Raw genomic sequence first — 144179 nt, forward strand, 5'->3', positions numbered from 1 at the left:
GTTGAGGATAAAAAGGAACTTCTGCTGAAAGCCAAGAAGGATGAGATTACTGATCCAAAGAAGATGGAGCCCAATGTTGGAACATCTACTGGAGCATCAGTAACAGGGAAGAAAGATGTGTCAAATATGAGATCATTCAAGATGTTTTTAATGTTTAATTAAAAAAACAAAAAAAATATTGTTTCTTGTTTTCTTTCTTTAGTAGGTGTCTTTGTATACTCACTCTGCTTTGGTCAATTTTGGCTAAAAAGTTGGAGTATATGAGTAGTAGTAGTTTGTTTATGATAGGAGTAGTAGCTTTTTATGATAGGAGTAGTAGTGTTTCTTTTTATGTAATAAGAGTAGTAGTAAAGTATTTTGAAGGTTCAGTCTTGGTTGCTTGCTGAATGCAACCATTTAGGGGGGGCATGGTTGTTTGTCATGATGGTGTTGCTGCTGCTACTGATGGTGCTACTAATGGTACTGCCGTTTTGCTTTTGTTGCTGTGTACATGATGTTCTACCAAATGTTGTAACATCGTAAATGTTGAGGTCTATGAAGAACCTTGACTACTGTACTCTGAGTTATGTTTGCTGCTTCTGTTGCATGTTCTTTTAAAGAGGAGAACTTGGATAATTCAAATCTGGGTTCAGGCTGGTTTTCTTATGCTTCGTGAAAAGTTTATGTGAATAGGAATTAGTTTAAATGTAATTATTTAGTGTAATTACCGATATAGCCCTGTAACCTTTATATATACGAGAAATAATAATGAGAAAAGTATCAAGCCAAGAATTGTTGACATGGTATCAGTAGGTTTTAGATCAAACCTGTGAGTTTTAGGTTATTCTTGGCTTTATTCAGCGACACCCCACTGGGTAGCTCTTGAAATCGTTTCGGTAGATCTCGTTTATTGGTAATTGAAATCATCTCGGTTCTCGGTAATCTCTTCCAAGATTGCGATTCTAATCTCGGGTGCTTACAAATCGTGTTTGCTTTGATCGTGTTATCGTATCGGTGTCGGCAAGTATTCTGAATTAGGGTTTTGACTCGGTGTCGGCAAGTATTTTCTTCAGTGTTTCGTTGGTGTTTCTTGTTTCATGTTAACAAAATTGTTACGTTAACAAAATTGTTCTTAAGTCATCTCTGATATTATGGCTTCCGAAGAAGAGATAGATCATATTTGTGTTCGTTTTACCGGAAAGAATTATCTTGTTTGGGAATTTCAGTTTCGGATGTATGTCAAAGGGAAAGGATTATGGAGTCACTTGGACGATGTCTCTTTGGCACCGTTAGAGACAACTGACTTAGATGCATGGGAAATAGAAGATGCTCAGATTATCACTTGGATTCTCGGTACTATTGATCCTCACATGATTAATAATTTGCGATCTTTTTCCACTGCCCAAGAAATGTGGAACTACTTGAAGCGTATCTATAACCTAGACAACGCGGCCAAACGTTTTCAGTTGGAGCTAGACATTGCCAATTACAAACAAGGCAATCTATTTGCTCAAGAATATTATTCTGGTTTTATGAATTTGTGGACAGAACACTCTGCGATTATACATGTTGATGTTCCCAAGAGTTCTCTCGCGGATGTCCAAGAGGTCTACAATACTAGTAGGCGAGATCAATTTCTCATGAAGCTTCGTGCAGAATTTGAGGTTGTCAGAGGTGCTTTGCTGAATAGGAATCCTGTTCCTTCTTTAGATACATGTGTTGGTGAACTTCTCAGAGAGGAACAACGTCTTGCTACTCAAGGATCCATGTCTCACGATGTTGTCATTTCTGAGTCTGCTATGTTTGCATATGCTCCTCATAGTAGAGGTAAAGGTCGTGATATTCGACATGTCTAATGTTTCTCTTGCAAACAATTTGGACATTTTGCTCAGAGTTGCAGTAAGAAGTTTTGTAATTATTGCAAGCAGCGGGGCCATATTATCTCTGATTGTCCCACCCGTCCTCCACGATCAGTACAACGTTCGGTGCAAGCATTTCCTGCTAGTACAAGCTCTACAGTTGGTCGTTCCATCACCAATCCATCTAATGGTGGTGCTCTCCAACCTGAAATAATCCAACAGATGGTACTTTCTGCTCTTTCAACCTTGGGAATTCAGGGTAAGTCTTCGAATGTTTCCTGCCCGTGGTTTCTTGATTCTGGTGCATCCAATCACATGACAGCCTCTTCTGAATACTTGCACAATTTACATTCTTACCATGGTAATCAGAAAATTCAAATTGCGGATGGTAATGCTCTCTCTATCACGAATGTTGGTGACCTCAACTCTGATGTTCGGGATGTGTTTGTAGCACCTGGACTTGCTTCCAATTTATTATCTGTTGGTCAATTGGTTGATAATAATTGTAATGTAAATTTTTCTCGTGATGGTTGCCTTGTGCAGGAACAGGTGTCGGGGAAGGTGGTTGCGAAGGGGCCTAAAGTGGGAAGACTGTTTCCACTTCAGTTTATTTCTAGTCATTTATCTCTTGTTTGTAATAATGTCTTGAATTCTTATGAGGATTGGCATTGAAAATTGGATCATCCTAACTCTGCTGTTTTATCTCATTTATTTAAAAATGGTTTATTGGGAAATAAAAATGTTATTTCTAATGCCTCTCTTTCATGTTCTGTTTGCAAATTAGCTAAAAGTAAAACACTTCCTTTTCCGTCTGGTGCTTATCGGGCTTCCTCTTGTTTTGAAATGATTCATAGTGATGTATGGGGTATGTCTCCTGTAGTTTCTCATGCTCGCTATAAATATTTTGTCACATTTATTGATGATTATAGTCGTTTTACTTGGATATATTTTCTTCGGTCTAAATCTGAAGTGTTTTCTATGTTTAAGAAATTTCTGACATATGTTGAAACTCAATTTCATGAAAATGTTAAAAAATTTCGCTCTGATTCTGGTGGTGAGTACATGTCTCGTGAGTTTCAAGAATTTCTTCAATAAAAAGGCATTTTGTCTCAACGATCTTGTCCCAATACCCCCCAATAAAATGGGATGGCAGAATGCAAGAATCGTCATTTGCTTGATGTGACCCGCACTTTACTTCTTCAAGCTTCTGCACCACCCCGATTTTGGGTGGAGGCTCTTTCCACAGCTGTCTTCTCGATCAATCGTCTTCCTTCTACGGTTATTGATCTCGATTCTCCTTTTTTTCGTCTTTTTAAAATTCAGCCTAATTATAATGATTTACATACTTTTGGATGTGTTTGTTTTGTTCACTTACCTCCATTTGAAAGGCATAAGCTTGGAGCGCAGTCTGTTCAATGTGCGTTTATGGGGTATAGTCACTCTCATAAGGGATTTGTGTGTTATGATGTCACTAACCATCGTTTTCGCATTTCTAGGAATGTGACATTTTTTGATAATCAGTTTATGTTTGCATGTGTTTCTCCTGTCATGAATGATATTGTTACTCTTCCTAAGTTTTCTATTATGCCTCAATCTATAGAACGCTATAAACCAGGTCATGTATATGTCAGAAAACACAAACAGCAGGTTCCCACACCCCTTCCCGTCGCTGAACTGCCACCTGATCCTGTAACGGTTGAACCACGACGTTCTGGTCGAATATCTCGAGCACCAGATAGATATTCACCAGACAGGTATGATTCCTCACATACTTCTCTGACTGCCACACTCTCTAGCATATCTATTCCTACTTGCTATTCACAGGCTGTTAAAGATGTACGTTGGATAAAAGCAATGAATGAGGAACTTCAAGCTCTTCAAGAGAATTTCACATGGGATATTGTCTCTTGTCCTCCTGATGTTAAACCCATTGGCTGCAAATGGGTGTATTCTGTGAAATTGAATTCTGATGGGTCCCTCAATCGTTTCAAGGCTCGCTTGGTTGCCTTAGGAAACAAGCAAGAATATGGAATTGATTATGATGAGACATTTGCACCGGTTGCCAAAATGACATCTGTTCGTACGGTACTCTCTATAGCTGCTTCTAACGGGTGGGCTCTTCATCAATTAGATGTGAAAAATGCTTTTCTTCATGGTGACCTGGCGGAAGATATTTATATGACTCCTCCTCAAGGTTTATTTCCGTCATCTAAGGGTGTGTGCAAGCTCAAACGCTCCTTATATGGTTTGAAACAAACGCCTAGAGCATGGTATGAAAAATTTCGCTCTGCTCTACTTGGATTTTCCTTTACTCAGAATCAGTACGATTCTTCTCTATTTATTCATAGAACATCTACTGGAATTGTCCTACTTCTTCTGTATGTTGATGATATGATTATTACTGGTTCTGATCATGCTTCCATTCAAAACCTTAAACAGCAGTTACAAGCAGCGTTTCATATGAAAGATCTTGGTAATTTGCATTATTTTCTTGGTCTTGAGGTTCCTTCTACATCCAAGGGCATATTCCTCCATCAACACAAGTATGCCACAGATTTAATTTCTATGGCTGGTCTGCAATCGGCTAATCCAGTGGATACTCCTCTTGAGGTTAATGTTAAATATCATCGTGATGATGGGAATCTGTTGCATGATCCCTTATTATATCGTCAACTCGTGGGTAGCCTTAATTACTTGACTATTACTCGCCCTGACATATCATTTGCTGTTCAACAAGTAAGTCAATTCATGCACTCTCCTCGCCACCTTCACTTGGCAGCAGTTCGTCGTATAATTCGTTACTTGAAGGGAAGCTCTCATCGTGATTTATTCTTTCCTACTGGAGTTCCTCCTAAATTGAGTGCTTATAGTGATGTCGATTGGGCAGGGTGCCCTGATACTCGACGGTCTGTCACAGGTTGGTGCATGTTTCTTGGCTCTTCATTGATCTCATGGAAAAGTAAGAAACAAGCGAGAGTCTCTAAATCTTCTACTGAATCTGAGTATCGTGCCATGTCTGCTGCTTGTTCTGAAATAATTTGGCTTCGTGGTCTTTTGGCTGAACTTGGATTTCCTCAAATAGAGCCAACTTCACTTTATGCTGACAATACAAGTGCCATCCAAATTGTTGCGAATCCTGTTTTTCATGAACGCACCAAACATATTGAAGTTGATTGTCACTCAATCCGTGACGCTTATGATGACAGAATAATATCACTTCCTCATGTCAGTACTCAGTTGCAGATTGCAGATATTCTTACCAAGGCTGTTCCGCGTCCACGTCATCAGTTTCTTGTTAGCAAATTGATGCTCATTGACAAGCAGCATCAATTTGAGGGGGGTGTGAATAGGAATTAGTTTAAATGTAATTATTGAGTGTAATTACCGATATATACGAGAAATAATAATGAGAAAAGTATCAAGCCAAGAATTGTTGACAGTTTCTTCTTCCATTTGAGGGGGAGAATTTTTTCAGTAACAAGAATTGGTATTGTAAGACATGGAGAGTTTGAGGATAAATCTGAAACAGCATGTTCTCCCAGACATTTTCCTCTATTTAATTGTAAAAGCTATTAAGTTGTATTAATGATGATGTAATTATATGATTACAGAATTTACAAAGTTTACATGTTTTTCATGAAATCTCGGGTTGTCTTGATTGTGGTTTTATTATTCCTATCTCCAGGTTTAATTGTGCTTTGGTTGTTTAAGCCCAAATTTTCTAAAGGAAAAGATTGTTAGTTCCATGGTTTTAAGATTAGTTTCATGGTTCTTGACAGATGCTGAGAAAGATGTCGCAACATCTTGATTATACATGTGTTGCTAAAGATCAGGTGTGACCTGGTTAAGAGGCAAACACTCACCATTTACCATTGGATGATCGTCCAGCGTTAAATTTGATCAAATGGTCCCCCCATATCCCATATATATATATATATATATATATATATATATATATATATATATATATATATATATATATTGTCACCTGATGATGATGAGATGTATACTCTCACCATAACTGTACTATCATCACCACTTTTAAAACAGTAACACTTTAATTTAGAAAAACAGTAATAAATCATTTACTACATAGTAAAAAATAAAAATGTTTATATACTTATCAATAACTTTCCTTGTTACAATAATTTTACATTATTTAATTTTGTAATGGTTTCCCACCTTATGCATATATGTAAGCTTAATTTTATTTCTTACTGAAACAAATGCATATAGTTGATGAAATGGACAATCTGCAATCATGCATCAGCAAAAAACTGATACTTTTGGATGTTGTTGATTATGAACCGAAGAGCTGAAATAGTTGTTGCAATTGTAAGTAGAAATGAAAATATAATGTTGATCCAATGCCATGCCTTCTTCTCTGTTCTAGCTGTCTTTCCCTTTACCTTAATTTAAACCAAATGCATAAACAAATTAATCATAAACAATAATAATTTATAGAATATATCTTATATTTAGAGACAAAGATACTAACCTTAAGAAAAATCATGCTTGGGAACATAAAGGTTAGGGGAACAAGTGAGAATGAGCCTAACAAGTTTACAAAATCACCCATAAAAGGAAATGCGGCCGCGATGAATGTGTTTCCGGTATAGAAGCAGACGCGTAGTAGAAACAAACGCTTGAAATTTTCCCCCGAATGCATACCTTTGCCGATTTCTAGAAATCTAGTGTCCATAGCTTCATGAATTGGTGCCACAAACATCTGCATTTTTTTAAACATTTGGTCAATTGTATAAATATTTACATGATGATATTTAATTATGATTGTACATAAAAAAAATTGGTCTAATAGCCTAACGCCGAAATTTCATCTCTTAAAGATGAATAAGCAACACGTGTCCGTGCAGTCAGATATCTCTGCACAACTATCAATTAAGTTGTTTTAATGTGACTGGTAAATACATAAATTTAATGTGCATAAGATATCTTGAAAGGGGTTATATGCTAATTACTTACATGTTGAGAAACTACGGATTGTAGAAAAACAATGACATTAACGATGACATTGATCCATCTTGGTCCACTTAAATTTTCAGGAAGATATGAAGATACCATTGACCCATAAGCCCAATATCCAATTATAGTAACACCATAATAGAAAAAAGCTCCCACTGTATATTGTGAGAACAATGCTTTTCTCATGTTCTTCACTGCTGGTTTACGTAGTGTTGACTGTATCTCAGGGAGCATGCCACTAGTGTTGGTAACAATGATGGCAGAAATAGCACCAAAACTATTGAACACCTTGTTCACAGTGCTTCCACTAATGGTGAAATCTTTGTTGGGATTTGATTTACCATCTTTGACTGCAACCGCGAGAAGAAATGCTATGTACGCGGTGGTGACAACCGCGGAAGCCCCGAGCCAATTTCTCATTGAAGATAATGTTGGAATGGAGAAGGAAAATATGAGGTATGCTACTCCTGTGATTACTATGAAGTATTGTAGCCTTAATGGAGAATCACTAAATTCTGAGTTTATTTCCTGTCAAAAAGTAAAATCAACAATTTTACTCTCAAAATTGACTTATTTGATGCATCTTATAGTTTATTATTTATTAGTGTATACTTAATTTATTTACCTTAAGTGCTTTGCCACCAAGGAGAATGAAACCCATGTTTCCAAGTAGCAGGGTCAAAAACTGAGAAGTCCATGTTAGGTGATACATCTTCTTTCCTTCACAAATTAAGGAGCAACAATTCCATTAAGAATATGAATTAGTGTAAAGGTAAGGGCACGATTTGAGGAAAAGATTTGTTATGACCATGATATCTTTGTCACATGATTTTTGTTACACACGTTAAGATTTTATATGTATCAACACAAGTCACGTGATTTAGGTCCTGACATCATGGTTTTTCATGTCTATGCACATACGTGACATGCTTTATGCACTAGACATCACAATTTTTATCACAAGCATCATCACTTGCAAGATATAGGCCTCGGGATGGTAACTTTTTTTATTTTTGTGCACACTTTAGTGACATGATTTAGCATTATTCAACATTTTTTTATGTCTTTACGCATCTTCTGCTGCGTTAAGCTATGATATACTGAGTGTTTATCTATGTGCGCATCAAACACATGATCTAAACCAGGACAGTACAAATTCTATTTTTGTACATCATTCGCATCTATTTGTAATTTTTTTCAAAATATCAAAGATTGTGAAGTCAACACGTGAATGTGATTAGTATAGTTTGAAACATTCAACAGAGAACTTGATACGAAACACTTAATTAATGTAAAACTAACCATAAACAAATCCCATGAGATCTCTGTATCTGATGAACCTACGTCCATCAATGAAATGAAAAGCAGCCAAGAGCCAATTAGCATAAGCTGTGTAGAATCCAACAACAAAAAGCAATATAACACCCCAAGTCCAACCAAGTGGAACCATAATCAAATTCGAGAAACTGAATATCCAACCACAGTTGAAACCAGTCACCAACATCAACCCCACTTGTTGCCACGAATCTGCAAATTAAAACATCATGTGAAAAACAAACCAGTTCACATAAAACAGAATTTAACTAAGAATAGAACAAACGAACAATACCTCGGTCAATAGTATGAGCAGTAGAAACATCATAAGAATCGTTTGAGGTACCATTTTGTTGATCATGTTCGAGGTTGAGAGTGAGAGAGTTATCATTGCTTGGTCTTTGTTCAACCTCCATAATGAATATTCCTAATTCATTCAAAAAGAACAAAAGAGTATAGTATACATATAAGTAACGAAAAGGTTGGAGCGCAATAACGTGCTAGTCAATGTCAGTCACAAATAATTTGGATAGATAAATAAGTGGATTCAAGATATGGAAGATGACTAGAATTTGTTTGTCATTTAGTGACGTTATTCAAACTTTATAATTAGAAAACTCGGATACGATAAAAAGTGTGAGATTTAAATTATTATCGGTTATTTTTTTCTCGACTACTAGATGACCGGCCTTTTATTATGAGCGTTTTTTAAGGTTTTTTTCTTCCCTCATACTATTGCTTTCTTTCTTTTTTTTAAATAATCTTTATAATACGACTTTTTTTTAAAAAAAAATAGAGAAAAAGGATGATGCACTTTTACACGGTCAACCAATCACGATCATGTATCCTACCAAATTATACTGTTATTTTTAAATTAGTGAGATGACATGGCAGAATGATATATTTTTATTGGATGACAGTGTAAAACTTTTTTACATTGTCAGTGCATCACCGTTAAGCCCTAAAAAATAATAGAAAATTTTAGAAAAGAGATAATTTTTCAATAGCCAATACCTTTACATACAAAAATATTTTAAGTACCCTATCATCCTGGCATCCAGTTGAAATTCATATATCACTCAACTAATTTAGAAATAGTAATTTACTATTCAAGTTAAGTCACACAACTAATTTTAAAATAGCAGAATGACGTGATAAAATACATAATGGTGATTGGTTAATATTGTAACTTATTTTATACTATGAGTGTATATTTTTTTTCAAAATTTTTTATTAGAAAATTTCAAAAAATATATAGAATAAAAATTATTTTGAATAACTCTTGATTAAAAAAATTATTTTATGCCAAAGTTTAGTTTAACTCAAATATTATCCATTTATTTCTATAAATTTAAAGGTTGATATTATTCATTCAGTTTTAAAATTTTCTATTTAATAAAAATAATTTATTATTTTTTCAATACTAAATGAGATTTTTTTTAAAAAAAATTCTCTCTATCTCTATCTCCCTCTTTCTCTTTTTATTTTTTCATTTTCAATATCAAAATCTTCAATTTATTATAATTTTATTAATTTTTTATCTATAAGTTATGTTATAAAACAAAACTTATTATAATCTACATTATGAATAAAAGTTCTTTCAAAAAATTCTTTATAAATAATTATGATCGGTATAATATTAAAAGAAAAACTAGTTTTTAACATTATAATTCAATCTTTATTTCAAAAATTCAAAAAATTATTTCATCAACAAACCGATGATAATAATAACTAGACGTCCACTTGCACGGTGTACAAGAAACTTTTATTTAATTATTAATAGTAGATATTATAATTTTTTTCATTAAATAATAATCATAAAATGATACAAACGACCGAACTTTACCTCTTTATATGCAACAGAGATAAAGTGTTCCAAAAAAAAAATTACATAAAAATAAAAAAACAATAATGGAACATGAAACTAGCAGTATTGCACTAACACTCATCAAAATTGAAAATACTTATGGTAAACAATATCACATTCCTCATGACTCAAATATTTCAAACGACGGACAACCAAAAAACCCAACAGTTTACCATTCATCTAACACCTTAATTTTGTTAAAGAAGGATAGATAATATCTCAATTCACCATTTGTTAGTAATATGCATGATAATTTAAGTCAATAATTTAAAATATAATAATAATAATAATAATAATAATAATAATAATAATAATATGAATTAATAGTATATATATATATATATATATATATATATATATTCTCAACAAAATTAAAAAATAGAAATAAATCATAAACTTAAAATAGTAATATTTATAGAGTAAAATTAAATCTCTTGCTTAATTAGTTTTGTTAAACATTTTTGCTCAACAACTCTTCTTAGCAACAAACACATTCACCATCAGTTGCTGGAACACATGCTAGAACATCTTATTCCAATATTTCTTTTGCACGAAATACATACTTATATTGTTTTACCTAATGCAACCAAACAAAAAGAACTACAAATATATCAACTTTATTGCTTTGTTTGCGAGTTTGGATGGGAAAGGAGAGGATGACTTTAGAAAATAGGAAGAATTGGATGAAAAGAATAAAAAGATTTTTGGTACGAGGGTTTTGGAAGGTTTGATTTAATTCATAACACCAAAAACTCATAAAATAGGAAAACTCAAAAATTGTATTGAACGAGTATTTTGGAGGGCTTAGATAAATTTTCAAAATATCTTTTAAGTTGTTATACTATTCTGAAAATTAAAAATTTAGTAATGATAATGATTCTTTTATCATTCTAAACAAAATCATTTTTTCAAAAAATGTCAAATGTTTTTCTATTTTTTTTTTAAAATTTCGTTTTTGAAAGTTTTCTCCTCCCCTCCCCTCAAAACTTACAAACATAGTCTAAGTCTCTGTTTGCGAGTTTGTTTTGGCTTTTTTTTAAAAATGATTTTTATAGTGTTACATAATCTTGTGAAAAAAAAAGTTTACGAATAAACTTCTTAAAATGTGATTTTAGCTATTTCATCTATTTATGGAAAAAAATTAGATATCAAAATTTTCAAAAATCACTTAATTTTGAAGCTATTTCAAATAGATTTTAAAAAACGGTTTTGAAAAATCTATTTTAAAAAATACAAAGAAAAAATCCATTTTTTTAATGCTGAAACAAACGGGTCCAAAAGAGACATTATCATTAATCTTTATTAATTTTTAAAATAATATAACAATCTAAAAAATATTTGGAAAATTTATGTGAGCTCTCCAAAATTCTCCTTCTTTTTTTCTTTGTTCTGTTTTGTATTAGTTTGGGTTAAGCACCCCTAGTGCTTTTAATATATCACTTTGCTTATTAAAAAAGACGAGTTCTTTGGTGTTCTGTATAAAATTAAACCCTCCAAAACTCTCCTATCCAAAATCGTTTTAATATATCTCTTTGCTTATTAAAAAAAACGAGTTCTTTGGTGTTCGGTATAAAATTAAACCCTCCAAAACTCTCCTATCCAAAATCTTTTTATTCATTTCACTAATTCTTTCTATTTTTTATAATCTTTTCCTCCAAACTCGCAGATAAAGCCTAAGAATTAGAAGGAATCATCACCCATCAACCTGTCTCATAAATTAGGTCTATAAATATATCTACTTAAGAGTTGGAAGAAATCATTCACTTTTTTATTGAAATTCAGTACATTAAGCTCTCTTGCGATCATTCTTGTAAGCAGTGTTCTCTTCATTTTATTTTCAACCATATTGCGTTATCTTTAAATTTTCAAAACAAATATAGAATAATTACTACTGACAACAAATAATATTTAAAAGTGACAGTCTAATTATCAAATCCTATTATAAAATATTTTATATTATGGATACATTATAAATATTAATAAATATATTTTTAAAGATTTTTTGTATGCAAAGATTAATTTAAGAGAATACTAGAAATATTCAATACCACATACAAAATCGGAATAATTCTGAAAAGACGAGAAATTACATGAGTTGGAACTTAACTTATAGAAGTGCAAAAAAAATTTATAAAATTCGTAAAAATTTCAATTGGCGTACGTAATATAACCTTGAAAAAATTATTTCCACACAAACACCTTAGTGCTCCAAACTATATTCGAAAAACTCCATCTTCTCTTCTAAAAAAATTATATATATATATATATATATATATATATATATATATATATAAAATTATATTTTCATGCAATATATATAAACTAATTATTTGACTATTTTTTTTATCTTACGGTAGTAAGATAGACATACTTACCACAAAGGTGACTACTCTTTATGCTCCATGTGCACTTTTAATCTTGATTAGTTGAATAAGTATTACGGTAATTCGTCAATTTCTTACTTGAAATAATAGCAATCCACAAAAAGGTTCTAGATAAGAATGTAAAAACAAAAAATTCTTTCACTGACTACATGCTTTAGAAATAGCGACAATTATGAGTACAATTGATGGAAGTTTAAAGTTGTGAAAAACCTGGCTTTATATAGAAGTGGGAGAAACGTGAGGGATTAGTAAGTTCCAAATAATTGGAACTTTCACAAAGCACGTTGAGTGGTTTATATTTTCTACACAATTCATTAACTATTCACTTTTCATAACAATCATATGACGCTCACATTGAAATCATCTAACTTCGACATCTTCACACGACTTTAGACATTGACACTAAAAGAAATTTTACCTTTTAACTATCCGCAATCAGTTATAGTTTCTGTCATAAGAGATTAAGTGCATATTTGCATAGGCTTCTACAAGCTTCAAAAATATTTTTAGTCCACTTCAATTTAAAAATTAATTATTTTTCTTGTTTATATACTTTTTTTAAATCAATTCTCCTCCTCTAAAAATAATTCTATTAGAAGCTACAAAGCTTTTGAGTTTAGTAAAATCAATTTTATATTTATTATATATTATTTATTACAACTTTTTTAAATTTTCCTTCTTCAATTTTCATCAATTATTTCTTTTCTTTTTGATTTGTATTAGAATCTATTACCATTTTGGTAATTATACAATTCAAATCAATTTTCCTAAAACTATCCAAACAACATTAATTGATGACAATCACTTCTATATTATTATATTCAAACATAAATCAATTCTTTTAAACTCAATTCTCTTGAAATCAATTCTATCAAACTCAATTATCTGAGAATCAATTCTATGCACAGCCAATCCAACGCTAACTACTAACTTTCACAAGACTTGAGTTTTAGGATAATTATTAATACTATTCATATGATCTTTAATATGAGAAATATTTTTTAATTTATTGTATTATTATTATATTATATTTTAGAGGAAATATGTAAGACTTGAAAGATGATATACATAAACATCTCTTAATAGAAATCTCTGTGTAAATTATTTGTTTGGAGCATTGAAGTTGAAGAACTTTTCCTCCGCGGGAACGGGGATGAAGGGGGAAAAGTTCTCTCGATGACACTTTGGGACGGGGATTGAGAAAGTACCCGTTGTCTCGAGGATTCTCCGACTCTGACCATATTATTTAACTTTCTATTTTATATAATATATAATTATATAATTTTACATAATAAATATTAATGTATTAAAAAATGAAGAGTGATTAGTGGATCATTTTATTTTTATGTTTTATTGTATAGTGTATTATTTCACTACCCAAGTACCCAACTCTAAAAAGTTCACCCAATGCATAAAATGTACACAACATCTCCTTCTTCTTTTTTTCTCAATTATCTTTGTCTCCTCCATACATCATTTCCTCTATTCTCTTCATCGTCACAACAACCACTCTTCTTTATTCATTGTGTTTATAGTAGTTACTCTTCAAATTCACTTTACTTCCATTAGTAACATATGTTTTTCATTTAATTAATAAATTAGTTGTTATAGATTAGTCACACCCACAAATAATCAACCACTTGCGCTAGACGACAACGGTGGTGTGGTGGTAAATTAGCCGAAGCATGGTAGCAACAAGTTCTATTAATATTTAATACTTGTTTATTGAAAAAATATTAGCAATAACAAGTACTTTTTTTTATTGATGCAAAATGTATTTTGATGAAAAGTATAGAAATTTTCTTAAAATTCGATCTCTGTGGATATCCGTGAGAATCTGTGGGGATGGAGAAAAATATTCCCCCGTAACGAGGATTGGGGACGGAGATGGAAATGAAATTTATATAAATCTTTCAAAATATTTATTAGTTTTAAAATATAATATCTATAGTAAAATTGAATTAAATCTCTTATAGATGATACTTTAAAATTATATTATTAAATACAATTTGTGCTTTAATTTTTATAGAAACAAAAATGAAAGCATTTTCTCACTCAATTTTACTTTCACATCTTCCACTTCCACGCTAAAAATTTTTTAACAAAATTATTTATCCTTTTTAACTTTCATCTTTTATATCAAAATCTATCACATATGTAATCATGTCATCAAGAGTGTAAGCAGATTAGACAAAATTTAAAAATCGAAATTCAAAATAGATTAAATTAGAAAAAATCAATCTATTTCAATTTGGTTCAAAATTCGAACTTGGTTGGTCTGGTCCTCTGCTTTTATTTTTAAAAATTGTGGAACCGATGAGCTAAATTGATATACATAATCATATAATATTTACAGGTAGGGATGAGAGTAGGTCAAGCCGACTAATAGGGATCTACGACCTAGTCTACAGAGACTCGGGTCAAGTTAGACTTTTTTTTAAATAGAAAAGACTTGCTTTTTATTAGCCTATTTAATTACAAGTGCTAGGTCATGGGCTAGAAAAAAAACCTTTTAAGTCTGTCAGACTGAAATATATAAATAAATAAGAATAAACTTATTATTATTATATTTTATTTATCCTTTAAAATAAAATACAAAAATAAATTTTAGTTATCTTGAAGAACTTATGAAGATAACCTGAAAAAAGCTTATAAACAATGTCATTAGATGTTTTCATAAGTTCTCTTAAACAAATGGTATTGCAAAACTTATATTAATAGGTAAACTTTAATAAGTAAATGCAAAAAAGTAGTTGGTTTTATTGATATTTTAATTTAGTAGTCTATTTAAACATTACGAATTGCTTATTTATAATGTTCAAATAAAATAGGCTTTTATATAAGCTATTAGGTCAAACATGTCTTCAAAAAAGTCAGGCTCAGATCTAAAAATATGCATATGATATGCCACACGCTAGACTTAGGCTTTGTAAATTTTAGTAGGCCAGACTCAGGCTTGACAAAGCCTACCTCGGCCCAGCCTATTCTCATCCCTATTTACAACTTATGAATAATTAGTCCAACAAAACATAACATGTGTGTGTTGTTTCACTTCACTTTTTCCATTCACACATTAAAAAAAACTCTAAGATAAGATTCACCATTCATCACAAATCTTAAGTTTCGCCGCTCATTGTCTCAATTTCAATTGCCTTCTATTATTCCACTACAGTTAGAACTTGGAACCACAAGATTAACGAATCATTGAGCAATTGAGTGGGGAGAGGGGTAGAGTGACAGAGAATTATATAGAGTATACTTGAGGATGAAAATATGAATTCATTCATTCACAAGATACCCAAAGGGTATATATACAACAATACATGATAAGATATAATTATCAAACAAATAAAACTAAATGTTTCAATTGTAGTTGATTGACATGTTATGTCAACCGATTGCACTTAGCTACTGTAAGTTTCTGTTTAAAGATTTGAAGGGGTGTAACTATTTAAACTATTATGTCAACCAGTTACATGCACGTAAATTAGCTTTTTCTCTTAACAACTACCACAACCATTCTTCTAACTTTTGTTCTAGTAGTCGTCTTTATATTTTATTCATTAATTTTCTAACTTTTTTCATGTATTTTTGTTTTGATTGTATTTTAAATTTTATGATAAACTTAATTTTAAAATGATAGTGTTTGTAATTGATGGTGAACTAGCATCATTTTGAATATATAGTACGAGTGAATTTATATTTCATGGTAAACCATCACTATTTTGAATATGTTGTATGCATTTATTTAATTTTAGAATGAATGAATTTATAATGGATGTTGAACTATCGTTATTTTGAAAATGTTGTATGAATTTTAAATTTTAAGTAAGATGCATGAACTTATTTAATTTAAGTTAAAGTTGTTTGTAAAAAAGAGAGTGTGGGATAATTTCTTTGAAAAAATGATCCTTAAAAAAAAGGATAGCATGAAATAGAATTTTTACAAAATGAATGTATTGTTTGAAATATGAAGTATTTCAAACTGATCAATCTAATTAAATCAAACTGAACCAAACCGATTAGTTTAGTTTGATTTCATTTCTAAACAAATAGTGAAAATAAATATAATCTCTAACCGATATAAATTTCACTAGTTTAGACGTTTTTTTAATGAAAGTTTATCCAAATCGATCTGTTACACCCCCTACATGGTATCAGGTATATTTCCATCAAATTCTATCATATATGCAATCATGACATCATGTATTGTTGAAACATATCTAATTTCCAAAGCGGGGATTAATTTAAAAAAATATATTCTTTAAGTTCTTCATTATTAGAAAATTATGTGTGTTTGTGTGTAATCAAGAAAACTCCATGTCTTACATTGCTTAGCTTACACATTATAGATAATTTCCAATATTATATAAGAAAAAAATTATAAGTCTCACATTGCTTAAATTACAAACTTTGACTAGTTTACTTCATCATATAAGAAATGTATATGTTTCATTTAAAACACGCCAATAAATACTTTTGAGTTTTTCCTTCCTAACTCTTTTTACTATGTGTTCTCGAATTGTCGAAGTGCCAACTTCTTCCTTTTTCGTTCTACTCGTTGAATTTCTCAAGTATTTTCTTGATTTCTCATTAGAGAATAATTTGAATTTCTCCTTGTTTAAGAAATTATTTGGAGTTGTCAAATGAACATTATTGAATTCTCTTTGGAGAATTATTTGAGTTTTTCCTCATTTGAAAAATTAGTTGGAGTGGTCAAACGACCATTATAGAATAATCTTTAGAGAATTATTTGAATTTCTCAATTTATAGTGGTCTTTGTGTCATCATAGAGTGTACTTCTAGACCGATTATCTATCGAGCAAGTAGTAATCGTACAATATAAAACTGAGCTATTTTATCTTAGAGGCGTTGTGGTAGATCATCTTCCTCGCACAATTTTGGATAATGTTGTGAAACGTCTTAAAAAGAGCGACCTAATCCACAACTTGACCCAACAATTTCTTTAGTGGAAAAGTTTCAAAATCGTAAATACAAATTTTAAGACGGTTTCAAACTACCATGGCTACAAAAAAAAAAAATTGGGTACTTCTGCTAATGTGTTTAACAAATCATTCAATTTTTAGGGAAGTCACTTCAAATGATGACAACAAAAATTGTGATTTTTCTTAAACTTAAAAAAGTTTGTTAGTGTTTTGAACAGTGACATTCTTATTTTTACTTCTAGATCAAACGAGCAAACTAACGGTAAGAAATCCTGTGGACTCAGATGGAATAGTTACTTTATATGAATCTGAATCTGCTACACAGATTAATGAAAATAGTTTACTATTGAGGAAAGAAATGTGGAAAGAGAATGATTATATTTACAAAGATCATATTTAGAATGGATTCACATATGATTTGTATGATTATTACACTAGTTGTGATACTGCAAAACAAGTTTGGAAAGATTTGAAAAAGAAGTATATTGTTAGTTGCTACCTGAAGTATCAATTGTCATGTCTTTAGATGAACAATTTCAAATTTATTTTATTATTGACAAAATGCTTCTTGGTTTGAACAATTTTAAAAATCTGCTTTGTCACAAAATAAAAGAATTTTTAATCGAGAGTATGATTATTTACCTCCAGATTGAACAATAATTTTAGAGAAAAAATCAAAAATAAAAAGTATTAGTTGTGTTAAGCAGCAAAAAGAAATTTGGTGCAGTTCTGAAGCCACATGGTAAACCAGTACAAAATAAAACTGAAATTTTATGAATCAAATTAAGAATAGGAACACTTAAAGGGCTTGAATTACTCCAGTTGCTAAGCATCAACAAATACTACCAATAAATAACATTTGTGTTTTCCCTTGCTTCAATTATGGAAAACTAGGTCATAAGGCTAAGAAATATAAGATCAAGTCTAAACCTAGTGTTACCCCATGTTAACCTAACTAATGAATAATTTATTTCTAAGATCATTGAAATCAACGTGTGTCATACCCCAAAATTTGCCCATACCACTTCTCTTGTTCAAATTCAAAATCAAGGCACAATGTTCATAGACACCCTCTCCAAACAAGGTTCAAGAACTAGAGTTTTGTTGTTCTGAGGAAAAATCAATGGATCAAAATCTCCAACACATTTCATAGGGTCTATGATATCCCACACTACTTCCATTACAAAATACAGGTCTCAATTCAAAGAGTTTGTCACTCAATTGCTCAGAAAGTCAACAGTCGACTAATTTGACCTAAAAGTCAACTATGGTCAAAGTACAGTCAAAACTCCTGATTTTTTGTCAACATCCTCATATTGAAGTATCATTCACCATTTGATCAAGAATTGATCATGGTTCATCAAGGAAAGATCAGAAATCAACAAATTCAAAAGTTTCTAAACCAGGATTTTCATAGGAGAAAGTTAACTTAACTTTGACCGGCCATAACTCCCACATGGAACATCAGAAATTTCCCATCCAAAGGAAATTGAATTCTCTACAACTTTGTCTCTCACATGCCAAGTCTAAAAGTGATTTATTTGAGAGATATGGTCCTAAACATTACAGGTCCCTCTAGAAGCTCGCAAAAAAAGCTGTTTTTGTCAGGAGCAATATCATTAAGATAAAATCTCCAAATAAAAAATATGTTCCAAAGGGGCTTGTAGAAGACATCTTGGGATTTCCAAAAAGTCCTATAACATGGTCATATGACAAAAATTGAAGGAGATATGAGGCTCAGAAGTTGGTCAAATTTCAAGAAGTGCTTGAAATCCTAGTTGCTAATTTCTATACTTTTGAGTTAATGGACCCAAGTTTTGGACTTTAAACATGGTTGATACATAAATAGAAGCCCATAAATTTATTCCCAAATTTTTATGGTATTTATTTGATTTATTTGGATTTTATTCATTTAAATGATAAAATAAATTAAATAAAATCATAAAATAGTGAAATAAATTATGAGTCTTTATTTTCAATCATTGGGAGGCCCAAATAACATCACAAGAGTGTCCAAAAAACGTGATAACCTTCTCATGGATAAAATCACCCAAAAATAGAAAGATTTATATCATATTTTCTTCAAAATTCCAAGTCACTTCATAACTTAAGGTCCAAGCCCAATTTTTAACCCTAATTTACACTCTTAAATACTCTCATACCTTGCGGCCTTGAGGAGGAGGAAATTAACACGTTTGGCTGGCCCTAAGAATAAACCCTAATCTCTCAAATTCTCACAAAAAACTTACACTCACGGTTTGCAATTTCCAGCGATTCTCAATCAATTTAAAGCGTCAATTCATACTTCTAAGGCTTCCAGGAATCGACTCAGGCCTTTACAAGATCCCAAAGCGTCCCCAGCACTGTGTTATTCGTCTCCACTTAAGGTAAGGTTCTTTGAAATTCGTATTCTTTGATTCAGGGCTTGCTAGCGTATTTGAAATGCATAATTGTGTTCATGAGGTCATTTAGGGCAGGTTCAACGTAAAACATGAGAGTTTCGTGGCCTGAATCACCGTTCACCATGATTAGGGCTTTTCGACTTGTGTTCTTCATAGCGCTTGCTACAGGCAATTTCAGGACGAACCAACAGTGCCATTGGATTCGCAAGGTTTGAATTAGGGGGATAGGGTCTTTTTCTTGTATCGATTCTAACGTTTTGCAGGTTCCAGAAAACACACCATCGGAGAAGATGATGGTTTTAGCCCTTGGCGGCGGCGCTGACTAGCCTGTATCCAGCATGGCAAAAAGGAAGCACGCGATTGGTTCGTTTGAAACCTGAGAAACCCATTAAAGTGCGCGCAGGAGTGTGATTGGTTGGTCAAACGCTCGAAATTCTCTCTCTGCTTCTTATTCGTCCGTCAATGACATGCTGGCCCCAGCTTGACTCGGTTTGAACAAAGCAATTATCAATTAATGTTTCATATATATTATTCTGGGGCTATATTATTGTCAGTTAATGGAAGCAGCGTAGATGGTAGCGCGTGTGTTTGGTAACCCAAGGGTCCAGGGTTCGATCCCTGGCCCTTGCATATATTTTTCATGCATTTTCTAACTGCAGGATTCCATGTCTCTCAACCCCCAAGCTTACCATCAGATCTTGGCCTCAGTTAATCTCACGCTCCTGAGAGCGCAGGTGCATCAAGGAACCTCAATGGACCACCACACCCAATCTGAGCTAAGCCTTTTTGTTTTTATTTTTAATTGCATGAATTTTTACATATTCTTCTTCTTTTTTTTTATTATAATTTCTTTCTTTTATTCATTCTTTATTTATTTAACAAAATTAGTTTTTTATATATGATAATTTCTTAGTTATTTATTTAAATCGAAAACTCGATTTTCTTTACAATTCTTTAATTTTAATTTTTATTTATACGCTTAATTAATTAAAATATTAGGTTTAACCTTATAATTATTATATTCTATTATGGCTCATCTAGCCATCTTATCGAACTTTCGATTCCATTAGCCTTTTAGGGTTTGTTCAATCCCATTTATTTATTTTATAAAATAGGGTTTATACCCATAGTTAACGAATCTTAAATGCACTAACGCTTCTCTTCTTCATGTCAATTCTTTTAGGGTTAATCAGAAATCTTCCGACTACGCGCCCTACCAATCAAAAGCTAAGTTTCTAACCTTTTGCTTTTTAATAATATTTTTATTTTGGTTTTTATTTTTGCCTTCTAAAAATTAGAAGTTTGCCTCACTAATTAATGAATTTGTTCTACACTCACCACTATCATTTTTCCGTCTAAATTCTCAGATGATCAAAGTCAATCAAGGATTCAAGGAAGATCAAGGCAAGGCATTCAGGATGTGGAAATTAATTTTTGCCTTTGTTTTCCCTTACCCTATAAGGGTTAGGTTTATTTTTTTCGCCTTTTAATTCCCTGCAGGTGTTTATTGTAATAGCGTAGGACTTTTATTTTTCTGCCTTTAATTTCTGCAATTTTAAAATTGTTGTGGTTAGTAAATTAGGGAGTGCAAGATCATCAATTAAACGTTAGATCACTAACAATACAAGATTAAATATTCGAACTGAACCACGTGATTGGTGCACCCACACACCTTTAGGGTAATCCCTCTTGTTGTCTTATATTGTTGCCTTATTAATTGGTTGCCTTAATTATGTTGCCTAAAAATAGTCAAGTCCCTCGATTCCGAGGATACCTAAAGCAATGTTGCCTGTTGCCTTCAAAGTTATTGAAACTCCCTCGATGTTGCCTTATGAAAAGTGATTGTCCCTATTGCTAAGGTATCCTCGCATGATGCCTAAAAAAATAAAATGAGTATTATATCATTCCCTTAGACTACCTGCCCTCTTTATGGCAAGGGACAGTCTTATGGCGAACGATTATTCTAGATGACCCTTAAACATCCAATTGAAAGACTTCCTGCCTTCTTATGGTATGGATAGACCCTTTCACCCGAAAAGCTAAAAGAACGACTTTTTCAAACTTAGGGTAGGTAGCTTTTAACTGCTTGCTCAATTCAAATTTCAAAATTTCAAAATATTTTCCCACTTCTTTTCAAAGAATATTTTCATAAAGACTACGCTTATTTACAAGCTAAAGTTCTTCTTCGAAATCTTTTCTTATTCAAATCTTTGTTCAAACAATTCAAACAAAGTGAGCTAAGCAATTAAGAGCCCATGGATAACCATGGATGCAAAGGGTGCCTTACACCTTCCATTTGTATAACTTACCCCCCGAACTCAAAATCTTTAAAAAGGTATTTTTCTGTTCTTTTAGCCTTTCTTATTGGATAAAATAAAAGTCGATGGCGACTCTTTCTTAACCGCGACATTTCGATAAAAAAAGTCAGTTCACGGTATCACAACGTGGTTGATGGATCTGATGGTTGGTGGATAGACATTAGCTCTTCTTATCATGTCTGTTTTGATCGTGTAATGTTCAATATATACATGAATGATGCAAACGAGAAAGTATTATTGGGAGTTGCCCACACCCCTTATGTTGCCAGTATTAGAGAAGTGGGGATGAAGTCCACCTACAAAAAGACTTTAATCTTTAAGGATGCCATTCATATTCTTGAGATTTAAAATAATATTGTTTCTACATTTCTTTTGAGTAAGTCATGATTTACTGAATCTATTAAGATAGATTTGTACTCCATCCCTCAAAACAATAATTGTATGAATAAAAGTGATATGTTTAATATTACTATGAATAAAATTGAAAATAAATTTACTAAGAATGAAAGTGAAGCGTATGATATATTTAAGAATTTTGTTAATGAAATTGAAAATTAATTTAGTAAGAAAATTAAGAGGTTTCATAGTGATATGAGAACTGAGTATGATTCTCCATGCTTTTATAGACCACTATACCTGAAGAGGAATATGAGATACTGATTGCTTAAGTCGTCATAGAAGAGTTTAAATATGCCATCTTTTTCTACAGGATGACAAATTGGCTAGGATGGTTTCAATCCATGATTCTACCATCATTTCTAGAATACTTATGTGTTGGTTATCTGTGGATGGTGCATGGGGCCTTCCCGTCAAGCCTCGATATGACTAATATTGATTTAATTCTGAAAGGTGATAAACATGTGTCCATGAAAAACTAGAGACATGTTTCCCTCTACAAGGTATTGTCAAAGTCATATCTAAAGTTCTTGCAAACTGAATAAAAAAATTTCTTGACAAATACACTCTAATAACCAATTAACCTTTATTCTAAGGAGGTCTATTCTTTGTGTGTTCATTATCGGATTTTAAACTCATAAACGACTGTTTTCGCGAGATACAATTTACTAGTTTAAAATTTCCTTTGAAAATTTGGAGTTTCTTAAGCACTTTCACTGTATTTAGAAAATTCGAGCTGAAGACGGTATCACGGTATAACTACTTTCGTATTAAATTTTAGCTTTAAAATATATTTTTCATAACTAAAAATTAGTCTTCTTACAAAGTTAATGTGCATGAATTTTATAGAGTCTCGTTAGTATGACAATCCTCACATTCCGGACTTGATATACTTACTCAGATATGTTGAAAGTAGTATGTAAAAAATATATTATTAAACAAAGTATAATTAAAGTAGAAGTGAAGGAATTGGAACCTAGAAGATTAATAAAAACTGAAACTTGTATATAATGAAATTGCTCCGAAGGGAGTCTTTGGTTCGATACATAATTTGAATAGAATCAACAACAATGTAAATAACAGGAATATAATAGTAGCAACTAATGTTGAAAATACTATAACAAAAATGCAAATAAAATCTCCAAGAAAAGAAAATAAAGAGTGCAAGAACACCTCAATGTGAGACATTAATGCTTTTACAAGTAAACTTATGGCTCTGGCAAAGCTTGGATGACAAAAATTGTGAACTAATGGCCTATTTATAATGAAAAATTCGATCTGCAATAGATGTGGGTCGTGCAACAGAAGTGAAGAAAGTGAAGGAGTGGGATAAACATCTTCTAATTATTGGTGCGATTTTTCTGGTAATTAACGTCATGATAGACGTCACCTAGGCTGGCGATCAGCCTGTCATGAATCCTTCAAAAGAATTCTCGAACATGGGCCATGACGAGCGTTAGCTAGGCTGACGGCTTGCTCGTTATGGTATTTTGACTTGACTTTTTCTTTCATTGACTTTTTGGCCGACGTATGGCCTTGGGATTGCATGACGCCCATCATGACTGCCTGTGCCCATCATGGCAACATGAAACTTAGAATATTTTGTCGTTTTTACTATTTTTCATCATTAACTGTGTAGCAAGAAGAGGGATATAAAATTCACATCCGATTGTATTCTACTTCCTCGTGCAAAACAATAGAGGTTAATTACTCAATACATTCTCCCACTAACTCTTCCTTCCAAGCGAGCAACCTCATACGTCAGTTCCACACCTCTCAATTCCCCCACCCCAAATCGTTCATTTTTGCTATTGTCGTCCTTTTGTTCTTCCCTAAATCAAACAACCTATTAAATCTCTCCTTCAAAGGCATACCATTTAACCTAAGATATATCCAAAATAGAGTAGAATATCCATCTTATAATCTCCAATCAATTTTTTCAAGAAACCACCCTCCATCAACCAAACTGACACCCTCCCTTATGTTTTTCAAATTCCTCGACCAAATAGATCCCACCGCTACCCCCAAAACATAATCGCTCCCTCCTCACCATACCGAGCACTCAGAATCCTATACCACAGATTTTCCATCTTAGTTAAAATCCTCCAACATCATTTACCAAGTAAGGCTAAATTAAACTCCTTCAACCTCATAAATCCTGAACCTCCATTTTCTTTTTTCAAACAAATAGTGTCTCAATTGATCCAATTTTTTTCTTACTCCTTCATTCCAAAAAAAAACATTAAAAAATAGATTCAAGAGAAGATAAGATACTTGAGGGCGCCTTGAAGAAAGAAAGAAAGTATACCGGAATGGAAGGCATGAAAAATTTTATAAGAATTAGACGACCCACCCATAGAGAGAAAGCGACTCTTCCACCCCGACATCTTTATTTTGATACTGTCAACCAGAGGATACCAAAAATCAAGGTTCCTTAAATCTCCACCAATAGGCAGCCCCAAATACAAAAAAGTTAGATGACTGTGCGTATAGTTTATAACACTCACTGCCTCAAGTATGCATTTTTTTCTCTTTCTCTCCTTTTTTTTTATAATTGACAAAGGGGGAGAAGTAGTCGAGATATTGTTGATATTTATGCACATTAAGGGTTTAATGCAGAGGGAGTTTCACAAGCTTTTACAACTTGAAAGAAGTAATGTACGCTACTCACCAGATTCATTATGTTCCATCGAATTCCAAATATCACTTTGATTAATTCATCAACAATAATCTCTCATATTTTCCAAACATAAAAAAGAGGAGGCTGAAAACATAAAATTATTGTTTGGTATAATTTATGTGCCTTAAGTATCATTGGTGTGTTTTGATGTTTTTGTCAATTCGATTATTGATTGGTTGTGTATTTGTAATTTGTATATTGTTTCATTCATGTGCTTGTACGCTTATATCATTTGAATTTGTTTGTAATCGCTTTAGCTAGTGTTAGTTTGTACCACTAAGAACCCTATACATTTCATCATTTGTGTTCCCTTGATCCTTGGGGTATTTTATTTTTTGAGCCCATGAAATATCTATTTTATCATTTCCATAGGCGTAGCTTGAATCACGAGTTCGAACATTTAAATTGGATGCCTTGGTATTTGATTCGAATCATGTGTTATATCTGATTTGATTCACACACTTGTGAAAGTTGGAATTTGCCTCTAGATAAAATTATTCGAATCACAAATTAAACATGATTCGAATCATAACCTTATTTGATTCGAATCAAGTGCATATCATGATTCGAATCATGCAGTTTGATACATTCCCCTTTTGGGCCTTTCTAGATTGATTCGAATCACACTTTCTTCTAAATTCGAATAACGTAATTTAAAATCCAATTTCCATCTCTCATTTAAATAGTTGTTTCTTTTGGTGAAAGTAATAAGAGTGTGAAATCTATGGTATACCCATAGAGACAAAAATGTGATTTTGTATTCTATTCTTTGTGTGTCTAGCCCCATAACCATGTATCATTCTCTTTTTCACTAAAACAACTGTTTTATTATGAATTTATGTTGAATTCATTCTTTTTTTGTTACATCTTGTTCTTGTGCAATTTGTTGTTGTGTTTGAGTGAATTAGAGAGAGTTGATTAATCTTGATGCGTGTTCATGGTTAATCAATTTCTTGATAACAATCAAAGCCAAAATCCATTCATCTAGAAATTTAAGAGAATCTTGTGTGTGTGTTCTTTATTCACCATTATCTAAAACACTTGATTAACACCTTGTGTTTGTATATTATTGTTAGTTCCATGGTTTTTGTAATTGGCACAATTATGCTAAAACATAGTTCTTATCCGATGTTAAGCAAGATGTTGTAACATCCTCTTCTGCTGTCATAACAGGTTTAGCTTGTATGTGTTTTGACAGATGTTCTGTTAGATTTTGTGACATCCTACACCAGAACATCCTGCCTGATTTTTAACCTTGAAAGGTTTGATTGAAAAATATGAGAATATGAAATATTTCGATAATCATTACAGGCACAGGTAATCAAGGGATGATTATGACAAATGCATATTAGTCTATATTTTTAGAAAAATAATCTTTGAGATCTCATTTAGAAAACTAAGATTTGATTTGATTTTATTTGTTCCTAATTTGTGAAAAAATCTTGTAGTTGTTTTCAGAAAGGAGAATATTGGATTCAGTTTAAAGTCCAAGCCCATTCTGCAAGAGCCTATAAAAAGGAACTTGGGAAACTTAGTTTGCCAAGCACTCACATAAGGGAAATCGTGGGTGAAATAAGGGTTGTAGTTTTGGGAGTCTCTCAAGTTTTTGTGTGTTCTTTTCTTTTGTGTGATCGCCTCTCGAACGCCCCGTTCTACACTTACACAGACTGGGATATAACCGTCATGTCCTCAGGTTTGCGCCACTAGCAACAAAAAAAAACAACAGAGAAATTTATAAGTTTTATAAAAAAAAGTCAAATCGCAAATATTTTATCAAAGATATCCATTGGGTAAAAATTAGACTCCTTTAGATAAATATATAGTAAGATATTCGGTAGTATTTTTTACTTCATCAGAAAACTTCTTTTAAAGTTCCGAAGAATATTTTTAAAACATATTATTGAAGAACTTATAAATAAGTTTTTCGATGTTAAAATATGTGTACCAAATAACCTGTGAGTTAAGTAGGCATGGCAACGGGGCGGAGCGGGGACGGTTGTTACCTCCCCCAAACCCAAACCCGAATCCCCAATCAATCCCCGTTACCCACCCCAAACCCAAACGGGGATGGGGAATTAAAACCCAAACCCGTCCTTAACGGGTTCGGGTTGGGTTCGGGTATCCCCGTCCCGCCAACATATATTTCGTAAAATCAATTTTTTAATAAAAATATTTACTTTTTCAAAAATCAAATTACATTATAAATAACAAAATAAAACAATCTCAAAAAATTTCATACATATATTTCAAATATTTAAAATGATAAATACAAATCAAATTATTAAAACATTAGCCACATATTTAATAATATAAATTATGAAATATAAATAATAATGTACATATTGAAATAAACGGGGCGGGTTCGGGGACGGGTTCGGGGTGGGTACTAGTGTCCCCATTACCCGACCCATCCCCATGTTTTCTAATCGGGGAAAACCCAAACCCGAACCCAAACCCAATCAAAGCGGGTTTTCCCCGTTAACTTCGGGGCGAGTTCGGGTGGGTACCCATGGGTCTGGGTTTTATTGCCATGTCTAGAGTTAAGACTTACGGTGAATTTATAATCAAATAGCTTACTTGAATAGTTTCTAGTTTGATGTATGTGGACCAAATAACTTGGATTAAATTATTCCAGTACGTAAATATTTTTCACCCTCTCCCCATGAATTGAAAAACTTGAAAATAGAATGAAGAAAAAAAAAGTAAAAAAATTGGACAAATGAACTATTTATATAAGAATATTTTGACCAAAAGTGATAAAATATTGGAATAGAGGATAAATGTTAGGGCACGGGCTAAATTTTTTCCTTGAATATATCATATAGAAGCCCATATTACAAACATGTAAGCCCAATGTAAAATATACAAACCTTGCTAATAAAAAAATAAGATAAAATAAAGTATTTCGAAAATATCTGTCGTTGTATTTTTACAATCTATCTATCCCCAAATCCATCATAAAACCCTCACACTACTTGAAACATTTTCATTTCTACATATCTACACCCTTATCCACAAACAACCACAGAGCGTTCTACACTTCCTTTCTCTCCCAATTTTCAGATATGTCTATCACTTCCTTCAAATCCCTCACAATGGCCGAATCATGTTTACTCTCCCAACCCTCCCTCTTCTACTCCAAAACCAAATCCCCATTCATCTCCAACTCCGCCAAGTCCTTCAAAATTCAAAACCCTACGTATAACTCTTCTAGGGTTTCACACTCTCTTTCCCTCAGTACTGGAAAGAGAAGAACCCGTTACTCTTCGTTGCTGACGTTTGTGGCTCAGACTTCGGATTGGGCTCAGCAGGAAGAGAAGGAAGATGGAGATACATGGGAGAATCAAGGTGAGCCTAAGTGGGGAAGTGAGACCGAAAGCAATGATGGTGATGGTGAGGTTGGGGGTTTCGGGGAGGTAGCGTCGGAGGAATTGAAGATTTTTGTTGGGAATTTGCCGTTTGATGTTGATAGTGAGAGATTGGCTGGGCTTTTTGAACAGACTCCCGGGACTGTTGAGGTTGCTGAGGTGAGTTTTGAATTTTTTTTGTGTTAATTGAAAATATTTGTAGATTGTGTAGTTGTGTGGTATTGATGTTATGTTATGGTTGAGGATAGTATGGATTTGTTGTGATGTTGTTGTTGTTGAGATTTGTTAGATGTTTGTTTTGCGGTTTGTGATTTATAAGGTTGTGTTGTGGTTTGTTTCAGGTGATTTATAACAGGGAAACTGACAGAAGTCGTGGATTTGGATTTGTGACGATGAGTACTGCTGATGAAGTTGAGAGGGCTGTGAACAAGTACAGTGGCTATGTAAGTTTTTCTCTTTATGTATGTTTCTGTGTGACTGATTCTGTGCTGTGCTATAAAGGATGGACACCGTAAACATGAGACTTGACATGTTGAAACGTGTAATAATTTGAAAAAATGAAGTAATTTAACGTAATCACAAGTGTGTCACCTCAATCATAAGAGATTCGTCTCAGGAACGGTTGTAAATTACATAATTTTTCTTCTGACATAATGAGATTGCTCTTTGTATATTTTTTTTGTTCTAACAATGCTTCAAGAATGAAGGTGTTAATATTGGTAGAAATGCTTAATATTGTAATCATTTGTTTTTTCATCATAACATTTGATGATTTGATTATCTACTTGCTAATGTATCTATTCATGTCTTCAATTGGGACCTCCATGCACTTTTATGAGTTTATTTTGTTAATACATATTTTTCTGCCGAACAGAATAATAACCAAGTCTTTGAAATATTTCTTCTATCACTTTGTTCGAATATGGAAGTCTTTCGTGTTTTGGTTTTTCTCTTTTTTCCAAACAAGTGAATGTAGAAAAGTACATGAAGCAATCCATGTATAATTAATATTTCTACTCTAATTTCTCTTTTGTGGTTTTTGTTGTTTATTTGGATCTAATTCACCCTTCGTATGACAGGAACTAGATGGAAGATTGTTGACAGTTAATAAAGCCGCTCCAAGAGGAGGACCAAGACCAGAGCGCCCACCACGTGCCTATGATTCCGCTCTACGAATCTATGTTGGTAACTTGCCATGGGATGTTGACAATGGTCGCTTGGAGCAACTTTTCAGCGAACATGGTAAGGTTGATAGTGCTCGTGTAGTCTATGACAGAGACACCGGCCGATCACGTGGGTTTGGCTTTGTTACAATGACCGATGAAGCTGAAATGAATGATGCCATTGCTGCTCTTGACGGTCAGGTATGTCTGAAGTAATTTCGTACTTGATCATTGGTAACATATAACATGTTTGAATCATTACAAGGATTACATGTATGATTAATTTCTCGATATTGCAGAGCTTGAACGGGAGGGCGATCAGAGTGAATGTTGCTGAGGAAAGGCCTAGGCGTAACTTCTGAGTTTAAGAAATTTTCACTTTTAAAGTGAGTGTTGTTGCCTGATTTCTCTTTTTTAACGGCTAAGGATACAATTTCAATTTTTTGTTTAATTTTCAAATGTTCTTTTTTTGTCAGCTGGTGTCATCTTAGATTTGAATATTTAATGTAAAAGTAATCGTCTTTTAGAATAAATATTCTGATAAAGTATTTGCCTATTTATAAAGTAAGTTTAAATTGTATTATTTTGATTGTCACCTAGCATAATTTGAATGTTATCATCTAATATTGAAGTCGGCCAATTAATTGCTAGAGCAATTACATAGCCTTATTACTTTTGTCCTATGTTTTAATTTTTCTCTCAACTATTTGAGAATGAAAATATCATAATCATTCGTAACTAATTTACTTTGTTGATATTCCCTACAATATTAAGAAAATTAAGAATGAAAGCAAATTGATTATGAACGGTAATAATCTTTTCATTGAAATTTTTAGTATAGTGCGAAGTGTCTACCTGTAACTAAACCAAGAGAGAAAATTATTCCAAACAAAATTCTCTCCACTACCATGCCATATCAACAGAATATAGAAACAACCTAAAACAAAGAGCATGCTGAAGAAGAAAAACTGAGATAAAAGAAACAAGGTTATAACATCACCATAATACTTTATATAACATGAATACTTAACAAGAGTTCAATATTAGCATTGGATTTGGTCTTTGATTAAGGCTCTTTTTTGCATTTTGAAGAGTTACTATGGATAATGTGATTTCAACTTTGTCAAAATATCGGCCTTGATGAATGTTTGTGGTGAATTATTGACAATTTCACATTGCACCTTTATACTATGGAGTGCATTTTTGGAAATTTAAAAATACTCTTGAGTGAAATTAGAGATACATACTACTTATTTTGATTTATATCAATTTCTCAACATAAATGAAAAATGGTTTCAATTCCATCAAATAAATTATATGTTCAATAAATATATATAAATGTCTAGTAAATTATATACGGTTTCAAGAAATATTTATATATTTTCAAAATAATTATTATTCTTTATACAAAATTACAAATCAACCCATAATAATTATGTGTGTATTTATATAAAATATATTTTTATATAGTGAAACAAATGATATATTCAGAGACACATCTCCAAATTAACTTTTGATTTGATGAATTTAGAGATGCATCTTTGTATTAAATTTTTGTAAAAAAGGAGATTTAGTGCGTCCGAAGATGTATCTTTAAAAATATGGAGTATTTTTGGAATTTCACCAAGGACTTTGGAGAAGGCATAAGGGTGCAACGAGAAATTGTCAATTTTTTTTTACAACTGCCATGGCCAATTTAAGAGGACCGCAGGGCCATTGCATTTTATTATGGGTTCAAATGGCATATTTGTTACCTTCTGCCATGCCCATGACGTAATGTCCACCATGAATAGGATTGTTAATATCTCCGGATTAGCCCTACATTGATTGTGTTTATTTTGCAACTCAATGAATAAATCAAAAGTGCATTTTCGATTTTGTCAAGCGGGAAATTGAATAAAACACCACCATGCTTTTATTTTATAAATGAGTAATTCACAAGTACAATTCAGGATTTGTCAAGTAAGAAACTAAATAAAACACCACCTTGCATGTATGCTTCACTCATGATCATACTATAATTGTTCTCCAAACCCTATCAAAACCCCCTTCCATGCTAAATTAAGTTTTTTACTTTAAAACGATATTCCTCGATTTTTTCACATCAAAAGGAACAAAAGAAGCTGAAACTTAAGGTAATGTACATGTATTTCCTTCCTCATTACTGGCAAGAATTCGGTTTTTGGTTTGAAAAAAAATGAATTTTGTGTCTGAAAGTGTATCTCCAGATTATTGTTGAATGTAATACGAAAATGTATTTTTCAGATTATTATAATGTTGAATTTGGTTTTTAATTTTTATCTATTATGACCGGCCTTTGATGTGGTGCACTTTGACGTTGTCCACAAAGTTATTGTGTTTATGTTGATGTAGATGTTGGTAAGTAATTTACGAATGACCAGGAGTTTGCTGTTCGTGAATATATGCTACAACGGATCCGCAAGGAAGTTACAAAATTAGGGTTCAGTGTTGTAGCCGGGAGGTCATGCATTACTTTATAGGTATCACATGACAAAAAATATGACTTAAGTCTGCAATAGAGACCAAACAAATCAAAGGCGGGGATGGGAAAATAGTTAAAGCTGGTTTGATATTGAAAAACACAATGGATGTCTGGAATGACAAAGTTCAATGGGTTGAACTATGCTGATTGGTCTGAAAAGATTCAGTTTCAACTGGGTGTTGTGGACTTAGACGTGACATTAATAATGAATGAGAAGCCTGCTGCCATTACAAAGGACAATATGGAAGATGAAAGCTCTCTTTTTGAGGCTTGGGAAAGGTCTAACAGGTTGTCTTTGAACTTGATGAGAATGACAATGGCTGAAAATGTTAAGCCATCTATACCCAACCCTGAAAACGCAAAGGAATTTATGAAAAATGTGAAAGAGTATTCAAGTTCTAAAATTACTGATAAATCTGTTGTGGGAAATTTGATGAGTGAGTTGACGACTAAAAAGTTTGAATGGTCTCAACCCAGTCATGATCATGTGACTCAAGTGGGAAATTTGGCAGCAAAGTTGAAGTCCTTAGGTATGGATGTGAATGAATATTTTCCTGTACACTTTATAATTAGCTCGCTTCGTCTTGAGTTTAGACAGTTCCAAGTGAATTACATCACCATCAAAGAGAATGGAACTTTAAAATAATTAAGGCCATGTTGGTTCAAGAAGAAGGGGGCTAAAGAAGATGAAATATTATTCTATTCATCTCACAACTCATGATGGAGCCAGTTGAAGTAAGGTCAAGCCCAAAAAGAAGGACAAGAAAAAGGGAAAAGCTCCTTTAAAGGTTAATGAGGGTAGAGTCCAAAAGGGAAAGAAGTGTTATTTCTGTAAGGAAAACAAAAATCTCAAGAAGGATTGTCCTAAAAGGAATATGTGGTTCGAAAAGAAAGGTATGTTTTATGTTTCCATAAATTTTAAATCAAATCTTATAGAAGTACCAAATAATACTTGGTGGCTTGATTCGGGTGCGACTACTCATGTGTCACATATTATGCAAGGATTCCTTTCGATCCAAACCATAAAAAGAAGTGAATAATTTCTTTATATTGGAAACTGAATGAAGGCATGAATAGAGGGAATTGGGACGTACAAATTGGTCTTGGATACTGGATATCACATAGATCAGAAAAGTTGTCTTTATGTACCTGAATGTGCTAGGAATTTAATTTTTGTTGCAAAGTTAGATGGATTGAATTTTAATTTTAGGACTGGAAACAATGTATCCACTTTGTTTAAATATTCATAATATTATAGTTCTGGTATTTTAGTTGATGTTTTATATCGTTTTAATCTTGATGTTAATTTTAAAGAATCTCTATTTAATATTGAACATATTGTTGGTAGTAAGCGAAGTATAAATAATGAGAGTTTCGCTTATTTGTGGCATCAAAGGTTAGGTCACATATTTAAAGAAAGAGTAATGAGGTTAATGAAAGGTGAAATATCACCTCAATTAGATTTTGGTGACTGAAATATATGTTTGGATTGCATTAAAGGAAAACATTCCATACAAATATCTAAGAATCCGTCTACAAGAAGTAGTGAATTTCTTGAATTCATACACACTGGTATTTGTGGTTCCTTCGACGTCCCTTCTTGGGGAGGAGAAAAGTATATTCCACTTCTATTGATGACTTCTCATGTTATTGTTTATTGTATTTATTGCACGAAAAATCTCAATCAGTGGACATGCTAAAAGTATTCATTGATGAGGTGGAAAGGCAATTAGATAAAAAAAGTAAAGATAGTGAGGTCTGATAAAGGTGGTGAGTATTATGGAAAATATAATGAGAAGGGACAATGCCCAGGTCCATTTGCATAGTTTCTCGAAAGTCGTGGCATATGTGCATAATATACTCTCCCTAGCATACCACAACAAAATGGTGTGGCTGAAAAGCGGAATCATACTGTCTTTAATATGGTTAGCTCAATATTAAATTATAGCAATACTCTATTATCATTGTGGACCTATGCATTAAGGACCATTGTGTATTTGATTAATAGGATTCCTAGCAAGGCAGTTTCTAAGACTCCTTATGAATTATGGACATAAATGAAACCTAGTTTAAGACATCTTCATGTTTGGGGATGCCAAGCTGAAGTAAGGGTGTATAATTCACATGAAAAAACTTGATGCAAGAACCATTAGTGGTTTTTTTATTGGGTATTCTGAAAAATCAAAAGGGTATAGATTTTGTTGTCCTGATCATAGTATGCGAATAATTGAGTCTAGTAATGCTCGATTTATTGAAAATGGTCAATTAAGTGGGAGTGAAAAATCACGTAAAGTGGATACTATGGAGACTCGTGGAGAATCTTATTCACCTAAAACATCTTCTCAGGTTGTTGTCGTCGTGGTACCGTCATACAACACATATGGACAAAAAATTAATATTCAAAACTCACAAAATAAACATATAGTTGATGAACCAGTTGACAATGTACAAGTCACAAATGAGCAAGAACAAGTGATTGAAGAAACACAAGAAATAGCAGTAAGAAGGTCTGAAAGGCAAAGAAGACCAACTATTTCAAAATATTATGTTATTTATTCACATGAACATGATCCAGTCTCATTTAAACATGCCATGGAAAGTGACAAATTTGAAAATTGGATCAATGCTATGAAATAAAAGTTAAAATCAATGGGTGACAATAATCTATGGGATCTAGTTAAGTTTCCTAAAGGTTCTAAACGAGTTGGTTGTAAATGGGTCTTTAAGAAAAAACGAGACTCGAAAGGCAATATTGAAAGATATAAAGCTAAACTTTTTGCCAAAGGTTTTACTAAAAAAGATGGTGTTAATTACAAAGAAACTTTTTCTCCTATTTCAAAGAAGGACTCTTTGAGAATTGTTTTAGCTTTGGTGGATCATTATGACTTAGAGCTTCACCAAATGGATGTGAAGACCGCCTTTCTAAATGGTGACTCAGAGGAAGAAGTGTATATGGCTCAACCTGAAGGTTTTGTTACTACAAGAAAATAAAATTTAGTGTGTAAATTAAAAAAGTCAATATGTGGACTAAAGCAAGCTTCAATACAATGGTATCTTAAATTTAACAATACATGTCATATGATTTTGTAGAGAATACTGTAGATCAGTGTATCTATATGAAGGTCAGTGGGAGCAAATTCATAATTTTAGTCTTATATGTTGATGATATTTTATTTGATGCCAATGATTTTGCTTTGTTAAATGATGTAAAGAAGTCTCTCTACAATAAATTTGAAATGAAGAATATGTGTGAGGTATCGTATGTGATAGGAATAGAAATATTTCGTAATAGATCACAAGGACTATTGGGATTTTCTTAGAAAGCCTATATAAATAAAATATTATAGAGATTCAGAATGGATAAATGCTATGCATGGATAATTCATATTCAGAAAGGGGATAAGTTTAGTCAAATCCAATGTCCCAAAAAAGAATTATAACAAAAAGAAATGGAGTCTATTTCCTGGGCATCAATGGTTGGGATCTTAATGTGTGCCCAAACATGTACCCGACCGAATATTAGTTTTACTGTTGGTATGTAGGTTAATATTAAAGTAATTCTGGAATGGATCACTAGAAAGCTGCAGAGAAATTTCTTAGGTACTTACAAAGAACTGAAGATTACATGCCCACATATAGAAGATCAGATCATCTTGAAGTGGTTGGCTACTCGGATTCAGACTTTGGATGATGTGCGGACTCAAGAAATATCCATATTTGGGTATGTTTTTCTTCTGGCTGGAGGAGCAATATCATGGAAGAGTGGAAAGCAGACCATCATTGCTAATTCTACTATGGAGACAAAATTTGTGGCATGCTTTGAGGCTACAATTCAATCATTGTGGTTGTGGAACTTTATCTTAGGGCTTGGTATTGCCGACAGTATATCCAGGCCGTTAAGAATTTATTGTGATGATTCTGTAGCTGTCTTCTTCTCAAAGAATGCTAAATATTCCAAAGGTGCTAAACACATGGAACTGAAGTACTTATTAGTGATAGAAGAAGTGCATAAACAAAAGGTGCCATTTGAACATATTGGTACAAATTTAATGATAGTGGATCCGTTAATTAAAGGTTTACTATCCAAGATATTTGTTGGCCATGTAGAAAGGATGAGCATTATGTAAAAGTCCTTGTTAACATTATATATATATATATATATATATATATATATATATATATATATATATATATATATATATATATATATATATATGGGAGCATATCAAGTGAGAGCATTTTTAAATGAGAGATAAGAGGAAGAAATATCAATCATTGGATTCATCAAGAAAGATAATGTTGATACATTAATGAGGTTATTAATTTATCTCTCTCGATGAATCCAATGGTTGATATTTCTTCCTCTCATCTCTCATTTAAAAATGCTCTCACTTGATATGCTCCCATATATATATATATATATATATATATATATATATATATATATATATATATATATATATATATATATATATATATATATATATAAGGAGGGATATATTTAAAACCGTTAGATTAATGAAAATCAATGGTTAAGATTTGGAGTAAGTGTTCAACACTTACTCTTGGAGTAAATATATCCCTCCTCATATATATATATATATATATATATATATATATATATATATATATATATATTATTGTTCGTATTGTATGACACTTGTAAATTCAATTAAGGTTATGTTTCTGCTGAGTTTGTTATCCATGTTATGTTATAGATGTTATTCTTAATATGTGATGACTAAGGTGTCTTTGAAGAAACATGAAAGACACATTATTGTATCCCCTACAATTATTTGAATTAAATTGATTCGTGATACATGGAAGAAATCAAGTTGATGAATAATTTGTGATCACCATGCATGGTCCTATCATTTCAATTCATTAAAGATAATAACTTGGTGCTTTCAATGAATGGTGCACAATTATGGTTTAAGATTGAAACATCAAGTTGTCACATGAGTCAAGGGGGAGATTGATGGATTAATTAATTAATTAATTAGGTGTGATTCATGTAAACACAATTTGACTTTAAATAAAGATACCTAAATGTAATGATTGTTTGGGTTTAATTGGTAATTAAGCTGGGTTTTATTTTAAAATTCAAAATATAAATTCCTCTTCATGACCGTTGGAACATGACTATTGGAATAGAATGTGGTTGTTGAAATAAAGTGCCTATAAACGGACACCTTTAGGATAAAACATCAAATTTTCTCATTCCTTCTCAATTCTCATAAATACACAAATGTACCTTCATCATCAAAGATACACAAAAGAAAGAAGGAAGAGAGAAGAGAACAATTGAAGTCAAGTACCGAGAAACAGACAATAATTGACGTCATGGATTCGGGTACGTTTTTATTATTTTTTTTCTTAAAAATTAAAGCACCATGAAAATCATGATATCAATATCCACAATATAAAATTTGACTAACATTCCAATCCAATAATCTTAACCTCTATTATGCCGCCACTATCACCGTCTCAGTTATCTCCGCTACTTTTTGGTTATCATCCCTACCATATACTATTTCATCTTTATCTTTCACCCCAGGATTTTAAAAAATAGTTGCGGTCGCGTAAAGACTTTCGCAATTTTGATTTGTAAAAGTGTTACGATACTGATTGTGGTCGTCGTGGTGTGAATTAACCATAATTTATTTTTTGGGACAACTTCTCTATCTATCACAATAAGTTGGGTAATGTATCTTCAACCAATCACATGATTCTATCTCATTTAACACAATTAATTATGTATTAAAATACTACAAATGTTTGTTATTTTCAAAGCATTTAACAAAAGAGGTAACCTTACCAAACTTTTTGAATTGGGTAGATAAGAATTCACCTTATTTTTTAATATAAAAAACATTGATAGACATCGGCCTAAACCGTTCTCTTGCAGCATGGACTGTTTTTTACAACCCTGTGTCACCCTATATAGATTATTTTTCACCATAGCCTCTCACAATCAATCACCTACACATCTTAATTTTCACGTTTTCGATCAGACTCAGCCAAATTATGTATCTTGGCCATGCCATGCAAGTAGCGTTGGCTAGACCCACCACCTCCTCATCTAGAAACTGTTCCTTTAAACAATCATTTATTATGATTACGATTCTGATAAAATATCTGCATTATTTTTGTTTTTAATTGTTGCTTAATTTATCACCACCAATTCCAAGATAAAACCCTCCCATTTGTTCAACCAATTTAATTTTATATATCTACTCATTATTCACAGCACAGCACAGCACAGCAATAGACCATAGTGTTGTGCTCTTCCCTTCTCCTTCTTCTTCTCTTAAACATTTATTCAGCTATGTCGACTAGCACTGAAAATCTTGAGATTTTCGTTGGAAATTTGACTTCTGACACTGATGTTGAGAAATTGACCACACTTTTTGGACAGGCTGGGACTGTAGTGCATGCTGAGGTGAGTCCATAGTATCCATTCCGTCTCTCTTATTAATATACCAAGGATTGCGATAACGCGCCTCTTGTGTTGTGATTTCAGTTAATTACTCTTTGGGATACAGCCCTCAGGTTTGGAAGTGTAACTATGAGTACTGTTGAAGAAGTTGAGAAGGCTATTAAAAAGTTCGATGTCTATGTAAGTTTGTGGAAAATTTGAAAATATCTTGTAACGAGTTGTGATTAATTATTGTGGTTAGTGTAGTTGTTTTGGATCTAATGATAATGAACTTATGTGGCAGGGATTAAATGGAAATTATTTGAGTGTTAGTAAGTACGATCCAAGAAAATCACAACCCGATCTTCCAAAACGTCCACTAGCATTTGATTCGGCTTTTAGTCTCTACGTTTGTAACTTGACGCGGGAAACTGACCCTGCTAAGTTGGAGGAAATTTTCAGCAAATATGGTAAGGTTAAGAGTGTTGAGTTTGTCACCGACAGTTACGGTCGATCACGTGGTTATGGCTTTGTTACAATGTCCAGCAAGACTGAAATGGATGATGCCATTGCTGCTCTTGACCGTAAACTGGTAAGACACAAGTGGTTTCTTTCACCTTGATTACTCATAACATAACATAAATGTGCTGAACTTAAGCAATAATGTTGCTTGCTAGTCAGAGGTATATAATATGTTTTAATCATTGTAAAGGATACATTTGTGATAATTTTAATGGTTTAAATTGCAGGAAATGGGATCAAGAACAATGCATGTTGCTGAGTTACCACGTAACTTGTAATGAGTGCAAGAGATGTTTACTTTTAAAGTCAGTGCTGTGTTATTTTTCATAATAATGGCTGAAGATACAATTTTAATTTTATGTTTGAAAATATTCCTTTTAGGAAGCTGTTTTAGTAAGAGTGAATTTGTTATAGATATTGTCTTTGCTGAAATTCATACTGAACTCAGTCGCTGAAATTCATACTGAACTCAGTCACCGCATTATTCCTTTTCATCACATCTTGCCACCATCCTGCAACATTCTCCATTCTAAGACCATTTACAATAGTTTCAACACTCAACACCCATTTTTTCAACTCTCAACACTCCACATCATTTTCTCTCTCTTCCACCTAATAACTCAACATTCATTCAACTTTTACCTTCTCCAATGGTTTTTCACTCAACACCCTACCCCACCACTTTTTATTTTCATATTCTTATTTAAATTTTATTTTTATTTTTATAATTACATAAAATTACAATTATCGATTAAAATTAATTTAAAATAATAAATACTTAACAATTTATTTTTTAATTTTTTGTAATAAAAACAAAATTTATTTAAATAATTGGATACGATACAAATCATATTAAATTAAATTAAAATACAACACACAAGTAACGTAATTAGTACGTTACAAAATAAACACTAATAGAAAGATAATAATAAGATTAAGATAGTGAAAAACTTAGTTTTTTTTTCTGTGTCCAAATCAAATGAACCAAGTCTCTATTTATAGAGAAAAAAAATCATGAATTTTGGTAAAAAAATAATAATAATAAAATAATTTGCAACGAAATAATTGAGTTCAAACTATTAAATGGATAAAAATCTGGTCAGCCAATCACAAGCTGTCACATGCCCCCCTGCGTCAGCCTCAATTGTGTTGAGTTTTCTCAACACCTCTCTCTTCCACCTCACACTCAACACTACTCTAAACACCCATTGGAAGAGATTTTGCATGTTGAGTTCAACTAAACACACCCATTGCACATGGTCTAAGGTACATTTCGCTCCGAACCACATTAATCCAATGAATTTACCACAATTCACTTCGCCCCAGACCATACAATTCAAATTAGTCATTCACAATAAAATAAATCTAATTTAATTCCTTACAAAATTTAACCGGATATATTAGTTTTTCTCTTATTATTTTTTTCAAACTGATTTTTTCTTAGTTTTAATTCGTGACTGGACATAAAATTTATTTTTAATTTTATTTTTAAACAATTATGAATTAATAATATAAAATTGTTAAAATTGTTTCTTATAAGACGTTGAACTCAAGTCCTTTAAACCACATTTTAATGTGGTTATCACTAGACCAATGTACATTCATAATAAGTAATTCTCATTATTTATATTTATATCAATAGGGTCTCGAACTCAAGTTTCTTCAGATTAAATGATAGTCAATTTATTAGAATAGAAATTGATTTGTCGATTTCTATATGATAGTCACTTTTCTAACAATAGAAATTGACTTGTCTAATTATTATTGATAGTCACTTTACTAACAATAGAAATTGATTTGTCTAGTTGTAAATAATAATCACTTTATTAACAATAGAAATTAATTTGTCTTGTTGTAAATAATAGTCACTATACTAACCATAGAAATTGATTTTTCTAGTTGTAAATGATAGTTACCTTATTAATAGTAGAAATTGATTTGTCTAGTTGTAAAGTGAATATCATTTAACCTGAAGGAACTTAGGTTTGAAACCTCATAAGTAAAAATTTATGTACATAATTTGTTAATTATAATAGAAATCATGAGATTTATTTGTTATGAATGTACATTGGCCTAGTGGTGAAGACACATAGATGTTTTTTAAAGATATTGGGTTCAATTTCTTATAAGAAACAATTTTGACTTTTTTTATATTATTAATTCATAATTGTTTAAAAATGAAATTAAAAATAAAAATCAATTTAGTATTAAAAAATGAAAAAATAAAATTCAATGGCAGTTCAGTCACAATTTAAGAGTATGAAAAAAATCGTTTTAAAAGTAGAAAAAAATCGGTTTTAAAAAAATATTAGCAGGAATACTAATATGATCCAATTGGCTTTTGTAATGTTTGTGAGGGGCTAAAATAAGTCTTCACTCTACTAATTCATGGTGAAACATTCACGAGGGACACGTTTGAAATTCAAGCATTACTAGTTTTGTGATTTATTTGTTAAAAAATGGGAATGTTCCCTTTATTTTTATTTATAAATTAAATTTAAACAATTTTATCTAGGTCAGATTAACCGACCGTGAAATATTAAATCAAATAACATATAAAAGCAAACACAACTACAAATAGGACAGTGAATTTATCATAATCAATGTTAAGTCGGAACCATAATTAGTAGATTAGCCGCTTTAGCTTATTTGATAATCACTTATTTTCTCTGCTTTCTTAAACAAAACAAAAATCTCCATAATCGCTTAAGTTGGTTAATAATAATCCAAGAGTCCTTGAGATACGATACTCAAGTTGTCGTTACGGTAAACTACATTTTAAATTATTTGTTTTTAATCCGTGTGCGACAGCGGATCAAATTGGCGCCGTTGTCGAGGACTCTTTGATATTACTAATCAAGTTTAGGATCCTAGTTTTGAGTCTTGTTTGAATTTTTTTGTTTTGTTTTGTAGTGTTTGTTGATTTTTAGGGTTGCAGTACAATGGTAAGTATTCCAGTCTATCAGGTATGTTGGAAGCTACTGTTTTAATTTGCTCCGATTTTTTCCAAAAATTCAGAAAATTAATCGACAAACAATATTTTGACCCTTAAAATCGCAAATTCCTTACTTTTCTATTTTATGATTTTATTTCTGTTTTCATAGTTTCTGAAAATTCCAAAAAATGGTGAAATTCTAATTTGACGTAATTAGATGAAATATCTTGTTTTTGTATTTTTTAAAAATTTTATTTTAATAGTTTTTTGTGTCTTCCAATAGTTTCTGCTTAACTAGGACATTGTTGGTATGAAACATCCTGTGGAAGAACATTTTGTTTTTCACGTTGAATTGCTTTTTGAGTTGGTTGATAATACTTATTTTGATATGTTTTCAGCTGATTTTTAATTATTACTCCCTCCGTTCCTTTTTAAGTGTCGTTTTAGATGAATTTTTTTGTTCCTATTTAAGTGTCGTTTTATAATTTAATGTTATAATTTGTCATTTATACCCTTATTTTTTCAATAACTCCACCTCAAAATTTTCAATTAGTTATTGAAAAAAGAGAGTGTATGATTGAATTTATTTAGAAAGTGAAAAATAAATAAGGGTATAATAGAAAAAGTAACTCTAATAATTCATTATCTTAATTGAAGAGCTTTTTGCTAAAACGACACTTAAAAAGGAAAGGAGGGAGTATCTGACTTTGATGATACTTACTCTCGATATTCATGTACCGACTCTAACATTTGCTTTGTTTGTGCTGAGATTGAGGCTGCCTTGCAGGGTGACATTTTTCCTACATGTGAAGTTGTCGATGAAGTTGTTCATGCAGCTAAAGCTCTTGACATCCCGGCTGCCCCAAACACTTCATCCATTGAACAACCACCTTATTTAGAGATGAAACCACTCCCTAAAAATCTGAAATATGCTTATTTAAATAGGAATGAAAAACTCCCGATTATAATTTTTTTAACCTTGATTTTGATCAAGAAAATAAGCTTTTACAAGTTTTAAAGAAGCATAATAAGGCGATTGGATGGACATTGGATGATATTCCAAGTATTAGCCCTTCCATGTGTATGTATGCACAGGATTTTACTTTTAGATGAAACAAAGGCAGCGAGGCAGCCCCTTCATCCATTGATCCTTGATGTTGTGAGGAACGACATCAGTTTCACGTGTGCATTTGACACTTGAAACAAATATAAAGGTGAAGGCACTAAAACAAATTTCAAGGTCAATGAACATCTGAAACTTCTGCATGAGAGCCCTACTTTGAAAGGAGAGACTTTTAAGGTGCCCTCACTAGAAAAGGCTGTGTATGCAATCATCCATCCTCCTTGACTGCTCTGTTTGTTTTCTCCTTTCTCTCCCTCTTACTTCATATTTATGTTCTTTTCATTAAGGACAATGCATGTTTTAAGTGTGGGGAGAGAATCATTTCTTTGTTTTGTTTTCTTTCGGTTTTCTTTGAGTGAAAATAAATTTAGACTTAGAAATAAAATGCATCTTTTGAAAGTTTTAGGCTACAGATTAATTTGAGGTTAAATTGTGGAGACTTGAGAAAAATTTACAAGATCGGTATCGTTTTAACACCTTAAGTTTCCCGAATATGGAAATTAATTTGAATACTTGTTATGACATAGCCTCAAGTTCTCATTCTTTATTAGCTCTTAAGTAGTTTATCTAGTAGTCAACACCATCTAGAAATCACACACTAAGTAATTAAGCTGATTCAAAGAACTTACAATCCCGTACTTTATAAGAATAAGAAATATGAATATGAATCTGCCTTCTAAGTTAGGTGACCTCACCCGGTCACTTAGCCTAACGATTGTGAAACCTTCAAGAAAAAATTTGTTGTTGCTAAAATGGTTAATTTTAAATTTTTTACAAGATATGGATCATAGTCACTAACAGGCTTATTTAACAAGTGTGTAAATAGATAACAGGCTTAATGTGGTTGCCATAGAATGAAAGAGAATAAAAAGGAGGATGAGTAAGTTAGGCTTAGGCTTAATAACATGATTCAGATTGGTTTGTAAATGAGGGAGGCTTATGACTGCACAATTGCGGATTTGTGTTCTTACGATATCTTTAATGTGCAAGATTGGTATCTATCAATGAAATCTTAACCGAATAAGAGTTTCTAGCCTAAAATAAGTATCTGAACGCTATTGTTTTTCATGAGTGATATTATTATGCTCGGAGTGCAAAAGTTCAAGTGTGGGGGAATTTGATCAGTGCATTTTGATGCATATTCTTCTACTATTGTACTTGAACATTTCTTTAGTTTTTTCTATTATTTTTACTATTTTAATGTGTTTTTATATTTTAGTTTATTTTTGCCTTTATTTAATTTTCGTATTTCATTTCCAGCATTAACTGTTATTTGACACCTCTTCACTGTACAGACCATAACTTAAGCTACGAGAATTGGATTGACGCATTCTAAGATGCGTTGGAAAGCTAAGAGAAAGAGCTACAAGTTTGGTGTTGAATCCATGAGTTGATTTGGAGTGATAGATTGTCGAATAATTCGTTAAAGTTCTAGACTTAAGAAATATTTAGTTTTGGGCTTTTTTTGGGCCGGTTTTATGTTTTCCCACCCGGTTTGAATTAGAATGGTGAATCCTTATTTATTTTGATTGTTCACTATTCATGAAATATTTCTAAAGTTTCGTACGTTTGTAATGGATAATTAATCCCAAGGCAAAATATGTTGATTACGTATTCCATTATACTTTGAGGTTATAATAATTTTAATCAAGTTTCTATTCTGTTCAATTATATTCTATAAACATTGTTTGCTTAATTCGATTTTCATAGAGTATATTAATTTAATTAGATTTTTGTATGATCCTTAACTATAATCACGTTAGCATTTGCGTAATTCGTTATCGTGTTTGATTAATTCGTGTTTGCTTAATCTGCGAAGGCTTAAATTTGTTTGCTTAATTCAGATAATATGAACTTATATCACATTAGACTCATTGCGCTTGTCTGTGAGTTTTGTAGTCGAATATGACTAGATTATGAGATTGAATTTATAATAATCGATAAGTCCGAACCAGAATCAGTAGATTAGTCGTTTTAACTTATTTGATAATCACTTATTTTCTCTGCTTTCTTAAACAAAACAAATCCCCATAATCGCTTCAGTTGGTTAATAATAATTCAAGAGTCCTTCAGATACGATACTCGAGTTGTCGTTACCGTAAATTACATTTTAAATTACTTGGTTTTGACCTGTGTGCGACAGCTGATCACATATATGTCGCTACTATTTCATTTTGGAACCAGAATTCGATGCAGTTAATGAACTGATGATCTTGAACCTGTGGTTTTGATCTCTGATACGACGACACTGGGTGAACTTGCAAGGTTAGCAGTCCAACGCCTAAGTCAACTCAAGATTGAAGATGAATGTAGTAAAAATTGGAGATCAAGAGAGTGTACATTGCTTTCCGTATGAAATGACTTTTATACCTTAGGTCAATTGGAGTGAATTTGAATTAAAGTACGCCTCAGCTATTTTGGCATTTTTCCGGCCAAAACAAATATTTTATATTATATTTTGTTTATTTTATTAAATATAAACTTTTTTAAATTGATGTTTTTCTTTAGGATTTGGAATTTGAAATTTTTATTTTTATTTTAAAATATAATATTGAGAACTTAATTATTTTAGAAAGCAAGTCCTGTCTTTTAGTTTTATTTTTATTTTTTATGCATAATGTTTTTTAGGAAATAAGTCATGGAAAGTCTTTTTTTAAGAAATATTTGTCTTAATACATCCTTTCAAATTATTTCTAAGTATTTTTTAGCTTAAAAAAATCTAAATTTATTTATTTGACATAAATGTGCCAAGAAAAAGTCAAAAAAACTTTACCACAATAGCTGACTATATATATTACAAGCTCATAGCAGTTTTTCAAATGAGATTGAGTTGAAAACATTCACAAAACTAAGTTATAAAAGTTAGGAAATCAGACATTATTCATGAGAGAAACAATGTCATCATCCATTTGTCACATGTTAATATCACTTCTTCTTTTTGTTTTTCTGCAACATACCCTTGCAATTAAACAGGCAAGTTTTTTTTTTCTCATTTTTACATTATTAAATAATCTCATTTTCATATTTGAGTGTTTAACTGTATGGTCTAATATTCTATAATTCATGTTTTTTTATGACAGTCCTATATTGTATATTTAGGATCACATTCTTTTGGTTCAAATCCTTCGTTACTTGATTCTGAATCTGTCACAAACTCTCACTATGATTTACTTGGATCTTACCTTGGAAGGTATGTAACTAAAATTAAGTGAATTTGTTGTTGTGGTTACTTATGAAATGAAGAAAGCTAATTTATTTTTTCATACACAGTACTGAGAAGGCCAAAGAAGTAATATTTTACTCTTACAAGAAATATATTAATGGTTTTGCTGCAATACTTGAAGAAGATGAAGCAGCAGAGATTGCAAGTATGTAGTTATGTTATATCATGGATTTATCTTCCATATATTACAAAATATTGTTTTATTTTAATTTTCTAATTAATGCTCTATACTATTTTTTTTTGTGAATACAGAAAATCCAAATGTTGTGTCAATGTTTTTAAATAAAAGATATGAATTACACACAACCCGATCGTGGAATTTCCTTGGGTTAGAGAGGGACGGTGGATTTCCTAACGATTCAGCCTGGAAAAAATCATTGGGTGAAGACATCATTATTGGAAATTTGGACTCTGGTAATAAAATATAAATTAATAGCATTTTTTAACGATAATATTACACTCATTGAATTTCTTTTTATGTGCTATGCCTCAATAATTTTATTGATATTGTGACTTATGATAGGTGTTTGGCCAGAATCCAAAAGTTTTAGTGATGAAGGATATGGACCAATTCCAAAAAAGTGGAAAGGAATTTGTCAAGTTGCGGTGATGATTTGTAGGAAACTCATTGGAGCAAAATATTTTTATAAAGGATATCAGGCAACTCCCGGAGCGAAAAATGTAACCTTTAATAGTGCACGTGACTTCGATGGTCATGGCACACATACTTTATCCACTGCCGGAGGTAATTTTGTTGCGGGAGCTAATGTATTGGGCTTTGGAAATGGAACAGCAAGTGGTGGATCACCAAAAGCTAGAGTTGCAGCCTATAAGGTCTGTTGGGAAGGATGTAGTGAAGCTGATATTTTGGCAGGTTTTGAAGCTGCCATAGCTGATGGCGTTGATGTTCTTTCTGTGTCCTTGGGTGGAAATGATCCGCTAGAGTTTTTTTCAAGTGGTCTTTCCATAGGTTCCTTCCATGCAATTGCCAACAACATCACTGTTGTGGCTTCTGCAGGAAATTCAGGACCTGATACTGCGCCTGTAGTAAATGTCGATCCATGGATTCTCACAGTTGCTGCTAGCACAATTGATAGAGACTTTGCAAGTTATGTCATTCTTGGTAACAAAAAAATATACAAGGTATATATATAGCTATCAAATTTTGTGCATTTGATTTCTAGTAGTACATGCTTAATACAATTTTTTTCTGTGTTTATTTTTAGGGAGCTAGTCTTTCAGAGTTGAACTTACCACCTAACAAATTATATCCATTGATAAGTGGTTCAGATGCCATGTTTGATGAGAAGAAATATTTGCTTGATGATGCGTAAGAATGTATTTTTATTTTCTTTTCAAGTTTACGTTTCCAAATAAGTTGGGTACATTCGAATTGATTTAAGTTGTTTCCCGTTTGTCTGCTATTTCTGTATAACTTTTATTATTCCATTTTTCACTGTAATTTAAATACACAAATTGGAATTTATTTGTGTAGCATGCGTTGCGTAGAAGGATCTCTTGATCCCAAAAAAGTTAAAGGAAAAATACTGGTATGTCTTAGAGGGGAGACTGGTAGAGTTGACAAGGGTGTGCAAGCTTTACGTGTAGGTGCTATTGGAATGATAATAGATAACTTTGATCAGGGGTACGAAGTTATAGCAGATCCTCATGTGCTTCCCGCTACGCATGTTTCCTTTAAATATGGGAATTTCATTAATAATTACATCAAAGAAACAAAGTAATTGTTCTCATCATGTCTTTATATTAAACTTTGAATTATTTATAAAGATAGAATCTTACATTTCATACATATATTTTGTAGGTCTCCTGTGGCTTCCATTACTAAAGTTAAAACACAATTGGGTATAAAGAACACTCCAATGATGGCTTCATTTTCCCCAAGAGGCCCAAATATCATTGATCCCTCAATCCTTAAGGTATACTGAAACTTGTGACAATTATCATTTCGATTATCGTAAAATAAGATTTCAAATGTAATTATATATTTATTTTGTACATTTCAGCCTGACATCACTGCACCAGGCGTCAATATAATTGCAGCTTATTCTCTAGCTACATCTCCGACAAATCAACCGTCTGATAAGCGTAGAATTCCCTTTGCTCCTCTGTCAGGCACTTCAGTATCATGTCCTCATGTTGCTGGACTAGTTGGACTAATTAAATCTGTTCATCCTAATTGGAGTCCAGCTGCTATCAAGTCAGCAATTATGACCACAAGTAATCAAATTAAGTAAGATCATTGGATTTTTTTCCAACTACCCCAAAAATATAGTTAATAGCACTTTTTTGGCCTTTAATAGCGCTATAAAAGCTCTCGTTATTATAGGTTGGTTATCTATGAAAGCGCCATTTAAGCGCTATTAAAATCCCAATCCATATGCTATTTTATCTATAAAATTTACACTTTTTACAGCAACAACAAAAACTAACAACGGAGTGGATATATTGGATTCATCACTAGAGAAGGCAACTCCTTTCGATTATGGTGCAGGGCACATTCAACCTAATCTTGCGGTGGATCCTGGCCTTGTATATGACCTTAATGTTACTGATTATTTGAACTACTTATGTGGTCGTGGATACACGAGTGATAAACTTAAAGTGTTCTACGACAAACCTTATACTTGTCCAAAATCTTTTAGTTTAGGAGATTTCAATTATCCATCAATCACAATTAAATCTGGACAGTCTTTGAGTGTTACTCGTACGCTTACCAATGTCGGATCCCCAAGTGAGTATACAGTGGAGGTCCAAGAACCCCCACAATTTCTAGTCACAGTTGAACCTAAGATATTAAGATTTACACATAAGGGTGAAAAAAGAGAGTTCAAGGTAACATTCACTAAGAAGTCAAATGATGTATTTCTCACTTATCATGCCTTTGGGAAGTTGATTTGGACCGATGGAAAGCATCGTGTTGGGTCTCCTATTACAATATCGTTCCAAGATTAGGTTGATATTTCATGCATGCACTTTTTTTTTTTTTTTGGCTTTATACCACCGGTTTAGTCCGGTTCGGGGGCGAGTTCTGGCATCAAGTGGTTCCATCCCCCTCCCGATCGCAGTTGCGGGGGATCGAACCGTGGTTCTCCCTACCAAGTCTAGCGCCAATCACCACTGGACCAACCGTGGTTCATGCATGCACTTTGATAGAGTTGTGGCTCTCTCTTTTTTACCTCTTTCAATAAAGGCACATGTTGTGTTATGGTTCTTCAAAGGTTGTGATAATATTCTTCTTTTAATGTTATTTTATGATGATTTGAATCAAATGAATAAGATAAAGTATAGCTATCATAAAATGTTTCTATCGTTGAATGAATTTAAATTTTTAAAGAACTCGTAAATTCTTCTTTAAATATAAGAACTATACAAGTATTACTAAATGCTTTTGAAATCAATGTTATAAAAATCGAATCAGAGATAAAAAACAAATAGGTGAAATGTTCGGTTTAAGGTACAATAAATTAATAACATAAAATTAAATTTCATAGATATGTCACACAATCATATATTTATAATTTGATAAAACAAATATTTTAAAAATCCATTATAAATTTAATGCAACAAGATCAATAGAAATATTTCATAGATTAGAATGATTAGAGGTGGAAATAGGTCAGGCCGATAACACAGGCCTACATGCTAGACTACACAGACTCAGGCCAGACCATACCTTTTTTTTTAAATAGAAAAGACCAGGGTTTTTTTATAAGTCTATTTAGTTAAAAAAAATGCTAAGCCGCATGCTCCAAAAAAAACTTTTTAAGTCTATCAGGCCGGCCTATTTAAGTCTAAAATACATAAATAAAACTTGATTATCTTGAAGAACTTGTGAAAATAAGATAAAAACACTTTATGAACATTGTTTTCATAAGTTCTCTTAAACAAATAGTCTCGCAGAACTTAAGCTAATAGGTAAGTTAAAATAAATCAATGCAAGCAATTTTTTAAATCATCAGCTATAAGCTATCGGTCACCAGCCATCAGCTAGCTTATCAGTCAACCGCTATTTTTACCAAACGGAGCCTAAAAATCTTTAATTTTGAGATAGAGCGAGTACGAGATTTTCCAACAAAGTTCATTCTAGTGAAACTTGGCGACAAAATGTTGGGCAAAGGATTGTGGTCGTATGAAACAAGATAGTAGGGGATGCAAGGTTTTTTAAAGTGAATCTAACTGGGGTAAAGACTTATTTGAAGTGTAATATGATGGTTTTATAACTTTCTCTGTGAACTTACATTCACATACATGAGGGTGCAATGCATGGCAAATAAGTGAGCTACCTTGTAAACATAGTGCATTTGCCATTATATACACACGAGCAAAAGTGGAGGACTATTCTGTTGCATACTATAACAAAGATAATAAATACATCAAAGCTTATTCTAGTTTCATTTGCCATACTTAAATGTTTGTTTCACCAAGTATCTTCTTGAATAAAGTCAATGTTTGTTTTTTGGTACACGGTTGCGACATTTTCACCATTAGTCCACATGATCTAAGAGAAAACCAACTTGAACTATACAGATTCTTTCATAAACCACAGATATCAGAAAGTATTAGCAACGCTAAGAAGATTTTTCTTCCCATTCACTATCCTTATTCTCCTTTAAGTTGAGCTTCCTTGCTAGTGAGAGGCACATATCGAACAGCAGTCTCAGTCCGGATACTGATAGAACCATCGGTGTTCTTGTCCACAACCTTTAAATCTTGAAACTTGTTTCCAACAGGAATAACCATTCGACCACCCGGCTTCAATTGGTCAACAAGTGGTTGGGGAATCTCCGGTGCCGCTGCTCCGACATGAATGGCATCATAAGGGGCAAACTCAGGCCAACCCTGCCTTCCATCTGTCAACACAATAATTATAGAAATGTTTAAAATTAAAGATCAATCAACTTAAAATTGCAACTAGTTAAGTTTTAACTGCTTAAGAGGCAATAATATAACAGTGCAACTATGGCCACAGACCAGAAGAAGAACCTTGTGATAGTGAAAATGGAGAAACACAAATATCTTGGATGACCATAACATGAAGAAGGTTTATGGATCAATTCTACTTTTAGCTTAAGCTGACTCAATCATTTCATAAAAATCTCAAATTTAACCACTACGTTATTGTTTGTGTATATGAAAGACTCACAATAGTTTAACTATTCATCCATTACTATCTCCTTCATTCCCCATAACAAACATATAGACTAGATTAAACAGTCATTACTAAGTCCGGCATTAGGCAATACGAGATGTTCAGTGAGTGCTTAAGTGGCTTGTTCTTCATCCTTGCTAGCTAGCTATTATGGTAGGCTTCTGCAAGTAGTTGGGTGCTTATTACATGGTATCAGAGCTTTGTTGATTGTGTCTCCATAAGGGATACCTAATAGAGAAAAACTGAACTAACCAACTATGCTAGTAGAAATTAATTTAACCAAACAATGCCTTAACCTTGTAACTGATTGTGCTCAGTCAGCACTGTCCTAGCTGGGTATAAATATCTATTATGTTGAGTGCTGTTACTAACTTCTTCATTTGATAATATTCAAAACAGAAAATGCAATCTACTTTCCCTCTCTTTCTTTCTTTTCATCTTTCAGTTTCTATCATTGTTACAGTTTCTATTACTACCAATGCAGGAACTAACTAAAACAACTAAATGAAGCGTCGTAGAGCTTCTTCGTTGGCTCACAGTGGTTGTGCTATGATAGGTATTTGGGTATGATGGAGCACCTAAAACACACATCTAGACTAGTATCATAACATGTTCGGTGCGGTATTTAAATGGCACGTTCTTCTCCCTCGGTCCGTAGCATTAAAGGGAAGATTTCTCCAAAATGCTTGATTGTTTATCATGGTCAAATATATCAAAGGAAACAGTAGTAGTGTTGTGCAAGAAGCATAAAATTTAATAATAGAAACCATTCCATACCACCATCATGCACAGAAAGGGAACCATCTTTCAATAGTGGAGCCGCGGCACTTTTTTCAATATTCTTGATTGAAAAGGAAACCAACTCAGGAATATGTTCCACGCCGACAGTACGGCCATTGGGTCCAACCATCAAGGCAAAGCAAGCTGTCAGGTACCCAGTCCCTATAGATTGGTCCAAAGTATTAAGATACAGAAGAGCTCATGCAGAGAAAATAAAGTAAAAAACTTCAGCTAAGTTCTTTTTATTGTAAAACAGAATCACTTAATTATGTAAAACCCGTCAGCTATGCAGGCATATCTATTAGAGAAACCTAATTGTCTAATCAGCGAACACAATCAATGTTTATAATGTAATATTATTTGTTCAATCAAGCAAAGGAAACAAATCATAATTCTTCGTGTGCTACACACCCTTGTTATTGCACTTCTTACCATCAATTTTAGCAATCAACCTTACAAAACACGACATAATAACCTCAACAATTTAACCACTGTCCATATCATTCATTAACAACAAAGCAAGCACATACATTATTTTCTGATAAATGTAACGGAGAGAATACCAGAGCCAACATCCAAAGCATGCATTCCAGGTTGCAAGTGATTCTCCAGCAACTGAAGGCAGGATGCATGCATGTGCGGCGCAGAGATAGTGGCATTATAGCCTATAGCAAAGGGGCTGTCTATGTAAGGTTGAACCCCATTGGGTACAAATAAACCTCTGTCAATGTTTTCCATTACTTCAACCACCTTTTGAGATTTGATTATTCCACAATTCTGCAAATTCTCTACCATCCCTTTGTTTTTATTGATCGCACTCCCAGACCAGTATTGCTGTAATTGTTTGCAATTTTTTAATTTAATTTAAATTTTTAAGAAACATAAGATAAAGTAAGAAATTTGTGATCTGAAAATGCAAAGAACCTAAAAAAACAAATTAATACTAGCTTATTTATATGCTTAGTCGGTAATTAAGTTTTAATGATCAGATCATTGGAACAATAAGGATTCCATGAAAACTCATTGAAAAGAAACATGAATTAGGTTAAATGGGAGAGGTTACCTCCATCGTAGAGAGGGAGAGAAGTGTGCTGATGGAGTTGGGGGTGTGTTGCTAGCGGTGCGACGAGGATCAGCGGGAGTGAAAATTAGGCAGAGATGCTGTAATCGGAAGTATTACGGGAACACTGACTAAATATGTTTATTCTCTTTCTTTCACTTCGGTACTTTGTTTCATGTTTCAGACACCCAGTTGTGCATGTGCGGAGCGAACCAATCCCAAGTCCAGTATTCCTGTGGGCTTATTGCTTTGAGAGATGGAATGGGCTTATAAAGCTTGGGCTTGAGTCAAGAAACAATAGGGGTAGACAGTTTCTTTATGGACCCCCAAATATTTTTGAAAACCAGCAGTGAAATTCTAAAAATGCCCCTATATTTCAGAAGTCACTTTTTTATGAAAAAAAAGGTGGTTTCGGATGTGAAACACCGAAAACACTTTCTTTTTTTTTTGAAGAAAAGGTGATTTCAGAGATGCACTTTCGAAAACTTTTTTTTTAGAAAAAATGTGACTTCGGAGATGCACTTCCGAATTCACCCTTGGAATATTTCGAAAGTGCACTTCTGAAATATTGTCTGCAAAAAACAAACCACGTTGAATGCTGCTTAGTTAATATTCTTAATAAAACTATAAAATTAGATATAGCTCTTGTATCCATGGTTTATGCATTTGTTTATTATTTTCAAAATAAAGAATTGGTTTGAAAGTTTGGTTTATGCATTTGTTTATTATTTTCAAAATAAAGAATTGGTTTGAAAGTTTGGTGATGGTGGTTGCTCAGATCTGCTCTTCCCTTTGATTTTCGCGGCAGAAAACTTTCAATTGCAAGGAACTTTTCGAAGACATTCGGATGTTTCGTTCTTCCTTCTACTGCTATAGCTATCATTGTGAACCTGCATCAACAATTTACTTGAACATTATTGTTAGCATGACTCGTAGGAAATCACTAACAATATGGTTATTGTTAGCCTAAGTGTTTTCAGATATGCATCTTCGAAAACACATAATTTTGGATGTTTTCAGAGATGCATCTCCGAAAACACAAAATTTTGGGTGTTTTCGGAAATGCATCTCCGAAAACACCACAAAATAGATGTTTTCGTAGATGCATTTTCGAATTCTATAAAAAAAATTAGAAAACAAATACATCGGAGATGCATCTCTGAAGGAGGGATATTTTGGGGTTTTCAGCAGGGTTATCCCCACAGGGGGTTTACAAAGAAATTGTCTGGCGGTATTACTTTAGGCTATATTTAGGAGTTTGGAGGGGAGGGGATGGGAGAGTTTTGAAAAATACGAAGGATTGAAAGAAAATAATAGAAAGATTTTAGTTGGGAGGGTTTTGAAGGATTTGATTTTCTTCGTAACACCAAAAATCCCCTAATTTAGGGAAACTCAAAATTTGTATTAAAATAGTGTTTTTGAGGGCTTAGACAAAATGTTCAAATATAATTTTTATTGTTATAGTATTTAAAAAAGTAAATATACATTAATTATAAACATTATTTTACCATTCTAAACAAAATCTTTTTTTTAAAAAATGCTAAAAATTTCTTTATATTTTAAAAAAAAAATCAATTTTCGAAGTCCTCTCTCCCTCTCCTCTCCAAACTCTCAAACATAGCCTTAGTGAATTGCTAATTACACTCTAAGAGTGTGTTTGAATGAGGTAATTCGGTCACCTTTTAACAAAACCACACGGTTCGGTTCGGTTTGCGGTTTGTATTTTGTATTTTGTAAACCGAATCAAACCGCATTATGATACAACCTAACTTTTACTTAACTTGCATCCAACCTAAAATTAAACCTATTATACCTTACCTTTATGATTACCAACAATTTTCTCATCCTTACACATATGATTTCAGTCTCGATCTTCTCAAATCTCTAATAGCGTTGTCTTCTTTGCCAGATACATCTTCCCTCTTCTTCTCTAATCTCTACTCTCTTATATTCTTTCTTTTTCACCTTCTCATTTTTATGTAAATGTTCCTTATTTCAGTTTCGTTTTTATCGCATATCTTCTTCTTTAATCTCTCAACTCTTTTGTTTTTTCTTTTTCCTCTTCACTAATCTCTCGTCTCAGCTATTCTTTTTTGTTTCATTATAATAATTTTTATTGTTTTATGCTACTATTTTATGTTTATTATGTTTATTATTCCACTTTTGTCTAATTTAATTTTTACATATAAAATGGAAAGTTGTTGTCAAAATATGATGAGTTTTGTTGTTATTTGATAGTGTATGAATGTCTAAATAGAAAGTTATGTTGTCATCTATATGTGTATGTATGGCGCAATAAAATATTTGTAAAAAATCGAACCAACCAAACCAACCGAATTGAACCAAACCGCAGATTTTAAAATATAAAACATATTTTTTAGTGTTCGGATTTTTAAAATCTAAAGGTATTGTGATTCCACTAAATCAAATTTAACAACAAAATATGTCATCAACAACAACAATACATCAATATAAATTAAAAACAAACAAAATTATGCAAGAGACAAACTATTTTGTTCATCCAGCTCAATCATGCATGTTGTGATTTCATCAAATATTTTAGGATAAATCAAACATGGACATACACATCAACATATTTGATCTTGGTAAGATTGGCCAAATACTAAGAGCATGACTTTCCCATCATTATCATTTTAAAATTGCATGTTGGTGAACCAAACACATTAGTGTCAAGGGATGAAGATACTCAACAACTCCCATAAATGATAGGTGCAAGAATACTTTTTATTGATTTATAAATATGAACAACATGTTTACAAATAAATGTCTCTACCAGAAGTTGATGGACCAATAGCTCCCTTAAACTTAGCAAGTGCCAATTGAGCTACGTCATCCACCATACATGTAGAATATTTCATTTACACAATCAAATTATAGAATTTAAAAAAAATATTTTTTACACCAAAATGTATACTTTGCTTAATCTTAAACTTTATAGATATGATCTATTTGATAGTATATTTCAATTCAACGGATGATTTTTAAAAAATATTTATTCGAAAGGAAATTATTGAACGAGTATAACTTATGGTGTAATTCTTCGGGTGTAATTTGATCTCTCCTTATATATATATGGAGTTCAAATTACACCTGAAAAATTACACCTGAAAAATTACACCATAAGTTATACTCGTTCAATAATTTCCTTTCGAATAAATATTTTTTAAAAATCATCCGTTGAATTGAAACATACTATCAAATAGATCGTACCTATAAAGTTTGAGATTAATCTATAATGATTTATTATGCCATTGAATTGCATCAAAATTTACGTTATATAAAAGTTCATTTTGACGTTAATATTTGAATATCTTGATGGTATAGTAAATCATTATAGATTAATCTCAAACTCTCTTAGCTGTGGAGTTCAGACTAAGGTTATGGCTCTAAAGGTTTGGTTCAATAGGCTTTGTTCTCTAATAAAACTCTTGCCTGAAGAGGCGAGGGCTGCGACTCTGGTCCCTAGTCCCTCTAATGCAAATCTTTGATAATATTCCTATATAGATTATGTTATAAAATAAGTGTTAGAGAGGAGCATTATTCTTAAATAAACGATCATGTGTCATATTGACCCTCAATACAGATTTATTACTCTAAACCATATCTTGTCATCAGGGTCGGCTCAATCAAAGTAGAGGTCCCATTCTAATTTTAAAAATGGCCTCAAATTTAAAATATAAATACAATTATAATAATTTAAAAAGACACATAAAAAATAAAATTATGTATTAATTAATAGTAGTAATATATTTAATTATAATTATTTTGAATTTTGATCTATCTCAATATTTTGAGCATTAAGATTTTACCATAACATTTTTTTAATTTATTGGATTTTTAATATAACATTTTATTTATTTTGATTAATATTTATAAAAAAAATTGGACCTTTCAAAATTTTAGGGCCTCCCAAAATTTGAGGTCATGTGCTGTAACACTTCCTGCACATGCACAGGGCCGGCCCTGCTTGTCATATCTTCTAAAAACCCATCGCGATTCCTTATATGGAGTTCGCATAGAACAAGATAGAGGATCCCCTCCAACTTTGTCTACACCCAATTCAGTTTCTGACAAAAGAGGACTTTGAATCATTTGCTTCCACCACCAACAATCAACTACAAATCTGCAATAAAACCAACAAACTACCTCTGCACAAATAATCAAAGTAGTATCAACTAAAATAAATGTGACAAATCCTAGCCTTCATTATTGAAAGACTCTCCAAACTTTTAAAAAGTTTTCTCTTTTTGATTGCTTTTGGTTAAACTGTTTGAATAACAGTTTGTCCTTGATTTGTTGTTGTCTCTATTGAACAACACTCATACTTATGTGTTGCATTTACCATCAGTATATATATATATATATATATATATATATATATATATATATATATATATATATATATATATATATATATATATATATATATATATATATATATATATATATATATATATATATATATATATATTTAATTTGGAAACTACTCGTTTAGATGATATAGGGAGAAAAATACATTTGATTTAAGAGGGTTGCTATTTATACAACCAATATCATACACATATCCAGTTACACCGTATAAAATACTTTTTGGCATGTGCTTGTTTTCAGAATAAAGTAAAAAGTAATGATTAAATATTAAAAAAAAATCAAAACCGTAATATACTACGGTGTAGGTGTCACATAAATTGTAACAATAACCTTTCTCTTGATTTAAATGTGAGATAGTTTACTCTTATTTTTTTCATTTTTCAACAAAATTGTTATTAAGATATTTTATTTTCACACATTGTTTAAATAATTAGCATCTTTTCAAATATTTTGTGCTCTTCTCTATTTCATTTTGATTTCTTAAAAAAGTTTAAAATAAATGTTATGCAAAATATGTGTCATTATCAAGAAAAGAAATATTTTTGAACCAAATTAATTCGAAAAATAATGACCTCTTATTTTCATTTTGATGATAGCAAGATGAAAATGAATAATTTTATTCTTTAATGTTTGTTTCATGTCTAAAAAAATTATTGAAACTTCTCTAAGTAACTTGTACTCTAGAATAATGTGCAGAAACTACTTTTATATGTGACTATATGAACTCAAAATACATCCAACAACATATCGTCTAGCACAATGATCAACAAGCGAATATGGTAACACATCTTGTAAAGGCACCCTATCTACAGACCACTCTCAACTGCCTTTTGGCTAGTGTTTACATTGTTACTCATCATTATCCCCTTATCAACTCTACACAAAGTCAACAATTTAGCTCGTGTATAGAAGAGTAAGTTATGATCCTCTGGTGACCAATAAATTTATCCTTTAAAGATCAAATTTGATGATTTCTCTCAAAATATTAAATTTAACTGAGAGACAACTAACAATAATACACAAGATACAATAGTACAAATAGTACACACTAATATTTGTTGTTAGTACAAGGTTGTATGAACTAAATCTGGCATGTGGTCTATAACGTCTCTAATCCCAACGAATATATCCTACAACAGTCAATCGAAGAATTCAACACCTTTTACCATTGTTTATTGGACAGAAACAGCACTAGGGTGTCTTTAAAATATCATATAGTCGGATGGTGGAAAACGTTCAGGAGTAGAATAGTCAAATCAAGCATTGCAATATAAAGAAACGAGGGAAACCATCTTTTCTTTTAATTTCAATGTAGAGAATTAGTTGTATTCGATACGAGCTTGCCAAAAATCTTCATGAGCATTATGAGCTTTTCATTAGATTCATGATTGGGGAGATAGAAGTTACAGATCAGTATTTCAAATCATCAAATGCTTTAGAAATCTAAAAGTAATTGAGGAAGAATACTCTCTAAATGAGTAGCTTCTATTTGACCATCACCCTCAGTCTCTGCAATAGCAACAGCGCGCTGAACAGCCTCTGCATCCATACAAAGATTTGTCAAAAACAATATGACATAGAATATGTGCAAATCATAGTCTTGAGAAAATATTAATGTGTTTCCCTATTTAATATGGATGAACCTGTGACAAAAACCCGGAGAAGTTCACAGGTAAGCTTCAGAGCACTAGCATTAGCTGCATCGGAAAATATGGACGGATAGATGAGTTATGATAAACAACCAATTTGCAAATGCAAACACAACTATAGTGTGGCATGATCACAGAACCTCCACCAAATAAGAATGTTAGCAGAATGATGACATAAATACCAGAAGTTGTCCGATTCTTCTTGGACGATCCAGCTCCTACCTGTAGCAGTAAAAACCCATTTGCAAATTATTGACAGACACGGCAAAAGTTAAGTAGATGTTCTGTGACTAAATATAATTAAAAATATTAGAGAATGTATGACCAATTACAGATGCTACTCCCATTGAGACCGACCACCCAGCCAAATATAAACTACATTGTTGTAGATCAAGTCTTTTGTGAAATAGATTGAGAATGGAGAACCACCAAACCATAAAAACAAATGTCACAATACTTAAATAATGAAGAGAAGAGAATGAAAGGGAGACAGTTGGAGCCCAATATGGTCTACTGCTAAATATTTTGAGACAAAAAGAATTACAAATTTGAATGAGTGAGATATAGTAAAAAAACACAGTAAGTAAACTACTATGCACTCTCTTGCACTTTCAAACTTTGTGCTTTACTGCAAATAGCTCCCATTTATAACAAAAACCAATTAAAAAACCCTCTTGCCTTTATCAAAACAAGCACTACACATGCCTAACTCTTAATGCTGTCAGGACAGAAATTTCTTAAATAACCAGTTAGCATATGGTCTACAAGAACTTTTCATGGTCATTCAGATTCATATGTTCATAGTTTCAAGTTGAGGGCTTCTCAATGATGTGGTCAAAAGTAACAATTAAATGAGTTTTTGAAAAAATACATTTTTATGCAGCATTTGAAGGTATCTTGTATCCAATAAAATGACTGATATTGAAATATCCTGCAACCAATACTTAACCAAATGCTGTAGATATAAACAACAGTAAAAACAAATAACACGGCACACGGTAAGAACAAAGGAAGCAACCAAGCACAGTTTGCATCTATGAAGCACGGACCGACACGACACCACCGGTACATCGACATCAGGAATATTTGAAAAGATGAATAAGTTGAACGTAATCATAACACTGAAACAAACACACATTTTTTTCAGAGGTTTCGGTGTTACGTATGTTTGCATTATTGCTAATAAGAAAATCAAAGAATCAGAAAAAACAAGGAAAGAAATCTGATAAGCAGGGCTCCTAAAAAGTCTGAGAAACATTTTAATGAGTAAAGCCCACACAAGAAAGTGGATTAAAGTGTTTTCCACCGAAAAACATGCACAAGTAACAAATAAAGTTATTTTTTAGGGGAAAACAACTTATTATGTTCCAAATCAAAAGTTTCCTAAATTCAACAAGTAGCATTAAGAAATTGATATTGAATTTCAAGAAAGAAACATAAAACTAATCATCATAAGTCTCACTCTCTGAGGCCAACCAACAAACACATAGCATGCATATGTTAGAATTTCAAGAAGGATGAAAATTTGACCTCAGAGTCCAAAGCATCACTGGTAGCAACATTTTCACGCTCTGCAAGTATAAAAATAAACAATTTTTAGAAATTAAAATGATAAAGTTAGGGTTTCATATAAATTGGGAAATTAGGATAAGGTATATAACCAAGGGTTCGCAAAGTCCAAATACGCTTCATGATGGAATGGATTAGATCCTGAATTGAACGAAGAACGCATGTATTAAGAAAAGTGCTATGAAGAGTGGAATGAAGAAGAAAGGGTTATAGGAACAACGTACAGAGTCGAAGGTAGGTTCCTCCATTGGTGACTGCTGCAGAAAGGTAAAGCGTGGTTTCGTCAATTACCGCCACAAATGAGACTCGTTTGGAGGGAAAATCACAATAACCATTAACTTTCTTGAGACGTACTATTGTATACAAAAAATGACACTTGTTGTACTTATTCATGTTTGGAAATGTCTAGATTGTGTCTGGTACATATTCTGATTTTTATTTGTAGATTTGGCAATATTTCTTTTTGGAATTATTTTTACTTTGAAATTTATATGTCCATTAACTTAAAAAAATACATATTATTAACTCATTTATAAGGTTTTTATATTAGATATTTTCATGCAAATAAACATTGAGATAAAATTAAAGGACAAAACTTCCTAACAAATTTTTATTGGGGGACCAAAATAAATTATGAAATAAAGTAAAATAGATAAAAAAAAATAATCAAAATGAGAATAAGGAGTTTGGTGATGCTACAATAAAATAATGCAGTGTTGGTTAGTGTAAAATAATCCAGTATTTTTAAGTTATTTAACGGAGTTTTAAAACCCTCGCAATCTTTTTTTTTATGTTAATTTTAACTGACGTGATGTGACACGTGACATGTCACGTAAGCCTCAGTTAGTTGAATCTAACGGAATTTTTAATTAACTAATCACTAATCAACATAAATAATTAGGATTAGATTTTTTTATTTAATAAATTTTTATTACTACTTTTTTATTAAATAATAATAATTTTCTATGTTGGTGGTAAAGAGGATTTATGGTGGTAAATAACTAAAAAAAGAAAAAATTAAAATAGGAGAATAAGACAAAACCAGCGCTGGCATCCAGTGTTTCTGATTCTTGAAGGTTCACCATGGAGAACCATCTTCAGCGCCCTTGGATTGAGTCTTCGCCCTTGGATTGAGTCTTCTAGAGATCCAACGTTAGAAGGAGGAAGGCGCATTGTAAGGCATGGCCGGCAGAGAGCGCTGGATTCTGTTGAGAGCAAAACACCTCAAACTAAAAATAAATAAGCGACGCCTACATGGATCGAGCCCACGCACGTTGGGTTTCTTTCACCCTTTGCCACTTGAACTGAACGCTAATCTTGTAAACTACACGCGTGAAAAATAACAAATAATGACACAACTGACCAAAAGCAAATTCAAAAGCAGTCAAACCTGGGGCCCCCACGTCATGAGCAACCAATGGAATGAAGAGGGAGGATTACTGATTCTTTGACTGTCCAACGAACACACACCACGCGTGGAGAGAGATGCTGAGAAAATTGATCAGCGAATGGTATCCATTGCACGCACCACGTAGGAAGTCAAATATTCAATTATCACTGTTCATCGTCTTCCTCGAATTTCCTGCGGATTCTGTTGTGGACGTAGCTGCGGACTTACATGCAGATTTTTCCGCAGGTACTTTTTTCCATAAATCCTGCAAAATCAACGTTAATGAAAAAAGGAAACTGTCCAGATCATATGAATGGAACCTTACGAGCTTCATGGTGATGTTTTTTTCCGTCGAAACGCCCTGCAACATGGGATCCGAAGCTTGGATATGTGTATGCCCTAACAATGGTGGATTGTGATTCAAGGCTTAAAGGTCGAGTCTAATACGTTGGACCTGCACTAATACATCTCAGGAACACATTGATATTATTAGTTCACATCAAGACGCAGTAAACATCAAAATATAGAAAAATTAACATGGACGATGGTGATGGTTATGGTGTACTTATCCTGGGCGTTCTGAAACAAGTCCAATGAACCAGATTTACTCCTTGGCATCTCAGGAGGAGAATAGAATTACTTGTTTGGATTGATGGTGTCTGCCAATAGGAGAACGAAAACTTGCAAGTTTATGTATAATTTTGAACTTTGGAACCCTAGTACTCTTGCCTAATTTTCGTCCTCTCTTAGGGCTGAATGTGTTATGTATATATAATGGAGCATATTAGGTCAAGTCATGGGCTTGGATCCTTGCTTGTTTGGTGACTTGGAAATTTGAATCAATATGCTTGAAAATCTTTATATTTTTGGGCCAATTTCTATTCAATGCATATTTGGCTTTTAATCATGGCTTATTGGATGATATTGAGTCAGACTTGATCAAGAAAATTTTGGTTAAAAGTTTGAAGAAAGAATGGATTGATTGGTGAGAAATATTTGATTGGAAGTTCTTCAAACCTTTCTATTTTGGTTCAATTCCCTTTCCAAACATATCTCTCATGAAATTTGTGACTATATTTGGCCTTTTGGATGATAGGAATTGATTAAAAATCAAATCTTTGATTTAAACTAATTATTTCATATTTTACATGATTTATTAGTATTTAAATGAATTAAAATTCAAATAAATAAAATAAATGATATGAAAATAAAATAATTAGTTTAAGAATGTTTATAAAGCCCATAGACACGTTTGCAATCCATATCTTAGGCCCATTGGCCCAAAAATTCCATTTTGCTCACATTGACTTTTGTGCATTTCTCCAAAATTGCTCAACTTTACCAAGCCATAATTCTCTCAATTTTTTTGTATAGAAATATTCTAGGACTTTTTGGAAAGCCCAAGATGTCCTCTACAATCCACTTTGGAATTTTTTTTGCATTTGAGGATTTTATCTTGATGATATTGCTCCTGACAAAAAACAGCTTTTTGCGAGATTCTAGAAGGACCTGTAATGTTTTGGTTCATATCTCTCAAATGGTGCATTTCTTGGTCTTGGGCCCAGCATCAAAGTTGTAGATAATTGAATTTCCTAGATAATAAGCTTTGGTTGGGGAATTTATGATAATGTATGAGAGAGATATAATCAGTCAAAGTTGGGTTGACTTTCTCCTAAAAACCCTAATTTAGCAACTTTAAGTTTGGATGATTTCTGAGCTTTCTTTGATGAATCATGATCAATCCTAGATCAAATGATGAATGTGACTTCAAAATATTGATATTGACTAAAAATCAGGAGTTTTGACTGTAATTTGACCATAGTTGACTTTTAGGTCAAACTGATCGACCGTTGACCATTTGAGCAGTTGATTGGGCAATCTTGTGATTCAGGGCTTGCAAATTGGCATGAGAATAATTTGAAGCATATGAGATGCCATGGAGTTCACTTGAAGCATCAGAATTTGATTTCACCTTGAGAGAAGCAAAACCCTAGTTGTGGGTTAATCGCTTAGGAGAGGGTTAAGTGTGCCTAATTCTTGCACCATCTTGAGCAGTTGAGAGTCATGTGAGTCAAAATATTTGGAAATATGATGGACAAATTTTGGGGTATGACAGATAGCATTTTAAAATGAGAGATGAAAGGAACAAATATCAATCAATGAATTCATCAAGAGAGAAAAATTAATAGCCACATTGATGTATTAACATTCTCTCTCTTGATGAATTCAATGATTGATATGTATTCCTCTCACCTCTCATTATAAAATGTTCTCACATGATATGCTCCATATATGAGAGCATATCAAGTGAGAGCATTTTAAAATGAGAGATGAGAGGAACAAATATCAATCATTGAATTCATCAAGAGAGAAAAATTAATAACCACATTAATGTATTAACATTCTCTCTCTTGATGAATCCAATGATTGATATTTATTCCTCTCATCTCTCATTATAAAATGGTCTCACATAATAATTATGTTTTTAAAAATATATTAAAATAGTATTATTAGATTTTTTTGTTTTTTATAATAAAAAAATGGGTTAAATAGTGTTCACCCCCCTGCAAATAAGCGAGATTCGGTTTTCCCCCTTATTAAAAAAAAATTTAGCCTTCGCCCCTTAGAAAACAAGATTCTGTTTCCAGGAACCCCCTATCACCTGTTTGGCTGACTGGGCTTTTGGAATCTTGCTGACGGAGCGCCAATCATGGACATAAACCAACCCCAAACCACTAAGCCAATTCGTTTTAATTGAAATAACATTGCTCCTATTAAACTATATTTAAAGCTGAGTTTAATTGTATAATTTAAAGCTGTACATATATACTTAAAAAAACTGTATGTTAAATATAATATATATAAATGTTAATTAAAATGTTTTTTTAATAAAGTTTATAATTAACGTTTTTATTTTTTTTAATAAACGTTTTTTTAATAAATATGTACAGCTTTTTTTAAAAAAATTTAAATAAATTTAAAAAAAACGTTAAAATTATTCAACGTAAATTAAAAAGGTTTATTACAATTATTAAAAAAAAGTTTATATAAATCATTAAAATATAACTTTATATAACGTTTATATTAAAAAAAAGTTTATATAAATTATTAAAAAAAAGTTTATAATAAACTTTTATATTTATATAATTATATAACGTTTTTTTTAAAAAAAATTAAAATCGTTTATTAAAATTATTTAAGAAAATCGGTATAGCTTTTTTTTATATTTATATTATTAAAGTTTATTTAATTTATATAAACGTTTTTAATAATTATTATTTATATGTTTTATTCAGTTTTTTTATAATTATATAAATTTATTATTTAATAATTTTAATAAATGTTTTTAATTAATGTTTTAGTTATATAAATATTTTTTTATAAATGTACTAAAACGTTTTACATTTATATACAAAATAGTTTAAAAAACTGAATGTATATAAATGTATTTTTTTTAAATGTTAAGCTTGCAGCAATTATATACAACTATTTGGCAATTAAAATCAACTTAACAAGGGGGAAAACCGAATCTCGCTTATTTGGCAGGGGGGTGAACACTATTTAACCCTAAAAAAATAAAGAAAACTTTGTATATTTTTGTTTTGTTTTTTGTTTTAATTTTTAATAACTTTGTTTTAAAAAATATACTGAATTAATTTTTTGTTTGATTTTTTTGGGTTATGATGTGTTTTTCACCTAGTAAAAAATGTTTAATCTTAATTCTACTCTGGCACATAGTTGGCATGTTGTTCTATTATATACTCTCACATAGATACTTGCGAGGTAATTTTTATCTAACAAGGTTGTGAGGTGCTTTTCACCTAACAAATAGTTGCAACTATCATTTTTTAAGGATATTTAGTCTCGACAAATTAATAGTTGTGAGATTTTTTTTTAAGTTGTGAGGTGATTTTCACATTTTTGTAGTGACTCTCACATCTTTGTATTCAAACTTTTCTATAATGAAAGAATTTATCCATTCGGGTTTGGCAAACTTGTACTTCTTTTGGCTTGTGGTTTTTTATTTCTATTTCTCATTTTAAGACCAACTCCAACGGTCTGATTCTTTTGCTTGTTCACCGACTATCACGCATGAAATTGAATATGTTACTGTTGAAATTCGACAACTTATCGAGCGTAGCAATGCAATGCTACCGCTGCTTTGAATAAAAACATATTAAATGGATTTTCTCCCTTAAACATTCTACTAGCTTTGAATAAAAAAATATTATTTTAAATATTATTTTATTTAATAAGAATAAAATATTAATACATAAAGTAAAATTGTAGAACCCAATATAAATTTTTTAGAGTTGCATTTTCGAAATAAAAATTAGATGAATTGCTTTAATAGCATGTTTGGATACACAGCAAGATCCCCAAAAGCACGGTACATTTTTACGGTAAGGGAGAAGTTATGTTTTGTTGCTTCTCATTTTCACAGTGGGAAGAGTTTCAAATGTGCGTTTAGTGTTTCTGCCGCCAAACCAAACAGATCCTAAGATGATGTGGCCCAATAAATCCCTCAAAGAACCCAAAGATGCTTAAAAAACAACAAAGAGAAGTAGAGAGCGAATAAAGCTTGTATAAAAATATCACCCATGAAGATACATACTTGCATATACAATTATTTTTGTTTTACTTATTGCAACTATGGTTCTAGTCCTAGTGATGATGAACAAGGCTTAGCCACAAATCAGTTTTGAAATTTGATCTCATGCTCTTATGATAACGGGAAGCACGGACATAAATCATATTGTTACACCACCATTGCCGACAAAATCGCAACCGTCACGTCACGGTGACCCTTATTTAAAACCATCAATCATGTTAGTATTAGTTTCAACTTAGCTAGTTAAGATCTTGATTTAGTAATTGATAAAGTTTCAAATCAAACCAAACACTCCCACACTCTAATCTCCCCGTCAAGGCTTCCACTAAACAGCTTAACCACCCCATCATCCTCTTCACCACCACCCGAAGTTACTACTAACGACTTCACCGGTTTTTCATGTCCTTCCAACACTCCCCTACAACAATAACCACCATCTCTTCTTTCCCTCCACCAAATCCTCACCGTATGATCCGCTGACCCACTCATCAACAATTCATTCACGTTCACCAAACATAGTATCGCCCCACTATGACCCCTCAACGTTTCCATCAACACCACGTTCTTGTTTTCCTCACACTTCTTCTTATTATTATTCTCCCACCGGCATATCGTCCCGTCACTCCCGCCGGAAAATAAAACCTTCCCATCGCCGTTCATCGCCAACGCATTAACAGTTGGTTTCTGCTTCCCTACACTCACAAAAGAATACCGTTTCACCTTATTATCCATCTTCCAAGCCTTGATGCTCCCATCAGCCGAAGCCGTGTAAACAGTACCGTCCTCCGAAACAACAACAGCGTTAATGGCGTCATCGTGCGCGTGAAAAGACTCCAAACACCGGTAATAACCGGAAGACAAGTCCCATATCTTGAAACTTTTATCCCAAGAAACAGAATACATGAGTTTCTCTTTCTCGTTTACTGCTAAACCAGACACCGTATCATTATGTTTGATCCAAAGACTCTTCCGGTGACGTCGAACAGTCACGTAGTTTTTAGGCACGATGCAGCGGCGCAACCGGTCTTTAACGGTGGGAAGTGAGGAAACAAGACAGTGCTGTTTTGAAGATGTAATATGCCAGATTCGAATTTTACAGTCTTGGTGAGCAGTGAAGACTCTTGAACCGGTAAACGTGATGGATTTTACGAAACCTGAAGTGGAGGTTTCGTTGAAGGTGTCGATGAGGGTGTAATTGGAGGAGAGATCGAAGACGTTGATGAGGTTAAGAGATGCGGCGTAGAGAAGGTTACGGTGGACTGCGAGACAAGTGATATGAGGTGTTAGGGTTTTGATGGAAGTGAGATATTGGTAGTTGAAGGGTTGCATGAGGGGTTTTTGTTTGTGTTGGAGGTGGAGGAAGGTGGTGAAGTCATTCATTATGGTGGAGAGTGCAGAATGAGGATGGATGGAAGAGTGAGGAGACAAAGGAGTTGCTGAGGAAGGGAACATATGTAGCGGTTGGGATGTGTTGTTGTAATGGCATGTGGAAAAATCAGAATATTTAACACATGGCAAGAGTAGAAAGCTATGAGGAGTTACTTGGTGGGGCACCAAGAAAGTGGAGGGGTCCATAGAAGATTTGCCGGATCATGAGAATCAGATTGGTCAACGTGTCGCTTGTTAATTGATAAAGTTCATTGATATATTATGGAGAGTGGTGTCAACTATCCTTTCAATACCTTTTATGTGTTTGTTGTATAAATAACTCATAATTTATTTATTTTTTTCTCAAAATAAATGTCTTTCTAGTTAAAATATTATATTTCTCTAGAACAACAATACAAAGTCAAGGAAGATTGATATAACACTTTTATTAAGAAAATTGAGTATGAAATTTTGTGCGTAAATTTGTGTCGATGTCTTTGGTAATACTAGTAAATTTTCGAATAAGAAGTTTTCTTATATGATCTATAATGAGTTTGAGATGTCTATAATGGGGAATTGTAATATTTTTTTTACTGCATATTCATCGATTACTAAAGAGATTCATTATGGATAAAGGCAAGTCAATCTCAACCCTTATGAGTATGTCATGCATTTTAGACAAGGACGAAGATGGAAAGGCGATAGACGAGAGAAAACACCATGTTATAATAAACTCTCCTTTATCTTACTATTTCTCAACTAATATCATGTTCGTCATCTGTTTGTGTGCTCGTTTTCAAGTAAACCCTCAAATAATCTCACTATATTAAAATGCATTATGAGATATCTCACTAGAACACCACTTATGAGTTTATGGTATCCCAAAGTGGAGAATTGTAATTTAGTTGGACACCCTGATTCTGATTTCGTTGGGTGCAAATTGTATTAAAAAAAATACCGGTAATACATTTTTTTTAATAAGCAACGATTTGTATATATATAATAAAACTGAGTATAAAACATACTCAAGGCATTTACAAACTGGGATTTACCAGCCAGAACCAACATACCTTAGACCTATTTTACATAAAGTCTAATGGACAGTGATTCCATTCATAGAAATTACACATTACTCTATGTTTGTTTCCAATAGCCAACCACCACCAAGAATACATTTTGACATTATGAACTATTTCCTCAATATCTCCTACACCATTGTCGAAAATTATTGCATTACGCTGTTTCCAAATACACCAACAAGTAGTTATCCAAATCATTGCAGCTCTCTTTGGAGAACAGAATTTTTCCATCAGCATTGCCACCATTTGCATGAAGTGGCTGCAACAATCCTGCCCCACCAGAGGTTCCAATCCTACCCATTCCAGAATTTTCTCCCACACCCCCTTAACATTCCACATTGCAGAAAAATATGGTTAGAATCTTCAACCTGAACACACCCAAAAACACAATAGCTGCATTCATTATTATCTAAAATGTGACGTTTAACCAACTGGGCCTTTGTAGCTAATCTGTCCTTAAACACTCTCCAACCAAATATTTTTACTTTCGACGGCATCCATGAGTTCCATATTACTTTCACCGCATCCACAACCTCTATCCGCTCCTCCCTAATATTCGATTCCGACAGCAGCTTGTGATAATATTCTCTAACTACATAAACCCCCTCTCCTCCAACCGGCCATGAGAATCCATCGAAGACATTAATTTTAGGTGTTATCTCTGTCAGTATTTGCCGTAAAGCCTCTACTTCCACCTCTGCCTCCGAATTATGTGAAGAATTAAGATCTTCCAACTTCCAAGTCCAATCACTCTCCTCCCAGCATCCCATATCTTGTACCCAAATACTCTTGTTTTCAGTTTCCTGGAACAAGGACGAAAAAATACTGCAAAAAGCCTATGTCCAATCCATCTGCTAGTCCAAAAGGGCACCTTAGAGCCATCACCTAACTTAATTGTTAGAGTCCTCATGAAACCAGCCTCCCCCTCACAGTCACCAATTTTCATTAGATCTCTCCACCATATATTACCTAAGTTGTTTCCAATGTTTCTTTTATACAGGATTCTATCATAGAAGCAACCATACCTGTCCTCCAGTACTCCCTTCCAGATTGGCTCGTCCTCAGTCATAAACCTCCACAACCATTTTGTTAAAAGTGCCAAGTTAAACACCCCCAGGTCTTTGATTCCCAAACCTCCTTCCTCTTGCTTCTTGCAAATCGAGCTCCAGCTAACCCAATCCACACCTTGCTTTGATTCTGCATTATGCCACAAAAAATTCCTCTGCACTTTGACAAAAGCTTTCTTAACCTTGTTAGGCAGTTTAAAGAATGACAAATAATAAACCGGTAAATTCGTAAGAACAGAATTTATAAGGGACACTCTACCCCCTATAGACAGCAACCTCCCAATCCACAGAGACAATTTAGCCCTCATGTTGTCAAGAATCGCATTCCAAAAACAGGCCCTTCTAGCATAGTAAGAAATAAGTAAGTGTTGTGTTATTCATAATCGAATAAAGAATATGTTGTTGTGAGTAGTTATTGTGCGCAAGTTATCTAGATAAAACAACAATTAAATTACTATGGTGTTAATCTCAAAACTGTCATGGTAAAATACAACAACACTAACGTCATAAATCTCACAAAATTTTTGGTGCTTCACTCTCAAACTAAACACATTGAGGTTAGAAACCATTTTATTAGAGATTGTGTAAAAAAAGGAATTGTATAATTGAGTTTGTGTCATCATCTAAACTAGAAGATACTTTTATAAAATCTTAAATAAATCTATAGTTCGTGCTGAGAGGTCGTGGCACTGGCCAAATATTATTTATACAAAGAATTGAATTCGGTATTTTCCAAACTTCGTTCTTAATAGAAGTTCTTTTACCACTCGAGCTCAATTGTTTGATTATTGCTGAGAAACTATTTATTTGTGTATTATATATTTTTCCATTAAAAAAAGAAGTTATTGTACTTGACATAAATGTTTTATGACGTAGTATACATACTAAAATTAAAGTTGCAAAAATGGTAAAGTGTTACAATACCTCATTTGATGTCTATTCCACTAGCTGTATAGGCCGTCCATTATTATTTGAAATAATGGACACGGTAATGATAACGAGATAAATACTATTCTATTTAAAAAGTGTGAAATTCGTTCTCTTTTTTACAATTTAACATCAAAATAATTTTGTGTTGCGTTGAGCTTTTTTACCAGTTAATAACTTTAATTTAACCTTTTTCTTAGTTTAATAGTATTTCCAAATCTTTACCTTTCTCACGGATACTATTGTTCCATTTATCTTGCGTGCGGAAGAACTTTTACATCATAGTATCGTTTTCATTGAAATCTCATCTTATTCCCAACAATGGAAGCAAACATGATATACACTGTTATATAACGACTCTATTTTTAAAGTATTTAATGACTATTTTATAGACTATTCTTCTTCTACACATCAAAGTAATATTTTTAAAGATATGGTCCAAAATTAAAGATGAATAATATTCTCAGTAATTTCTTCTTTTATATTACAAAATGCCAATTTAAGATTACATGCATGTTTAACATTAAAACTACGCTAGGAATAGATTCATTCAATTGTCCCGCCTTTAATCTATTTTGAAATTTTTTTACAGATATTTTTTTTATTAGAGAGGACGACCTTAATAGTTTCTATATTCAGCGGGCTATATATTCCCTTAAATATTTAGAAGGGTTTTAGGGAATGTTGAAGAAACTAGTGATAAACATTTTTCAGTTTCTTTCCATTGCAAACTAATGGTTTTTTATTTTTTATTTTATTTAGAAGGGTTTTAGGGAATGTTGAAGAAACTAGTGATAAACATTTTTCAGTTTCTTTCCATTGCAAACTAATGGTTTTTTATTTTTATTTTTAAATCTTGGTATCCGGGCTTGCGACCGACTAATAATTATTAAAACCAATAAAAAATAGTAATTTAAACCAATTAAAAATGACCTAAATTGATTCTCAAATATGTAATTCCTTGATGAGTGTATTGCTTCACATCCACAAGGGGAAGGACATGTATTGTGTTGTCAATTTATCCCATAGATTCTTTATTTCAATGTACTACTCAGAAGCATCCCTCCACAAGATCTTCCTATACATCTAGAGTTCTCATGAAAAATAATAGTCTGAGCTATTAAAATAAACTATAAAAAAAATAAACTTTTACATGAAACTAAAAAAAAAAAAAGAAAAAAACTTTAGAATACATTAAAACATATAGTTATTTATTCTGGTGATATAGAATTGGTAACAAATGGTAGTTCAAAATATGATCTATACAATTTCAAGGTTTTTAGATAACAACCTCAGATTTAAAAAATAGTAGAATGAAGCAAGGAGATGGATTATTGTAGTCAACTAAAATTTGCTTGTTACCAACAAAAAAAAATTGCTTCTCCTCTAACTTAATGTAAACTATAATCTATGTTTACATCTTGATATAAGAAAAATTTCATAGAAAAACCATTTTCTAGTGTATATTTGGAATAGTTCACACTAGCTCATTGCAAAGGTAAAATCAAATTTTAGTGTAAAATGCAGAGAAGAATAAATAGTCGAATGTACTCTCCACGAAAGTGCTCTTGATATCATCGTATGAATAAATGATAAATTTTATCTATAATATAAGAAAATTTGTTGTTCTATAAATCACAAAATATTTTTTTGTTAGCTTAGTCTAAATTAATAATTTGGGGGCAAAAAATGTCTTTTTTTGATTTTTTTTCAACTCACTTTTTACTTTTCTGAATTCAAATCCTTATTTTCTCATCTTTTTTCACTTCTCTTTTTTGTTTATATAAAAGTAGAAAATAAAAAAAAGAATTATAATTCAACAATAACAATTAAAATGATTTTTTTTTGAAAATCTATGCTAATAACAATACATCAATATAAATAATTCAATATGAAAACAAATTATAATTAATTTAATATTAAAATAAATTATGCTTAATATCAATATATATATATATATATATATATATATATATATTATAACTAATTTAATAAAAATATTAATATGATCACTTTAAATGATTGTTAATTTAAATTTAAAATAGTATTTAATTTTTAAAACTTTAGTAATTGAATATTAATGATGAAGAAATATAATTTGAAATAATTATTATTTTAAGATACAATATTTTTTAATAAAATAATAATAATTTTAGTTTTAAAAAATTATTTCAATTAAAATGAATTTAAAAATATACTTGAAAAGGTATGTTATTGAATAAAATACAAAATATTATTATATTAATGTATGTCATTAATGGAGTTTATACAATTAAAACATTGTTTGCAAAATTAAATATTAAAAAAATCCTAAGTTATTGATGTCTTTTATTGATTTAAATATTTTTATATACGAAAATTTACTATTGTTTCAGATATTTTTCTAGATGATACCTAAACATAAATAATATTTGTATACAAAAAAAATTTATTATTAATTTGAATATTTTTATATATGAAAGATGGTATTTATGATCCAAAAGTGATATACAAAAAAAAATTAATTATTTAGTTAAATATTTTATATACAAAAAAATTTATTATTAATTTAATTTTTTTAAACCTTCTATTGAAAATAAATGTGCATATCAAATCAAAACTCGTGCGTATTGCACGGGTTTATCACTGGATGATGGAACCATACAATAAATTTATATAGAGATACATAGACACCATTGTATATAATGTGTATGAGCAAGTTGAATTTACTCTCTAACAAATTCTAACAAATTTAACTAATAAATATAACTAACTTGTATATGAACAAAGTGGTTAAGCTTAAGCTATATATTATTAGTATGATATATTCTTTTTGAGTTAATGAATTTTTGAACGGACATCCATTATTAGGATACCTACGCAAGAAACATGAGTTTGATGCAAAATAAAAGAATCCCATCAAAGAAGAAAAAAGTATATTATATGGCCTTGGAATATCACAAAAAAATGTAATGGAGATGTCAAAAGCATTAAATAATGGTGGTGTGGTTGTTATATTGTATTTTAAACCAATTATAATTTGAGCCCTAGGGTCGGGCCTAGGATGAAAACGTGTCATTCTATGTTTCTTTATTCGTTTCTTGGACAAAACTTCACTCCAATGGAATTGCACTATGAAGTACTACTAATACTAATGGAGTATTATTTCGGGTTCATAGGATGTAGCACAAAGCTTAAGCATTTTATATTATGTCATCGAATGTGTTATTATAACTAATTATTATGTGCACATGCAATGAATGGATACATGTGTATGTGTATCTCAATGGGGTTGTTAAGATGTTTTCTGAAGTAGTATTTTATTCTGTAGAATTAAATTAATATCTTTCTAAATTTAAACTCGAGAGAGAAAATATTTGAGATATTGAAAATACGATATGTTGCTCATTAAGCAACTTAATCCATATTTTCTTTTAGTTTAAATTTAGCTCATTAGAGTCAACTTTTGTTTTTACTGGAGAATAAAATTGAGCTAATGTAGACCCAATGAAGAATTTGAAGTAGTTCTTTAAAAATTACTAGTAGTGCTCTAATATTTTTATCGCATGAACTTCATGAAGGGCAAAACACATGTACTAAAGGAGGAACAACAAATCTTCATGCGATCCTTTTAACAAAAAAGGCCACTCGGTTAAGTTAATTTGTGGGATGACCAGTGATGATGATAATTAAAGTTTTTTTTTTCACCTTTCTATATTTTAAGAAGTCATTATAAAATTAAGAGTGAAGATCCATTTTGGTCCCTCACAAAAATCACACGATCCAAATTAGTCCCTCACAAAAAAAAGGATTCGATTTAATCCTTTACAAAATTTAACCGGATCATATTAGTCCTTATTTAATATTTTTACCAAATCGGTTTTTTTCATATTTTTAAACCGTGACTAGACTGCCGCGGTGGTTTTTATTTTTTATTTTTCATTTTTTAAATATTAAATTAATATTTAATTATAATTTCATTTTTAAGCAATTCTAAATTAATAATATCAAAAAAGGCAAAATTATTTTTTATATGAAATTGAACCTATGACCTTTAACCAATATCTTAAGTCCTTACCACTAGTCCAATGTATATTCATGACAAATAATTCTTATAATTTTTAGAAATGTTAAATAATATAGAATTTAAAACAAAAAAAAAGTTAAAATTTGTACCAACGGGGTCTCAAATTTAATTCCGTTCAAGTTAAATGATAGTCACTTTACAACTACACAAGTTAATTTATATTATTAATATTATTAATAATGAATACTTAAGTTAATGATTCAAAACAAATGTTTACTTATTTTAAATAAAATAAATAAATCCTAAATAAAATTAATCAAATAAAAATAAATAAATTAATATTTAATTGAATTACTATTAAATTAATTGATTACTGTTTAGTTTGTATTAGCTAAATAATTTTAAAATTTATTTGATTATTTAATTTAAATTTATTAAATATATTAATAATTATTTGAATTACTATTAAATTAATTAATTGTTATTTAATTTGAATTAATTTAAAATAAGTACATATTTATTTGTGTGTTATTTAATTTCAATTACATATAATTTAATTTATTTTTAATTGATTAAATATATAGAGATCTTACATTTAGTAAATTTTATTTTTAAATTGGTGTATTATTTGAAATTTGTAAATCAAAGAGGTTCGAAACCCATTGATATAAATTTTATAATTTTTTTTTAAATTCATAATTATTTAATATTATTAAAAATCTTGGAAATTATTTTTCATGAATGTATATTCGCCTAGTGGTAAAGATTTAAGATATTGTTTAATAGCATTGGGATCAATTCTTTATAAAAAACAATTTTGCCTTTTTTATATTATTAAATTAGAATTGTTTAAAAATGAAATTATAATTAAAAATCAATTTAGTATTTAAAAATGAAAATAAAAAATAAAAGTCAACGTGGCAGTTCAGTCACGGTTTAAAAATATGAAAAAACCGATTTGATAAAAATATTAACAAAATGACTAATATGGTCCGGTTAAATTTTGTAAGGGATTAAATCGAGTCCTTTTTTTTGTGAGGGACTAATTTGGGTTGTGTGATTTTTGCGAGGGACCAAAATGGGTCTTCACTCTAAAATTAAAAATATTTTTCAAATTTCAAAATCTATAGCATATTTTTAAACTTTTGGATTCAAGAATTTTAAAACATGAAGAAGTTATCTCTAGAACATAAACACAACAGTCTTATTCTACTATATGGAAGCGATTACATGGATTAACTTTTGCTTTAATATTCTATTTAAGATAATGTTTCTATCTAAATCGTTGATTTCGAGATCTTTCTTAATAACTTCTTTTATACATTTACTTTTAATTATTTGACTCATATTCATCTGGTCTATTATCCTTACCACATAATCTACAACTCTTCTCTCTACATCTCAAATCACCTAAGTCTATTTTTCACCATCTTTTTATACTATATGTGAAACCCTAACACTCTCTCTTAATCTTGTTCTTAGTTTTCTTATACTTTTCCCAAGTTTCAACATTTTTACTCTAAACTTACATTAAACATTCTCATTTTACCACCACAATGTTTTTTTCCTAAGTCCAAAATCTATTGATTCTCTCAACATCTCTTTAGCTACTTTTCTAATATCTTGGGTCATCTTATTCCACATTGTTGGACATGTGACTTCAAACACAATATGAATGAACTATGGATGTTTGAAAACTGTTGATTGAAAATAAATCTTTGAGAAAATAAGAGTTTAAAATCATTTATAAAACAAACAAAGAAATAAGCAGCGAAATAAAGAAGCAGATGGAAAAACAGGAAAAAATAACTGAAATGTAAAATAATAACGTAAAGAGAAAGACACCAGTAAATTATAGAGGTTCGATCTAAATGAAAGAGACCCAATACTCTCCCAGTGAATTCTTCTTGAGGGTTTCCACTATCTTGAGAGCTTTTAATATGATATGTTCATGAACCTCTTTTTTTAAGGAATTGAAGTTTAATGACCAACTTCCAACAAAACTTGAAGTTTTGACTGGCTAGCCTCCGAACCAAGATGGAGTTTTATATTGGATATCCTCCGAATCAAGATTGAGTTTTATTCTGACTATCTTCCGAAGTGAACCAACATTTTACACGGGTTGACCCCCTAGACAGAGCTGAGATTTTCCACATGTTAATCTTGAACCAAGATGAGATTTTACACGGGGTGATCTTGAATGGACAGAGCTTTTACACTGGATTGAGCTAAGAAACCTTTGTGAAGATTTTGCTGGCGAATCTTCACGAACTAAATGAGAGCTTTTGTAGTAGACAAAACTCACGAACCAAATAAAGACTTCCTAATACAAACCCTAAACCAAGAGCTTCTGATAGTTTAGATAGCAATCAAGAAATTCTCATAGAAGATAATTTACTCAAGAGATGATACATTCTTGAGTAAATTAAAAAATGTTCATTACTCATAATAATGATCCTCACTAAGTATAAGAGCACTGTCAAAGTACTAAGACAAGATACAAGGGAGAAAAAAGAGAGATTTATTGAAAAATATGAGTGAGAGAGAGAGAGAGAGTAGGATTAAATATCGTTTTTTGAGTTATTTGAAATGGTAGAGGAGATATACATTAACAATCTATAGCCTGGTATAAATTTGGAAATAATCCATGGGCTATATAATTATCATAATCAATTAGCCTAATCAATAATCACACCCCAAAATGATTTTTTTTGTTTCTAGATGTTTCTAATCATTAAGAGACTTGTTCCAATCAATTTTAGGTGTTACAAATATAAATAATTGATTACAATAATATGGCTAATATATTATTCACTTATAAACAGATTTCTACTTGATCAGACAGTTCCCTAATCAATTAGATAGACCTTAAAAACATTGTTATGTGGCTTTAATAAATTAAGAAAAGTTACTCAAAGGTTTTAAGTGTGTGTTTGATTTTGCCTTAGTAATTCTATAAATACGCTTTTACCTTTACAAGACTCTGGTCACTCATAGAGACACGGCCAGTCGGGCTTTCACACTTTCTTTCTTTTATAACTTTGAAGCTTTAGATTCCTTTTCCAACTAAACTGATAATATAAGCACTTCAGTAAAACCTTGAATCTTTTACTTGATGGAGTTTGAGATATATTCAACTTAATCACCATCATCAGAGAGTTGGAAAATTTTTACCACCAACTCTAACAGGCATTAGCGTCGTCGTCATCAAAACATCAAGATAGTCAACAACATTAGGATCATTCTTTTAGCAGTAGCTTTATTATATTTATACCTGCAAGCACATAGCTCCACATTCTCTTCCTTTTTGAAGCAGAGAAGGCATGTCTCAAGAAGGTGGTGAAAGAGAAAACAAAGAGATAAATTTTGGAGTGGCTAAACTGTTCCTCACATGAGTAGAGAGAATACTTTACTCCCTCTGAGAGAATCTATTGCACCTATGATTGTCATTTGTATATTGACAGCAGTGACATGCTCCTAAGGAACACTTTTTTTGTCAAACGTCACTAGAAAGAGAACCTAAAGTATTTTGGGACTGAGGTATCTTAGATCTCAATAGAGAAATGATGGGGGATTAAAATCCTCTATGTCTTGTAGCTGTTAATTGTCTTGTCGTTGTTGTTGCTAGAGGTTCTAAGTGATTGTTTGCAGGGTTTGGTTTTGGCGACATAATTCCTCCGTAGCGGTTTGCACCTCTATTAGGGCTTTTTGGTCGCCATTAGTGGATGTAACTCTTGTGCCCACCATCATGACACAATGGTTAGGTCAACTGAAAGCTCTTGAAAAAGGTGTGGTCCAAAAATGTTTTATCGGATCCATAGTGTGCGCCAACTATACTTGTGGTGAATATAATAGTAGTGACATTACCTGTGATATATCAAGCAAGAGATCTTTAAGATTAGGATATGTAAATCAATGATAGATATGGCATAATCTTTTAGGTAGGTATATGTAGCCTTTGTCATCAAATGAAGTGAGATGAGTCTTTAGCCTACTATCTTGCTTATGAGTCATATGACCTCGTTCCACTAGGGAGATTGGTGATGAATCATTCCTCAAAATATAGTGAGGCAATGCCGTCTTTAAAGGCGTGCAAAGCGGGCTACCGCACAGGGCCTCAAATTTTTTAAGATTAAATTATAGCTTAAATAGGGCCTCATAAAATATCTGGTAAGTTAAATCATGAGTACGAAGGGCCTCCATTAATTTTTTTTATGGTTAAACGGTGACAAATCTACACAGGGCCTCCTAAAACTTAAGACGACCTTGTAGTGAGACGTAGTTAGCGAACTCTATAAATCTTGGAGCTAAAGAGTGTGGCAGACGACTCATCCTTAAAGATATAGCATAATGTAACAAACTCACATGACTAAAAAAACACGTTGAAAGTCATACCTTTTAAGACCTTTTTCATCTCACATGATTATAAGCAAAGGGGTCAAAATTGTTGACATTATGTAAATTTGGACCGTAAAACTAATAAAGTTCCCGATCAAAATCGCACCCTTTAAACTTGAGAGATAAAATGGCAAAAATAAAAATAAAATAAAAACTAAAAAAGTCAAAACATTTGAGAAACTTGATTGTTATTTTTATGAGATATTTGTGTGTGTGTGTGGGTATTATGAATGCTAAAATAACTCTCTGATTAATTAATGATTAGAATTTGTTTTTAATTTTTTGATTATGATGAAAACTTTGAAAATTGCCTTTGACGTGGGACCTTATTTTCAGGTCTCTCTAATCTTCTGAAAAATATTATTATTCCAATAAGAACCCTAGTGCAAGTTTCTGATCCTAAATTCTCAATTAGGGTTCATCAATCTTCCCCCTTTTGTTTAAATTCCTGAAAACCAAACACAAATAGTCGAAGTAGTTTATTCAGTAGTTTGATTGTTCTTCTCAGCAATGGCAAAAGCTTGCAAATCGCAAGAAGAAGTTGCGATTGAAGCAATCAATCATGCTTTGAAAGCTCTTCGGAAACGCCATTTGCTCGAAGAAGCCGCTCACACTCCTGCTATTCTCGCACTATCAAAACCCATCGTTATCCAGGTACCTTTTATAACAACATTCATGTTAATTTTTTAGGGATTATTATCATCTTATTTATTAATCTAAAAAAAAAATCCTTTTTTTTTGTTTCCTTTATTGTATGGTTATAAGAAATTAGTTCAATAATCGGTTCCAATAGAATAGTGCTTAATGGGTATTGATTTTGTTGTTTGGATAATTGTTTATGTGTTACAATAGGAAAGTTTTTGTTTTTTTATTTGTTTAATTAAGTGTTGTATTTATGTTCTTGAAGGGCTCTGAATGGAAAGAGAAAACAGAGAACTTGGAATTGGAACTTCAGCAATGCTATAAAGCTCAATCTCGGTTGTCCGAGCAACTTGTTACGGAAGTAGCTGAGTCCAGAGTTTCAAAATCTTTGCTTCAAGAGAAAGAAGCTGCAATTGCTGAAATGCAGAAGGAGTTAACAGAATTAAGGTTGCTTGATGTTACAGCCACTGATATTTATTTAGTTTTTAGGTTTGTGATAAATTACAGTGACTGAAGTTAATGTTACGAATTGTAGGGATGAGTGCGCTCAATTAAAGACGGATTTGGAACAAAAGGTTAAAGAAGTAGAATTAGTTGTGTGTGAGAATTCAGAACTTAAATCACAACTGAAGGAGGTGACTATTACAGCCAATAAAGCTGAGGCTGAAAATAAGATGTTGATTGACCGCTGGATGTTAGAAAAAATGAAGGATGCTGAACGACTAAATGAGGTATATACCATCTTATATTCTCATCCATTATACAAGTTTTGGAACTAGATGTTACTATTGGATATTCTGTGTGAATGGATTTTGATTTGACAAGTTGTGAAATCTTGACGAAAATATTCTTTCGGTGGAAGTTTTCAATCATCACTCATAGGAGAAGAAAAGTTGAAATCATTTTACAATCTCTACCCCAATTTTTTTTAATAGAATTCTTGTTGCATATAATTTTGAATACCTACCTGTGTTGCGGATACAATTCCACTAACAATTCAGTTTCTATTTCTTTAGGCAAATGCACTGTACGAAGACATGGTTCAGCGGCTAAGAGCTAGTGGTCTAGAACAACTTGCAAGGGAACAGGTAGATGGGATTGTTCGGCGAAGTGAAGAAGGTGCTGAATTCTTTTCAGAGTCGAACATCCCTTCCATGTGCAAATACAGGCTAAATGCACATGAAGGAGGTTGTGCATCCTTATTGTTTGAGTACAATTCTAGTAAATTGATTACTGGGGGACAGGATCGTTCAGTTAAAGTGTGGGATACAAATACAGGATCTGTAAGTTCTAATCTTCATGGCTGCCTTGGCTCAGTATTGGATCTTGCTATCACACATGATAATCGATCTGTTATTGCTGCAAGCAGCTCAAATAATTTGTATGTATGGGATCTGAACTCGGGCCGGGTCCGTCATACCCTTACTGGACACTCAGATAAAGTTTGCGCTGTTGATGTCAGCAAGGTTTCAAGTCGTCATGTTGTCAGTGCAGGTTATGACCGCACAATAAAAGTTTGGGACTTGATGAAAGGTTACTGCACAAATACAATCATGTTTCACAGCAACTGCAATGCTCTTTGCTTCAGCACAGACGGGCAGACCATATTCTCTGGACACGTTGATGGTAACCTCCGTTTATGGGACATTCAGTCCGGAAGGCTACTAAGTGAGGTTGCTGCGCATTCGCTTGCCGTCACATCAATATCCCTTTCTCGAAACGGAAATATTGCATTGACAAGTGGAAGGGATAATTTGCACAATTTGTTTGATGTTCGAACGCTGGAAGTTTGCGGCACATTAAGAGCTTCAGGAAACAAAGTAGCTTCAAATTGGAGTCGATCGTGTATCAGCCCAGACAACAATCACGTTGCTGCTGGGTCTGCTGATGGATCTGTTCATATATGGTCAATATCTAAAGGTGACATTGTGAGTACTCTGAAGGAGCATACTTCTTCGGTTCTCTGTTCTAGTTGGAGTGGAATGGGAAAACCTTTAGCGTCAGCTGACAGGAATGGGATTGTTTCCATCTGGTCATAATCGTGGTGCGGTAAAACTCAACTATACGGTTTTTAAATTGGCTGGCTAAATTTTATTGAACTGTTCCATGTTTATACACGACACCAATCAAATTTTTGATATAATGTATATATTTAACTCTTAAAAAGGTACTTTTATTTAGACTAGTGTTTCTCAATATCTCAAGGGAAGCATGAATGACAGTAATGTGCAATGAAGCTCTATTGTAATACAAATAGAGTTGGAAAAGGTTGATTAATAAATCACCGGGTCCTGATACTTGTTATTATTACAAGTCACATTTCTATGGAGAAATATAACTACATATAGTTCATCCATGTAAACCAGTACACTTATTTGATGGTATTCTGTTAAACTGTATGTTGAACTGTAACCTTTTGCATGGTATTCTGTTAAACTGTATCATTTTGCATTCTATTGAACTGTAATCTTTTGCATGGTATTCTGCTAAATCTTTTGCATGGTATTCTGCCAAACTGTATGTAACCTTTTGCATACACCTCTGGTATCGCTGTTCGGAACTAAAACATTGCCATAGGGAGATACGGAATGTAATACTCACCAAAAAACTGTCGGTTGATTTTACATTTTTAAGTATTGATTCTCTTGGGGACTTGGATCCTCGCCTTCCCTTTTTCTTTCCATTCCTCTAGGCCCTCTCCATCTCTTTCTTAATCTTATTCTCTCTCTTCATTATAAAGTTATTTTTGCTTTAGAGATAGATTGTGAGATTAAGCCTATGTTTGACAACAAGTTGAAATACCGCTGCTGCGTGTTCAATGTTGTTTTCAGCGTGATTTTAGAAAACTAATAAGAGTAGCTTCTGCTCACCGTGGACTTAAACATGAGTTTGGATTAGGATGAATAAAATTGATTTTGATAGAATTGAATTTAGTAATATTGATTTTAATAGAATTGAGTTTAACATGTTTGGATATATTTAAGTAAAAGTGACTTGAAAAACAAACTTAAGTGTGAAAATCACGTTTAAACTTTGAAATTATAAATTTTAGTTTCAAGTAAAATCAATTCTATTTTAGAACAATCACGCACCTCAAAATCACAAACTTGCTATAAGAGAGAGATATAGAGGAAGGAGAGAAATTGAGAGAAAAAAGAGAGGAGAGGATTCAAAGTGATTATGTAATTATACAAGTTTACTAACACAACACTTTATTACAATGGTTAGTTGGGGTTGGTTGTAAATACACAGGTTGAAGAAGTTCTACATCGTCTAATTCTGTAAAGGAATAAGGAGTTTAAGGTTATATAAAAGATTCAAGTTTTTCGTTATAAGATGCACTAGTCAAAAGCACTTTAAATATGCATTAGACTTTTTATATTTTCTCTTATACTCTTGTGTTAGAGTGTTGTAAGAGGTAGTTAAATATTTTTTGTATAGTGTGGTGTATTAGGGCATTGAGTTGGTTGAGGGTAGTCTACGTATTGTAACAATTTTCACATAGTTTTATTTGCTGGTTGTCATTTAATAACGGTCGGGTTTTTTTTTTCAATTTCTGGTTGTCATTTAATAACGGTCGTGGTTTTTTTCTTCAGTTTTGGAATTTCTGAGTTAAATTCTTGTGTTATTATTGTGTTTCTCTTTTTCTCTATGCATTTATTTTTCCTAATAATTCGTATAAAGAGCTTTGGTTTTGTGGGGTATAAATTTTTTAGTATGCTCTGTGGTTGCAGTTTTGTCAGATCTTCCACTTCAAAAAAGAAATTTTATTCTCTGTGCTGCTTGGGAAAATTTATTGCTGCAAGAAAGGTTTTAGCTGCAATGTCAAGTTTTTTCAAGTGAATGAAGATTGACTTAGAGAAATTTGACGGAAGAATCAATTTTGTATTCTGGAAAATTCAAGTCAAAGATGTTTAGATACAAGTAGGATTACACAAAGCGTTGAAAGGAAACATTTTCAACATGGACAACGAGAAGTGGGAGGAATTATAATCGAGAGCTTCAAGTATAATCCACATGTCTTTAACTAAGAATATTCTTGCGAATGTTCTTGGTACGTTATCAGCCAAAGATCTTTGGGAGAAACTTGAAGGGCTATATCAAGGAAAGAATATATCAAATTGGTTGTTGTTGAAGGAACAATTTCATAGCTTGCGTATGGGTGAACATACACAAGTATCTGATCATCATGTTTTCAATGGTATTGTTTCTAAATTAAAAACTATTGGAGTCAAGATTGAAGATGAAGATATAACTTTGAAAATCATATGGTCTCTTTCATCTTCTTATGAGTATATTAAACCTGTTTTGATACATGGTAAGAAAACTTTGAGTTTTGAAGAAGTTGCTAGTAAAATTATTTTCAAAGAAAGAAGATTGATTGAAGGGTGAGAATAATACTTCATCAAACTCAGTGTTGGTTGCTACATGATGGTCTTATGTGAAGAAAATCAATGAAACGAGTGTGAGATGTTGAAAATATGGAAAGATTGAACATATAAAGTATAAGTGTCCTGATGGAGCAGCGTTAGAGAAGGGCTCTGAGTCAAATGCTAGCAATGTCTCCCTCGCCGTGAGAGGTGATCTTCTCTAAAAATTGACATATAAAGTATACGTGTTCTGATGGAGCAGCGTTATGGGCTCTAAGTCAAATGCTAGCAATGTCTCCCTCGCTGTGGGAGATAATGATCTTCTCTAAAAATTGAGAATTGTGTCCTCGTGACATTTCCGCTGTCAAGGAAAAGGACAAGCTATTGCTAGCAGATTAACACATGGACATTGATGTAAAGTGTGTTGTGAGACTTTGTCAATGGTTGAAGAGATTCCTACCAACATGAAAGTCGCACCATAAATTTTCAACTTGATTTTTTGACATGTGAAAATTCTTGAAGTGATTTAGCTTCAATTGAAGTATACACTTCTTTAGGTGAAGTATGATAGGTTTTTAAATTATGATTGTCAATAAAGACAATTGATTTTTTTTAAGTGGTGTAGCTTCAAGTGACTATACTCTTTATGATGAAGTATAATTGTTAGTGAAGAGAATGAAAATGTATTATTTTCAATCAAGTTGGAAATTATTGGGGTTTGTTGAAAATATACAGAAGTCTCACATCATTTATTTTTATAAAGGATGAGATATTTTAAAACTATGTAAAAGATTCAAGTTCTTTGTTATAAAATGTATGTATTTGACTTTTTATGTTTTTTCTAATGTAAAATATTTACTTTAGAGAGTGCGAGTACACTGAGACTTTGGAGTAATTAAGAGTAGTTTATGTACTGTTGTAATAGTTTTCACATAGTCTTATTTTTTGTCGTCATTTAACAACACTCGCGTTTTTTTTTTCCAGTTTTAAAATTTATGCATTGTAACAAAAAAAATAAAAAAATTTTGCGTTAAGTTTGTTATTGTGTTTTTTTATGGATTTATTCTTTCAAATATTGTTTGGTATATTATTACTTCATATGTAAGTTGAAATTTTCAAATATTGATGCATTTATATTTGAGGAGGAATATTCTTACTCCAAGAGTAAGTTATCAAGACTTACTCTTCATCCTGACCATTGATTCTTTTCAATCTAATAGTTAAAATTAATAAGTAATTAAATGTGGAGAGAGAGAAAAATAATATTCATTAACTTTAACCATTAGATTGAGAAGAATCAATGATCATGATGAAGAGTAAGTTTTGATAATTTATTCTTGGCAAAATTATAGGCAGGGTCCTTTATCTTATTTTTTTGTAACAAGGCGGTCCTTTAAGTTTATTTCGCTACAAAGTGGTCCTTTATCTTAACAAACGTTTGCACGTTTGACTTTTTTGACAAACTCCGTTCCAAAAACGCTTATGTGGCAGTAACGTCGCTGATGTGTCACTTAACTGTGCTGAATAAGCATTAATTATAATATTTATTCTATATTAGGACTGTAATACGCAACATTAACATCCCCAATTTCAAATTGCTTAGAACCCTAACTTCCCCAAATTCAATCAATGGCCTCATATGGTAGCAGCGGTCCAAATCGAAGAAGTCAGAGCTCTAATACATTCATTTCAGGTGCTTCTCAATATGAAATTGCACCCACTTGTTCGTGTGGAGCCAAAGCAGTTATTAGAACAGTTAAGAAGAAAGGAAGGAACCTTGGGAAGCTATTTTGGGGATGTAGATACTTTGTGGTAAGTTTAACTTATTTTCTTGAGTCATATTTAACTTATTTTCTTGACTTGTTCATATTTTTTTAACAGAGTGAACCTGATAATGTTGGGTGCAACTTTTTTGAGTGGTATGAGAACCATTACAATGATGAAACCAATCCAGGGATTCATGCTTCAGTAATTTCCAAATGTTCCAAATGTGAAGAAAAAGATGTAGTAATAAAGATGCTTAGAAGGGCCTCTGCAAAGGATGACAATGAGATGCTGAAGAATATGATAAAAATGATGAAGCTACAAGTCTATGTCATTATGTTTTTAGTTTTGCTTGTTGTAGGGTTGATGTTTATTTTGATCAAGCAATGGTGAATGAATAACCAAATTGTACTGCAGTGTAAAACATGAAGCTAATGATTATATCAATTCTGCATATTTTGTGTTGTATTTGTATAACATTCTGCATTGACCAATGTACGAATTATGTTACTACAATATAAGTAGAAAGACCTGGTTGTTACAAATTTAAAACAAATAGTCCTGATTTGTTACAATCTTAAATATAATTTCCAGGTTTTGTTCATATATTTGGTACCTCAAAAATAACCTAAAGAAGAACTTAATAAATTGAAACACATCAACAATGTTGTAGATCCATAATACATTGATATAGTACTCAAAATACAAAATAAGAATCACATATGTTATAGATCCATATTAGGACCAAAATACAAAATAAGAACCATATGAGATCCAAAATACAGAATTAGAATCATATAAGATTCAAAATACAAAATAACAATCCAACAAGATTCTATTTTCCCTTTCTCTTTATGGCCATCTTTGGTCTCTGGCTTGTTGGTGGCTGAAATGCAGCAGTTGGTCCTTGTCTTGCCCTTCTCATTGCAAGCAACTGAGCAACTGTGATGGTTTGTCGTGTCTGGACTCTTGTTGTTGGGGCTTCACCAACTTGGGGCTGGCTTAGAGATGACTGTCTTGTTTGCATTCTTTGGGTTGGTTGAGATTGGACAGTCTGTGATTCCACATTGGTGGCAGTTTGTGATTCAACATTGGTGGCAGTTTGTGATTCCACATTGGTGGCAGTTTGGGATTGCCTGAATTTCAGGTTGAGGATCTGCTTGTGAGTTGGAGTCATCCTCAGGTAGGGCCACTATTATATCAGGTTGAGATATAGGGTGGATAATGTATATTTTTACCTTCCCATTAGTCTTGGACCAGTTAAGTGCTTCTATTGCACCAAAGTTATCTTCTAACGGCTTCAATGTTCCAGTAAAGTCATACCACATCTCCAGGACCCCTTCATACTTCATCTCTTTCACAACCCCTAAGATCTCAAAGTAACTCCATCTATCACCGTCACACGTCCAGTTAGTCAGTTCCCCTCCTTCATATTTGTCACCATCAAAATACCCCCATGGTGGAAATCAACATAAAACACATCCATTACCTGTTAACAGTACGAAATTCCAGACCCAACAATCAAATAAACAACAAACCCTAACATCAACACATCAAAGCTACTATCAACGTAACATTACACCTAAACATACAATCAAACACACAAAATAAAAACTTAAAATGCAACTTTCTTACCTAGGTCAACTTCGTTTGCTCACACGAGTTATGATTCTCCAGTCGCTTCATCTTCGTCTCCAGTCTCTTCTCTGCGTTCAATCAGTCGCTTCGTCTTCGTCTCCAGTCTCTTCTCTGCGTTCAATCACCAAGTTGAAATTAGGGATAATCTAAAACGTTTTTATCAAATGAGTTTCCTAATCTATTTTTGCATGTGACAAATATCTATTCACCAGAGTTAAATGACACATCAGCAATGGAAAGTGACACATCAGCGTTTTTGGAATGGAATTTGTGGAAAAGATAAACGGTGCAAACGTTTGTTAAGATAAAGGACCACTTTGTAGCGAAATAAACTTAAAGGACCACTTTGTTACAAGAAAATAAGATAAAGGACCCTGAGTATAATTTTGCCTTTATTCTTGTAGTAAGAGTTTCCCTCCTCTTTATATTTTATGCATTTTCTAAAGCTACACTATACACTTTTATGTAAATTCACGACGACTCATAGTTATTGAAGTATCTAATACAAAATTAAAAACCAATCATGGATTATTTTTTTGTTGATTAAAATCAATCATGGGTTTAGGAAGTGATTTTATTTTAATTTACTTATCATTAAGTATGATGGAAGAAATTAGAAATGAAGAAGGAGATGGACATGGGTTATTTAATTACTTAGTTTTCTGTTTCTTTAGTTTTTTTAATATTATCTTAAAATAGATATATCTGTAGTTGAATTAAGTATTTTTATATTCCGAATGTTTACTATCTTTATCTACCTCTTCTAAAATGAATAAATGATGATAGTGAAGTATCAACAATTGATTAAGTTGTAGTTTCTTTATCCGACTTTAGCCCATCTTTTTAAAGAAGCTACGGAAGTATAATCAAAGAAGCTCTTCCAATCCAAGTATTTGGCCAAGAAAAAAGGATTGGATAATAACACTATTCGGGTTTGATTGAAAATATATGTTAAAAGATTCTACATCGCTTATTTTTGTGAAGGAAGAGAATCCAAGACTATATATAAAATTCAAATTTTTTTTACAAGATGTACCAATAAAAAATACTTTAAATTTATATGATTGTCTATTGACAACATCCATGATTTTTCTTTTATTTTGGAGTTTCCACGCACGTAGCCCCTTTCAATTCGACTAAGGCATGCAATTGATCCCTTATCAATATAATATGATATATATTAAATCGTCGGCCGCGAGTTCAAATACCAAGATTTAGAAAAATATAATATGATATATGAAATAGATCATCACAGAATTGACCATACTAGGCAACAATGGCCTACTTGATGTTCTTCTTTATCTACAAATGCGATATAATTCAATAATAGGAACTGAGAATATCTGTTTTTCTTTTATTCTCAACTGATAATTTAGGAGAGTCCAACGCATTACGCCAATGCAACTCTTTACTACAAGCAACAAGCAAGCAGCAACGTCACAGTAGAGTCAAAATCCAATTATAATCACTACTACAAAATTCTTTTCTCATATTCCTAAAATCACATCTCTGCTCAATAATTCATTATTCATGGAAAGTAGAGTTAGAACTTTTGTCCATTTTTCTTTTGCACATGGAACTACACTACCTTTCATAACCCATATCGTCATCTAGGAATAAATGTAGTTAATAATAATTATGATAACGGTTACTTGCAATAATGTCATCCTCTTTCGAGCATTAACCTGTTTTAAGACCATGTGCAATGGGTCTGTTGAGTTTGAACTCAACATGCAAAATCTCCTTCAATGGGTGTTGAGAAAGGTGTTGAGTGTGTACTGGAAGAGAGAGGTGTTGAGAAAACTCAACACAATTGAGCCTGACGCAGGGGCATGGCGTGTCGCATATAATTTAAAGACAATAACCTAAACGCTATATTAGTCACATATAATTAATACTAGCTAGCTTATAATATATTTTTTCATAAATAATTTCAAATAATCAATCGTTAGTTGGTACCGTGGTAATTGGCCCTGAATTTGATAGGAAGGACTATGGTTTGATTCCCGCAACTATAAACCAAAAAAAAAAAAAAAAAATTCAAATAGCATTTGATTTATAATTTATAGTGTATGATTTTTTATTTGATTTTACAATTTGTTATTTTATCTCAAATTCATTTTTAGCTTTTTTAATTTAGGGTTAATTGTAACTTTAGTCCCTCTATTTTGTCTTTTTTTCGATTTCGGTCCCCCCATTTTTAAAACCACGATTTTGGTCCCCCTTCTGAATTTTTCGTTGAAAAAGAGACAGAAATAGGGACTAATTTTGCAGAAAAAAACAAAATAGGGGGACGCAAATTGCATAGAAAACTTAAAATGGGGACTAAAATAGTGGTTTTTAAAATAGAGGGATCAAAATCAATAAAAAGATAAAATAGGAGGACTAAAGTTGCAAGTAAGTCTTTAATTTAAAATAAAATAAAACATTAATATTTTAAGCATACAAAAGATGAGCTAGCGTCACTAAAAGTATTTCATTTATATCATTTTAGATTTATCATATGATTGTACTGATAATTTTACAAAACACTTGGATTATTTCATCTAATATCAACTAGTAGGAAACCCGTGCTATCGCACGGGTCTGGTCGATGTTTCACATTACATGTATCCAAATATCACTTGTTAAAGTTCTTTTATATAAATCAACTGATCGTACCTGATCAGAAGAATCGTCAAGGCTGCAGAATCTGGCTTGGAGAGCAAGATGGGGGGGGGGGGGGTACCTGCAAGGTTCTCCGATGCTTAAGTTAGTAGCTATCAGAGAATGAGGGTTGAGAGTGAAGAATAGAATACCTGACCCTCTAGTGAAAGAGGGTATTTATAGCCCCCAGCGCTGGGCCAAGGTTCCCTAATTGGGCCAGATCCAATTGGAGGCCCACGTGCTAGGGAACTGCCAGAACGTCCCGTGCTAGGGCTGAGTCAGCAGGAGACTCACGTTCTGGATGCACATAGCGTAGGGTTCGGAGATGGTTGACCGAATCCTTCGCTGAGACGTGACGCGTGGTCCTCGCGCGTGGATAGCTCTTGGTGGTTATCCAGTGAGTGGGCCCAAAAGATTTGGGCCTGCTCGGCCGGAGTCTTCGCGCGGGGGCAGCCCTTAACGGTTGCCCAGCAATTGGGCCTGCTCGGCTGGTAACAAGGGTTGGGCTTGCTCGGCCCAGTCCAGAACAGGAGCCCCCCAAGTCATTAGCCTTATAAGGGTGGTGACTTTGACGAGGAGGTTTAGCCGAGCAGGGGTAACGTTTCCAATTCCTGGGCTACTCGAGGACTTTGGTCGGCCGTCGCCTTTGGTTTTTGACGTTTTGGTTGTCACTCGTCAGCGTGATTGACAGGTGTCAGCTGTATAGGCTGTAATCATAACTGCGCCGTTTTTAGGGATGGAAACAGGCGGCGCCTTTTGGAGTTCCCAAGACCTTTGGGACGCGTGGCAGCCTTTCGTGGAGGGAGCCGCCTTTGGGGTGTAGGCAATGATGGCGTCTCCTAGGCTGCCTAGGCCATCATGACACCCTTTGGCCTTCTTTCCCTATATAAGGAGTGAGGAGGTCACTCATTTGACACTTAACATTTTCCAAGCCTTCAAGATTCGCTCACTGCTCTCCTCCTCGTCTCATTCATATCTTCTTCGCTTTCTTCAAGTAAGTTCCTCGTCTCCTTCATATCTTTATTTAAGTTTTATGTATTAGTCTTGAGTGCGAAGGGCGCGATTGATGAGTGTGACGAGCAAGGTTTATGAATTAACCGAGGAAACCTAGAAGATAATCGTTTCTCCCATGCGTTTGCCGAGTGAGTTTTGAGTGAACATAGCTAGAACGTTTGAATGAGACGTCCAGCTTTTAGGATTACTAGGGAGTAGTATGAAGGCCACGAGCAGTGGAGGTTGCATGTCTCGGTGAGGGCACGAATTTGCCGACCTCCGCTGCGTGCGACGATTATGCTGGGCGCTTTAGCTCGTCGGCCATTTGACGATTGGGGGAATTTTCCTCGTCCCTTTTCCTCGCCCTTTCACTTGACTTGCGGTGGAAGGGTGGATTTGACCAGTCGAATTCACGGTTTCCTCTGCTTTTCAGGTAAATGGCCGATGAGAACAAGGATGATGTCGTCTTCGACGTTTCAGATGGGGACGAAGCTGTTGGCTCGCAAGAGGACGTTCCCGTCGTCGAGACCTCCCCTAGGGCACTTGAAGAATGGGTGGCCGTTGCTCCGAGGATGATTGCATCGCGCTTCACGAGCCGTCCCAAGGAAGCCTTTAACGTCATCGAGGACCTTGACCAAGACGAGGAGCCTTCTTGGGGCGCCTTTGTGCCCAAATCTCACCAGAGGATCTGCTCGCAATTCCCCGGTCCCCGTTTCGCAATGTATGAGTTCGTCTTTAAGGAGGCTGGTCTCCGTCTCCCCTTCACTCATTTGCAACGGAGCGTCTTCAGTTGGTTGCGCCTCTGCCCGTCTCAGCTTCATCCCAACGCTTTAGCGTTCTTAAGGGCCTTTGAGATCGTATGCGGGTACTTGGAGGTCGAAGCGACTCTGCCCCTTTTCTTCAAAGTGTTTCATTTGCAGAGGTTGCGTGATCCGGACTGCAAGTGGAGTTGGGTGTCGTTTAAGCAGCCGAAGAAGCTGTTCGCCATTTACCAGGACTCTATCAAGCATTTTAAGAGTCGGTATTTTATAATCAAGCCGCTCACTCCTGATGCCGAGAATCATTTGTTCGAGGAGCGCGAGTATATTGAGGATGGGGTGAGGAGAGTGGGCCCGTCTGCTCGGTTTCCGTTGGGGTGACAGCCTGACCACTTCGAGCGCGGGACCGACTATTTCATCTTCCGTGACGAGGACCTCAATGAGCGTGATACTGGGGCGTATCAACGGCTCGCCTCCTTCGTGGACGGGTTTAGACCGACAATATGTACATATCCCAACGGGGATCCCCTATTCGAGGAAGATGGAGGCCCTATGCTGGAGCCTCGGCACATCAACACCAAAGCTATCCTCGAGTGCGGAAGTTACGGGGACGCTATGATTTTGTTAGGTGAGATAGCTATGATTTGTTCAAACAATACCTTTTTGGTTCTAACTCTTTATTTTGCAGGAAAAATGGCCGACTTGCATGACAAAGTTACGAAGATGCGGGCCAAGAACAAGGGGGACATCAAAGTGTCCGTGAAACGATCGCGGGTTGAGGAGGTCAAGGCGGCTGCCGCGAGTGTCCCCGACAGTGGCTCTCCTTCGTCAGTTGGGACGACCTCGCGTGGTTCTCCAGCCGGAAAGAAGCAAAAGAATGAAGGGACCGCGGAGCTTCGTCCTCTTATCATTGACAACCCCTCCGAGGAAGACATAGTGCTGCCCTCTTGTACTCTGCATAGGGGAATCTTCTCAAAGAAAAATGTTCTCCTCGAGCGCGAGGAGGTGAGGCACATCGTCAGGCGGGACCGGGTGGCTCGAGACAAGGATTTGTCCGAGGACCTAGAAGGGATGATGAGGGTGGCCGCCTTGGCCTTGGCTCTTAATGCTCAGAATGTCTGTCCTCAGAAGGACTACGATGCTCTCCAGATCAAATACGATGAGCTGGAGCACGAGTTCGAACAGTACAAGGACAAGTATGAGGTCCAGAGCGGCATAGTGGAGGATCTCGTTAAAGAGCGTAATAAGGTTGCGGACTTGGAGGCCGAGGGAAAAAGGCTCCGCGAGAGAATTGCTGAGTTGGAGAGGGCTCATCTCCCTGCTGCCGAGGAGGATGAGGACGAGAAAGCCTTGGTGACGCGTTCTCAGCTTCTGGGCAAGGTTCGGGAGCTGGAGATCGACTGTGTCGCTACCTTGGGGGTCGGTTTCAAAGCTGCAGTGGATCAGCTGAAAGTCCTCAACCCGCGCCTGGTGACGAAGGGCATTGGTCCATATCACAAGGTCGTGGACGGGCGAATCGAATCAAACCCGGAGTTCGAGGACTGGGAAGACGAGCAGGGGCCCCCTGGTGACGACAACGGTGCCGAGGATGAGGACGGTGATGTCTGATCTGTTTATTCTTGGTTGTGGCCTGTGTGCCAATTTTGTGGCCTGCGCGCCAATATTTTGTGGCCTGCGTGCCAATGTTTTTAATGGGGCGATGCCCGGATAATGTTTGTAATATTTGGATATCCCGGCCAGTTTGGTCGGATTTTAATGTCATTGTGCTTTATGTTTCAACATTTACTTGTGCTTATCTGATTTTATCGTTGAATGTTTTATGTCTATGCTCGAATAATGTTTTTGCTCGACCGAGGTTTATGGCCCGGGCGTGTGGGGAACGGTCCGGGTGCGCAGAGCAGGTGTGCGCTATAAGCGAGCTCGAGGCCGCGGTTGGGGCCAGGTGCTCGCGGCGTGAACGATCCCATCGCGAGCTGGGGTTCTGCCGTGCAGGTACTTCCGCGGAGGGTCTGTGTGTAAGGCCCGCCGCGTAGTCGGCTTTGCCTCCTGGTAGGGTTTTCCGACTGAAGCTGTCGTGGAGCATACGCGCTTGTACCATGGCGCGAGTCCTTGCCCAGCTTTCCTCGTGTTCGTTACGAGCGGCCGAGTAGCGTTAGGTTGTTTCTAACTGTAGTAGCGTCTGAGTTTTTCAGCATTCCAAGGTCGAGCTAGTTTTTCGCCGAGAAGGTTCTCGAGGTAATACGCACCGTTTTCGGTTTTATCGTATACTCGGTACGGACCTTCCCAGTTTGGGGCTAGTTTGCCTTCGCGCGAATCTTTCATGTTTCGGCGGAGGACCAAGTCTCCGATTTCGAATCCGCGTTTGATAACTTTAGTGCTATGGCGTAAGGCTATCTGTTGTTTCAGTTTTGCTTCACGGAGGGAGGATCCTGTTCGGATTTCCTCGACCATGTCGAGCTCTTCTCTCATAGCTTCGTCGTTTAGTTCTTCCTCGAAAGGTGACTCAGTCCGACGAGATGGTTCTCGGATCTCCACGGGGATCACGGCTTCGGTGCCATAGGTTAATCTGAACGGTGTTTCGCCCGTGGTCGAATGTGGGGTCGTCCTGTACGCCCAGAGGACGCTGTGTAGCTCTTCGACCCAAGCTTTTTTCGCCTCGCCCAGCCTTCTCTTCAACCCGCGGAGGATGACCCGGTTGGCGGCTTCAGCCTGTCCGTTGGTTTGGGGGTGCTCGACCGAAGTGAAGTGCTGCCTCGTCCCGAGTTTGGCCACGAATTCCTGGAATTTTCTGTCCGTGAACTGGGTGCCGTTGTCGGTTATTATCGCCTGTGGTACTCCGAATCGAGCGAGTATGTTCCTCTTGTAAAATCGGAGTACGTTTTGGGATGTGATTTTAGCGAGCGCTTCAGCTTCTATCCATTTTGTGAAGTAATCTACAGCGACCACCAGGTATTTGTTTTGGTAGGACCCGACCGGGAAAGGTCCGAGGAGGTCCATTCCCCACATAGAGAAAGGCCAAGGTGAGGAGAGAGATTTGAGCTCGTTTGGTGGTGCCAGGTGCATGTCGGTGTGACGCTGGCATTTGTCGCATTTCTTGACATACTCTTTGGCGTCCTGCTGCATGGTCGGCCAGTAATAGCCGGCTCTGAGGGCTTTCCTAGCTAGTGACCGCCCACCGAGGTGCTGGCCGTTGATTCCATCATGGAGCTCCTGGAGTACCTCTAGTGCTTGCGAGGCATCGATGCATTTAAGGAGGGGGATGGAGAAACCTCGTCGGTACAGCTTGTTTTCGAGGATAGTGTATGAGCACGCTCGTCTTTTAATTGCCGCAGCTTCTTTCGCGTCGGCGGGGAGCTCGTCTTTCGTGAGGAAGTTGTACACTGGGGTCATCCAACATTGGTTGTCCCCGATGGCGAATATCTGTAGAGGTCGCGCGCTTTCGCCTATACTTGGCCTGGGCAGAATTTCTTGGATAACTGATTTGTTTCCCCCTTTCTTTCTCGTGCTCGCAAGTTTGGATAGTATGTCGGCGCGCGAGTTGTGCTCTCGGGGAATATGCTCGACTTCTGCTTTGGCGAATTTTTTCATCTTATCTCTGACGAGCGCGAGATATTCGGCGAGTACGTCGTTTTTGGCCTGGTATTCGCCGCTGATATGAGATGCGACGAGTTGGGAATCAGTGTAGATCTTGACCTCTCGTGCCCCTATGTCCTCGGCGAGTCTCAGTCCCGCGAGGAGGGCTTCATACTCGGCCTGGTTGTTCGACGTGTTGAAGGAGAGGACTAAAGATACTTCTATGATAAGACCTTCGTCATTTTCCAAGATAATGCATGCCCCGCTGCCCGAGCTGCTTGACGCGCCATCTACGTAGATGGTCCACTTGTCTTTAGTTGTGTTGGGCGAGTCGGCGATAGAGGTCATCTCGGCTACGAAGTCCGCTAGCGCCTGAGCTTTTAATGCCTTCCTGCTTTCATACTGTACGTCGAATTCCGAAAGCTCGAGGGACCATCTTAACATTCTGCCGGCCATGTCTGGTCGGCTGAGGAGTTGTTTGATGGGTTGATCCGTCCGAACGAAGATTGTGTGGGCGAGGAAGTAGTATCGTAGCCTCCTGGCCGCTATTACTAGGGCCATGGCGACTTTCTCGATCTGTTGGTATCGTACCTCGGGTCCCTGTAGGGCTTTGCTGGTAAAATACACAGGTTTTTGCCCGTCTACGGTTTCTCGGATCAAAGCCGCGCTGACTGCCTCGTTTGAGACGGCCAGGTAAAGGTACAGAGGCTCGTTGTCGTCGGGTCGAGAAAGGACGGGCGGCGAGGAAAGTACTTGCTTGAGGTGTGCCAGTGCTTGCTCGCACTCTTCGGACCACTCAAAGGCTGCTTCTTTGCGTAGCAGTTTAAAGAAAGGGAGGGCGTGCTGAGCGGATTTCGCGACGAAACGTGATAGCGCAGTGAGCATCCCGTTTAATACTTGGATGGATTTTTTATTGTTAGGAGTAGGGAGCTCAGAGAATGCTCGGCATTTATCCGGGTTGGCTTCTATTCCCCGTTCGGTCAGATAGAAACCGAGGAATTTTCCTGCTCGGACGCCGAAAGTGCATTTCTCTGGGTTGAAGCGCATCTTGCAGGATCTGGCCCGCTCGAATACGCGCTCGAGATGGGAGGTGTGGTCGGTGTCCCCTCGAGACTTGACGATCATATCGTCCATGTACACCTCGAGGGTGTTGCCGATCTCCCCTCGGAACACTTTGTTCATCATCCGTTGATACGTGGACCCCGCGTTTTTGAGGCCGAAGGGCATTACGTTGTAGTAATAGTTGCCCGACTCGGTCATAAACGCCGTGTACTGCTTGTCGCTCCTCGCCATGGGGATCTGGTTGTAACCTGAATAAGCATCCATAAAAGACAATAGTTTATAGCCGGCCGAGTTGTCGACCAGTCTATCAATATTTGGTAAAGGATAGGCGTCTTTTGGACATGCCCGGTTAACATCAGTATAATCAACACACATTCTCCATTTTCCATTAGATTTCTTAACAAGTACAACGTTTGAGAGCCAAGTTGAATACTTGGCCTCGGAAATAAAATTTGCCTCTAGGAGGTCTTTTACAGCTTTCTCGGCAGCCTCCGCTTTCTCGGGAGACTGCCGACGCCTACGTTGAACTACGGCTTTTGCGGCTGGATCGATGGAGAGGTGGTGGCAGGCGACCTCAGGGTCGAGTCCGGGCATTTCTGCGGCGCTCCAGGCGAACAGATCAGCATTGGCTCGAAGGCAGGCTATGAGCTGCTTCCTCGGAAGGTCTGGGATGCCTTTACCGATTTTTACTGCTTTGTCGGGGTTTTCGCCCAAGGGGACAAGCTCGAAATCTCCGTCTGGAACTGGTCGGAAGGGGTGAGGTGACTTCGACCGCGTCTCTTCCCCAGTTTTTGGTTCTTCCTCTGCAAACTGGGCATCCAGGTCGACTGAGCTGACGTTGGTTGTCTGATGCTGGTCTTCTCGAGGATGCTTGTCTTCGGACCTTGGCTTTTTGTTGGAGCTGGTCGGCGGAGCGATCAGTTCTAATCCTTTGACGGAGGCGTCGAAGATTCTTCTGGCTGCTTCAATATCGGCATTGATGGTGGCCACTCGTCCTGTCCTCGTGTAGAACTTCATCTTCAAATGGACAGTGGAGGGTACGGCGGTCAGTTCGGCCAGAGTGGGGCGTCCGATGATGCAGTTGTACAGGGTTTTGCAGTCGATCACCAAGAATCTGGTTTTGACTTGCCTAGAAGCCTCCCCTTCCCCGAAGGTGACAATCAGCTCGACGTAACCCCATGGTTTAGTGGTAGCTCCGTTGAAACCTTGAAGGTCTGAACCCACATAGGGAGTGAGATGTGAGTCGTCCAGCTGGAGTGTCTGGAAGAGGTGGGAGTACATGATGTCGACTGAGCTGCCTTCGTCGACCAAGACCCGTCGGACGTCGAAGTTCGCCATCCTAGCTCGGACGAGCAGGGGGATCGTGGCGTTTGGAGCTCCGCCGGGCAGTTCCTCCAGGTAGAAAGTGATTGGTTCTGACTTTCCCCGGAACTTCCGCAGCGTGGGGCCGAGGTCCGCGTTGGCGCTGAGCAACTCATCGAACTTTCTCTTGACTGAACTGATGGTGAGGGAGCCTGGATCCCCGCCGTTGGAGACGACCATGGCGAATGGGAAATTTTCCCATTTGCTAAGGGCGGTGAGGATCCCGGCTGATGGCACGAAATCCTCTGGGCGAGTGACGGACAGTGCTACTTGCAGGGGCCTGTTATCCGGTGAATTCCCTTCGTCAGAGTTTCTGTGGTCATCCCTTCGGGAAGGTTCCCCTTTCTGCGTGTATTTTGAAAGACGGCCCTCCTTGATCAGTGTTTCAATTGCATCTTTGAGGTGGATGCATTCTTCGGTCAGATGGCCGTGACTTCTATGGTATTTGCAATACTTTGATTTGTCGGTTCCCGGCCTTACGGGGTTTGACTTTGGGGGCCTGATGTTTGATTTCTCTAACTCGGTGTTCTGGCATTCGGCCAGGATCCTCTCACGCGAGGTGTTCAGAGGGGTGTAGTCATTGAAGCGACCAGATGGTCCTCGGCGCTCTTTGATGTCGAGAGATCTGTCGTCTTTCCTTTTTTCATGCCCTCTCTTCGAACCTGGGTGCTCGTAGTTTGAACTGCGAGCGGCGTCACTGCCTCGCGAGGCTTTGATGGCAGCAGCCTCTCCTTCCTCGAACGCGATGAACGCTTGAGCTTTGCGAAGGAGGGCGTTCATGGAGTGGACCTTTTCAATCTTGATGGCCTTCTTAAAGTCACTGCTGGGGAGAAGTCCCCGTTCTAAGAGGTATCTCTTCATGTAGTCTTCTGTTTGTACTTGGACGGCCTCCTTGTTGAACCTGTCGAGGTAATCCCGAAGAGGTTCGTTGGGCCCTTGTATCACGGCCTCGAGATTGGCCTCTGATTTCGGCTGTCGCCGGGAGGCTGTGAAATGGCTCAGGAAGAGTTCCTTGAGGTCGGTCCAGGAATGGATGGAGTTGGGGCGGAGGTTTCTGTACCAAGTCATTGCTCCCTTCCTGAGGGTGGTCGGGAAGATGCGGCACTTGATGGAGCCCTTGACGACGTGGTAGTCCATGACCGCCTCGATGCTCCGAATATGGTCGTCGGGGTCAGTGGTTCCATCATACTGGTCCAACGCCGGAGGTTTTTCCATCCCTCGAGGAAGGCGGGCTCTTCGGATGTCCTCGGACAAAGGGCTGCGGAAGTCCTCTTCGTCGCTCGGTCTTGGTGAAGTTGAATGTCTGCCTCGCCGGGGTCTTTCCTGGTCATTGTTGGGACCGGCGCGATTATCCCGAGGAGAGGGACGCTCGCGGGGTTTCAGCACAGCCTTGGAGGGGCCCTGATGACCCTGCTCGGGGGAGAGGCTTCTTGTTTCAGTGGCCTCTGGTCTCTGATTCTTCCTGCTCTTTCTTGGAGGAGAGCGGGAATATGATCTCCGACGGCGGTGTCTTCTAGGTGGGGAGCGTGAAGAAGATGGGGAACGCCGACGGTGCCTCCTCGGAGGTGAGCACGAGGAGGAATAGGAGCGTGACCGGTAACGTCTCTTTGGAGGGGAGCGGTACCGTCGCTTCCTTTCCATCTCGTGGATACAGTCGTCCTGAATTCGGAGGAGGCTGTTCGTCTTTTGCAGTTCTTTGAGCAGGCGGACAGTGATGGGATCAGTGCCCTCGGGGATGTCGAGCTGTTCCTCCTCTTCTACATGACGGGTCCTCAGTCTCTCGGAGGTGTGAGTGAATGAGGAAGCGGCGTGCCCGTCTCTGGCGTCGGTCTCATTCTCGTTCTGGGGGCGTTCAGGTCCATTGTGGGTTCGGGCCTGCTCGTCTTCCCCGTTCTGAACGTGTCCCTCGGGAGGGTTTTGTTCGACATTCTGGACCTGTTGGAGGCCCTGCAGCTGCTGGATGTTCTGGATCCGCTGCCTCCCAGGTTGCGAGGTCTCATGCCTCGGCCTTCTCTGTCCGGCAAGGGCATGTTGTGGTTCTTCTTGCCGACGACGATTCGTCACCTCGCGGGTGGAATCTTCGATCAGATGTTCCAGGAGGAAGGGATCGGAGCTTGTGATGTTGTTGTTAGCCATGACGATCGTGAAAGGTTATGCTTTGATCTTGGTTAAAGAAGGGGGAGCAAGATTCCCACAGACGGCGCCACTGATCGTACCTGATCAGAAGAATCGTCAAGGCTGCAGAATCTGGCTTGGAGAGCAAGATGGGGGGGGTACCTGCAAGGTTCCCGATGCTTAAGTTAGTAGCTATCAGAGAATGAGGGTTGAGAGTGAAGAATAGAATACCTGACCCTCTAGTGAAAGAGTGTATTTATAGCCCCCAGCGCTGGGCCAAGGTTCCCTAATTGGGCCAGATCCAATTGGAGGCCCACGTGCTAGGGAACTGCCAGAAACGTTCCGTGCTAGGGCTGAGTCAGCAGGAGACTCACGTTCTGGATGCACATAGCGTATGGTTCGGAGATGGTTGACCGAATCCTTCGCTGAGACGTGACGCGTGGTCCTCGCGCGTGGATAGCTCTTGGTGGTTATCCAGTGAGTGGGCCCAAAAGATTTGGGCCTGCTCGGCCGGAGTCTTCGCGCGGGGGCAGCCCTTAACGGTTGCCCAGCAATTGGGCTTAAGGGAATTGGGCCTGCTCCGCTGGTAACAAGGGTTGGGCTTGCTCGGCCCAGTCCAGAACATCAACCATGTATATTTAACCAAAATGCAAACAAATTTTAGTCCATGTTAATCCCAAAAACATAATAGTTAACGATGAAAGAGCTAATAATACATTAAATTTTTTAGCTCTTTAAGTAAAAACAATAAACATATGGATTCATATTATACGTATCAATGACTAAATTATTAAATATGACATCATATTTTCAGTTAGATAACATTAATATATTTATAACTGATAATCATTTATCAAAATTTAATTCATGTGTTTGGAATATCAAACATAATTATGTGTTTGATATATCAAACATAATATAACTTATTTTGCCGTTCATAAATATTCACGTAATTTCAATCAATAATATTTCATAGATACATTCGCATCTACCCATCAATTAATTTTATAACTTAAAATATATAAAACAGTAACAAAACAAATAGTTAAAGATAGACATTAAAATGATTCGTCAATCACTGGTATCTCATAGATACGTTCATATTTAGCCGTCAATTCAGATTAGTTAAGAAACCCAGTTGAATCCAAATGAGTTAATTCTAAAAATTTATTAAATCTATTTGAGATATTAGCCCATTTTCCCAAACGTAAAAGGTATAACAACTCCCGTTAAATGCTTAAGAGTTTCTACATTTAATGTATATATTATTATAATATAAAAAATATAATTTTATAAGTTAAAATAATATGATTTTAATTAAGAAATTAAACATAGTTAGAGAATAAAATTTATTAAACCTATTTGAGATATTAGCTCATTTTTTTCACACCTAAAATATATGACATCTCCCGTCAAATATTAAAAGTTTCTATATTTAATGTATACTTAAAATATTTAAAAATTAAACAAATAATAAAATATGAATATATTAATAGAGTAATTAGATCTTGAATATGTACAATTATAAAAAAATAGAAATTCAAAACCTATGTATGGAAAATAATATATATTTATACTCATATATTTAAAATAGTCACATTAAGAAGTCTCCATTGGATAGTGTAATAAATATAAAATCTTAAATTTAAAATGCTTTATAACTTATTCCCGTTTGTAAAAACAATCATACTTTATTCAATTTATAAAATTGACTATATTAATAAATTTTTATCTTTTATCATTATTTTTTATGATTACCATTTATCATTAAATTTTCATGACTACCCATTAACATATTTTTAACATGATTACAATTATGAAGTTAATTTGAAAAAATTCTGAGAAGTTTTAGTTATTTCATAAGTTTACAAAAATTATAAAATCTCAATTAATTTTGTTTTGTTTTATTAAACTTTCTATAAAAGTCTAAATAATTTCAAAATAAATTTTATCTCAAATAAGTATCTAAATAATTACAAAATAATTTTTATTCTTATAGTTTTATAATGAAAAACTAAATATTTAACTTTAGAATAAAAAAAAAATATAAGTTGTAGTAAAAAGTTATAAATTTTATCTCTATTGATTTAGATTTGTTTTTATTAACCTTTTTCTAATAATCTAAATGATTACAAAATATATTTTATTTCAAGTTAGAACTTTTAATTTTAATAAAAAAATTAAATAAAAAAACAAATTAGAAGTATAAACAAATTACTTGTATTATAAATAAATTTTAAATTAATAATTATGAGAAATTATTTAGTTTTCAATTCAATAATAATAATTTTATTAAAAAGTTAGATACAAATTGCTTATTAAAAAAAAATTCAATAATAATAATTTTATTCAATATTATAATTATCATTTAATTGAATTTAAGATTTAAAAAAGTCTACCTTTTGAATGAAAAGGTAAAAAGTTTGAGTTATCTGCATTAAGAAAATTTTCATCTTTCCGTGTGACCTTTCAAATTAATTGCATTGAGCAACGAAAAATTGATTTTAACTTCATGAATTATTGACATATTTTAAACATAATTTTAAAAATATATATAAATCCACTTATATAAATTTATGATGATAAAAAACACGTAAATGAAATTTATTTCATTTTTAACTCCTAAGAATTGTTTTGATGATACACATTATATTTATAACAATAATTATTTCATTCCTATAATTATAATAATATTCAATAAAATAAAAAATCTAATAGTTTTTATATATTATAATAGATAATAGATTGTATGACAGTACCCGTCAGGATACTTTTAAATAAATTCATAAAATCACTTTAATTATGATTCTTGTTAATTATTATTTTTATATCAATAAGTTCATATTTGTCATATCATCTTACATTTTTATTGTAGTTTAAAAGTATTCGTAATTATAGTTAATATATTAGATATATTTTAAAAAGAGTATCACAAATAAATAAAATATATAGATATAATTATTGTATATTATTTTTTTACATTTTATTTAATAAGATGGAATTTACTATTGATGCGCGGTAAAGTTTATATGTACTAATTAAATTGGATAATAATTAATGAGAAAGAAATAATTTACTTTAAGTATGTCTTTCCATTAAAAAAATAATAAGTTATGATTTGATATATTTTAATGTTTAAAACAAATACATACAAAAATAAAATCGTGTGTAGGTTACCATTGAAAGCTAATTTATTTTTTTAATAAATAAATTAGCTCAATAATTAATAATAACTAATAATAATTACTAAAATTAAGAAAGAAAGAGATTAAATTTTGAACATTATTATTTTATGTTCTAATTTGTTGGAATTTTGAAAACGTAATGATGATAATATTCAAGTAATTAAATATATTATGTACAATGAAGGATTATTGGGAAAACTTCCAATACCAACTAATTAAAAGAAAGAGATACGTGTTTAAAGACCATATATTTGAAAAATGATCCATTCAAGCATATGTGTGCACATCTCACATAAAAGGCTTCCTTATAGAAGGAAGCCTTACAGTTTGCCGCAACAAAAGCTCTTCCTATCTTATCATCAAGAATGGTGGAGCCTGAGTCGGCAGGACATGCATACAAAAATAACAATGGGCAGGACATGCATACAAAAACAACAATGGTAAAAACAACTCTGTTCTTGTTGTTGTCTCAGTAATACCTCCAAGGATATCTAAAAAAACAAAACATGTTCAGGGAATAAATAATATTACATAAAATTCAGAAATCTCTCACAAAGAATACAATTAACTTACCAACCAAAACATAACATTAAACTGAAACCTCCCTTCAACTATGGCATCCAATCCAAGAAGGTTAAGGTAATAAGCAGGAATGTCAGGAAGGTCTGATTTCTTAACACAAGTTGATCCACATAAAACCAATTTGTAAGAATGATTCGTCGACTTAAAAGAGAAGTCGTTTTTCGAAACTTTGAAATTCTGCATGATATAAGAACTTCCAGCCTTGAATTTGGAAACCAAATAAGTAGGGACAATCGCTTGAATCATATCACGCTTAAAAAAAACAGAAATAATATTTGTTACTAATAAGGCATAACACAGTGTGTAAGACAAAAACAATAGAATTTGGGAACAAAATACCACCTTCGAATCAACTAAAACCATTTCTATGTGTTCTTTGTTGGAAGAACTTGTTACAGACCATATATGCTTACAACTAACTGCAATCTTCCACAAATCCTTCGACTCATTGATGTCCTTCACAGAATCGATAGGGCGAGCCATGAGAATGCTTAAATAGCTGCAAGAAGAAAACAGATTTCACTTGGCAAATACCAAATCATACAAATTAATAGAAAACAAAAATGGAGAAGAAGCTTCAAACCTGTAAAAGAGAAAGTGAATACTGGTGTGCCATTGTTGGTTGTGATATATACCGTGAGAATTAAAAGTTTGAAACGCATAGAAAATTGAAAGGGCACAAGTAATTTATTTTTTGGGTAGTGGAGGAATTGATTTTTTCAAACGCATAGAAAACGTATCCATTCAATGATGAAATAAATTTTAGGGTTTAACCATTTAACGTGTAGATTTGAATTTGAAGCCAAAAAATAATGAATTAGGAAAAATAAATAATCAACAAAAAATTAGAGTCTGCCACATCAGCAGCAATAAATACCAAATCAATATTATTGTGTTATTTTGACAAAAGACTTTTATACCCGTGGAATAAGAAAAGTTTCACTTCATTTATCAGAAGGCTTTTACTGGAATTTCCAAGTACTATTACTTTTATATATTAATAATAGATTATTTGTTATAAACTATCTATCATGAGATGAGACACTTCATCTACTATCATTTCATTCCCTATATTATTCTTTTCTATACGTGTCCTTATTTAAATATGAATGGTTTTTTAAAAAATAATTAGATGTGTAAATTTTAATGATATAATTAAAATTTCTTATTAAAATATTTTTATTTATTATAATAGTAAAATATTTTTTAAGATGGAAGTTAATAAATAAAAGTATAACAATAAAAAATATATACATTAATATCTATTGAGCCCTAAGAAGGAACACACAAAGAGAAAATAGCATCCAAAGATGGACTAGCACCAAAAGAACGGCTAGCACCTAAGGGCTAGCGTATGAAGAAGGGTTAGTATTCGAAGAAGCACTAGCTACCAAGGAAGGAATAACGCCTAAGGGCTGACGCCATAAGATGAGTTAGTACACAGAAAAGTTTTAGCACTCGAAGAAGAGCCAACAATCAAAGAAGGGTTAACGCCGATAAAATGACTAATACATGAAGAAGGGGTAGCACTTAAGGGCTATCGCCTCGAAGAAGGGCTAGTACCTAAAGAAGAGCTAGCACTCAAAAAAGGACTAACACTCAAAGAAGAGATATCTCCTAAGGGATAACGTCTAAGGGCCATCACCCAAAGGCTAGCACCCGAAGAGGGGCTAGCACCCAAAGAAGAGCTAGTACTTAAAGAATGGCTAGCATCCAAAGTATATCACCCAAATATGGGCTAGTACCAAAAGAGGGGTTAGTACGCGAAGAATGGCTAACACCCACATAAGGCGACTGTCAACGTTTCTCTCTCAAATAATTAAGAAAAAATGTGTCACACATTCTGGTCCAAAGAGACAATCAAAAGGAGGTGACAAAATTGTCCTCCTTATTAGTGGAGAAGAAATCATTCCTCACTGAGCGAATTAGGACGTGGAAATGAAGAAAGTTAGCTCGATTTCCTCTCCCATTCAGCATCCAAGAGTTCTTACTTCAACATTAGAGTTGAGAAAGTACATTAATTAATTCCACAAAAGATACGCAAACAGAGTCTCTTGTAACCCTAAGCAAGCAGCCTCACATTGTTGCTATTTTAGTAAATACATCTAATACAATTATTTCATTTTTGTTACAATACATTATTATTATTATTATTTTATTGTATTTTCTAATTAATATTGAATCAAATAGTATATTCATCCAAATACCACATCACGTAGTAGGAAGAAAATAGAATTTGAGTATTAATATAAATAGAGATAATTATTTTTAGTTTTCTATATAACAAAAAAATGTAGTCTTTTTGGTGTATCGAGGATTTACGTAGTTGTGTGTCTAGAGAGGGTTTTTTATTTTTCTATTAAAAATAGTTTATTGAGAGAGTTTGCAATTTTTCTTTAAAAAAATTATAGTTGAGAGAAAGTTTGTAATTTTTCCTCTAAAAATTGTAGTTCAAGTAAGTTAACAATTTTTCTGTCCAAAAATTATAATTGAGAGAAGGTTTACAATTTTTTTGTTCAAAATTATAATTTAGAGAAAATTTACAATTTTTTTTTTTTCAAAATTGTAATTTGGAAGATTTACATTTTTCTTTTAAAAAATTACAATTTATTGGAAGCGTTAGTAATTTTCTCCTTGTAATTTACAAGTTGAATTATGTTTTTGAGAGTTTTATTTTTGAAATTTTTTCTTTGTTGTATGTTTCTGCGTGAATTTTTTTTTATTCTTTTATTTTTGTTATTTTCTCAACAATTAATACTCGAACTAATTTTAAGGAAGTAATTTCACTTTTTAACGTAATTAATTGCTCTCATATTTTGAAAATGCCAATATTAATTGTGTTGGAATTATGATTGTTTTTGTGTAGTGCAAGTGTTTAGAAATATTGGAGGCTTGAATAGAAATTTGATAGGTAGGAGAATTCTTTATGAAAGAAAGAACTTTGTATTTTGCTTGATACAAATGTGTGAGATTACATATCTATTTATAGTATTCTAAGTAAAACTCTAGACTCACAAATTCTAGAAAGTTTTCAATCCTAAAAATTCAAAGAGTATTATAGAGAATATTACAATAATAAGAAATATCTAACCACTCCAAACACTAAAGATTTCTCTAGAAACATTGCCCAGAATTATATAAACCTAAAATAACTAAGCCCAAAATACCAAATAATAAGCCGATCAGAAACTTTTAGACAATTTCTTTATAGACCCCTACCTTCTTTATAGACAATTTCTTTATTATTTTTGGGATATTTCGGATATGACCAATATCCCAAATTTTGGGAACGGTTCTTTCGGAGATGCATCTCCGAAAAAACGCCTAACAATTAAATCAACATTTAAATTGGAAAATAAGTACTTCCAGAGATGCATATCCGAAAACACCCAAAAATAAAATGCATCTCTGAAATAATTGAAAGTGTGAAAATAAGTGATTTCGAAGATGCATCTCCAAAATAAAAGAGTATTTTAGGATTTTTAGCCGGGTCCTCAACCTATGAGGGCCTTTAAAGAAATTGTCAACTTTTAAATTAAGTTGTTTTCTATCCATTCTTTTAACTTATCTCCCTTAACCCAAGTAGCTTTTCATTTCTCTATATAAACTATAAAGGATTGGAATCCTTTCACATTTTCCATCACGACACAACAAAATGGAAATGAAGAAGCTCATGTTTGTTTCCTTATCCCTTGCTTTAATTTTTACAATAGCCAACACCGTTGATTTCAAAGAACAAGATTTAGAATCAGATAAAACTCTATGGGATTTGTACGAAAGATGGAGAAGTCACCACACAGTTACTCGAAGCCTTGACGAGAAACATAATCGCTTCAACGTGTTCAAAGCCAATGTTATGCATGTTCACAATACCAATAAATTGGATAAGCCTTATAAGCTTAAGTTGAACAAGTTTGCTGACATGACAAACTATGAATTTAGAAAGATCTATGCTGATTCTAAGATTAGTCATCATAGAATGTTTCGTGGTATGTCACATGAAAATGGAACATTCATGTACGAGAATGTGGAAAATGTTCCTTCTTCAATCGATTGGAGACAGAAAGGCGCTGTCACGGCCGTAAAAGATCAAGGCCAATGCGGTAAGCAAAATAGTTCAAATTTATTGAATAACAGATATATCTGAACTATCGAACATAGTCTCATTTTCATTTGTTTTGATTGTTGTATAGGTAGTTGTTGGGCGTTTTCGACTATTGTAGCGGTTGAAGGTATTAACCAAATAAAGACACAAAAACTAGTTTCATTATCTGAGCAAGAACTTGTGGATTGTGACACTAAAGAAAATGAAGGATGCAATGGTGGGTTGATGGACTATGCGTTTGAGTTCATTAAACAAAACGGTATAACAACTGAAAGCAATTATCCTTATGCTGCCAAAGATGGAACTTGTGATGTAAAAAAGGTTAGATTTAATGGTTGAGAGAAATACTTTATCTACGGTATTTTATATTTATTAATTGAAATGAAAATTGAAAAGGTAAAGAACAAGTAATATCCAAATTAATTTACCAATTTTCATTTAATGTAGGAGGATAAGGCAGTCTCAATTGATGGGTATGAAGATGTGCCTACAAATAATGAAGCTGCATTGCTGAAAGCTGCTGCCAAACAACCTATTTCTGTAGCTATTGATGCTGGGGGATATGATTTCCAGTTATATTCTGAGGTAAATTTTTAACTCTAGTTATCTAAGAAAGTATTTGGATTGGGATGGATAGAATTGATTTGGAGAGAATTGAATTTGTTAAAATTGATTTTAACATAATTGAATTTAAAAGAAAATTTATGTTAGGATACAATCATATAGAAATGATTATTTAAAAGAAAAGAATTAATTGATGAAAATTAAAGAGGATAAAGAAGGAAAAATTAAAAAAATTGTAATAAATAATATATAAAAAATTTAGAATTGATTCTAATAAATTCAAAGGCTAGGAATTATAGCTTCTACTAAAACTGTTTTTGAAGGAGGAGAATTAATTTTAGAAAAGTATTAAAAAACAACAACTTTTCAAGTTGAAATTGACTAGAAGTGTTTTTGAAACATGTAAAAGCCAATCGAAACATACACTAAACAAAAATAGATGAAAAATGAAGTTTAAATGCAATTTTAATAGTTTTTTTCTTCCTGATTAATGATTTTAAGTCATAATTTTTAAATTTGTATATGCAATCACTCAATTTTTTAAGTTATAGGAATTTTTGCCTCATTAACTTGATGTACTTTTACTCAAAAGCATGGGTGAATGAACCTGGCCTGTCATACCCTTTAATGTGTTAGCCTTCACTCCGCTTCGTTTTTTGCACAGACTTTTTCTTACAATTTTGCAATTTTTAAATTTAAAAGGTTCAATATCTACATATATGCTCTACCTCGCCCTTACTTATTTGCGTGGCGGACAAAGATTTTAAATCCACATTCTTAAATATGACTGTCTCATCCTTTTTTTTTCTTTGAGTTTTTGCGGAACAAGTCTAAACCGGGCGAACATTTACCACCCCTACTTAGAAGTCATGTTGATTAATGAGGTAAAAAAAATTGTGAGGGCGTGATAATACATATAATTAAATTTATTGGTCCATTTTTAATCTTTGACGATATTATTTATTTATATTTATATATTAATATAAGCAATTTTAAAAATAAAATTTAAAAATATATTATCTCATATCCATTAGTGGCTTGTCAACTTATTATGCAGCCTAACAAATCAACAAAAATTTCAAACTCATATTTGTTTGATTACTTAATTGCCAAAAATTTATCTTATAAAAATTAATAAATAGAATGTTGTGAATTCAAATTCACCTATATATTGTTAGAGGTAGAAATTAAGGAATCAGAGCCATGTATAAACATAAATAGAGGATAAAGAGTCCATTTACACTTACTCATTTATCTCTAACTATTTAAACATATCCTAATATAATTATTATGTAATGTTTTGGAAATCTATGGATAATATTGGTGTATGGGATTAATGGTTAAGAAAAATATAATTATAATTAATTACAGGGAGTATTTAATGGATACTGTGGCACTGATCTGAATCATGGAGTAGCAATTGTTGGGTATGGTGTAACTCAAGATAGAACAAAATATTGGACAGTGAAGAACTCATGGGGAAGTGAATGGGGAGAACAAGGTTACATTAGAATTCAAAGGGGCATATCTCACAAAGAAGGTCTATGTGGCATAGCTATGGAAGCTTCTTATCCAATCAAAAAATCATCTACCAACCCAACAGAAAGTTCTACTCTTAAAGATGAACTTTAAATGCTGCCAATTCCACGCCAAAATTTGTGATACTTCATAATCATTTGTTTATGTAACCATGGAAGTTCTTAGGCTAATTATGTCCATAAAAAAGAAATAATGTGTGTTTCAATTTGAAGTTTTAAGTTGCTTGTATTTTATCTTTTTCCGTTGGGAATAGAATTTTATTGGCTTAAATGCATTTTTCGTCCCTGTAAATTAGCGAGTTTTTGATTTTCGTCTCTGTAAGTTATTTTTTTTTGTTTGAGTCCCTGTATTTCACTTTCGCATTCGTTTTAGTCCCTAAAATCAAAATCCATATTAAATTTCACAGAAAAATCCGCAGGTAACCTGCAGATTTTCCTGTGGATTTTGGCTTTAGGGACTAAATCTCAAGTAAAAGGTAAGATATAGGGACTCAAGCAAAAAAAAAACTTACAAGGATGAAAATTAAAAACTCGCTAGACCAAAAGTGCATTTAAGCCAATTTTATTTTATTTTGTGGAAACATTTTTTGTTTTTATTTTTATATTTTTGTAAAATTATTGCAATTTTTTTAATGTTTTTGTCAAAATATTATGGAGTGATCATGCAGTCAGTTTATTGATGACGTACGTGCCAATCAGTGTTTTAAAAATCAGACCGGATCGGTCGGACTGGTCGAACCGGGAACCGGCCAGATAATCGGTCTGGTTCAATAATTGGATCGAGAATGTCATTGAATCGGTGTGAACCGGTCAAAACCGGTGTAAACCGCTAAAACCTGGAAAATCGGCAGTTCTTGTGAACCGGTGGTTTAAATGCATTTTTTTATTTTTTTTATTTTTTTATTTTAAAAAATTTAAACAATGTCATTTTGACTATTTTAATTAAAAATTAAAATAAAAAATGAAAAAAATGGTTGTAGATGCGGTTGATTTTGTTACAGATGATTTTGATATTGAAGAAGGAGATTCCAACATTGAAACAATTTTTCTTTTATTGAAATTAAATTTAGTAGACAATGAAATTATTTTTGTTATAAATTATTCAATTAAATTATGTTGCATTAAACTTTTGTTTATATTTTATAATTATGTACTATTTGATTGTGTGTGATACTTATGTGTAAAATTTAAATTTAAATTATGAACATGTGCATTTTTTTATAATATGACGTTTTCAAAAAATTTAAGTACTAGTTATATTTTGTAGGGATTGAATCATCCGGTTCGACATATTTTATACCTATATAATTTTGTTATAACGACCGGTCTATTCAACCGAGTTATCCGGTTTAATCCGGTTCAGTCATGCGGTTCGACTAGTGACCCAGTGATTCGACTAATAAACCAGTGACCCAGTACCCTCGCCGGTTTAATGCCCGGTCCGGTTTTTAAAACACTGGCGCCAATTTTAAGAACAAAAATTAATTTTTAATTGAAAATAGAAATTTATCTAGTTGATGATATTTTGTATAAGAAAAAATGAAAGGTAGTGCACTTTTTAGTGTTAGTGTGAACTAAGTTTACATCGTCATCTAATAGAATTACAACATCAAACTATGTCATATCAGTATTTTAAAATTAAAAATATGACTTAGTTGGATATACATCCCTAATTGGTTGATAATGTAAAAATATTTTACACTGTTAATACATTCTCATTTTTCTAAAAAAAAAAATATGTTGAGAATTTCTCAAATGAAGTAAACCAGCAACAACAATTTATGTGACATCATCAAATATATGGACATTAAAGAATCTCTTCAACTTCCTCTTATGTGCAGGCACCTTCAACGACAAATGGGTCTTGTGACAATTAAAGTATAAAGTTATTTTAAATTAATAAATAATAAATAAAAAAACACAAAATAAAACGATTATACCTCCCTTTGCCATAGTCTAAATTAGGGGTGGCAAAACGGGCCGCCCGCCCCGCCCGCCCTGCCTTATGCCCGCCAAAAAACGAGCGGGGCGGGCATGCTCGCCAAGTAAATTGGACATCAAAATCATGCCCGCCCCGCCAAGATGGCGGGTTGGCGGGCGGCGGGCTTACCCGCCTATTTTTATTTATATTTTTTTAATAGATTAATATGCTTTTTTTTACCTTTTATTTAAACTTTTCACTTATTTTTTAAAACAATTTTTTATAAAAGTAATTTTTTTTAACAAATTTACTCTAAAAAATATTACATATATTTATAAATAAATGTATAAAATAAACCATCAAGAATTGCAATTACTAGAATTAGCTAAAAAAAGAGTGAGTTTTGGAGGAGGAGCGGGTTTTGGCGAGCGGCGGGCTTTGGCGGGGCGGGTATGGCGGGCGGCGGGTTTTGGCGGGGCGGGCTTTGGCGAGCGGCGAGCCTAAAATCCCAATCCAACCCGCCAATTTTTGGCGGGTGCATGGACGGCCCGACGGACCCCGGCCCGTTTTGCCACCCCTAGTCTAAATGCCACATGATTGACATACACAATGAGACAGGTACAATCAGCAAGCCCTCCAAGGAAGCCCCTATGTGTATGCACAAACAACTTCATATCAGCCCGAGTCGTCACCTCTCTTTCAGCTTGAGCCTCCACCTTGGTCTCAGCCTCAACTATGTTAGTGTGAGCCTCCACATCTGTGTTAGTCCGAGTATTTGTATCCTTTTAAGTTTTTTTCTCTACATCGTTAACAATAGCAGCATCGAGCTTTGCATCAAAATACGTGCATCCCGTACACCGGCGAGTCAGGATACACGTGGAGGCTAAAAAAATCTGGTTAATCGCACATGTTTTGTTGAAATTCCAAAAACTGACAAATGATATGAAACTTTTCTTTTTTTAGCCAAAGGGTATTATATAAACAAACAAATGTGGGGGTGCTGGTAAGATATTGAGGGCGCCAAGTAAAATTCTCCTATTGTTATCTCTCTAAGTGTGAGAAACTTTAATTCTCATAAGACTACTCATCTTTCTTTGAATGAAATTCTAAATGAATTCCTAGTTAGTTCTAGGTTTTCCCCTACATTCTTCATATATGTTAAACATTTGTTTTATATTTCAAACACCACATCAAAAAAGCACCAGTCAATCACAATCTCCTAATATTTGTAGATAATAACATTGCTACATTAGTGGAATTTTAGTTATAACCAACATGTATAAATGTAGACACTAAATCTGAGGATGATAATATGAAATAATAATATGAAATAATAATAATATTTTCTTTTTTTTTTTTCTTTTTAATTTCCATTGTAATATTTCTTTATGGAATATTACTTTGGTTATGATGTCCAATGGACGTGAATTGACATGGTATCATTAGATAATCCCTATCATATATTTTTTTCTTTCACTTTCAATATTGCTTCTCTTCCTGATGAAGCCAATCGTCTCTCTTGCATGAGACAAATGCAATACTATGGTGATATCTTGGATAACAAATTTGATTGAAGAAAAATAGCTCAAAACGTTCTCTAGATGAATATTACACACGAGATTTGGATAGAGCTTCATGATTGTTATAATCAATAAGATATTTTCTGTAGTTTTGACCTTTAAGAGATATCCAGCCTTCATCAAGGTGATTAGACCATAGCTTAGTTTTACACCACTCTGAAGAAGCTTTGGCAAGAAATGAAAATTTTTGTCCACTTCCCATTTGTTCTTGTACTCCCAAATGTTCTTATAATCTCATACCTACATTAAAAAATTACAGAAAAAGTGATTATGTCTTCAAATTCCTCAAAAGTTTAAATTTGCAATACATTCTAGTACGATCCCAAATAATTCTAATAAGTCTTCTCCCTCAGATAAACAGGGTTTTCCCATGTTGATTCATCAAAATCATTAGTCAAATCCTCCACCTGGTGATGAAGACAATATTCTTGATAATTTCTCCAAACCCATTCATAATCCACATCTTCCACATTCTCACAACAAAAGACTTCCTATAATGTCGTGGTAGAGGAACTAAGTTTTGTAGCTGCTGCAACAAACCTGGACATACTATTTAAGTATACTTCAAGAAGAAAGGATTGCCTTTGTATATCAAGAAATCAAATACTCATCAAGCCACCACATTTGCTGACACTTCTGAAGATATTCAACATGAAGAATCAAATGATCAACAACTCAACATAGTTGTCTCTCATTTCACTAAAGGTAAACATAAAGTATTGCTTGCTCTTCATCTACAATACTCAAATTCGAGCTCATCCAACATTCAACACTTTCAAACCACAATAAACAACTCTTCAGGTCTTCTCCATACTTCTACTTTCGTAGATAAAACTAATACATGGATTCTTGACACTGGTACCACAAATCTTGTGTGCCATTATCTTGCTCATTTCCAAAATCTAGTTAAGATCCCTAACATTACTATTAAACTTTCCAATGGTTCCACTATCTCTACTAACAAATATGGTACCATATACTTTAACAATAAATTTTTCCTTATTGATGTTTTATAGATCCCTAATTTTTCACCAATCTTATTTTTACTCATACATTTACTAAGTTCCTTGATTCTAATGTTAACTTCAATTCCACTTATTGCACTATATAAGGAGAACCATGCCATGAGGATGATTGATGCAACTAATATTCACCAAGGCCTTTATTACATTTGTTTTCCCCATTATGATGTTCCTCTTAACACCAGTCCCCCTAACATTATTAGAACCAATGGTGTTAATAATTATAATTTATGGAATTTTCACACTGGGCATCCCTCTCGTCTTACTGCCACACATATTAATAAGTCAATGAGTTGTGGTCCATAAAAAGACCCTTGTTATCCTTGTGTTATGAAATATTAGTCAATGAATACCAAACCACCATGTCTCGATGTTGATAAAGGTCGCCATGGGTTTTAGCGCAGCAATCAGGGGAGGGTTGAGCGAGAAGCATTCTTACTTTGTGGAACTTTCCTCTATGCAACACACCTTTGTGGGAGACACACCACTTGTCCACCTAAAACCTTAAGGTATTAGGGGAGTGGATGCTCCCATTTATAAATGCTCAAGTCACCATATTCCTATCCAATGTGGAACTATTTCTCAAACTTGTTATTTTCTCAACAATCCCCCTCAAGCGGAAGTTCTTCTTACTTCCACAAACTATTATACCACAAGGAACATGTCTTACTCACCACGTCCATGGCGCCGTTGACACTCTTCAACGCAACGTTTCTTACTCACCACCCTTGTGGCGCAAGAAGAAGAAGAAGATGGGACTTCACCTCTTTTCATCTCAAATTGTTCATTATCTTCTTTGCAAGAGGTGAGTTCTTAGCTAGTTTTAGCATTGGAGAAAATGTCATAAAAAATGGGAGTTAGGGTTTTGTGAAATTTATATTAATACATGATGTTTATGTGTTTATGTTGTAACTGTAGTTTGATGCATATGAGTTTTGGTATATTATTGTCAACATTGTTATGAATATTTTTTTTGCATTTACCTGTGTAATGTGTGTGTTTACACTGCTACTATGTACTTGTCGCTGATGTTATATTGTGTGATGATAGTTATGCATGTTATAATAGTTGTACCACAACTATTGCGCATGTGTGTATGTTGTTAATAATGAGTGTGCTAGCTGCTATGTGATGTGTTATTGTGTGATAATACTTAATTGTCTTATATCTTAGTATATACATGTGTATATGTTTCTTTTTACCATGTTTCATCCTATTAATATATGCATTTGATGTTATAATTAGTTAATTGTTATAACTATTGTATAGGTAATCCATTATGTGCATTATGTATTGTTAATCTTATCACTTAGTACTTTTGAGTGAACATCTAGATACATTTTATAACACCGAAGTTTGCATAGTCATTGTGTGTTTGTGTTTATAATATTCTATGTGATGTGTAATTTCATGTTGTGTATGTATGGTTATGACTTGTTTCCATGCTTTTACCATAAAATGGGATTCCTAACTCTTATTGATGTGAGGTCGGATGTATTGGAAAATTATTCCAATGATCTATATTTTGGTGAAAAGAAACCATGTTTATGCTCCAATTATTGGTTGGATATTTGGGGAGGAACCTTTGTTCCGAAAGTCCTATTTGATGAGGAACCTTTATTCGAAAATTCCTATTGGTAATGAACTATTTTGTATGCTTCATGTATGATATAATTATGTGTATGTTATGAACTATATCATGACCTGTTTGTTTGTGTGTATGGACTAAATGATTAAAAATCTTAATGAGGAGCGAGGTTAAACCTAGGGTTTGTAATTAGGTGAATTGACTAATAAGAATAATCTAGGTTATAACAAATGACTATGAAGGCGACATTCGGACGCGATGGTACCTCAGTGTGTACCGTGGACGAGTAATTGCTAGAATTGTAGCTTAGTCACTGACTAATATACTTTGTATAGAACATGGATTAATGCTATGAGACCTGGTGAATGTGATCACCTAGTAATTGACGAGTACAATAACATTGTGATTAGTGGACTAGTCATATATTTGAGAATAACCCCATTGTCGTGCCCGTCTCATATCGGGATGCTTATGAAAAGTAAGAATTGAGATACATGCATTATTGCTTTGCATCAAACGAATGGGTTAGAGTCCCGTAATTCAACCAAATGGGTTAGAGTCTCATAGAAGACGTGGACCTCAAAGTGGGTTAGAGTCTCATACGAGGAAAAGGCTCGAAATAGGTTTGAGTCCCATATAAAGCGGTGATTCTTGAAGTGAGTTCGAGTTCCATGGATAATAATCCACAAGAAAGTCGAATCATGATACAAGGATCTACAACCCGCGTCGATAATCCTAGACATAGGGTTAGCGGAGAAAGATGCCTTGGTACAGTTTTTGATTAGAAAGAGTTTGTTATAAGTAAACTTAAAAACATTGTTTGCCCATTTTAGTTTAAGCATTACAATAAGAATTTTTTTTGTACTATAGATTTAGAACGACTAAATATGAATTATCATTTTTTAAATAAAAATATTTTATTTATAATTTTAGTGAAATATAAAAATTTGAATTTTTATTAGATTATATAAATGTAACGTTATGAATTATAATAAAATAAATATTAGAAGTTTTAGATAATTATATTTTGAAGAGTGACACATCATATTTTTAATTGATGCGACAGATTATTAGTAGATGATTTGTCAATAAAATAAAGATGAATTTTTGCCTGCCTCTTTAAATTGGGGTAATCTATCCGTTACGGATGTTAACTTGTCTCTGTTAGCGGAGATTTCTGTGGGAATTTTCCGTTTGGGAATAAAATCTCTCCGAAGGCACTTCGGGGACGAGGGTGGCGTAAATATTCCCCGTCCGTGGAGTCCCCGTTCCGCCTAAAATAACATTGTGTCCTTAATTTATATATAATTTTAAATATTATATATGTTTATTTGTTATTTCATATAATTAATTTTATACACAAATTTAAAATATATATGTATTGTTAGTAAAAAAGTGATACGTAAATAATTATTTCAATTTGTTTTTAGTTTGAAATTTTGGTGGTAATGACACTCAATATTATAGATTAAATATTATTAAAATAATATATTTATCATAAATGAATAATTTATAAATTTCTTGTGGTTAGTTTTTGAAACTTTTACTATTAATTTTTTAAAAAATAATAAATAATAAATATGTTTATGAATTTCGACATGAACCTTAGGGATCCGTGGAGACCCGCGGGGACGGAGATGGGGAATAAAATCTCCCCGTAGCGGGGATCCAAAGCAGGGATGAGGAATAGATTTGAAGGCGAAGATTGTGATGGGAATGTATCCCGCCCTCGCTCCGCCCCATTGATATCCCTGAGGATGTATCATCGCTCTGCCCCATTGATATACCTACATATGACATATGTCACATAAAGTAAACTTTTAAAATCCCATATTAACCCAAATTTTTAAAGAATAAAAATTAAATCAAGGAAAGAATATGACTTAATATTTGAGTAGTAAGATAATGATAATGATATATGAAGGGTAAGTAATGATTCTTTCAATGAATGAAAAAGAGGATATGTTAACACTTTATAAATGAGATGTAACATAGACTAAATATTTTAATGTTTTGGGTTAATATAGGTGAAAAAAATTCATTCGGATAGGTTATTTTGAGGGTAAATTACCCTCAATTTTATCAGGGATAGCCTTAGCCTAAAAAAATACAGCTCAACTTTAATGTTTTATAACAGATAATAGATAGATTTGTTGGTATTCGCTTTTCTCAATTCTATAAGAGATAAGAGATAGTGAAGCTGATATTTACTAATATAAATAGCTAATGAGAAAAACTTGCTAAAATACATTTGAAGAATAAGTGCACAGTTGGAACCGCCGTTCTTGCAAACTTCGTGGATATGCGTTACAATGACGTACGAGTAATGGAGATTTCTAAAACTATTACTTTGCATAGAAATCATACAACTAACAAAAACTTCTAACATAGAAATCATAGAACTAACAAAAACTTCTAACATGTATTTCGAAACTCCACCCTCACATTCTCATTTGATATTTTGATGTCTTTGGAAATAGTTTGTACCTCAGTGGAAACATTTAACATACCATCACAATCCGTAGCAAAGCAACAATTGACAGGAAGGGTTAGAGCAGCATCAGGAAGTGACACATCAAACGAACCAGGAACATTAACTGTAATTCCAACACCACCTTGAAAATCAATCATGATCTTAGAATTGTTATCTTCAATTGTAAGCTTAACTCTTTTATGATTCACTATATTTCCTGGTACTGGCTCTGGTTCCAGTTCTGCAAGAGACAACCTTGTAAGATATTGATGCACTTCCTTTGGAACATTCTTAAGTCCTCCACTTAACAATGCAGCATGTATAGCTGCACCACAAGCAACAACCTCATCGGATGCTTCCCTTTTTTGAAAAAGTTCTGCAATAGCTGCTGAACTTTGGGAATCCTCGAAGAGCCACCCACTAGAAATGACAATAAACGGCCACGACAGTAGATTGTTCTGAATTACTGGATCACTGTATTTTCTTCCAAGAAACTTCTTTACATCTGCAAAATTCAAAATGTTGATGTATAATTTGTACATTTGTAACTTGTAAGTAAATAATAGCCGAAAAATGATAATAGTATAAATTACCAAATACAGTGTTGGATGGATTAGAGGCTGCTTGATTTTTGGCAGAATTACCAATCAACCACCTTCTATCATCAGTGAAAGCAACAAAAGAAGCTTCATTGTAGATTATCTCCGCTCTGTTGTTTTGCTCCTGCCACACAGCAATACGCGAGTTGGTTGTACCAAGGTCAATTCCAATTGCACGTCCTTCATATTTTCTGGCCATTCTCTTTTTTAAGTATACGATCTGATATTAGACTTTGGAAGAGAAAGAAAGAAAATATGGTACTATACTAGCATTGAGAATTTAGGGTTGGCTTTTAGGAAGAGAAAGAAAATATGGTACTATACTAGTATTGAGAATTTAGTGTTGGCTTTTATAAATGTGGAACACGAAAGTTATTTAAATGTGACAATGTGTGTTGCAGTTAACAGAGAGACCCACGCCACCATGTTTGCTCTTACTGCAAGGGAGTGGGCATGATGTGTGTTGCTGTTAATCGGTGGTGATATAAACTTCTTTGCCTTTTTTATAAAAGTAAAAATAAAAATAGAACATCATCTTCAACAGTTCAACCTTAAACTAGATCAACCCATCTATGATAACCCCTCAACTCAGATACAAATTTGAAATATTTCTGAATATTTTTACATCAAAATCAACAATAAATTTTAAAAAAATAAAACGTTATTTTTATTTAGACTCCAAATTTTGTCTTAAGTTAAAATAAATTAAATCACAATGTACAAATATGTTTTTTTTTTTTTTTTGAGAATATGTATCAATACCATACAAGTAACATGATAATGGCGCTATTTGTCAATCATCCAATTTGATTTTTTTTTTTTTTTTATAGTTTCAATATTTTTTTGGGTGAGTGAAAGGATTAACAATGAGCATCAATACTTTAGAGAAATTTTACATTCACTTCTTTCGTTGTATGATATTAAAATGGGACCGGCAATCAAAATTTGTAAATTGTAAGTATAGATGGAATTATCAATATATTTTTCCTATCACTAAAAAAATGTGTTGTTATCTATATACTTATTGGAGTACATGCAATTTTTTGTTGGAGAGTCTGGGGAGCGTCAGAAGTGTTAATGGTCAAAAGTTCATGATTTCATTAGACTTTGACATCACATATCCACCAAAAATTTTAAGATAATTAGTGTATGGGTCCTCTCACTTATAAAGTGTTCATTTTTCACTTTTTTCAAGCAATCTGGAACTAACAACTCACTTGTTATTCAATAATCCCCTCTCAAGTGTGACTCCATCCACTATGCTCATCTCAAGCGGAAACTCTTTCATCTACGTACACTTGTACCACCATTTGGAAACTAAAATGCGACAAGCCGCCTGACTACCACCTTGTCAGGAAGACTTTCGATACAACGAGTTGTCCCTAAATTGAACTAAGCCTCTGAAACCACTGTCGGGTCAGAAGCATTCACATTGGACCAAGAGTAATAGACATGTGAGAGAGACACCACATATTCACCAAAAACCTTAAGGTATTAGGTAGATGAGTTCTATCACTTATAAAGTGCTCAATGTTGCTTGAATAATTGTTGTCACATGCAATACATATATGTTTGATTGCGGCAAGTGATAAAGAAAGAGTGTCGTACTCACAGAGAAAGATGTAATTACTTAGATGGATTTTGCATTTGATTATATTTGAGTTTTTAAGCATGAGCAGAGAGAAATAATATGTGGTGTGTTGTGTCCAGTTTTCGCCTAAATCAGTGCTAAATAGTGTAAATAGAAGAGTGGAAATATATGAAGAGCGAATAAGTTGAGCCATTATCTATTAATATTTTAGAAGTGAATATGTGTGATGATGTGCAATGTCGTGACATGTGAGGTCAAAGTGATCATGTGGTGTATCTCTACAACATCAAAGCATGCATATAAAGGGCAAGGGATCTCTAAGCCTCACTTATAACTTTAACATACGTTTGTTTGTATTCTAAGATCCTCAATAGTTGTAGCTCTTTATCTCTAAGCAAGCTAAGAAATTGAATATCCTATCCAACTTTATCTTTCAACCATTTTTATTAAGAAAATCACTTGTTGTCCGGATCTCTCATAACAACAAATTGTTAACTACTCCTAAGTTGATCAGGCAAAGAATTAGACTTATAACAGGTTAACATATAATAAAACAAGTCGTTTAACCACACATCATATCACACAAAAAAACAACTTAATATTAACTTCACATTGCTCAACTACAATAGGTTTAGCTCATAATGAGCTGAGTACAATTTACAAGTATATTTCTAAGAAGGAACATCCTTAAACACTTAATGAAAAAAAAAGATATAAACTTAAGAGAGACTTGAGAACTTCTTGAGACGGATAATCTTCAAGAGATAACTCCATTCGTGGCGGGGCTCAGCAACTGGTACAAGATTGAGTGAGAAAAATAAAAAAGACGGATAATTAAATTAATTGTATGTGTCGTGCCTCATGTAACTTTCAATGATTTTGTTAACTCTGTAGCATTTTTAACTTTCCTTTTAGACATATTAAGGCAATTTGCAACTTTTTGCAAAATAAGGAAACAATTAAAGTAAGCTTACTTTAAAACTTTTGAAAAAATGATAAAGATTGCAGTTGTTTTTTTTGTTGTACATTTAGCTGACTTACACCAATAGTTGGAATGACTCCTCTCTCTTCGAGTCTATTCTGGGCATTGCGGATCAAAGATAGCCTCTCATGCAAATGAGTTGGCAATCTTAGTGTTCTTGAGTTCTCAACTAGAGCTCTTGATACACCCTGTCACCAGAATAAAAATTCTCAACTAGAGCTCTTGATACACCCTGTCACCAGAATAAAAAAATTATTTAGGCACGTAACTCAGACAAATTTTAGTTGCCAAATTCCCTAGTGTTGATCTCTCAAAACATAGTTATGTAGTATTCCAAAACTAACGAAAACAAAATTAAACAAGATTAAATTATGGAGAAAATGAATTCTCTCAACCTAAAATTATGTAGAAATTATGGCTGCAAGAGATTAAAGATGATTATAAAATAGAAGCTATGTGGTAAAAACTTGAAAACAGCAGTATTTTACAGAAATTACTTTAAGATATACAAAAGAAGTTAAAAGAATTTAGAGGGAGCATAGTTTCTTACACACCTGAACACACCTCAACAATAATGTGGTTGCTTAAATGCTTACTATATCTCAAGATTCTTTTTGGTAAAACTAGCTCGTAGCTGATAACTAATAGCTGATAGCTGGTAGCTTATAGCTGGTGACTGATTGTTGATAAGCTAACATGTGTGTTTGATAAATTAGTTGTTTCATTAGCCGATAGATATAAAATGACATAAAAGATCATTTTAATTAATAAGGGTAATAATATTTTGTTAAATAATTATGATATAAATGAAGAAAAAAAAGTCACAAGCTAAAAGCTACTTCAAATAGCTTTTGAAAAAAAAAACTAAAAGCTAGTAAAAAAAACTATAAACTAAAAGCTAAAATAATATTACCAATAAGAACTTTCATTAATGTGAACTGAAAAGTTAAAAGCTAAAAACTTTTTTTAGGGTCTTACCAAACAGACCCTAAATTATTATGGTAATGGAGCTGAGAATAGAATATGGATTGAAGACAAATAGATTGTATTCAAGGCCAACTTGTATAGGATTATTCTTACTTTGATTTCATCTCGGTTGGTCTAAGGACAAATTTTGTAAAGAATAGGCTCGAATTGCCATTCTTTAGGTTCCTCAATTCGTGATAGAGTTTTGGTTGATGTCCCCTCTATTTTTTTTTTAACAATCTTCTTTTTTTTATATATCAATTTTCATTTAAAAAAATGATAAAAGAGTCCATAAATAAAAATTTAGTACATTTCGTTTTAAAATAAAAAAAAAAAGAAAAAAAAAAGAAATAAGAAAGATGAAGGGAGAGAGAGCTATAAAAGGTGATAAAATGTTGTCTTTTCTGAAATTATCTTGAAAATTGTCATTTAATGTTAAAATAGTTATTAAAGGATCAAATTTCTTTCAGCAAAATAATACTAATTCCATCTTTAAATATAAAAAAATCTCTTGAAATTTTGCTACATTTATTTTAAACTTTTAACTATATTAATTATTTTTTAAAAAATATATTTCCAATAATACTAGATCTTTTGCTATAAAATATGTAATAAATATTTAATGAAAAATTTTAAATAATTTTCTCTATAAAAGAATAAATTTGTAATTACAAAAAAATATAATAAAAAATTAATATCATGGCCAAATTTTGGTATTCTCATGTTTTCTATAAGGTGATTTTATATTAACAGAAAGAGACCGATCCTCACGATTCAAAAACTAAATTTATGATTTACTTGAATATACGGTATGATATTGTCAACCAATGCTATTGTTTATGTACAAGAGTTATTATCCAAACACTCTTATTTAAGATAATAGTGTCCACTGCCCATCACCACTAGGCTAATACTCTTTAGTATTCAAAATTTACACCCACTTGAGCATAGCACAACTTACACTTGTATGATTTTGAATTAATTGTATGACTACAGCCACGACAAAACTGAATCGTCATCTTAATTTAAGAAATTTACCATTTGTCACTATAGTTTCGGATTTGGATGCCTGCCTAACATTATTATTACGTCGAAACCTTATAATATAGTTTCTGTTAATTTGTTCAAGTTGGACAATTGGACTTACTATATACTGTATTTAAAAAAGAAAGAAGTAAATCCTATGTTGGAGGAAAAAGATCAGTTGCGGACAAGTTGAAGAGTAGAGATGGTTTGTTAATTGAGTAGGAGACCAAAAGGCTAATAATTCTAGCAAATAGACTCACATGTTGATGTTTCTTTATAGGTAATTAGTCATCATCATCACAATAGAGATTGTCACCAAGATCATAAACTACTTCAAATAAAGTTCAAATAACAAGTCTTTCATGTGCAAGTAGCTGCACGTAATTCATTAAGATTTTATTTGAGAGTTTGAAGTGGAGAGGGAGGATAGACTTTTGAAAATAAATTTTTAAAAACATATTTGGCACTTTTAAAAAATGATTTTGTATAAAAAGATTATTAATCATTAATATATTTTTAAATTTTATAGTAGTACAATAACATAAAATATTTTTTTAGAAAATTTATGTAAATCCTTCAAAATCTTCAAAAACTCTCATTAAATATAAATTTTGAATTATCTAAATTAGGAGGATTTTGGTGTTATGAATAAAAACACATTCTCCAAAACTCTCCCAATCAAAATTCTTCAATTCTTCCCACTCATTCCTTCCATTTTTTCAAAGTTCTTCTCTCCATTCCCTTCCAAACTCTCAAATAGACTCTAAAAAGAATAAAATTGAATAGTTGTCTTTATGAAAATAAAAGTTACAAAATGACAATTAAAAAGACATAGAGTATTTATTTGTTTATATTTTATATAATCGTTAGTACTAATTTTTGGACGCAGAAAATTTAAATATTTAACATATTATGTCGATATCTACGGGCCTCAAAGAGGTCAGTCCATCAATTATCCAACACATAGAAGATATGAAATGGACGAACTGGGCTTAGGTGACTTTGGGGCGCCAAACCATGCCTTTGGGTCTGGCTCTCTCAAGAAAGTCCTCTATCTCATTCTATTTACCTCCTTTTTTACTTTCTCTTTCATAAAAAATAACTAAAGTCACACAAAGTTACATAATCTAGAATCATTGAATCCCTTCCCGAAAGGGACTTGGGCATAATAAGGTGAGATCATGTGGCAAGCACATGATCTCTCCTAGCTCAATACTTATCATTCATGGATCATAGAAGAATGTTTCAAGCCACTTATTAAGGAATAACTAAAGTTATCACAAGTCTTGGGATTTAACTACACTTTCTATTATAGGGGATGATTATCTTTACTCTCACCTATTGGTTGGTCAAGGCTAGGGGACATGTAGCCATACTAATAAGCACATGTACTGGTCCTCGTATCAACTGATTGACCAAGGTACAAAATCAATGAATATCCAAGTCATACAATTGAAGCATTGATTCACTTTTTTTAAAATCAGAAGTCAAACAGCCCTTTTACGCATCTCATTGCAGGCATGTATCTTTTATTGTACTTACCACAAATATAGTTTGCTTTCTGTGTGGGTATTACTTCACCAAAAAGTTTGAAGCGAAGGCGGTATCCAACTTGGTCCTTCCCAAGGTAGTTAAATTGTTACATATCATTAAATGCACCACCTTTTCAAAAAATCTAATAATCGCGTCTATCTAAATTGCCACTTGAATACCGTGGATTACCACACCCTAGAAAAGAAGACTCGTCCCCTCGCTATTGGAAGGACTCACCCTTTCAGGTTTTTAACTTAAGGGACTCGTTCTTCCAAGTCATGTGCTTTAGGGAGACGACCTTTCATGTCCCGTGCTAGATAGAGTCTCCCTTCCAAGTCCTATAGGCATTCGTTTATCCAAGTCTCGTGCTAGAGGGACTCACCCTTCCAGGCCTCGTGCAAAAGGGACAGTGGACCAAGACAACCTACATAAATTGCATTGCTCTTCCAAACCTCGTGCTTGAGGGATTGTAATTATGTATGCTTTATCTTAACCACATCACCCGTTCAGGTCTCGTGCTCGAGGGAATGTGGATTAGAATAATTTTGTATGGGCTCCTGATCTGAACTCGATCAGAAGGATCTTCAGTGGCCTGCAATACTCGAACTGTGGTCGGTCCAAAAGAGAAAAGGGTGTACCAGCAAGACATTTCGATGCTAAAGTGATATTCAGAGTGAGGAGCGCAAGTACAAAGTAGAGAATAAATTGAATTACACGACCCTCTTGTGAAAAGGGGTATTTACAGCCCTCAGCGCTAGGCCAAAGTCTCATATTTTGAGTTGGATATCCAAGCCCAAAACAGGAGACTGCCATGATCCTATGTGGGTAGAGCAAGATCAGCGCGTAATCTTTGTCATGGGTCAACTTCCCGTGAACCTCAAAAGGTGGAGGACCGGTACTTTCGGAAGTTAGTTGGCCACGTGCCCTAGGATGGACACGTGGGTGAGAAGCTCCCAAATGGCTACTGCTATTTAGATCGCTCTTGTTGGACCTTTATTGCAATATGTTGGACTGAGCTCTTCCCGATTGTGGGCCAGCTACAGGCCTAATCTAGAACAGGCTCCAAAGAGGTTGACCCACTAATTATCCAGTCCATAGATGACATGATAGAGACTTGGGAACGACCTGGTGGGATCAAGTGGCAAGCGTGCGATCTCTATTGGCTCAATAATTATTAGTCATAGGTCACATAAGAACGTGTCAAACCTCGTATCAAGAAATAACTAAAGTCACACAAGTCTTGTATCAATTACGTGACCAAAGAATCGAATCTATAAATACACATCCATACAACTGAGACATTGATTAACTTTTTTTAGTTAACTATAGTATAATGCTTGGTGAGGGAGTATTGACAAAATCTAAGATTTTTTCTTTCCACTTAACAAATGCCCATATTTAATCCTCATATTTAATAGTTTAAAATTTAAGTGTCATCATTGTATTGACAATGTTATCGACAATGTTATGCTTTCTTGTGCATGAGCAAAGCCCATGATAATGTCCCTAAATTATAGATCTTTTAGCAATACTTCCCATAATTATGTCATAATCTTAATTATAAATTGAAAAGTTTTGTCAAAACATTGTTGGCTTTCAAAAAAATATATATTTAAAAAGATAATACTAAATAAATAGTGTTTTAGTTGTTTAGCAAAGAAATAAATACCAAAAATTTGTTTAAAATAAATCTATTAAAAATATTTGATAAAAATTCCTCAAGTAGTACTAGTAACTAAAAACAATGCAACTATGACATATCCAAACTGAATAATCAATAAATATATATATATATATATATATATATATATATATATATATAAAAATAAATAATATATATATATATATATATAAATAAATAATATTTATATATATATATATATATATTATTTATATATATATATATATATATATATATATATATATATATATATATATATATATGCTATATATATATATATATATATATATATATATATATATATGCAAAATACTGTTTTTAGTCCCTTATGTTAACTTCGGGGTTCATTTTATTCCCTTAACTTCAAATAGTGTCATATTGGTCTCTTAACTCTTCAAAAGGTGTCATTTTAGTCCTTTTTGTCATATTAACGACTGATTTAGCGACCAATTTTTGATTTTTTCCGTCGCTAATGGGACAAAAAAGACTAAAATGACACCTTTTAAAGAGTTAAGAGACCGATATGACACTTTTTGAAGTTAAGGGACTAAAATGAACCCCGAGTTAACATAAGGGACCAAAAAGAGTATTTTGTCATATATATATATATATATATATATATATATATATATATATATATATATATATATATATATATATATATATATATATGAAAAATACTTACATAGACACAACCCCATCTGTCCTTACACACAACCAATCACATTTTCTTTATTCATTAAAAATTAAAAATTAAATTGTCTCTCTCCTCTTTTATCTCAACCACCCCATGCCAATTAAAAACGACATTAAAATTTTAAAAAATTTATATTCTCTCTTTTCATTGGTTGTTCCTAAAAATATGGGTTTAGGTTCGTATCCATGCAAGTATATATATATATATATATATATATATATATATATATATATATATATATATATATATATATATATATATATATATATATATATATATATATATATAACACTTGTTGAAGAATAAACTATATGAATATGAATTATAATTTGATATTTATTTTACATATTTAACACTAGCTTAGAACCTCCTTAAAATCTTATTATTGAGCAAAATGAGGTTCAATTTACTCACAACTAGACCAACCAAAATTTACAATTTCAAGCAAACCCTCACAATTTGCCAATTCCTCAATTGAAGAGCCACTAAAAACAACTTACACGATCCAAAACCCCTTTTCAAACAAAATAAAGGAATCTCTCCAAATAAAGAGTAGCCATTATCAACATGAAACACATCGATTGTTACAATATTCATTGTAGCCAAAATGTCTGATTCCACGGCTGTCCATGGTCACTCTCATTTCTTCATCCCTTTTCCTCTTTGGTAGAGACAAGGAAAACATCACTTTTGCTGAGACCACCTTTTTTGCTAGTAGTTTCCACTTGGGATCATCTTTCCTTTTCTCTTGCTCCATTCTCAATTGAAATTGCCTGTCACATTCCCCAAAATTGTGAGTGAAAATTTTCCAACTACATTGATAACAAGATAATAGGACAAGAATATCCTTATCATAAGATTATAACAAAAACAAATACAATGATATTTAGGCAGCTACAATAACAACTTGCATCAAGATGCAAGCTGGCCAAACCAATAAAAATATCAGAGACTATATTAGATAGGGAACTAAATAAGCCATGAAATTTGCTAACCACAAAAATAACATGATTGGACCCCATACACATACCTAATCAACGGTGGGGTTTATGCGATGAAACGAGCACAGCTCATAATATAAAACCATTTTTATTAAACAAAAATAAATGTTCTGTCCCTGGCCTCTCTAAATCTCAGTCACAGGTTCATGTTTTCTTATGTATTAAATAAGTTAAACTATTGTTAGCATTGAAAGTCTTTTGACCCTTCCAAATTGGAAAAAGGTGCCGTGAGTGTGTTTGTGACTTGTCTGACTATTTCTTTACTCATCTAAATGTAAGTAAAAATGAAATTGAACTTCTTTTATTTGGTGAAACTCAACTTCTAAATTCAACATTCAACCACTCAGTTTATGAGGAAAAAGTTGACTTGGTCTATATCAATAATAAGTTTATAAATGCAATTGAATCCATACTTTTAACGAGTCTCCATTGGATCCATCTAAGATCTTCAATAATAATAAAAATTGGTACAAGTCTTAACAATATTACTATTTATTTTAGCAAAAGTAAAAGTCTAATATATACTACATCTCATAAAAAGTCTTATTTGAACAATTCGTTAAAAAAATTGTGAGACGGATGGAATAACAATTATTTATTTTGAGAAAAACTTTCAGCCAGACAATATCGTCAGTCGTCACCAATGACCTCTAACAATCATGGTCACCAACATTACTTTTGTTTTGTGCAAAACTCCACCGACCACATCAAATTAACCAACACTACTAACTTTTTTTATCCCCACGTTTTAGTTAGCATCACATCCTAAGAAATCACGAGAATCTTCTTACTACCGCCCCCAACAAACACTAATGACTACCGCGACAAAACAATATCAACATACACCAACCAAACCAAAATAATATGAAAAAAACAAATATTAATAAATATTAATTCTGTAAATTATAAATATTAATTCTGTAAATTATAGTTAATTCACAACCAGGACGAGTATTGTAATAATACATCTAGTATTAAAATCGCAAAAATCTTTATGCCTCTACTACTTGATCGCAGCCGTTATTAAAACATGATTGAGATATATTATCAAAAGCAAAGGATTAATCAATTCTAATTCTACTATAATGTCATCTAATTATATATCTTCCCATAAAAAATAAGACATGTAATTCATGTAAGTAAAAAATATTGTAATTTGCATTAGGCGTGGATATTAATAAACTGACCTGCAAAGAGGAACATTGCAAGAATCATTCTGTTGACAAACATACGAATGCAATCTAAACAGCTGCCACATACGCTTGCATCTCAAGCACCCTCCCTTCACCCTCCTCTTACACATAGCAAAATGACGAATCAGAAGCTGAAGCCCTTGACACGTCGAGAATCTCTTACACGGTTTCTTCTCTCTGTCAACCTCCACATTATACGGCCCAACATCAATACATCCCTCCGTACATATATGCTCCAAACACTCCATCGCCTCACTCAGTTCTGCATACAACCCAAACTCCTCCTTATGCTTCTTCAATTTCTCTTTCCTCGTTTCGCTTTCGTCCATGAACCGAAGAATATCGAGTTCAAGCCATGGATCGTGTTTTATCAGAAACTTCCACCCTTCGGTTTTCTGAACGGTGTTGAAGTGATTGGTCAGAAGCTTCATACATCGGAGACGGAGATCCGGTGCGTCGCAGAGCCTCGCGAGTTGGAGTACATCAACCACGTTCTCTACGGTTAACCGTTGAGATAGGCCTTTGATGCAAATCTGTTTCAGTTGCGGTACGTTGTAGACATGAGATAGTGCTAACAAATGGATTCCGTATTTGTCCATTTCATCCTCCGTGCATCTGTAACAAACCAGGGGTACTGTTGTCATTTAGTATTATAGTCGCGATAGTTGAAGATGTGATGATATTGTAATAGTACAAACCTGGATGAGTAGAGGAAGCCGACGAAAGCGGTTGCGGCGGTGGAAGGAACGCCGTGGATTTGGATTATTCGTTCGGAGCTGCGGTGTTTACGCGGTTGATCTAGAATGTTCTCGAGAACCGGCGATACTGATGCCTATTCATTATTGATTTCATATCAGAAAAGAAACAATCAATATTAATATGTATTATGTAATAATGGAGAAAAAACTATAAGAATTGAATTGAGATTTGCGACTAACCAGAATGCTTGTGTGTGCAGGAATGCGAGTACCATCGGAAGTGTGAATAAACACATCGTATTCGGGTAAGACTCGAGTGGTTTGGAAGTGAATTGGTGTGGTTTCTTGCATGTTTTGTTGATTGAATGGAGAGAATTGTGAGAGAATTTAAGATGGTTTTGGGTGAGAACTGAGAAAGGAAGAAAAGATATGATTATGAGATGTTAGCGGTGATGTTAGTATTTAAAGAAAAGATATGGGGGGTTTGGACTCGACGCGGAAAGATCATCATGTTCATGAATGAAGCATTTGCGTTCTTTATTAACACGCGCTGTCAATGTGTCATACATATCCACTTTAGTCAACAAAGACAAAAGACTTTTTACTTCGTCACTGTAAATATTGTAGCACGGGAAAAACGTACTTTATAATTTGATTATACCATCTTCCTTCCCATATATAAATATCAAAAATATTCCATGTAAGAAAAAGAAGTTAATTGATTAATAAATTTCTTAGTTTAAAAATATGGATAGATCAAATTTAATCTATTTATTTTTAAAATCTAATAGGTAATTTTTTATTTATTTTAAATTTAATGAATTATAATTATAAAATTCAAAATAACTAAATAAGTGCATTTTTTTATTTTTTAAAATAGTTTTATTTCAAAAAATAAACAACTAAAACAAAAAAAAAAAAGAAAGATGTGGATGTATAAAACTATAATACATTTTTTATTGAAAAAATAAATCATTAGATTTTCTTAAAATTTATTAGATGGGTCTATTTTAAATGAATTGGGCTTGAATAGACATTAGGGTGTCGCCAACCCAAATTTGATTTCGGTACACTTGGCATTTTCTTTCTAAAACATGGTGTTGTTAAACAATCTTTAGATTTTGTGTTTGTTTAAAGGATTAAATTTATAATTTCAAGAATATTATTTTTTGAAATAATATTATTGGAAATTTTGTCCTTGTCTATGCGTTTGATAATTAATTGAAGTTCTTTGAAATATTTAAAATATATTTAATTTATTTATTTATTAAATATAAAAGAGTTTAATTAAGAGAATTTTTTTGCCCACCTCTCAACCTTCTAGGTCACCTCTGGTGAAAAATCACATATACCCCTGACTTCGGAAATGCATTTTCGAAATGCAAGAAAAAGGTGTTTTCGGAAATGCATCTCCGAAAGCGCCTTTTTTTTTTTTTTTCAAAATTTGTCTTATTTCGGAAATGCATTTCCAAAAACAGCATTTCGGAAGTTCATTTCCGAAATACTGCGCGTTTTCCAGATTTAGCAAAACAGCCCCCCTCCCCTAATTCATTTACCCTAATTCAACTTCAAACACAACCCCAGAGAAATTTTGTGCAAACAACTTCCAAGGCTACATCAAAGGCTCCAATAACCTTGCTATACTACATTCAAAAGCCCTCAAATCTCTTCAATCGGTAAGCTTTTCGAGTTTTAGATCTTTGATTAAAATTTCTATTAGGGTGTTTAGAAATAGCAAAAATTGTATTATGTTAGTTTGGTACTGCTATTTAGGTTGTTTAGAATGATTAAACATAAATTTGAAGTTTATTTTTGGGGTCTGCCATGGAAGTTGCAGAAAACTTCTTCGCAGGGGTGTTTCGGAAGTTCATTTCCGAAAACACCTCCATTCCCAGTTTCGGAAATGAACTTCCGAAGTGTATCAGAAATGCAATTTTTTTAGTTTTTTCTGTTGTCTCGCATATTAATCGATTTCAATTGTTTTCAGGAACATGTCAGGCAACCAAGCACGCATCAGACAGGGTAGAGAGACCTAAACTGCATCGGCTAGACGCGAGCGGGCGGCGCAGCTGGCGTTTACGCAGGGACGGGGGCAGGGCCGGGGACGTGTGCGAGTTCCCGTGGAGATGGACGAGGATACCTCTACATCTGGATCGAGGAGTCGTCTGGCTCGAGTATCTTCTTCCCGCCAGCGAGAGGAGGAGGAAGAGGAGGAGGAGGCAGTGACATACCATGAGGCGGAGGAGGTACCGGATGTTGACCCTCCACACGGGGAGGAGGAGGAGCAGGAGGAGGGCTACCCGGGAGGGCCAGTGACACTTCCGTGCTGATTACCTACAACGAGCACGTCGCTCGGCGTATCTGGGAGGGAGAGGTATTTTTTATAATTTGCCCGACTATATTATTTAACCGTTTATAATTTAGCCGTTTATGTAATATTTTCTTAACGGTCTATTTAACATACTTTTTTATTTGTTTTTTTTGTAACAGGAGAGGGAGCCTTTGAAAATGGTGAACCACTCCCGGAAGGTTTTGAGTCTGTTTAAACCAACTGCTGAGTGGTTTAACGACGCGATGAGAGCTTCAGGGCTTAGTGGACTCTGCATGACGGGGTATACCACCATCAGCCACGGCATGCAGGGGGCCTTTGTGGAGCGGTGGCACAGGGAGACGTCTTCTTTCCACTTACCGGTTGGGGAGATGACGATCACCTTGCATGATGTGCAGTGTCTTCTCCACCTGCCGATCAGGGGGCGCTGTTGCACCACTCCCAGATCCAGAGGATCGAAGCCAGTCAATGGATGGCGCTCTATTTGGATATGGAGCCCAAAGTTGCTGACTTTTAGTGCATCGCGACAAATGGGCCTCATATCCGGTTCACCACACTGAGCGCTTATTTCGAGTACCACCTGGTGGCGGCGGCCGAAGCCGAGGATGCGGGTGACGACCTATTTACACAGTATCACCGTGGCTGCGCTCTCCGGTGCTGGTACATGTTTGTGGTAGGCGCTGCAATCTTTGTGGACAAGAGTGCAAGGTACGTCGACGTGACTTACCTCCGCTACTTCATGGACTTGACTACCGTTCACCAGTGGAATTGGGGGTCAGCTACTCTGGCATACCTATACCAGAAGCTGAATGAGGCCTCCAACTGGAGGACCAGGCAGTTGACCGGATCCTGCACACTACTTACGTTACATTTCATTTTAATTGTATCGTATTTATTTATGTTTCGTATTTATTTTTAATACTAATCGTGTTTGTGTTTCAGAGCTGGATCATCTGTTACTTCTCCTGAGTACGATGACGCCATGCCCAGGGCCGCCGGATACGTTCTCCAGAGGGGGAACAATGCAGTGGGACCATACCGTGGGTACCTCGACCGCACGATGCACGATGACGTCACTTGGAGGCCATTTAGCGACTACACTCATGTTGTCCCCTTTGACAGTATATCTTTATATTCTGGCTGGTTGGCATGCGAGACCAGCACCATGATCTGGTATCTCCTTGAGTGGTGCATACGACAGTTTGGATATGTGTAGATGATACCCAGGCCACCTTTTGAGGCTGCTCCCAACACAGTGACCCGAGTGCAGCTCACTGGCATATTTGAGGATTGAGAGCGTCATGTGGTACCGGAGGAGTATCGTCGCGTTCGGATCACCCAGGACTGGCATAGTGTGGAGGGGTACGTCACATGGTTCTATCGGGTGTCACATCCTCTGCTGAGACCCGACGCTCCCGGCGCTCCCAGGCCAGCACACGAGGAGATCCTGGAGAACCAGCAGGCCGAGGATGACCACGCCATTGATCTCCTGCCGATCTGCCAGCGGATAGAGATGCTTGGGCGGGACGCGTTGGATCGAAGTGTCGTTCATTAGGGCGGTCCAGAGGCAGTCGCCGTTATGGAGATGATCGTCACTGATGTGGGCCGTGCGGCGGCATACAGGCGGCAGAGGAGGTCCCAGGGAGAGAGGGTTAGGCATACCCAGTAGGGGTCCGGGTTTATTTTTTTGTTTTCGGATTGTATCTTTCGCACACTATTACTATTTGGATCGGCTTGTATATACTATTTGGATTTTATTTATCATGTTAGTATTTTCTATTTATATGTCGCTTATTTTATTTGGCGTTTCCCTTTAAATAAAAATACGAGACTGTGTCGAAAAACATAAAAAAAAAAAACACAATTTCTGCATAATTCGGAAGTGCATTTCCGAAACCCCCCAAAATCTGAAAAAAGGTGTTTTCGGAATTGCATCTCCGAAAACACCCCCCATTTGGTGTTTTCGGAGATGCACTTCCGAAGTCTGAGAAAATTTAAAAAAAAAATACTTCGGAAATGCATTTCTGTAGAGGGGTAAAGTGGGGTTTTCGCTAGGGGTGACCCCCATAGGGAGGTGGGTAAAGAAAAAACCTTAATTAATTTAAAGTGATAAGATATGAGTGGTTACTTATTATTCCCATGAGAATCCAAGATTCCCACCCTTTTACATAAGAATAAAAAAAGATCAAATTCATGAGAATAAAATTCCCAGGAATAAAAGATACCCATGTATAATTTGAGAAAACTTGAAACAATCATTGGAATATGATTTCCAACCTCACACATTCTTGAGAATAAAATTCAAATCCATGAAACAAACACACCTTTAGTTTTTCTTAGTCGCTTCATCTTCTTACATGTATTGTTTTCCCACATACCATACACCATTCGATAATCTTCCCCATCCTTGTTTTCCAACATACCATACACCTTTCGATAATCTTCCCCACCATTTATCATCTTGTCCACATTTTTGTTATCCATTTTGAATATTACCTCCATGAAGCAATAACTAATAGCGATATCAATGGTTTTGTTTAGAGCCATTATTTTCGGAACCATAAGTTATTGTCTCCTTTATGAACCATGTATACGTCGCCATGGTTTCCCCCTTATTATTCCTTAAAATAGTGCCTAAACCCCATCTTCTTTTTGTATCCATACATGCGTCAGCATTGCATTTTATCCATCCAGGATATTGTGGTTTTCATTTGCTTTTATCCATCATGTATTCTCATCAATCTGGATTTTTCTGCCATACATGATGGTCTCCTTCAACAGTATGTTTGTTTCCATTATTTTACCCTTTTATCTTTATCTTTAGCTTTTTATGTTATATTTCTCAAATTATCCTTCTATATTTTTTTCGAGGTTTATTGTTGGTGATTGTTGTTCTTCTCAGTGTTATTATCCTTTTTTATCTTCTCATCAATCTGGGTTTTTTTGCCATGAATGTTGGTCATCTTCATAGGTAATTCTGTCATCATTCTTTTACCCTTATTCTCTATGTTTTCGTCTTTATATGTTGTATTTCTCATATTATCCTTCTTTATAATTTGGGAGGTTTGTTGGTGATTGGTGATCACCCAGTTGAGGTTGTTGTTGAGGTCTTCTCTATTACTAACATCATACAGGTTATAATTAATTTTAAGTTTACCTTTGTTTCTCATTTTGTTGTAGATTTGATTTCTAATGAAATTCTCCTTGTTGATAGGACTTTTCTGCATGTCTTTGCTAGTGAAGGTTGTATCCTTTGAAATTTGATTTCGTTGCATGTCTTCCTTGATTTTATGGCCATCTTGATTGCTCTGGTAATCTATGTTAGTGTTGTTGAATTTCTTATCACTATTTATCTCTATCTTGTTTCTTTTTGTTGACGTTGTTTTGACTTCTAGAGTTAATTTGATTGCTGGCAGGTTTGTTTTGCATGTCCTTGTTGGCTTGGATTATCTTCCAAATTGTTTTAAGCTCTTTCAAGTGCTCTTTAAGGTATTGATCATTTTGCTTAATTTAAAGCTCTTTGTTAGGGTTTATTTGGATTTTATTCCTCTAAGATGTGATGCATTTCCTATGTTCATTATTAATCATAGTGTTGCTCCTTTCAAAGTTTAAAGTATTATTATCCAAGTATATTGTTATCATATTGTCCTATTTGTTCACCCTGTTATTACCCACCTTGTTCTCTTTAGTCTTTTTAAAGTTTTTCATGTCTTCATCGTAAGCTTCTTTCTGTATGGTGTTATAATCATTTTAGATGTCCTAATTGATGTTACTATTGTTCTTTATAGGTATGATTTTACCACGTCAGTTCTCATTCATAATGTTATCCCTCCTATTTTCTATCAAAATTTTGTCATTGATGTTGTTGTCTTCTTTGCTAAACTTATTTCCTTTGAGTTAACTTCTAACTCTTGTACAAGTTCAATTGATGGTATCTTCAACAGGTATGAATTTTTATCATATATCATCATGTTCCTAGCCATCCAAAGGTTGTCTATAATGAGAATAATAAGAGATATGGTGTAGTCACCCATCTTTGTAAACTTATTAAAAATTCAGTCTTGAATATTTTGATTGTGATAGCTAGTGAAATTTAGGGTTAGTTGAAATCTAAACCATACCTTAGCAGTCCAAGTGCATGTCATGAAGCAGCGGTTGGTGGACTCTATTCTAGAGTTACATCTAGGACACAAAGGGTCACACCTAACCCCTTTGTTTGATATATTATTTTTGGTAGGCATAATGTTGTTGACGATTCTCCAAATGAGCATTTTATATCTATGTGTGGTTTGAGATTTCCAACTATTATTCCATATTTTTTATCCTCCTTGCGTTCATAGCTTTCATGCTCTCCATCCTTGTTCCAGCTATTGATGCACTAATATCTATATTTCACTTTGTAATGCCCATTATTAGTGGCCATCCAACTAGTTAAATCTTCTTCATATATGTTTATCTAAGGGATTTGAAGTATAGCTTCACTACCAATATGGAGAAAAAGGTTGTTTATGGGATTTAGATTCCAATAATTGTTTTCCTCGTCAATTAGGTCTCTAGCTCCATTTATCCTAGTTTATAAGGGTTTATGTGTCAAGAGTTTAAATCCACACTGATTTTGAATCCAATTGTCTTTCTAAATATTAATTTTATCACCTTTTCCATATTTCAGCATATACACTTCTTGATAATCCAACTGCCATGACGAATGTTTCTCCAAAGATAACTAGGGTTGTTTCCTAACCTGACATGAAAGAAGTCACACTTAGGGTAGGACATAGCTTTAAGAATTTTATCCATACAGGAGTTGGGGTTACAATGTATTATTCAACTCTTTTTTTCCAAAAGAGCCTCATTGAATTGTCTGATAAACATGAATCTAAGACCCCCTGTCGACATGGTTGGCCCAAAATAGTTGGCCCTCAAGCCCTTGTTAATGTATAAGTAGGTGGGGGCTTGATATTCCAGCATATCCCCTGTCAAAGACTCATGGTACTCCTGCAGTAAAATAGTCTTGAGATTGGAAATTTTGCTAAAATAGAAGCGCCCTCGATATAACAAAATTTCATTGTTCATATCACACCCCAATTCCTTTCCCTCCCCACCTTGTACTTGATTGTGGAGTGTCCTGAGGTCAACCAACATTGAGTTTACATGCCTTAGTCTATGTTTGGTTTCACGTTTGAGGCATCCATAATTAATTCTGGACGTCTAGAATTGATTTTTACGTGTCTGGTTCATCTCGAGCAGAGTTGATTATGATTTCAAGAATTGATTTTACTTGAAGCTAGGATTTGTAGCTTTTGATCAAACGTGATTTTTAATTTTTACACTGTAATTTATTGTTCAACTCACTTTTGCAAAAATTTCTCCAAACATAAATTACTTCACCTTTAACTCACTTTTATCCAGAATCAATTTTACATAATCAATTCACTCAAAATCAATTTTTTTTCACCGCAGAACCAAACACATGCTTAGTTGCTTCACAATCTTAAATGGCCTGATGATAACGCTAATTGCAATGTTGATAACTCCTCTTCAAACTCTCGTGACAAGGCATAAATTGTCGCATTTGTGGCTCCAAACCTATATTCAATGGTGAAATAGAAGCCCAATAAAATGTGAAGGTAATGGTGCTAATCTGGGGTCTGTACCGCTTATTCAACAATTCTAAGGGACTCTTGTGATATGTTCACACCAGAAAAGTGCATTTTCAACAAGTATTGGCTGCACTTAGTAATAGCTTCAACAATTGCACACAATTATCTTAAAAATCTATATGTTCCTCTCATCTAAGGCCCTAATTTCTTGCTAAAGAAGGCAATAAGATGATTCTCTTGCATTAATACTCCTCCCACCCTAATATTGGATGCATTTCTTTCCACCATGAACTGTTTGGTGAAATTGGGTAAGCATAGCACCAGTGTCATTGTCATAGTACGTTCCAAGAGCTCAAAAGCATGGTTGGTTTCCTTAGACCACACAATATTGTATTTTTTTGAGTAATTTTGTAAGAGGTGCAATAATAGCTGTATAATAGACTTAAAAACTGGCAATTCCCTGTGAGGCTCAAGAACCTACATATTTGGTTGATATTATTAGGAATTGGCCAATTATGTATAACACTGGCCTTAGAAGCAAGTGTTTGAACATCTTCAGTGGATACCAAGTAATATAAGTAATCCACTATTTTCTAGAAGAATTTACATTTGGAAGCCTTGGCAAAAAAATACCTCTCCTTCATTTGTTGTAACATTTGTTGGAGATAAATCAAACGCTATTGATGTTGAACATGTATCTTCATATATAAAACGAGGTAAGTTAAGGAGGTTTGAAAATTGTTGGTTTAAAACAAAATCATTTTCGAAATTAGAGTTTGAAAATATTTAATCAAAAATGTCTAAAAATGCATCAGAATTTCAAAGTAAAGAAACCAAGTGAAAAGTAAAAGAGATAAGGGAAGAGAGATGACACTAGAGATTTATAGAGGTTCGATCTAATAAAATGGACTTCTAGTTTTCCTAATAATTTATCTTGAGAGTATCCACTATTGATTGAGAGATTTTAGAAAGTTAAACTCAAGAACCCCCTTATACAAGTTGTCATACCCTAAGTTTTTTCATCTACATAACCATATCATGACCATTTCATCTAGTCATGCATTTTCATCAATGAAATCATTCATCAGGGTTTAGGTGAAAATTCAAGAGTTTGGAATTTTATTTGGTTTTGATGTCATCCATCCATTCATCTGATGACTAAGGAGTCAAAAGTTTGACCTTCTTAGTTAGAGTTAATTGTCTATCATCTATAGAAACCAAGAAGGGATAAGAGGTTAGAGTGGACACCTTTTTCTACTTCATTCTTCTTTGCTTGATATTTTTTGTGTTTTGTATGTTGCTACTGATGATGTTTATATGTGTGACACTTGAACTAGATTGAGTGATGGTGTAATGTTAGGGTTTTATATTTTTTTGTGATTTCATGACTTTGTCGTGTGTTTTTTCATTTTTGTGTGTTGAATGGATGTCTTGTTAAGGTTTTGACTTCGATTTAGGTTAATTTTTGGCTAATATTGAGAACAAAAGAACTTAGGGTTTTTAGTTGGGGGTGAGTTCGATTTGGTTTTTCTTAGAGTTTTTTGTTGGATTTGGCTTCAGAAACATGTTCAAGTTTAGATTTTAGTAAGGCTTTATGTTATAGGATTTAGGATTTGGGTTGATTTGCATTGGTTTAGAGGTTAAGGTTCTGATTTGCTTTTTTGTTTCAATTCGGTTTGTTGATTGAGTATTTGGAGATTTTGGTTTCATATTTGGAAAGAGGGGATGAAGTTAGGTGGGGGTAGTGTTGGGAGTTTGGTGGTTTATGAAGGATAGAAAAACACTTAGAAAGGAGGGGTTTGAATAAGTGTAGTCTTAAAACTTGAACGATAAAAACAATTTGCACAGTTATTTTTATCCTGGTTCGTTGTTAACTAAACTACTCCAGTCCACCCCCACGGAGTGATTTACCTCACCTGAGGATTTAATCCACTAATCGCAACAGATTACAATGGTTTTCCACTTAGTCCGCGACTAAGTCTTCTAGAGTATCCTGATCACAACCTGATCACTCCAGGAACAAATGCTTAGACACAAGCTAAGACTTTCTTAGAGTATCCTGACCACCACGTGATCACTCTAATTACAACTGCTTAGACACAAGCTAAGACTTCCTAGAGTATCCTGATCAACACTTGATCACTCTAGTTACTTACAAATTAATGTAATCAATTCTAAGAGTATTACAAATGCTTCTGAAAAGCTATAATCACAACAGTGATATTTCTCTTAACGTTTAAGCTTAATCTCACTAATATATTACAACAGCAATGTAGTGAGCTTTGATGAAGATGAAGTTTCTGAGCTTTGATTTGAACAGCGTTTCAGCAAGTTAATTATCAGCAGATTCGGTTAAGAGTTGGTAACCTTGCTTCTCATCAGAACTTCATATTTATAGGCACTTGAGAAGATGACCGTTGGGAGCATTTAATGCTTTGCGTATTCCGTACAGCATTGCATTTAATGTTTCACGCTTTTGTCAACTACCTCGAGCCTTGTTCACGCTGTGTCTACTGACGTTGCCTTTAATAGCTTCCAACGTTCCTTTTGTCAGTCAGCGTAGCCTGCCACCTGTACTTTCTTCTGATCTGACGTTTGTGTATACAACGTTTGAATATCATCAGAGTCAAACAGCTTGGTGCATAGCATCTTCTTGTCTTTTGACCTTGAAGTGCTTCTGAGCGTGATACCATGAGAACTTCAGTGCTTCTGCTTCTGATCTCAAGTTCTTATGATGCTTCCATAGACCCATGTTCTGATTCTGCCTTGACCATCTTCTGATGTCTTGCCAGACCATATTCTGATGTTGCATGCTGAACCTTCTGAGACAAAGCTTCTGAGCCCTGATTTGTGCATACTCTTTATATATTTCCTGAAAGGGAAATTGCAATGTATTAGAGTACCACATTATCTCACACAAAATTCATATCCTTGTTATCATCAAAACTAAGAATATTGATCAGAACAAATCTTGTTCTAACAATCTCCCCCTTTTTGATGATGACAAAAACATATATAAATGATATGAATTTGCGATCAGAAAGAGCAGACGGCTAAAGACAATTTACACAGCTATAGCATAAGCATGTGAATATGTCTCCCCCTGAGATTAACAATCTCCCCCTGAGATGAATAATCTCCCCCTGAAATTAATACTAGAAGAATTTTATAAATAAAAGACTTCCCTGATTATTTCGGTAGAGACGTTCACAGTGCTTGATCTTCAGAACATTCATGACTTCTGATTTCTGCTTCCATATGACAGCTTCATAACATTGAATTTCTTTAGATCCTCAGAACATTCACAGCTTCTGATTCCTGCTTCCATCGGACAGCTTCAGAACTTGAATTTCTTTGATCTTCAGAACATTCACAGCTTCTGATTCCTGCTTCCATCGGACAGCTTCAGAACTTGAATTTCTTTGATCTTCAGAACATTCACAGCTTCTGATTCCTGATTCCATCGGACAGCTTCAGAACTTGAATTTCTTTAGATCTTCAGAACATCCACAGCTTCTGATTCTTGCTTCCATTTGGACAGCTTCAGAGCTTGAATTTCTTCTTACATCACTTCACGCTAGATTGTATCAGAACATTGTTGAATGTACTAGAGCATCATCAGAGCATTTCTACATCCTAAAATGTTACAGAACAAAACTAAACGACAAAAGTCAGCATGAATGAATCATAACATAAAATATGTTTCAAAACACATAATATGTATCAGAGCCATATAAGCCATATAGAATGTATCAGAACAACTAGACATAATGTTTCAGATCATATTCTATCATCAGAATATCTGAACATTCTTGCTTCTGCTTCTGATTCTGAAGCTTCATAGCACTCAGCTTGCTTCATGAATCCAAGAATTTGATTCATCTTGTTACTTCTTATGTTGCTCTTTAAAGAGAATCTTCAATTCCTGCAACAACACAACTTAAAGAATAGAACTTTGCAAGTTCTGTTAGTAAAGCAACTGATTAAATCAGATCATTTATCACATATTTCTCCCCCTTTTTGTCATAACATCCAAAACATAAAAGATTCAGATGAAAAACAAAAAGAAACACATGGAAGAAAAAGATAATTTTCATTGAAGTTCAAGCAGACAGAAGTACAAGAAGTACACGAAGAGAAGGAAGACCAGATGCACAAAAACAAATGCAGCAAAAGCAAAAACAAAACAACTAAGACTCAATCTAAGATGACCCTAGCCTTGACAAGATCTTGGCCAGCATCTCTTGAACCCCATTGTTGTGCTCATTCTGCTTCTCTATGAAAGCTCTAAACTCAGCATTGACTGAGCTTTGCTCATCCTGGTTCTTCTGAAGAACTTCCAGAGTCCTTGCAAGACGGGAAGGTTCATCAGAAGAAGCTTCACAGCTTTTATCCAACGGGATGGCATTGTGATCTATAGCTTCCATTGATAGATCATTTGCAGGGATTTCCTCAACAAGAACTGATTCAGCAACATGATCTTCTACATCTGCTTCTTGCATAGAAGCATCTTCATATTCTGCAGCCGGAATCTCAGAATCTCCATTCTCAAGTGCCTGAAGAATGGCAGCTAGATTCCTAGGGGCAGAAGGACCTTCAACTTCTGGTGGGTCAACAACTTCTGGAATGACCAAGCTTGGGTCTTCCTTAGAAGGGTTTTCCCTCAGAAAGTCAAAGAGAGTCTTAAAATCCCCAAGTAGAACAGGATATTGAGGTATCCAGACCACAATCTCCCTGCAAGGGTTAGCTTCCAATGCAGCAGCCAGTCTTGCTTCTTCCAATTCATCCACAAAGGGCTTTTCTTCAGCAGTAACACAATTTCTGAGAGGATGGTAGTATATACCATTATCACCCTCCAGAAGGTAACCAGGGTAACCAGGGGCAGCAGCCACCAGTCTTTTCTGTACACCCATTGCTTCTACTTGAAAATCCTTGCGAAAGCTTTTCCAAAG

General features: G+C 33.9%; 11 protein-coding genes across 12 annotated transcripts; 6 read left to right on the plus strand and 5 right to left on the minus strand.

The window, feature by feature from the left end:
• Positions 1 to 5931: 5931 nt before the first annotated feature.
• LOC131636701 (proline transporter 2-like) lies at positions 5932 to 8562 on the minus strand. Its single transcript, XM_058907316.1, has 6 exons — positions 8431 to 8562; positions 8124 to 8348; positions 7447 to 7541; positions 6822 to 7349; positions 6337 to 6567; positions 5932 to 6247 (listed from the first exon to the last, which is right to left on the minus strand). Exons 1-6 carry the CDS (start codon positions 8549 to 8551, stop codon positions 6098 to 6100), a joined length of 1350 nt encoding a protein of 449 aa, XP_058763299.1. The 5' UTR covers positions 8552 to 8562; the 3' UTR covers positions 5932 to 6097.
• Positions 8563 to 28085: 19523 nt separating this feature from the next.
• LOC131636709 (28 kDa ribonucleoprotein, chloroplastic-like) lies at positions 28086 to 30242 on the plus strand. The gene is made up of 4 exons (XM_058907320.1): positions 28086 to 28655; positions 28838 to 28939; positions 29576 to 29860; positions 29959 to 30242. Exons 1-4 carry the CDS (start codon positions 28194 to 28196, stop codon positions 30019 to 30021), a joined length of 912 nt encoding a protein of 303 aa, XP_058763303.1. The 5' UTR covers positions 28086 to 28193; the 3' UTR covers positions 30022 to 30242.
• Positions 30243 to 32277: 2035 nt separating this feature from the next.
• Positions 32278 to 32808, plus strand: LOC131627724 (uncharacterized). Its single transcript, XM_058898604.1, has one exon. The coding sequence runs from the start codon at positions 32278 to 32280 to the stop codon at positions 32806 to 32808; it is 531 nt and encodes a 176-aa protein (XP_058754587.1).
• Positions 32809 to 38390: 5582 nt separating this feature from the next.
• LOC131605487 (RNA-binding protein CP31B, chloroplastic-like) lies at positions 38391 to 39596 on the plus strand. Its single transcript, XM_058877837.1, has 4 exons — positions 38391 to 38604; positions 38686 to 38781; positions 38885 to 39172; positions 39330 to 39596. Exons 1-4 carry the CDS (start codon positions 38491 to 38493, stop codon positions 39378 to 39380), a joined length of 549 nt encoding a protein of 182 aa, XP_058733820.1. The 5' UTR covers positions 38391 to 38490; the 3' UTR covers positions 39381 to 39596.
• A 6397-nt stretch (positions 39597 to 45993) lies between these two features.
• On the plus strand, positions 45994 to 49374 carry LOC131605494 (subtilisin-like protease SBT5.3). Its single transcript, XM_058877844.1, has 10 exons — positions 45994 to 46133; positions 46241 to 46350; positions 46431 to 46528; positions 46636 to 46797; positions 46907 to 47526; positions 47610 to 47713; positions 47879 to 48121; positions 48206 to 48320; positions 48408 to 48621; positions 48818 to 49374. The coding sequence occupies exons 1-10, from the start codon at positions 46044 to 46046 to the stop codon at positions 49354 to 49356; spliced, it is 2295 nt and encodes a 764-aa protein (XP_058733827.1). The 5' UTR covers positions 45994 to 46043; the 3' UTR covers positions 49357 to 49374.
• Positions 49375 to 50684: 1310 nt separating this feature from the next.
• Positions 50685 to 53569, minus strand: LOC131605503 (protein-L-isoaspartate O-methyltransferase 1-like). The gene is made up of 4 exons (XM_058877852.1): positions 53397 to 53569; positions 52897 to 53167; positions 52331 to 52495; positions 50685 to 51254 (listed from the first exon to the last, which is right to left on the minus strand). Exons 1-4 carry the CDS (start codon positions 53400 to 53402, stop codon positions 51004 to 51006), a joined length of 693 nt encoding a protein of 230 aa, XP_058733835.1. The 5' UTR covers positions 53403 to 53569; the 3' UTR covers positions 50685 to 51003.
• Positions 53570 to 58279: 4710 nt separating this feature from the next.
• LOC131605511 (protein MHF2 homolog) lies at positions 58280 to 61391 on the minus strand. Of its 2 annotated transcripts, none has more exons than XM_058877861.1 (6): positions 61228 to 61391; positions 61096 to 61144; positions 60965 to 61005; positions 59575 to 59656; positions 59429 to 59482; positions 58280 to 59324 (listed from the first exon to the last, which is right to left on the minus strand). In XM_058877861.1, exons 1-6 carry the CDS (start codon positions 61249 to 61251, stop codon positions 59221 to 59223), a joined length of 354 nt encoding a protein of 117 aa, XP_058733844.1. In that variant the 5' UTR covers positions 61252 to 61391; the 3' UTR covers positions 58280 to 59220. The 2 variants fall into 2 exon arrangements, with proteins under 2 accessions (XP_058733844.1, XP_058733849.1); XM_058877866.1 differs by having other exon boundaries at positions 58365 to 59324; positions 59617 to 59656.
• A 5567-nt stretch (positions 61392 to 66958) lies between these two features.
• On the minus strand, positions 66959 to 68489 carry LOC131605524 (protein JINGUBANG-like). The gene has a single exon (XM_058877874.1). It carries the CDS (start codon positions 68455 to 68457, stop codon positions 67285 to 67287), a length of 1173 nt encoding a protein of 390 aa, XP_058733857.1. The 5' UTR covers positions 68458 to 68489; the 3' UTR covers positions 66959 to 67284.
• Positions 68490 to 80138: 11649 nt separating this feature from the next.
• Positions 80139 to 82933, plus strand: LOC131636716 (autophagy-related protein 16-like). Its single transcript, XM_058907328.1, has 4 exons — positions 80139 to 80504; positions 80758 to 80939; positions 81028 to 81223; positions 81509 to 82933. Exons 1-4 carry the CDS (start codon positions 80361 to 80363, stop codon positions 82529 to 82531), a joined length of 1545 nt encoding a protein of 514 aa, XP_058763311.1. The 5' UTR covers positions 80139 to 80360; the 3' UTR covers positions 82532 to 82933.
• A 25237-nt stretch (positions 82934 to 108170) lies between these two features.
• LOC131605534 (vignain-like) lies at positions 108171 to 111027 on the plus strand. Its single transcript, XM_058877882.1, has 4 exons — positions 108171 to 108643; positions 108734 to 108966; positions 109093 to 109230; positions 110581 to 111027. Exons 1-4 carry the CDS (start codon positions 108196 to 108198, stop codon positions 110839 to 110841), a joined length of 1080 nt encoding a protein of 359 aa, XP_058733865.1. The 5' UTR covers positions 108171 to 108195; the 3' UTR covers positions 110842 to 111027.
• A 17687-nt stretch (positions 111028 to 128714) lies between these two features.
• LOC131636728 (BTB/POZ and TAZ domain-containing protein 2-like) lies at positions 128715 to 131795 on the minus strand. Its single transcript, XM_058907332.1, has 4 exons — positions 131539 to 131795; positions 131299 to 131432; positions 130595 to 131215; positions 128715 to 129179 (listed from the first exon to the last, which is right to left on the minus strand). The coding sequence occupies exons 1-4, from the start codon at positions 131647 to 131649 to the stop codon at positions 128969 to 128971; spliced, it is 1077 nt and encodes a 358-aa protein (XP_058763315.1). The 5' UTR covers positions 131650 to 131795; the 3' UTR covers positions 128715 to 128968.
• Between the last annotated feature and the right edge of the window lie 12384 nt (positions 131796 to 144179).

The sequence above is a fragment of the Vicia villosa genome, linkage group LG1 (assembly GCF_029867415.1).
Source record: "Vicia villosa cultivar HV-30 ecotype Madison, WI linkage group LG1, Vvil1.0, whole genome shotgun sequence".
Lineage (NCBI taxonomy): Eukaryota > Viridiplantae > Streptophyta > Magnoliopsida > Fabales > Fabaceae > Vicia > Vicia villosa.

Coding starts and splice junctions, on each gene's coding strand:
- LOC131636701 (XM_058907316.1), bottom strand. CDS start 8,551: ATGGAGGTTGAACAAAGACCAAGCAATGATAACTCTCTCACTCTCAAC. Junction 7,542..8,123: donor TCTCATGGGATTTGTTTATG/GTTAGTTTTACA, acceptor TAATTTGTGAAG/GAAAGAAGATGTATCACCTA. Junction 6,568..6,821: donor AATCCGTAGTTTCTCAACAT/GTAAGTAATTAG, acceptor AAAAAAATGCAG/ATGTTTGTGGCACCAATTCA.
- LOC131636709 (XM_058907320.1), top strand. CDS start 28,194: ATGTCTATCACTTCCTTCAAATCCCTCACAATGGCCGAATCATGTTTA. Junction 28,656..28,837: donor GGACTGTTGAGGTTGCTGAG/GTGAGTTTTGAA, acceptor GGTTTGTTTCAG/GTGATTTATAACAGGGAAAC. Junction 29,861..29,958: donor TTGCTGCTCTTGACGGTCAG/GTATGTCTGAAG, acceptor TCGATATTGCAG/AGCTTGAACGGGAGGGCGAT.
- LOC131627724 (XM_058898604.1), top strand. CDS start 32,278: ATGACAAAGTTCAATGGGTTGAACTATGCTGATTGGTCTGAAAAGATT.
- LOC131605487 (XM_058877837.1), top strand. CDS start 38,491: ATGTCGACTAGCACTGAAAATCTTGAGATTTTCGTTGGAAATTTGACT. Junction 38,782..38,884: donor TTAAAAAGTTCGATGTCTAT/GTAAGTTTGTGG, acceptor CTTATGTGGCAG/GGATTAAATGGAAATTATTT. Junction 39,173..39,329: donor CTGCTCTTGACCGTAAACTG/GTAAGACACAAG, acceptor TTTAAATTGCAG/GAAATGGGATCAAGAACAAT.
- LOC131605494 (XM_058877844.1), top strand. CDS start 46,044: ATGAGAGAAACAATGTCATCATCCATTTGTCACATGTTAATATCACTT. Junction 47,714..47,878: donor AAATATTTGCTTGATGATGC/GTAAGAATGTAT, acceptor TTATTTGTGTAG/CATGCGTTGCGTAGAAGGAT. Junction 48,321..48,407: donor TTGATCCCTCAATCCTTAAG/GTATACTGAAAC, acceptor TGTACATTTCAG/CCTGACATCACTGCACCAGG.
- LOC131605503 (XM_058877852.1), bottom strand. Junction 52,496..52,896: donor TGCTTTGGATGTTGGCTCTG/GTATTCTCTCCG, acceptor ACCAATCTATAG/GGACTGGGTACCTGACAGCT. Junction 51,255..52,330: donor CCTTTCTGTGCATGATGGTG/GTATGGAATGGT, acceptor TTGTGTTGACAG/ATGGAAGGCAGGGTTGGCCT.
- LOC131605511 (XM_058877861.1), bottom strand. CDS start 61,251: ATGGAGGAACCTACCTTCGACTCT. Junction 61,145..61,227: donor AGGAACCTACCTTCGACTCT/GTACGTTGTTCC, acceptor CGTTCAATTCAG/GATCTAATCCATTCCATCAT. Junction 59,657..60,964: donor GTGATGCTTTGGACTCTGAG/GTCAAATTTTCA, acceptor TTACTGCTACAG/GTAGGAGCTGGATCGTCCAA.
- LOC131605524 (XM_058877874.1), bottom strand. CDS start 68,457: ATGTTCCCTTCCTCAGCAACTCCTTTGTCTCCTCACTCTTCCATCCAT.
- LOC131636716 (XM_058907328.1), top strand. CDS start 80,361: ATGGCAAAAGCTTGCAAATCGCAAGAAGAAGTTGCGATTGAAGCAATC. Junction 80,940..81,027: donor AAGGAGTTAACAGAATTAAG/GTTGCTTGATGT, acceptor TACGAATTGTAG/GGATGAGTGCGCTCAATTAA. Junction 81,224..81,508: donor ATGCTGAACGACTAAATGAG/GTATATACCATC, acceptor CTATTTCTTTAG/GCAAATGCACTGTACGAAGA.
- LOC131605534 (XM_058877882.1), top strand. CDS start 108,196: ATGGAAATGAAGAAGCTCATGTTTGTTTCCTTATCCCTTGCTTTAATT. Junction 108,967..109,092: donor GAACTTGTGATGTAAAAAAG/GTTAGATTTAAT, acceptor CATTTAATGTAG/GAGGATAAGGCAGTCTCAAT. Junction 109,231..110,580: donor ATTTCCAGTTATATTCTGAG/GTAAATTTTTAA, acceptor AATTAATTACAG/GGAGTATTTAATGGATACTG.
- LOC131636728 (XM_058907332.1), bottom strand. CDS start 131,649: ATGCAAGAAACCACACCAATTCACTTCCAAACCACTCGAGTCTTACCC. Junction 131,433..131,538: donor CTGCACACACAAGCATTCTG/GTTAGTCGCAAA, acceptor AATAATGAATAG/GCATCAGTATCGCCGGTTCT. Junction 131,216..131,298: donor GGCTTCCTCTACTCATCCAG/GTTTGTACTATT, acceptor GGTTTGTTACAG/ATGCACGGAGGATGAAATGG.